The following is a 142,787-nucleotide window of genomic DNA, read 5'->3' on the forward strand; positions in this document are numbered from 1 at the left end:
CATAAGATGAGAATAAAATACACATATGTAAATATAAATAGACAAAATTTGAAAAATAAATTGAGAAATAAATAAATAAGTGGTATGTACAGTTGTGCTATAGATGACAGCATAGAATAGAATAGAATAGAATAGAATAGAATAGAATAGAATAGAATGGAAAGAGGCAGAGATGGAGGATGTGCTAGGATGGGGATGGTAACTAATAAATAAAAAATTATTGCACAGTGGGGGGAACATTGAACTGTTCATTTTGCCTGGGGGAAAAAACTGTTCTTGTGCCTGGTTGTCCTGGTGTTTGGGGCTCTGTAGCGCCGGCCAGATGGTAAAAGTTCAAAGAGATGATGACTTGGATGAGTTCAAAGAGTTCAAAGTTCAAAGAGATGATGACACTATATGAAGTGGACTTCTGTGATGCCTACGAGTTTGAACTTCCAAAATGTAGTTTAAATGCAGCTTCAAAGGGCTCTAAACGATCCAAGCCGAGGAGGGTCTTATCTAGCAAAACGATCAATTATTTTCTAAAACAAATTACAATTTACATACTTTTTAACCTCAAATGCTTATCTTGTGTAGTTCTGTGTGTACCTGGTACACTTCGGTTCAAGACAATTAGGGTGTGTTGAAAAACTCCCATCTCATTTTCTCCAACTTCAAAATCGTCCTACATCACAGTTTGACCTTCTTTGCACATTCACTTCTGCAGCAATGTAGGACAATTTTGAAGTTGAAGGAGAAATGAGAGTACACATAGAGCTAGACAAGATGAGCATTTGAGGTTAAAAAGTATGTGAATTGCAATTTTTTTTTTTTTTTGGAAAATAACAGATCGTTTTGCTAGATAAGACCTATCTTCATCGGCTGAGCTCTTTGAAGCTGCATTTAAACTGCATTTCAGAAGATCAAACTTTGGGGCACCATAAAAGTCCAATATATGGAGAACATTCCTGAAAATTCTTCCTCAAAAACATAATTTCTTTACAACTGAAGAAAGAAAGACATGAACATCTTGGATGACAAGGGGGTGAGTAAGTTTTTGTTCTGGAAGTGAACTTCTCCTTTAAGTGAAAAGTTGCATGTTTGTAAGAAACAAAGTCATCATTAAAGGATTAGTTCACTTTTGAATAAAAAATCCCTGATAATATATGTTGTCGAAGATGTTCTTGTCTTACTTTCTTCAGTTGAAAAGAAATTAAGTTTCAAATTAAATACATTTTTTTAAGAAAACATTCCAGGTTTTTTTTTCCAAATACTTCAATGGGAGCCAATGGGTTGAAGGTCCAAACTGCGGTTTTAATGCAGCTTCAAAAAGCTCTTCACAATCCCAGCAGAGAAATAAAGATCTTATCTAGCAAAACAAAGGTCATTTTGTAAAAAACTTTGTAAAAAATACTTTTTAATCACAAATGCTTTTCTTCGAATTCATGCATTACGTAAACACGTTGGAAAGGTTAGGCGTGGTTAGTTCTTCTTCTGTGTACTTCGGTTCAGATAGGTAGGCTAGGGCGAAAAATTCCATCCCATTTCCCCTCCATCTTTAAAAATCTTCCAACATCTTGTTTACATTCGCTTTGTAAACACGGTTTGTCTGTACTTCTGCCTACGCCACACTTGACCTTTCCAACGTGACTACATAATGTGTGAAGTCGAGCTAGTGCAACACAAGCATTTGTGGTGTAAACGTATATAAAATGTAATTTTCTTTGAAAATGACTGATCGTTTCACTAGATTAGACCCTTATTCCTCGCTGGGATTGTGTAGAGTCCTTTGAAGCTGTGTTAAAACTGCAATTTGGACCTTATTTTCGACTGAAGAAAGAAAGCCATTCACTGCAAAGGATCCATTTGTGAGCAAATGAAATGGTACATTTCTCCAAATCTGTTCTGATGGGAAAAAAAACACTCATTTACATCTTTGATGGCCTGAGTAAATCTTTAGCAAATTCTTATTTTGGGGTGAACTTTTCCTTCGAGTGTTACACCTCTAAGTATTTTCACCATGTATTTTGTGTCACACCTTCTTCTTCAGCAACATGCCACTCTTCTATCCTCATTCTTCAAGTGTTAAGACATTACAATCACAGAACAGCCACATTTAGAATATCACAGCAACAAATCGTTGTTGCTTGCAGGCCAATTAGTCTGCATCAGGCCGAGCAACATAATCCCCAGCAATCTACTGAAGTGTGCTGGATTTAAATCATTTATTCGTCAAGGATGTACAAGCCAACATCCACATCATTAGCTCCAGTTTCAAGCCTACAGGGTTTCATTATGTAAAATTGCTACATGAGAGAGTGGCTTCGAGTTAGTGTGGCACTGGTCTCATCACTGCCGCACTTGATGGCTGTTATTTTTCACTATTTCTATCCGTGAATCATTGCTTGCACTGGCTGAAGCAAATCCTCAGATCAAATGAAATGTATTTACTCGTAATTGAGGTCAGAGCTGGTGTGTAGAGTTAGCCAGCTTCAGAACTGCACCGCATGTGCACCAGTGTGTCTGAGCAGCTTCTTTGTGTTTCTTTTCTCCTAGCAAATCATTGATGCAGCCATGCTCAGCTCCACGCTGACTAGGATGGGCAGCGGAGGTGAGAACGGACGTGTGATGGCACACGACTTCCCTAAAGCGGCACAGACTCTGCCATGTATGGGCCAGGCAGCCGCTATGGGCCTCAGCACCACTGGGATGTAAACGGCCATCAGCCTCTCAGAGATCAGGGGACATCAGGAGAACGATGGAAAGCGTGGGAGAGGACGTGAGAGACACTGCAGCGTACAGCTCACCTGCCACTGAAGTACTGCCAAATGGATTCATGGACACACTCTGGGCTCCAAATCAAATTAGATAAGGAGGGAGGAAAATTACTTTTCTAGTATTAAGATGTGGGTTTTGTTTTTTTTTGTTTTTTTCGGAACTTCTCCGGTGCAATAAGGAGACCATGCGTGAGGTGTTTTTGTATAAGCATCATTTTTGACAAAACTGAGAGGTTTCCCTCAATTTCATAAATTACTGACAGTTGAACTGCAATGTTTCTTCAATGTCTCATTTTCCCCAAATAACAGTTTTCAATTGCCCTCATTTTATTATTTTCATCTGCCTTATTACATATCTTTGTTCAAGAAACATTTTTGCCCAAAGTATTCTTCAACCATCACTGTTTATCAGATAGTTAAAGGAATAGTTCACTCTAAAATTATCATTTGCTGTCCAATGTACTGTGGATGAGTTTGTTTCTTAATCAGAACATATTTGGAGAAATTAAGCGAATGCAGTGAATGGGTGCCGTCAGAATTTGAGTCCTTATAACTGATCAAATCATCACAGTAATCCACAAGTAATCCATATGACACCAGTACATCATTTAATGTCTTGTGAAGTGAAAAGCTGCGTTAATTAATGGACTGGAGTCGGGCAGATTACTGCATAGGATCCACTTGTGAGCAAGTGATGTAATGCTAAATTTCTCCAAACCTACTTCGATGAAGAAACAAATTTATCTGCAAGTTAAATGGGCTGAGGGTGAGTACATTTTTAGCAAATTTTGCTTTTTGGGTGAACTGTTCCTTCAAGGTGAATAATTTCTGAAATGTAATGACTGCTCTGTCTGCCATTGGTTGAACAAAACAGACTAAACTTAAAGGTTGTGTAAATTAGGATTCTGACTATTAAGTTCTTGCTATATAGATGTTGCGTATTAATACAGTAATACAGACAGTATTTTAAAGGAATAGTTCACCCAGAATTGCACATTCTGTAATCATTTACTCACCCACATGTTGATCCAAACATATGACCTTTTACACCTATTACACTTTTTTGTGAAGTGTAAAAGAAGATATTTTGTAAAATGTCTCTCCTTTTCCCTACATGCTTTTTTTCTCTAACACTTCTCTAAACGGAAGTTTCCACCAGTGAAAAAAAAAGGTAATTCACAATTATGACTTTTTTTCTAGCAACTGTACAATTACAAACTTGCAATTTTTTCTTAGAATTGGTAGGATTAGAAGACAAAATTTTGCAATTCTGAAAAATGAAATCAATTACGAATTGCAAGTTTTTGTCTCACAATTCTGACTATTTATCATATTTGCAAGTTTACATGTCGCAATTTTGACTTTTTTAGAGCAATTGCATGATAAAAACTTGCAATTCTGACTTTTTATCAGAAATATGTGATATAAACTCACAATTCTGAAATATTAAGTTATGAATTGAACATTTTTATCTCGAAATTCTCATTTTCTTACATTTGTGAGTTTACATCTCACAATTTTAACTTTTTTTTAAGAGTAATTGTGTGATACAAACTTATAATTCTGACTTTTTCTCAGAATTGTGAGATATAAACTTGCAATTTTGAAAAATGAAGTCAATTATGAATTGCTTTTTATCTCGCATTTCTGACTTTATCGCAATTTTGAGTTTACATCTCGCAATTCTGACTTTTTCTGAGCCATCGGTGATACAAACTCGCAATTCTGACCTAATTTCTTGCAATTATGAGTTTACATCTTGCAATTCTGACTTTTTTCAAGCAATTGCGTGATACAAACTTGTAATTCTGACGTTTTTCTCAGAATTGTGATATATAAACTCGCAATTCTGAAAAATGAAGTTTATATCTCACATTTCTGAGAAATAAAAGTCAGATTTGCAAGATATACACTCAAAATTTATTTATTTTTTTTCTCAAAATTGCATGATATGAACTCACAATTGCGAGAAATAAAGTCACAATAACCTTTTTTATTTTTTATTCAGTGGAGAATACGGACTTCCATACCATCAACTGTCATTGTATGGACAAAAATAATTTGAAACATTCTTCAAAATATCTTCTTCACTTCCAAAACAAAAATTTATAGATAATGTACTCACCCCCTTGTCATTCAAGATGTTCATGTCTTTCTTTCTTCAGTCGTAAAGGAAAACATTTCAGGATTCCTCTCCATATACTGGACTTCTATGGTGCCCCTGAGTTTGAACTTCCAAAATGCAGTTAAAATGCAAATTTTTTTTTTCAATTTTCCTCGAAAAACTATTTCTTTACGACTGAAGAAAGAAAGACATGAACATCTTGGATGATGAGGAGGTGAGTACATTATATGTGAATCTTTGTTCTGGAAGTGAGCTACTCCTTTAATGTTCCAAATATGAAAGAACCCATACAGGTTTGGAACGACATGAGGGTAAATAAATGACAGAATTTTATTAGATCAGCTATTTCTTTAAAATGAAAAAAGTTCTACACTTCACCTTTAAGAAGCAATTATGAACGGAATGAATGTTTGATGTCGTTGAATGAAAAGTATGCTACATCTGTATGTCAGCTTCACTGCAGTCTACAAATGTCTTCCTTTCCAACCAGTTTGATTGGCAAGCCTCTCTAGGGAAGGTGAGTTCTTCCATAGGTTCGGAGAGGCTGATTACCAGTCTTGTCATTGTTACTGCTGTAGCTCACAGTCTCACCCTTCACTTACGAAAACTTTGGATCAATCACCGCTTCCCCGTCCATGCTGCTCGATAGTGTCTGAGAGTTAAAGACATCAGAGAAAGAAAAAAAAAGAGGGTGTAGGCTACACACGCAGCTTTACATTTTATGTTTTGCCACTTCCGTTCTATCTTCCTTTATGGTTTACATGACATTTTTGTTTGTTGAAGTAGCTGATGATATGTATAGTACATCATTCCCACACTAAACCGCTAATGAGGTCGGTGTACACAGATGTGACAATATCAACAAATTCAAGGGCAGCATGAGCACCCAGGAGACTGTCTACTTAGAAGCCCTAAAACAGTTTGTAATATTGTCATTGTCAAATATTGTCATGTAAACACTAATTCCATGAATAGTATTTTATGGAAATCCGCCTAATAGCTGACACACGGACAACAACATGAATTGCTCATGCTGTGAGATTAATAGGGTGACTTAATAGCCTGATTCTAACAGTCCATTTGAGAGGAACAAAGCTCAGTGGCGATATTTGCTTGTTGCTTCAGCTGTTGCTTTATGCTCTAATAAAACGAACCCACTTTTGGATACATAGGAAACAAATGATGTCAATAACAAATGATGATATATCATAAACTAAGACTCGCTTTTTTGAATTTCGAGGTGCCGCATCAAGACTGGATGCTCTGATTCAAGCACAGGACAGGATGTGAGGTGGTAGATCACAACGGACGAGATGAACTCTAATGGACTGATCATCAGAAACTATAAACGAGCACAGAGGTAAAACTGAATGTCAATACTCCAAGCACAAAATCTCCATTCAGCCATTCAGGAGAACTTTCTCTCACCAGTGAGGCTCTGTGGTGAGCTTTTCTCTCTTTGTATCCTTCCTCGATACTTTGCCAGTGAACCTTCAGCGGTTCTTACATCGTCTGTCCTTTTTATTGCCGACTCCATTTGTACAAAATAGAGAGAATCAACCATAACATGACGTGGAACATTTGTGCTGACAAAACGGTGCTTTGTGGCCTTTGTTTTCCATTGGATGGGTTATTTGTTTCGTTTATTATATTTTTAATTATTTCTGGTCTTGTATTTAAAGTGAAATTCTGTATTTTGGATGTTTCTTTGATTGGTTTTGCACTTTTAGTCTTAAATAGGGCTGTCAAACGATTAAACATTTAAATCGAGTGAATCACGGTTAATATACGTGATTAGTCAGATTAATCGAATACTATATATCCACGTTTGCTGAGAAAGAAAAGAATTAAAATTTATTAATTAATCATTTAAAAATACGACATTATTGTGGCATGACAGCTTTCAATATACATTACAAAATGTGATTTATATATTGTCTGTATTCAGTATACCGTTTAATTTTTTCATATGATTGAACATAAGTACTACTCACCGAATCCATAACTCATTTTGCAATTGATTTGTCAATCAAGTTTTATGTTACTTTTTCAGCATTGTGTTTATTTTATTCAATCAGTAAAACAGCTTATTACATTGACAGCCCTACTTATGAAAAATCTCCTTTTTCACATTCACCTCACAAAATACCTTTTAAAAAACAGCAGCAAGATGTAACAGCAAGAAATCAACGTGTTGACAAGGAGTATTCAGAAATAAACTTTTCTTACTGAACGCTTTTTGTTTTCTATCAAAGTTTCTGCTTTCTGGCATACGTGTCTGTCTATTCTCTTTGTCGCTCTCTGTTCTTAACTAGTTGAGCGTTTGTTTTAAGAATGAATGATACTTCTTCTGTTTCTTCTCATCGTCATCAGATTCATGTCCACGACTGAGCAGAGCTGATACAGAACATCTTGTTTGAGCTCTGTTGGCTCTCAAAGCGCTGTATTGATCTCGATAAATGCCACATTTGTTCTCTTCCTTCTGTTTCCCCTATAGGCCTGGCCTTTCACTCACACACTTCCAGCAGAGAAATAGCTCACACTCAAGACTTACGAAGTGCCAGAGGCTTTCGGTGCATTTGCAAAGTGTTCAGAAACTCAGCACTATCTGAACTCGGTTAATTGTGTGCCTACAGGAATACATTCATCTCTGAGAAGCTGAGATGTTTTGTATTTAGGGTTATTTTGAGGTGCCTAAATTTACAATCCAGATTGAATTGCAGTTCTGTTTGGTGAAAGGGGTAGTTTATCCAAATATGAAAATTTTGTCATTTACACAAGTTGTTCTAAAACTGTTTGAGTTTTTTTTTCTGTTGAACACAAAAGAAGATGTTTGAAGAAGATCTTAGAAGAAACTTGGAGGGATAGTAGAACTCACACGGCCTACAACGTGACCAAGGTTCGCCTCAATCGGCCCGACGGGGGCGCTACGGCGAACAAAAGTACGAAACCTCTTCTAACTCCTAAACTGTCAGTCGCAGATCCTGGAAGTGGCATGTGTAGTCACCTGCCCATATAGTATACCTATAATTCCTGAACAGAATGAGATATCACTGCGAAACTCAGAACACTTATGTAAGAGCTCAATCTGAGGTCACAGTAAAAAAATCGTGGAGCTTGACCACTTAGTGGTGCTATAAGAGGGAAAAAACATAAAAATAGCTATAATTGCACAACCAGTCCTATCAACATGAAAATCAGTGTGCGCGGACTTGGTCCGAAGTGCCACAAGTGTATCTCAAAAAACATTGGCTGACGAAGTTTGAGCACATGAGTTAGACAAGGTTAACGGATGCCAATTGGAACGAAACTCGGTGGGCCTTTCGACTCACGACCCCAAAGGCCTGAGAGAAATTTGAAAGAAATCAACCACTGGGGGGTAATATCGCATTTTTCAAGGGCGTAAACGATTGTACGTCGCATGTTTTCGCACACAATATTCATATCATAGCCTCTAGAACCACTGCTGTCAATCAAATCGTTTGTTAAATGATTAAGATGTAAAAAAAATATGTTTGTGAACTAGTCCAGAGTTTTTTGCTCAATCTATTGAAAAAACACTGCAGTACAATTCTCTGGACACTCTAGGCCAATAATTTAAAAACAAAAAGTTTAAATTTACCCTTTGGGAATCTATAAGGGGTTCCTTTAGAAAAAGGGGCCTGTCCAAACCTACCCAAAATCCAATAAAGCCTAAAGGAAAACTCCAAACGATCCCAGTTGAGGACGTTTCGCTAGATAAGACCGTTCTTCCTCGGATGGGATCATTTAGAGCTCTTTGAAGCTGCATTTAAACTACATTTTGGAAGTTCAAATTCAGGGCACCAATGAAGTCCATTATATGCAGAAAAATCCTGAAATGTTTTCCTCAAAAATCAATTTCTTTATGACTGAAGACAGAAAGACATGAACATCTTGGATGACAAGGGGTTGAGTAAAATATTTGTAAACTGTTGTTATGGAAGTGGAGTTCTCCTTTAAGGGGATCGGACCACAGCTGGCGCTATAACAGTCATAAATGGTAAAAAACATCATATTCCTGTGACAGGGTGACCAGACGTGCCACTTCCCGGGGATACATTCAGCACATGATTTCTAAATTGCCTAAAATTACCAGGTGTTGGTTGTTTGCACTGCACCGATCGATCATTGTATGACATCAAAGTACCGCGAGAGCGATTTGAAAGCATTTGAAACCCATCTGCTCTACTCTCGCGGTACTTTGATGTCATACAACAATCGATCAGCGCAGTACAAACAACCAACATCTGGTTATTCTAGGCAATTTAGAAATCCTGTGCTGAACATGTCCCCGGGAAGTGGCACCTCTGGTCATCCTTTGGTAAATTACCTGAATTTGACCAAAAAAATGTTTTTTGTTTTTTTTTTAAATCATTGATTTAGGGGGAGTACAGCCTTGTAATGTCTTTTTCCATATATGCTTAAATGCCTTAAGTGCTTGAACCCCGGTAATCGCTGCTTGCAGCTGTATTTACTTTTACTTTGGTAGGCCTAGTTACCACATATTTTACAAGATTAGATGTTTGTCAGTGTAATTTCTTGAATGTGGACATCAAAACGTGTAAACTCAAAATGAACAATTGCATGAACAGTTATCCTGTGTTTGCATAGGTTTGTAAATGATTTACCTTACAAATCTGATGAAATGGCATACGTTGTGTTCCCAAATGAACGTTATAATAAACCCAAACTCACAACATGCAGAGATGGAGTTTGAGATGCTCCACACATGTAAATGATAACAGGTTGTGTAGCAGCGTGAAGTGTGTTGCTCTGAGATGCAAGTATGTTAATAACTAAAGCACATACATTAAACCTGCACCCCATTTATTTATTTAATTAGGTCGTAGCGTTTGTGAATTCTTAATAACATTACCTTTATTATGATTTTAAAATGGGTTAAATATGTGGAATAGGGCACATCCGGTATTTTGCGGACTACTCGACACGGGGAAAATGCAATCGAAGATTTTTTTTTTTTTTTTTTTAAATCGAATACTCTAATAAAATCGACGAATCCTTGCAGCCTTACTGACCACATCGTGCTATTATTATTATTATTATTATATTAACTAGAAACTCGATTTTTAAATTTGTGAAATCAGAAGACTAAATCGCGATTCATACGTCAATCGATTCCCCCCCCACTCCTACTGAAAAAAAAGACATGCTGAGAGATTAGAAATTAGAAAATGACAAAATGTTTGATCTCTTTTAAAATAGGCTATTCTGATTTGCTGCTTAGGTCTTTTGTGCGCTGTCATTCGTTTATTTCCAATAAATAAAAGTAATCATACATTGCTTAAATAAAATGGATTTTTAATAAATATTTCTAAATTCTGCAGAGATAAAAATGGCAACAAGCAGTTAAATCCCAGATGTTTATTACATGATTGTTTTGCAGTATTGTCATTATATGGGTTTACAAGGACTTTTTAAATGTATTATTAAGAATTACTTAATCTGAAATGCATATAATGGGTCTAAAAAGCAACATTTCATGGTTTAAAAAGCTATTTTAAATGTCTGTATTCCAACGGACACAGATACGTTTTAAGCCAGACTGACAACTCACTCAGAACTTCATCATTCTGTAAGCAAAAAACTCGTACCAATTTTTTTCCAGTTATCCTAAAACAGTTGCCATGCCAACCCTAGCACTTCCATGCCTTAACTTGGGAAAAAGCCTCATTGTTATCAACTTCTGTCCGTAAGCTTTTTCACATCATTTACTTCTCCCGCTTTCATATACAAGCATGGGTGCCTTCATATTGTTTTATTGGGAGCTAAGTGGAAATAACATTATAATATCAAAACGTCCAGCACGTTTACTAATAATCAGTCTGGATGCATTGAATTTAAATGGAAAGACTTAATTATAACATCTAACACAGCTGCATGCAATTCACAAGCACAGGAGGGGGTTTATGCATAAAGTCACCTACAGACATCACACCTTCAATGGATGACATGCACGCTAAGGTCTGATATCTATGACAATCACAATGACCATAATTTGGCTAGTGCCCTTGTCATTAATGATGTTAATTCGTGCTGATTGACATTGGCATCTGACCTGCTAATAATAACCTCATCCAAGCGCTGTTCTGTTATTGAAATGATGTTTACTACCTATCTGTCCTATAAAACAGTAGCTGTGCTGCGGAAACAACATCCTCTCTCTGTGTGGCTGTATGAATTGTTTTTCAGAGCTTGTGTGGGAGGCTGCAAGCAAGAGTAGTGCTCCGTTTTGAATGATCATGGTAATTAGTGCAACGCACACACTGAACAAAAGCCATCTTTAAAGTAGAACATGCACAGGCAAATTAAAGTAGTGTATTGCTATGAGTGACATGTTTTTTCTATTCTCATCTGTCTTTTAGTTTGCTAATCTGACATTTGCATGAGCATGAATAGATAGGCGGGATGGGAAAGGTATGTTGAGATGACACGGACATGTCTATATCACAGGATTTTGTTGTTGGATGAAATACAGGAGAAATAAAATGACAGGTTTATAGGCTCAAACATCTATCTGGAGTATTGATTTGATGGAGAATATAAGTGAAGAATGAAATTGAACTGTGTTGGCCTTTTTAACTCTAACAACATAAACATTGTTTATTTGACCCTCTTTAGCCCAGTCTGGATTCTAATGAATTTATAATGTCTTTCAAACCACCTTTTATCCATATAAACACATTGGAGATTTTGTTTAGATGGACCGGCAGAGCAAAACAAAATTCTTATTCCACTCTGTTTGACCTTTAAAAATGGATAGTCTAAAGAACATCTCTGAACAAAAAGCCAACTTTCTCACCTGGTTTGACTTTAGGTGATTTTCTCTTCGACAGCAGTTGAACAGCCGGGTTGAAGCTGTGTTTTCTGTTCATTAGTCTGCAGTGACATCAACTGGCCATTTATAAAATTGTTCTGTAATTTGTTGTTTTTCTTTGGATGTATGGTTTGTTAGGATAGGACAATATTTGGCTGAGATACAAGTATTTACAATTGACAAAATATCTTCTCGGAACATGATCTTTACTTAATATCCTAATGATTTTTGGCATAAAAGAAAAATCAATAAATTTGACCCATACAATACATTGTTGGCTATATTGCTACAAATATACCCATGTTACTCATGACTGGTTTTGTGGTCCAGGGTCATATTTATTGCATTTTATTTCATTTATTTTTTTACAACTGCAAAATACATGTAGTCTAATATATTTATTCCTGTTCCTCGTTTCAAATAAAATGTATATAAAAATAAAATGGATATATACTGTCGTTCAAAAGTTTGGTATATCGGTAAGGTTTTGAATGTTTTAAAAAAACATTTCTGCTCATCAGGACTGCATTTATTTGATTAAAATACAGAAAGAAACAGTAATATTGTGAAATATTATTGCAATTTAAAAGAGTGGTTTTCTATTTTAAAATCCTTTAAATATAATTTATTCCTGTAGTGAAAAGCTGAATTTTCAGTGATTTTTCAATGATCCTTCAAATATCATTCTAATATGCTGATTTATTATCGATGTTGAAAACGGTTGTGCTCCTTATTTGTTTATTTGGAATCTGTGATACCTTTTTCAGTATTCTTTGATTAATAATAATGTTAAAAAGAACAGCATTTATTTAAAATAGAAATCTTTTGTAACAATATACACTATTGTTCAAAGTTTGAGGTCAGTAAATTTTGTCTTTCTTTTTTTGTTTGAAAGAAATCAATACTTTCATTCAGCAAGGATGTGTAAATTGATAAAAAAGTGAGAAAAGTGAGAAAATGGATTTCTATTTTGAATAAATGCTGTTCTTTTTAACTTTTTAATCATCAAAGAATCCTGAAAAAAATATCACAGGTTCCACAAAAACATTAAACAGCACAACTGTTTCCAATATTGATAATAAACTAGCATATTAGAATGATTTCCGAAGGATCATGTGACACACAATACTGGAGTAATGTCTGATGAAAATTCAGCTTTGCATCACAGAAATAAATTTTATTTTAAAGTATATTAAAGTAGAAAACGCTTATTTTAAATTGCAATAATATTTCATAATAGTACTGCTTTTTCTGTATTTCTGATCAAATAAATGTAACCGATGAGCATAGGAGACTTCTTTAAAAAAACATTAAAAATCTTACTGATCCCAAATTACCCAAATTATTTAAACAGCAGTATAAAACTATTTTTATTTTATTTTATGAGTGTAAGATTCATATAACCTAATGTTTAACCCTATTTACACACTCAATAATCACTTTTATGTGAAATTCAGTGGAACTTGTGGTGATGCAGCCAGTATCAAGGGAGTTTTATGTGAGCACTCTTGCTCTAGGTTACCAGTCTCCAGGCAGTCTGCATTGGCCCCAGGTGCTCTATTTAAAAACTAATTTTGACACACACGAGCGCCACAGAATAACTGCCTACAAATCTTGTTCTAACCAGCAACAGGTCACGTTATTGAAATATTGAGATGACAAAGGATGTTCAAACTGATTTGCGTATACAACAACTGATGTGTCTCAAAGTTCTCCTTTCTCATAAGAGCATCATGATCCTTCTTCAAACGGAATGGAGAACATACAGCAATTGCAAAACAACAAACAACAGCATATCGAATAGCACTGAGGCAGATTAAAGTTTAATGAGCATAAGCCCATGCAGTGATCAAAATATAGTAAACTAAACTAGTGCTAAACTGTCACTTTTAATATATAAACACCAGTTTACAGCCAATATAAGCACGTCTTCTCTCTCTCTCCTCTCTCTCTGCTCAAACCCGTTACAACTGGTTCTCCAGCTTTCTAGAGAAACTTATGTCAGCTATTACCATCACCAAAGCAGTATCAGGTATCTGCTGCTCTGAGATTACAGTACAAAACAAGCAAATATTTTATAGGATGTAACTGGCTATTTATGTGTAACTAGATTTTTTGAGATGTATCACTTCTCCTACAATAGGCCTAATTTGTTGTAAAATGTAGTTTTAAAGGCAGCCCGTGAAAGTAACATCACGCCACCCCCTCCTCCTCGATCGAAATAAATGTCATGTTTAAGTAGGAAGTTTAACGTGTGTTGATTTCTGCTTACTGTATTACGAGGAAGGTCATTACTGTGTATCCCTATTGGCAACTGCTGACTCTTGCGCGTGTCAACTAGGCGCTGTTCGGGCGTGGCAGTAGATACCTGCTTTGCTCGTGGCCGTGTTGACGTGTGCGCGCATCTCAGGTATCGTATCTTCCTCTGCTGTGGTTCTTTAGTGCTGTGAAGTTACGCGGGCGCGGACGGTGCCGATGCAGAACGTGTATTTTGGCATATTCAAATTAAAAGGAATGTTTATCTCGTAGTTTATTCTGATACAGAATGTTTTGTTTTTAAATGGCTTAATTTCGATAAGTTTTAACCCGTCGTTTAAATAGTGGGCGAAACAATGAAAGACATACACCTGCAGTCCGATTCATGTATCAATGGTAAGTGAGTTTGTTGTTGTTGTTTTAACGACAATCGTCAGTACGAGCCTATAACTTCAATTACAATATGATTTTATTACGTATTTGTGTGTTTTTGTGCATGTAATGTGAAAACTGTTTGATACTTGAGGTTTAAATGACGTGTGTTATTTGTAATAGTTACACATTGTAGTAGTTATTAGTTTCGACTCATCATTGTGTATGAATGTGTATGTGACTGACATAATGATTATTACCATATGCTAACATATTTGTTTAAAGAACAAACACTCCTTATTATATGATGTCAGCCTTTCGGTCAAAGACTGATTGTTTATGCCCCTACCTTTGGTTTCCATTGTTCCCTATAAAACACTATGTAAACTCTTTAACAGGTGATTTATAAACGTAGGCTCTTTAGAAATTAGTTGATTGTCATAACTGATGACAATAATTAGTTGTATGAACTAAGTTGTGTAGCTGTTGGCATGTCTTTTATTAGGCTAACGAGAATTCTGTAAACTCTATTTTTCAATCGACTAAAATGTAAATGATTTAAATAGTATATATATTAAAATATTGAATAACAAGTGAAAATGTCAGCCTGTAGTGATGAGTTCATTGCCCTTTCTTGCCAATCTGTCAGTTATCAGTTATGAAATGCTGTTGTTTTAGCAGTGTTGATTTAGCTGTTTCTTGTCATTAAAGGAGCAGTTCACTTCCAGAACAAAAATTTACAGATAATGTAGCCTACTCACCCCTTTGTCATCCAAGATGTTCATGTTTTTCTTTCTTCAGTCGTAAAGAAATTGTTTTTTGAGAAAAAAACATTACAGGATTCCTCTCCTTATAATGGACTTCTATGGTGCCCCTGAGTTTGAACTTTCAAAATAGAGTTTAAGGGCTCAAAGGGCTCTAAATGTCTTATACAGCAAAACGATTTGTTATTTCCTAAAGAAAAAAAATTGCAATTTACATACTTTTTACATACTCGTCTTGTCTAGGTCTGCGTGAACTCCGGTTCAAGACAGTTAGGGTATTTCGAAAAAATTGCTCCAGAAGTACCGACCAAGTGTTTACAAAGTGAACATGCAAAGAAGGTCAAACGCACTTTACAACAAAAACAGCAAATAAAACAGCAATGTAGGACGATTTTGAAGTTGAAAGAGAAAATGAGATTGAGATGAGACTTTTTCGACATACCCTAACTGAACCGGAAAAAACAGCTCACGCAGACCTAGACAAAACGAGCATTTGAGGTTAAAAAGTATGTAAATTTTATATTTTTTTGGACCCTCATTTCTCTTCTGGGATCGTTTAGAGCCCTTTGAAGCTACATTTAAACTGCATTTTGGAAGTTCAAACTCAGGAGCACCATAGAAGTCCATTAAATGGAGAGGAATCCTGAAATGTTTTCTTCTTCTTCAAAAAAAAAACCCCAAACAATTTCCTTACATCTGAAGTAAGAAAGACATAAACATCTTGGATGACAAGGGGGTGAGTACATACTCCTTTAAAAGTGATCCTTTTTTCATCTGAACAAGCTATTGTGAAAATTAACTGATACATTTTTAGTGGCATTTTTTTGTTTTGAATAACAAAAGCTGTGTTGGCCATTTAACCAATTGTTGTAACATGTTCCTCTTTTTTTTCTTGTGATCAGGTTCAGTAATACGAATCTTCTGTCCTACGTCCGCCTCTGTTTGTGTGTTTGACACGGGTGTTGGAAACACGTCTTTTAGCGCAGACAACATCAATATAAACACAACAGTCAGCACAACACCTCTCACCATCGACAAATGGAGCAACTACAATTTCTGGACAGGCCTGATGCTAGCCGTGCTTTCAGCTTTCCTTATAGGAGGAAGCATTATTCTGAAGAAGAAGGCGTTGCTGCGTTTGGCGAGTACTGGAGAGACGAGAGCAGGTTAGCTAATTTACATAAGTATTTACATAATACAAAGACTTCAAAAGTGCCATTAAATTCTGATGCAATAAACCTTATTTCTTTATACTTTAATATTCATAACGTTGAGTGACTGGTTTTGTTTGTGAGGGTATTTAATGCTAATTATTTTGCTTGACTGAATAACAACTGCGAAATTGGTTGAAACGGGTTCCTTCTTTGTGCTTCGCTAATAATGTCAGAATTACCAACAGGCTCTGTTTTGTGTTCTCTAACAAACTGAATATGTGAAAATGCTTGCTTGTTTAGCTGAGGGAGGTCATGGCTACCTGAAGGACTGGCTGTGGTGGGGAGGCCTTTTGACAAGTAAGTACAATGCAAAGCATCTGTCAGTCATTGTCCTTTGACGACACTGTTGGACTTGGATAACATCCTGTATTTTTTCGCAGTGGGTGGTGGTGAGGTGGCAAACTTCACGGCGTACATGTTTGCTCCAGCCACAGTGGTGACCCCTTTAGGAGCTCTCAGTGTTCTTATCAGGTAACAGCACCACCCTTATTTACCCTCACCAGCCGTTTGTTCCACGCAATGCTGTGTAAACTTTACAAGCCTGTGAGTGAGAGGGCTAGTATATTTTGAAATATTTACTGTAATATTAAACATCCTGAATTCCAGTATGTTTTACGCAATTAAAGCACATTTTACTGAGCTATCGGGCCCAGGTATGTTCCCAAGTAATGTTTTAGTAAAGTACTCACACTTGTGGGATTCTGGTGTTAAGAATATTAATTGTAACTTTTATGCAATTGAAGACTAAAATAAAATGGTTTAATGTTTTCATACCTAGCACTAGGTTATTTTATGTTTTTGAAAAAACTCTCGTTTGCTCACCAAGGCTGCATTTATTTGATAAAAAATACAGTATAGAACAGTAAAACTGTGAAATATTATTACAATTTAAATTACTGTTTCATTTTAATCAGTCTTCAGTGTCACATATGCTGATTTGGTGCTTTTTTCTTATTATTATTAATCATATTTTCTTATTATCGATTGTGCTGCATAAAGGATCAGTTCACTCCAGAAGTAAAATCACGTTGGAAAGGTCACGTGTTATGCAAGCGGAAGTACCAACTCAGTGTTTACAAAGCAAACGTGCAAAGAAAGTCAAACACCCTTTACAAAAATAGGTAAAACAACAATATTGGGCAATCTTGAAGTTGGAGGAGAAAATGAGAGAGTTTTTCCAAAAAATGTGTATGTATGCAAATTGTATAATATCCAAGTAATAATATACACACTTCTAGTAATTCTCATATTGTATTTTCAGTAAGTTTTGGAATATTTGTACTCTCCCCAGATTTGTCACTACCGAAACAAAGAAATAATAATTTAATTAAAAGGGTTATATTTACCTATTAAGATTTTGCTTGCATCTGCTTTGTAAATATATATTTTTTGCTATTTTATTACAATTTTCAAAGGTAAATCAATAACAATTACATTTTTAACAATATTTAAAGATTTGTTGTATTTTGAATCCATTTTTTCTTTGTAAAAAGGCAAAATGTTGATCATACTATCATAACATCTTAGTTGATAATTCAGTATACTTTGTTTGACAAAACACCCCATGTTTCGGTCGTGACTGCACATTTTCGGTAGTGACAGTAATGCTTTGATAGAAACTACATCACAGAATTTTAACTTGCATACTAAAACATTACAAAAAAATACTAAAACATAAAAAAATTGCATAACTGTACTAAAATTGTGTTTATTTCCCCCAAATATGAGGATTATGTGTTCCCTTTTGTCACTACCAAGGTACTTTTAAAAACAACAATGAAAAAAAAAAAATTTACAAAAATGATTTGTTTCATTTTTATAAGTTGAAATGTAGGGGTTGGGGTGCAGGACAGCCACCTCCCAATTGAAAATACCCAATAAATTATGATTTTATATATATATTAAGCTTACTAATAATTTAAATATTATTGTGGGTTTCAGTAGATAAAAGAAGGATCTTAGTAAACATCTAAAATTTGAATACTTAAATGCTTTTTAAATTAGTTTTTTGATTGTGCAGTTTGCAGCAGTTCTTTTAGAAAATGACAGATTGTTTTGCTAGATAAGACCCTTCAACCCTTTGAAGTCCACTATATGGAGAAAAATCCTGAAATGTTTTCCTCAAAAAACATAATTTCTCTTCGACTAATGAAAGAAAGACATTAACATCTTGGAAGACATGGTGGTAAATAAATTATCAGGAAATTTGAATTCAAGAGTGAACTAATCCTTTAATATTTTTGTTTTTCTGAACTCTTTCACGAATAGAAGGTTCAAAAGAACTATTTATTTGAAATGGAAAACATTTGCAGGATTATAAAAGTCTTTACTGTCACTTTTGATCATTTCAGTGCATCCTTGATTAATAAAAGTTTTAATTTCTTAAAACTTTTAAAACTCCCAGCTCCCCTGTGAAAATGTCTCCCCCAGAATACAAAAAAAACATTTAAGGGTTAATATAGTCTGAGGCCCAGAGACAGAGGCCCAAATGATGTATTGTTCTTTGGAAAATGTCATTTTAACATACTCACTGTTCAAAGAACATGTCAATTGATAATTTCAACAACAAACAGTCAATTCATCATATGATTATTATAAACATATACTTAGAATATCTCACACACTGATCTTCACCTTTATCTGCTGAAGATCATAGATTTAGTCCATTTCCCAATACGAGGGCGTTGACTGTTTATGGCCTTTTGTGTTTCTTTAGTGTTTTCATTAGAGCTAAATGGAAAGGTACTAATGTTAATGTTTATTTACTCTCTTCAGTGCAGTACTGTCCTCCCACTTGTTTGGAGAAACAATGAATCTGCTAGGAAAACTTGGCTGCATGCTCAGCATACTTGGAAGCACTATAATGGTAATACATGCACCTGAAGAGGAAGAGGTGACGACGCTTACCGAAATGACAGAGAAACTGCTAGATCCTGGTTAGTACAATACCTTTAGACAGAACCGAAAACATAGTGTAATGGATAAAAACAGCTTTTTCTGCTTCTCCTGAAGGGTTTCTGGTGTTTGCCAGCATCCTGCTGGTCACTTGTACACTCTTGATCTTCTTTGTCTCTCCTCGCTTTGGCCAAACCAACATATTGGTCTACATCAGCATCTGCTCTCTACTCGGAGCGTTCACTGTGTCCTCGGTCAAAGGCCTCGGCATTGCGATCCGCACCATGTTCTCCGACCTCTCGGTGGTACGTCACCCTCTCACCTGGATTCTTTTACTGACCCTAATTGGATCCATCATCATCCAGGTCAACTATCTCAACAAGTCGCTGGACACCTTCAATACGCTCTTGGTGTACCCCATCTACTACGTCTTCTTCACCACCGTAGTCTTGAGCACCTCTGTGATTCTCTTTAAAGAATGGGGAGCCATGTCAGGAGTGGATGTGGTGGGCACCATCGGGGGCTTCTTGGTGATAGTGATCGGGGTGAGCATGTTACACCTCTTCAAAGACTTGAATGTGAGTTTTGAAGATCTAAGAAGCAACCTTTGTCAGCCAGAGAGCCCGTCGAAGAGGGAGGACAAACACATCCTTATAGAAAACATAGAGACCCTGCCGCCCATGAGAGAGGAAGGGCCCAGAGTCTTCATCATTAGCTGAGATTGTATCAGATCTCAGCCAGTTTAAATATACAGTTTAGTAAAATCTTCATTGTTGATTTCATCTGCTGAAGGCTGTTATACTATGACGCAGTATTTTTGGATTGGCTGCTGCTGAGTACAGTGATGACGCAGATATTTTTGTTTTGAAAATATTATTTTTGATAACTTATAAGAACTTACATGAAATATTTAAAGACTGGAACTGCATGAAACAGAGCAGAACTTCATATCTTGCGGCTGCCAATGAAGCACGAAATATACAAAATATTATTCTTTTTTCTCTTGGATGGAACTGTGGAAGTTATTTTCCAGAGAAATATCTTGAAATAAACCAGTGAATCTAAAATATTGACATAAATTTTGAATGGAAAATAAAGATTATACATTTAATATTTTACAGGAAATGTATTGTTTGTCTTGAAAAGTTCAAAACATTGGTTTTTCACATATTATATTATAAGAATATATAATGCTTACAATATATTATATTATATTAACTATGTTATAGCCTATGCATTTGCGTAAACTGTGTAATAGCCCGGGTTTTTGGCTCATCAGAAGACAAGTGGTCATATTAAACAGATGAAATGCATGTAAGTACCGGGTGTAAAAAGTAAGGCATCTTGGTTGATCACTTCTAAATGGATCACCTAAAACACATCTTAAAAGGACTTTTCTTTTGCTCACTTAGTTTCTGGGATATTGTGAATAATTTGCAGGTGTCAAGAAGCAGCTATCCATGTATTAGAGACTGGAATGTCTCAATTTATCAAATTACTGATTCATACATAATACTTATTGATCAAACAAGATTAATGATTAGGCCTAAATCTGGGCTGTCAGGATTCCACAGAAAGAAGATTTTTATTCCAACACAGCGTCAGTCCTCATGTGATGGTTTATTTATGTTTTGTCTAATTTGCTAATGCTTTTGGTTGCTTCTACCATAAAGCAGTATCACATTCAGCGACTGACTTTCCGTATTACATTTACACGGATTTGGAAAACAAGCAGTCTCTGAATTGTGGGTTATTTGAGTATGCCTTGCCAGAGAGTGTTCCTGTAAACCGGATAGCTCTAAACATCAGGACAGACAAGACTGTATTTACCTTTTAAATCATTGACCAGAAGAGCACTGGGTCAAATGACTCTGTCAACAGAACTTGTAGACAGTGTGACAGTTGGCCTGTTTATCTCAAGTTACATTTGGTCTTTAAGACAATGTTTTCTAAGTTTTAATTAGTTTTATTTACTTACTTCACTATAAAATATTTGTATCCAACATTACAATATAATTTCTTTGAGAAAACCTTGTCAAATGCATAAAAGTACATTTGCGTGATAGAACTGAAAGGGTTTATTCACTCAAAAATGAAAATTCTGTCAATAGTTACTCATCCTCATGTCGGGTCAAACCCGTAAGACCTTTGTTCATCTTTGGAACACAAATAGAGATACTTTGGATGAAATCCAAGAGCTTTCTGACCCTGCATATACAGCAATGCAATTACCAAGTTCAAGCCCTAGAAAGATAGTAAAGACATCCTTAAAATAAAAAATGTGACATCAGTGACCAGTGTTGCCAAGTCTGCAGTTTTCTCGTGGAATGGGCTACTTTAAGACTGTTTTTGTGGGTTGTTTTTGATGTCCGCAGGTTGAAGCCCCCAATAACGTCAGATTTAGCCCCTGAAATAAGAATTTACCAGGGTAACCCAGACAAAAAATGTGTATTTCTGCCTCAGCAGCACCACACGCAGGTGTATGCATACTCTCTTGAAAACAAGTACAAAAGCTCCCGAGTTTCATCACAAATATCTTCATTTGTGTTTGGAATGACATGAGGCTGAGTAATTCGTGACTTACCCTCATAAACTAACCTTTTAAATAGTTTATTCAGCTATAACCCTGGATGCAGAATAAATAAGCTTTCCATTGATGTATGGTTTGTTAGGATAGGACAATACATGGCCAGAATACAACTATTTGAAAATCTGCAAAACTATCAAAATATTGTGAAAATCGCTCTGTGTTCAAATGCATATTACTAATCCAAAATTAAGTTTTGATATATTTACTGTAGGAAATTTACAAAATATCTTCATGGAATGTGATTTTTATTTAATATCCTAATGATTTTAGGCATAAAACAAAAATTTTGACCCATACAGTGTATAGTTGACTATTGTTATAAATATACCCGTGCTACTTATGACTTGTTTTGTGGTCCAGGGTCACAAAATATTATGTATTCAGCAACTAAAGAAGGTTGAAAACATGTATTTGAAAGTAATCTATACAGAAGTTGCACCGCAGGTAGATTTCCTACCTGAAATTCTCAATTTTTCCAGCAGATGGCACACTCTACACACCAGTCTGTCCCACATTCCCCAGGCAATACAGGTCTCAAAACTGCCTAAACAACCTATTACAAATCTCACAGAGCTTTGCATGGGTGTGCCTGTACGTCTGACACTGTTAGCCAATCAGAATGGTCATGCTTCTCAATGTTGCTAAGCTACAGTAAAACAGTGTTGTAATGCAAAGAGGCGGTACATTAAGAACTTCGGAATCAATTTACAAGTACAATTAAACACTTCAAACAACTTTATGTAGTCACTTAAAAGTATGCACGCTACCAGCCAAAAGTTCTTGAACAGTAAGATTTGCATTTATTTGATCCAAAGTACATCCAAAACAGAAACATTTTGAAATATTTTTACTGTTTAAAATAATTGTTTTCTATTTGAATATATTTAAAATGTAATTTATTCCTGTGGTTTCAAATTTGATTTTTTTGCATCATTACTCCAGTCACACGATCCTTCAGAAATCATTCTAATATTCTGATTTGCTGTTTAAAAAAATGAATTATTATTGTTATATAAAAATTAAGTTGAGTAGTTGAGTAGCTTTTTTCATGTTTGTTTATGAATAGAAAGAAAGAGCATAATAAATGTCTTTATCATCACTTTTGATCAATTTAAAGCATCCTTGCTAAATAAAAGTAAAACACACTGACTCCAAGCTTTTGAGTTGTATAGTGTTTAATGTTACACAAGCTTTTTATTTCAGATAAACGCTGAACTTTGGATCTTTCTATTCATCAAAGAATCCTGAAATGAACTGTATTAAATATCGATAGTCATAATAATAATAATCACTGTTTCTTAAACAGCAAATCAGCATATTAGAATGATTTCTGAAGGATTATGTGACTGAAGACTGGAGTAATGATGCTGAAATTTTAGCTTTGATCACAGGAATAAATTACATTTTAAAATATATTCAAAAAGAAAGCAGTTATTTTAAATAGTAAAAATATTTCAAAAATTTTACTTTTTTTGCTGTACTTTGGATCAAACAAATGCAGGCTTGGTGAGCAGAAGAGACTTCTTTAAAAAAAACATTTAAAAAATCTTAATATTATTTCATGATATATGATAATGGCATATTTGTTATTAAATTATGATGACAATTTATGGTTTTCAAATTAAGTGGAAAGCCATAAGGTGACACCAGTTGGTGACAAGAAACCAGAAAAAATAAAAAAAAAATCATTTGTTTTTTGGAATTTTATTTCTAATTATATTCACATGTACTTGTGACATACTAAAGCATACTTTTTGGGGCCACTCTGATGTTGAGCGAAATGTTGAGTCAAACTGCATGGCCAGCCAGTATGATTTTTGTTATGCCTCGAGTGCGAAGTTGTCCCATATCCCAACTGAAAGCTGACCAAACACAACAAACTGTTTTCTGTAAACCATTCCTCTCCGCAGTGACAGTGTGAGTGAAGTCATTTGATCCAGCTGCAGGACACAAGCCATTTCATTTATTAGGGACAGCAGTATGACTGTGAGTTTAAATGGCCTCTATTGTTCCGTTGTGCTTCCCACTCACCCACACACGTACACACGGATCCACTCACAGTTGACACGACTCTATCGCTACATGCACGGAGCGTTTGGCTGGATTGTTGAATACAGGGAGATGGACACAAAAAGTTCCAGGGAAAGAAATACAGCCGTCATTCCTTTTTGTAACATTCCTACAGATCCATTCATCATCAGCCAATCAGTGTTTAGCAAACAGGTACTGTGACAGATACCACACCTATGACAGGCACCAGCACGTGGAGGAAAGAGAAGGTGGAGAATAGATACAAAGAGTTGTACTAGTGTAAGGAAGACTGTCACCAATTACAAGGAAAAAAAAAAAAAAAAGACAGGGACCGGTTCAAGAATTTGAATGCAATTCATGTGGATTCTTTTGGAAAGGGCACTTAGATCAGCAAGGAAACAGCATAACAAGGACTCACTGTCTGGGAGACACAGAATAAAGAGTGTGGAGGATGGACACATGGCTGAATGAAGTCCAGAAGCATCCAGCCCTGTTTGTCTTGTGCTGCTCTGTGACCTTCAGGATCCTTCACAGGTTCCTGCAGACTGTGCCCAGTCCCGGGACAGTGGAAACAGACCCGTGGAGGACGTGGAAATGGAGGAACCTCTCAGTGTCACTCGTCCACTCAATGCTGACTGGCATCTGGGCTGTCGCCTGGTGAGTTGCTGTTTTTTTCAGTGATTTGTTTTAGAGTAAGAACACGAAACGTGGTTTTAGCATCTAAAATAAATAAATATAGATGATTAATATGTTTGCAATTAAATATTAATGCATCATTTTAATTCATTTGTGAACTGAAATTTTAATTAAGAGGCCATTTAGTTATTTTTAATTTCATATAATTAATTTTGTATATATATATATATATATATATATGTTTGCATATATATCACAACAAATTGTAACATTTTAATCAATTTTGAATTTTGAACATTTTTTAACAAATGTCTTATTCAATATTTTGCTTTTGTTAGAATATTTAAACATTCTTAAAATATGACAAATGTATAGCATTTGTCATATTTCAAGGGTTTAAATATTTTTACAAGGCAAAATGCTGAATAAAAGACCACAGAGGTTCAGTATCCCGAGTACGTATTGAGTCAAAGTATGTTACAGTCGTTGAAATCTTGATGGCTTGTGTTTACAGTTAGACGTTGCTATAGTTTATAGTACTAATAGTACTGCTAAAGAATAAACGCAAGTTATTGAATGTTCACAAACAAGACTTAACCTTCAGTTACAGATCTCTCAGTTTGGAAACAGGAAAAACCTGCTGTACAGGCCTGAATAAGAGAATGCAACTAACTAAAAAGAAATTACACCATTATAATTGTCACAGTATGAATCACTTCAGCTCTCAAGCCAAGCGGGAGTTTCACCATTGTGGGCGTGGGTGGGTTTTTTAATCAGCAGTGGATTTTTTCACTCACCTTTATGTTGTCAAGTGTCAGTTATTGAGCACTTGTCTGTATTATTTTGATTTTCTGGTTGATATGATCAACTGTCTGCATGAATCTGTGTCCCAACAGTGTCGTACAGCATCCTGTGATGGTGCATGAGATCCCCACCACCTTCACCCCGTCAGCATACATGCTAGTCGTCGTCTCATCTGGTCAGTAAGCACATCAGAAACACATTCCATACATTACAATGCAACACGTTTAACCTAGACCCTTGACAAGTAGGAAGTGTACAAATTCCATGACTAATATCTTATTTATCTGATGCTCATGCTCTCCTGCATGTTCAACCGTCTAGAAACCTTTGTTGTGCCTCTCTGTAACTCCGCTGTCCTGATAAGAGTTTAAGCTGTTTTGTGACTCAGGTCTTTGGAATGATGTTGTAGAAAAGAGTTAATATCTTAAAGCTATGTTTATCTTACAGTCTTAATAGTAAAAGCTGGGGTTGTCTAATATAAGCTACCATACCTTACTTTTACATTTTGTTGCCTTGGAATTATAAGGTTCTATCTGCATTCTGAGCAGTTTTGAGATATTGAAGCTTTAAAGTTTTTGGGTTGCATAGACGTCTATAGGTAGAACTAAAAAAATGCCCTAAATGTACACAGTATACAGAAAAACAAAACATAATGTAAATACGTTGTCACATAAGAATATGTGAATAACTGAATTTGGACAAAAACGTCATAGAGAACCTTATAATTCCAAGGTGACGATGTACATGTTCACCAATAAGATAGCTTACATGAGTTACATTTTTTAAAGGTGCTGTATGGAATTTTTTGACTGTATTTAAGCATAAAAATTCCATGACATGTTAAGGCAGATATTTAGGAAACATCCTTACATTCTTGTTTTTTTTTTTTTTTTTTTGAAAAACAATCCAACAGCCAGATATTTTGCTTTACACTGCTCTCCAAAAGTTTGGAAACACCCCTAGCAAAGTGTGGTTTTAAACGATATCAGCATAAATCCTTATCATTTTTTGGTGCAAATACATTAAAGTAACTTGACATTATCATTGAAGACCAGCAATAATAATTTTCATTTTGATTACATATTAATGGCAATACATACATACATAAACTTGGCCCAGGTTTTTAAAGATTTTTGGGTCAGCACACTTTAATAGCTTCAACAATTGTTTGCCAATTAAGTTTAGAATACAGTGAATTTAGGCCCAGATTATGCAGAGCTGTAATAGCTGCTAATGGTGGATATTTTGATGAATCGAAAATGTTTTCTATGTAAAAACTGTTTATTTAATAAAACATGTTTTTGTGGTTTGTGTTGTCCCTTATCAGTGCAAAATGATCACAAATTAAAAAGGATTCATGCCAACATTGTCCAAAACCCCAATTTTCTAAGGCATTTCCAAACTTTGGAGGGCAGTGTAGGTCCTGTTTATACTAGTTTAAAATGAAAATGATCTACGTCTTCACTGGTGTTTTCACCGCATTTCAGAAACAATCTCCTGGTGCGTTCAAGTCATGTCAGATGGATCGTATTTACAAACTGAACGCACATGAAGGCCACCACAAAGTCATTATTATGAGGGGGAAACTCGAAATTTTCTTTCAAGGAGAAGTCCACTTCCAGAACAACTTACAGATAATGTACTCACCCCCTTGTCATCCAAGATGTGTCTTTCTTTCTTCAATCGTAAAGAAATTATATTTTTTGAGAAAAACATTTCAGCATTTTTCTCCATATAATGGACTGCTGTGGTGCCCTGATTTTGAACTTCCAAAATGCAGTTTAAATCGATTCCAAATGCGGCTTTAAACAACTCCAGCCAAGAAAGAAGGGTCTTATCTAGTGATACAATCAGTTATTTTCATAAAATTTATATACTTTTTAATGTCAAATGCTCGTCTTGTTTTGCCGTTCCCAACCTGTTTTTTTCCGGTTCATGACAGTTAGGATATGTCGAAAAACTCATATCTCATGTTCTCCCTCAACTTCAAAATCATCCTATATCGCTGTTTTACCTTTTTGACTTTTCTTCTGTACCCGACCTAGAAAGCTTCAGTGTCCATCTAAAAAGTTTTATGATCAGAGGAATATTAAAACACGGATAAACCAACTCTTCAACTTATAGTGTAGTAAGGCCATTCGCCTTCCATTGTTAAATGGAAAAACAACTTGCATTTTACCCTCAGAATGCTGGGGCCCTAATTGAAACCCCCATTTGGGCTAGTTTTGAGTAGCAATTGGGCGGCTTTTGTGTGAAAACCTGGCAACCCTGTTTTCACGTGATGCTTGAACTGAGGAGCTACAGCGATCTGTCATGACCAATTAAAGAGCCACAAAACCGTATTTATTGTTTGAATTTCTTTAGAAAATGACAAAAGCTGAGACCAAAAGTAACCTGCCCTGTCTTGTCTGTCAGCACGTTGTCAGTGTCCTCTTTGCTCTGCGATGTATTTTTCACTGCGTGAGAACATGATATGTAACATGAGAGTGCCATGGCTTGTCGGACGTAGCAACAGTAACTAAAGGGGGTGTTTCTTTGCGAAGGGTCAATTGTGCTTGCTCTTCTCGTGTGTCCTCAATCTGGCAATCCACGTGAACATTAAGTCTAAGGAGGAGGGGGCGGGAGAAACAATATTTTTATATAGTCTGGACTGCAGTATCCAATTCGACTGCTAGATGTCAATATTTCTGTACATACTGCATGTTTAAAATGTGACTGTGAAGCTCAATTGTCAGCTTAATTTCATAAAATACCCCTTTTGGAAAAGGGATTATTGCATGAAATCAAATACATCATATGTGACCCTGGACCACAAAACCAGTCACAAGGGTCAATTTTTCAAAACGGAGATTAGTATATCATCTGAAAGCTGACTAAATAAGATTTCCGTTGATGTATGGTATGTTAGGATAGGACAATATTTGGCCGAGATACAACTATTGAAAATCTGGAATCCAAGGGTGCAAAAAAATCTAAATATTGAGAAAATCGCCTTTAAAGGTGTCCACTTGAAGTTCTTAACAATGCATATTACTAATCAAAAATTACGTTTTGATATATTTACAGTAGGAAATTTACAACATATCTTCATGGAACATGATCTTTACTTAATTTCTTAATGATTTTTGGCATAAAATAAAAATCAATCATTTTGACCCACACAATGTATTTTTGGCTATTGCTACGAATATACCCCACCGACTTAAGACTGGTTTTGTGGTCCAGGGTCACATATACTGTACAGTTATTAATCAAAAATTATTAAAAAGATTCATCTGAGAGTTTTCTCTATGGAAACTGTACTAAACAATAACACCTTGATCTCCTTCAACAGGCTACTTCATTCAAGATGCTGGTGACATTATCTTTAGTGGGTATGCAAAAGCTTCTTGGGAGTTTTTACTTCATCATGTTATGGTAAGTCAACTCACATCTTATCACACAAGGCCATGAGAAAATACTAGGAGAAGCCATAAAAAGTCTATTAGTCCACCCTGGATAATAACACAGCTTGTGAAAACATAAGATTTAGGACAAAGTTCTTAACAGTAAACTTAATGATTCTGAACATGTAGATCAGAGTGGGCTCAGCCGTAATTGTGAAGTGGGGTGTGTGCACTGCCAGAATGATTGATTGCACATCATTCTCACCTATCCTTGACCAATTAAAGAGCCACAAAACCTTCTGTACTTTGTACTTGTATTTTTGTATGTATTTTATTTCTTTGGCAAGGCCCCAAGCTGAAAAAAGCCACGTAATTCTAGTAGGACAAAACAATGTGCAATAATGACAACTAGTCCTGCCAGAAAGACACTCCACACCGTATAAGAGTGGAAAACGCTTGGAAAGTGTTACTTGATCAAGTTCAGATAAAGTGCCTTTATCCAGTGTTCAGATTTCAGCTCCGAAAATGTTTTTATTTCAAACCCGTAAGACCGTTCATCTTCAGAACACAAAATAAGATGTTTTTGATGAAATCCAAGAGCTTTCTGACCTAGCTATTGATGTCCTTTCTGGGCCATAAAACAATTCAGTTGTGATGCTGTCTATGCAGGGTTGGAAAGCTCTCTAATTTCATAAAAAATATCTTAATTTGTGTTCTGAAGATGAAATTACAGGTTTGGAACGCTATGAATATAAGACTTTTCATTTTTTGGGTGAACTATCTCATTAATGTAATCAATCTCTATTATGTTTCCATGTAGGTGATCTGGTGTTTCCTGTATGCGGTGTTCACTCATCAGTATGTGGCAGGTGCAGTAGTGGCTTTGTTTGTGGAGGTGAACAGTGTGTTCCTACACACACGTTTATTGCTCAAACTGGCTAAGGTGGCCCCGAACTCTCACATCTACACTGTTAACAAACTGTTGAATGTGGTGACCTATGTGACCTTCCGGCTTGGAGCACAGTTTTACCTCACCTGGTACCTCATACACCACTACTCATCGTTGGATCATGCCCTCTACTTCCTGACAACCATGATGCTCATGAACATCATGATTCTTATCTACTTCTATCGCCTTCTTCGATCTGACTTCTTCAGCAAGGGGCATCCTCATAGTAGTGAGCATAAATTTGCTCAGGACTAAACCAACAGTCTATCAAGGGACTGTTAACACGACATATACGCATAGGATGCCTGTAATGAACGAGGAAACCCCACCAGAAAGAGTCTGATGTGAATCAGAGACATTCAGTTTTCACTTGTTATAATAAAACTTAAACTCATTAAAAAACTCAACTCAACTCAACTCAACAAAGGTTAAGAAGCCAATTTATTACCGAAGTGTTAGCACAGACACGTTTTAGGTGCAAAAAGTGATCTTGCTCAGTGTTTTCCAGTACAGATATCTGCCATTTCTTACAACAAGAAACATTTACTTCAGCAAAATGATTTTAAATTAATGGATTAACCCAGAAATGAAATTGTGCTGAAGGTTTAATCACTTTGGTTCTTCATGGAGACACATTTGGAGAAATGTAGCATTACGTCACTTACGCACCGATGGATCATCTGCAGTGAATGGGTGCCCTCAGATGGTCAAAATTAGAATTTACAGCTCATAAAAACATCACAATAATCCACTCCAGTTAATTAATGTCTCATGAAGCGAAAAGCTGCATGTTTGTAAGAAATAAATTCATCAAGGCATTTGAGATTAAGCTCAAAATATGAGTCCTCTGTCCATAACGCTTCATCTGGTGAAAAAGTCCATACTCTGTTGTCTTCTCCCATCAAATCCACCGACACATTTGTTTAGATCTTTTTTTTTTTTTTGGCTTGAAAACAGTGCTTGATTTGTGCATATTTCTCCCCCGAGTCACACAAAATGACTCTTTCACTGGAGAAAGCAATATATAGGTAGAGGACTTATCCCATAGCACAAGTACGTCTGCAAGATGTCTTTTAAGAATCAGTTGATCTGTAAAGCATCTGCTGTGTACAAACATCTGATAGACGTCTGTAAGATGTCAGTTTTACATACATTCTAAATCATAAACATCTTAATCTAATATACGTCTATTTGACATCTAATAGGAAACGTCCTATAGATGTATTGCAGATGAGCAAAACACTATTTTAATGTTATAAACAGTTTGATGGGTTTATTACAAACACAGTTTTCAACAAATCTGTTGCAATGATCTAATTTACAGTTTTTGCGTGGACTACTTTAATTAAAAAACAAAACAAAACAAAAAAAAACTATTATTGCGTAAATACAGAAACAATATCTGCCAGTGGGATAAGAAAGAAAACTTGTTTTCCCTTTGAATTACGTTCATATACAACTGGCAGAAATTTCTTCATGGGAAAAAAAACTTAATGTGTAACTTATGTAAGTTTGCTTTTTAAAAAAAAAACAGATAAAAAAAGTATCTTTATTTAATAATTTTTAGACATTTATACTGGAAAAAACAACAAAAAATACAATTAGGACTAGCTGCAGCGATACGGTCCTCAAAAAATAAGACTATACTTTCCAAAGCAGGGGCGACGTTGCACCTATAGGGGGCAGTGGAGTAAACTACCATTTTTAATCTACAAATGATTTGAAATAGCCACAATATATTATATAAAGCATTTTCCAAAATGGTGACTATGTGGTTAAGCGTGTCAGAACATGCCAATAATAAGGTATTATATCAAGCGCCGCGTCTAAATTCAGAAATTACAGTAGCCTTTTGTAATTGTAATTCCTTCCGAGGAAGTACTTGAAGAGTTAAGATGCAAAAGCCTCTATATCCATTTGACATTTTTTTTCTTTTTTTTTTTTTAAATTAGCATTTCTTTCTGGAAGTAAAAGTGCTTGATGGACGTATAATATGTGTCGGGAGCATTTACTCAGTATCATTATTTCATTTTTGACCAAGATGGCTTTTAGCTGGTTTTGCATCTGAACTCTTCACTTGTAGTTACATATTTAACCTTCATAGAAAATGATCAAGTTTTTGTCCTGATAAATGATGCTTTGGACATGATACTGCCTCAGCAACACAACTACTTAAGTAATCCAAAAAGGAGCAACATTTCACTAAATTGCTGAAAAAAACGTGGGTAGGAACAAGACTTAGTTCACTCAAAGAATGTACGTCTTTTTTTTCCTATCAAGAAATTAAAAGGTTAAAACAGGTGAATATTGGTTCATAACATTAAAACTGAATATACATCCTTTCATTCCTTTTTTTATAAATTTACATTCCTTTAGAAAATGCATATATTTAGCACTTCAGACTTTGCAATTGGGACAGTAAATTAAGTTTGCATTTTAGATGTAATTCAGGAGCCTTAATTTTTTAGGCTAAGAATCCTTGGTGGAAAGACAGGAGCAGCAGGAACCACCGACACACCCTGTAGACAACGGTACTGATCTACAATGTATATTTAGTGATTCCTGCAACATTTTGCAACTGAATTGGGCTGACATTAACTTAATACTGCATTTACTGACATTATCTTACTGCATTTTATTTAGCACATTTCATATTAGTTTGAGATTTAAAAAAAAAAATTAAAAATAACCTCTGGGGTCATTGAGCTCATTTTGAAATGCCCTGATGTAATTCATTCACATAAAGCCCAAAATGATCCCTAAAGTGGGCAAGTTGTCAGAGTTGATAGTATATTATAACTGGGATATATATAATGAGTTTGACTTCATGTCTCCACACATTGGGGAAAAATGTAAGCTGTACTAATTTTCAATAATTCTTTAAAAACCAACCCAAAAATGCTGCCCTGCACTCAAAGCACTTCATGAACATTTCATAACTTAAATGAACATAACATTGAAAAAATAAAGGTTCAATTACAATAATTCAAGAATTTAATAAATATCAGTTGTGATTTAAGTTTGAATATTTTTTGGTGATGCTCTGGTTTACTTTTGTAGTTTCAGTATCATTTTATAATCACAAATAAACACTTCAGGGTATGAAGAAAAATAAAACGTTAACCAATCTCCTATTCTCAAAACCCACTTAAAGTTCCACAGATATAAACGAATAAAGCCACAAGAACAAAAATTGTTTTTACAAACATTTATTCTTCTGTACATCTGACCAAAAGCACTTTAGATGATGCCGATCTGCAAGAAACAAAAGATGACAGTCAGCAAAGTTCAAAGCATAAATGAGTTGCAAAAGAAAGAAAATACATGAATGCATCACAATCATTCAGGCAGAAGTTTGACAATTCCCTCAACTTCCATGAAACTGACGGCATCTATTGTTTGACACATGCATGAACATTTACATTCACTAATTTACCTTGTTCGCAACATCCAAGGCATCGTAATCTGGTGCAAGACGAACGTATGCCTTCTTTTCGCCATCAGGCCTGAAAGGAGCAATACATAAAGCAGTCAGAATGCATCAAATCTGACAATGGCTTTTATTGGTATCAGCAGTTCCTTTAAGAACATTACATTTCAGAATAATGATTATTTTTACCATTATTCAACAATATCCAAAGGCTCCCTGGGTATTTGTTTAAAACTACTTGTTTCAAACTTTATTAGTACAAACTGGGATAATTTGTGTTACACTTAAATTAAAAACAATTACTCAAAGTAAATCAATTATTTATTTTATTTCTTGTTTATAACACCATTTAAGAGATACACTTTTTGACTACTTTTAAGCATTTCAATTTAGATTGTTTAAAGACTTGATGAATAAACCTACCTGATCAGTGTGTTGACTTTAGCCACATCGATGTCGTACAGTTTTTTGACAGCGTGTTTGATCTGATGCTTGTTAGCCTTGACGTCAACAATGAACACCAGAGTGTTGTTGTCCTCGATCTTCTTCATGGCTGACTCAGTGGTCAGGGGGAACTTGATGATGGCATAATGGTCCAGCCTGACAAAACCAGAGAGATATTAATTTTTAAACTCAGACAAGTTTTGTAAAAACTAGAATTTTATTTATGCTTTAGCTTCAACTAAATCTCAACAGTGAAATAAGGATGCATCAGTTTTTAAAAATTGTAATCAGATCATTTCATGCTTTGATCGCAATTCCCATCACTTGCATCCTAAAACCCAGAAATCAACACAACGCACTCTTGATTTTAGAGAGGTCAAAGTACAAACGAGTAAGAGGGCCTCACTTGTTTCTGCGTGGAGCGCTCTTCCTAGGGTACTTAGGTTGCCTCCTCAGACGCAGGGTCTTGGGCCGACGGAAGGTTGGGGAGGTCCTGATCTTCTTCTTCCTTTGGCTGTGGACACCCTTCAGCACAGCCTTTTTGGCTTTAAGGGCCTTGGACTTGGCCTCAGTCTTAGCCGGGACAGCTGTTGAAACATTAAAAAAAAAAAAATTATGATCTTGTAATATTAACACATTCTGAGTCTATATGACATACAATGAATGAGTATAGTTTTTTCAACCTGCGTTTTCACGTCTCATTTACAATAACGTAAAGACTTTCACGGACAGATCAACTGTACATGGATATTACCATGTTTACATTCATGCAGTAGCTATAAAATACAGAAATTCTCACGAATGTGTGAAGCTTTGAATCAATATTGTTTTCGCGGTTGAATTTTAATCACTAAACTGACTGGTAATGAATGAGAAATAGATATATGTAGCCACGTGTGTGTGACTAGCTAACGATGACAAGTCAATAAATTGGCACTGACTTATATTTTACCCTGTACAACCCAAATACAAAGTAAACATCCAGTTTATGATAACTTGATAATGGGTTTAACACTCGGACAATCTGATATCGTGACACTGCAAGCGCATGCAGCTCAATTATGTTAGCTTCCTAGCCGCGGTTGTGACTGAGGACGTTTCACTCCGGCATTTCTTCCATTAAAAACAGTGATATTTTACTCCCAACGCCTAAATAAGCAGCTAAACACAAACATATGTATATCAGCTACATTTAAGTGAAAACGCAGCTGTATATAATCACAATAAACGCTATTTTTATACCATAAAATCTATAAACCTAACGCACCTTCCTTCTTCGCCTTCGGGGCCATGTTGGGAAAGGAAGAACGAGAGGGGTTTCCTTCAGTATATCGCAGGGGTTCACGTTAACACACGCAGTCATCGCGAGAACACCACTAGGCATTATGGGTACTGTAGTTCACTTTTGCAGTAGCGTAAATATCGAGCGCTGCCACAGGAGACCGGGGTCTATGTTGAGCACAGTCACGCAGTGAGAGGAATAAGTTACTTTTAAACCGTTATTTGTTTATATGTATCTTGCGTTTGACGCAAAAGTACCTAATAGCCTGTAAAATAGTATTTGCCTCAGCAACAAAAATGTGTCGACTAAATAAAGCTACTGTCAAGTCTAAAATAGGCTACTTGTAGAATGTAAAAAGCCTTCTGCCTTGTAAGGTAAGTTGTATTTATTTATTTATTTATTTATTTATTTATTTTTAAATATCGTTTTAAAATAAAATTGTATTATACATCAGCATGTTAATTTGTTATCAATGTTAGTGTTGTTTACTGTTGTTATTGTTATGTTTATTAATCCCACTAGTCACCGGACAGAATGGTTGAGTGTTTGCAGTTGTATTGGTGTGGTCTTGTTAAAGCTCTCACATGATGAGCTCTCTACCCCCTGTGAAAGGAGACAGGATCATCTGTGAACTCCCTTTGGTAACGCTTTTGTATTTTTAGATAGTTATTAGTTTGTTAGTTATTAGTTATTGCATAAAACACTGCTTCATTGCTTCATTTGAGAGGATTATTGTATTTAATCACCCTCGGAGCATTATAAGCCGGACTCAACTGGACCAGATTATTATGTAAAAGGCGATTTTTTTTTTTGTTTTGTATTGTTGTATTTTTTAAAGCATACCTTAACAAATTTCTATTTGGTCTATTATTCAGTACTTTACCAAGGATGCTGCTGTGCACACAAAAGATGGCTTCAATATTACTGTTAAAGAGGCATGTCGAGGACAGAAAACAGGGTAAATTACTTTTTTCCTCTCTTTCATACACATGTACAAACATTTATTTTGGGCTTTCCATTAAAATCTACTTTCTTTATCTTTGGCTGGTCCCCACAAAGCAGGCAAAACTTCATATACACACCCAGACTGATGACACAGATGTGTAATTCACTAAGAATGAACATTATTTTATTTTAAATGTTTATTTCCAGATTGAATGTAGCCAAGGTCATTGTTGTTGGTGACGTAGGAGTTGGAAAGACCTGTTTAATAAGCAGGTAGGAGTCTGTAATGTTAATTTACATTTTGTCAATTCAGATCTCATTGTGCACAGTGGCTCCATTTGCTAATATTTTATATTTTGTCAAGATTCTGCAAAGACACTTTTGGAAAGACATACAAAGCCACTATTGGAGTGGATTTTGAGATGGAGAGATTTGAGGTCCTCGGGGTGCCCTTCAGTTTGCAGTTGTGAGTTTAGTGTTTTTTATTGCTTTCGCAGTCATCCATTTAGTTGCATCCTTCAATCATAAATCTCTCTCTCTCTGCAGGTGGGACACAGCAGGTCAGGAAAGATTTAGATGCGTTGCATCCACATACTACAGAGGAGCTCAAGGTGATTCAACAGACTAAATTATGCATACTCTTGCAGTGTTATTGTGTAAAAACAATGTATTTTTTTGTTTTTAGCCATCATTGTTGTGTTTGACCTGAGCAATTATAACTCTTTGGATCATGCAAGGTATAGTACGAACACGTACAGGTATTTGATTTAAAACACTGTCTGAATAGTCATGAATCATGTCTGATTCTCACACTTGTCTGTGTTTATTTAGAGAGTGGCTTGAAGATGCCATGAGAGACAATGACCCTTCTAGTGTTCTCCTCTTCCTCGTGGGAACCAAGAAGGATCTTAGTGTGAGTTGTTTTCGGTTGATCTCTTCCAAAGCCTTTAAAAAGCCATAGCCACACTGTGACTTTCACATGACGTTGGCACAGATTAACTTTTTCATTAGGAAAAAAGGATATTGATGCATCAAATTACACTCACAACCCCAAAAAGAGGGATTTTTATTAATTTAATATGTTTCTTGAGGTTTACTTCTAATGTTAATAGAGTTTTTTGCACAAAAAATAAATATGTGGAAAAATTATTTTCAACCTTCATTCTGACTCTCAGTCTAAAACGACCTATTTTTAGTGGCCGGTCCTTTAAGGCTTGTTAGTAATCGGCCACTGTTATAATAGGCTAACGTGATTGCATAGGAAACAGTATCAATGCCCCTTCGCTTAACATGTGAGTGTTTTAAGATAACTAGTTTAGATGAATCTTTCTCTCCCATAGCACCCAGAGCAGTTGGCTCAAATGGAGCAGGAGGCTATTCGACTGTCTGAGGAGATCAGAGCAGAGTATTGGGCAGTGTCTGCACTGTCAGGTAAAGAAACATACCAAACTTTTAACAGCAGGTGTTTTGAATGCCATCAAACTAGTCTGTGTGTCTGAGCTGATGCCAGAAATATTTGAGGTTGCAAAAGCACTTAAAAATAATATATAATTGTGTTTTCATTAATACATCAGATGCCCATTTTCCACAAGCTGAAATGATTCTCTAGGGTCTTAATAAAAAGTCTAAAACATACTTTGGTTAAAATTTATCAGTGGTAAAAAACACCCTTTTTACCTTGTCAAAATCAACCTTTTTCAGAGCAAGCCGTTTTGCTGCATTTGCCTTTAAATGCTAATGAGCTCTGCTCGCCCCGCCCTTCTCTTCTGTCGGGTGACGAACAGTACTGTTTATTTTAGCTGCGTCTAGCCATGAAACTTGCTAACTAGTACATTATTAGGAAAGGCGATTTGCACAAACATAGACACGTTTATGTAGATCGCCAGGCGCATTTCTCCCAAAAACGAAAGTGATGTTAATCCTCTGCGTTTTCAGTGGCTCAGATATCGAGTAAATGATGACTGCTATGATCATTATTACATCCAACAACAGAACACCTCAATAGCTTAGGACCCATTCTTGTCTCCCCCTGCTCCGGCATCAAAACAATGGCGGTCGGACTGTTTATAGCTCACTAAGCTCACTCAGGGCAGGTCTAAGGTAAGATGTCTGTGTCAATCAACTATCGTGGGAGTGGCCTTGGTCCGTGTGACGTCACATAGAGGAAATGCTGAGAATGGCTTGATTTGAAAAAGGGGATATTACTTATAAAGATTAGAAAAAATACCACTGGGTGGATTTTTATCATAATTGGGTGGTTGTGTACACACTGCCAGCACACATTTATGTTCAAACAACATGTAAAAGTGAGTTTTGCATCCAGTGACCCCCATTGAAGTCTCTGATGCTTATAAAGGCTTATAAAAATACAGTAAACTAACAGTAAAATCCAGTATTATTGTGAAATATCATGATACGCTACCATTTAAAAATTTCAATATAAGTAAATAATAAGATTCAATAAAAGAAACTAATACTTTTATTCATCATGGATGCATTCAATTGATCAAAAGTGACAGTAAAGACATCTATAAAGTTAAAAAATATTTATATTTTAAACACATTTCAAAACTTTCTATTCATCAGAGAATCCAGAAAATGTATTTGTTTTGCCATCACAGGAATAAATTGCAATTTATATTATGTTCTAATAGTATAGTATAGTATATACGTTTGTTTTAAATTGTAGTAATTTTTTAGGTTTTTACTGTATTTTTGATTAAATAAATGCAGCCTTGTGGGCACAAGTCTTTCACGTCTTTCAGAAACATTAAAAAATTTCTGTGATTTGAAACTTTTGACTAGTAGTGTAAGTAACATGAAATCATATGTATAATTTCTGTTGTCCTCTATAGGGGAAAGTGTGAGAGATTTCTTCCTACGTGTTGCATCACTTACATTTGAGGCGACTGTATTATCTGAGCTGGAGAGGAACAATTCTAGACAAACTGGTGATATCGTCAGTAAGTTCTCTTACATTACACATTTTACTTTTATGTTTTACCCTGGAAATATTACGCCATGGTCACACAGAAAATAATATATGCGTCTTTTCTTCACAGGAATCTCTAACAATTGTGACGAAATTTATAAGAAGAGGCAATCCAACTGCTGTCATTGATTAAAAGTGTGTAATGTTCAAATGGCAAGAGAAGCGATCCTGAAATACAGACTTTGGGATATCCTATAATGCCCTGACACACATCTTTGAGTGGGAAGAAAAAAATAATACAGAGGACTTTGCCAGTGAGATGAGAAAATCTCAGCAAGAATTCCTCTGAAAGTGAAGTTCGGAATGAAATCAGAAGTATACTAAAGAATCCATGATATATTTCACGTCAATCATTATGGTTATTATATGGATACGCAGTAATTGAGTATTTACTATCAAATAACTAAGATCAGGTGAGTGATACTTTCATCCAAAAATGTGATTTTTTTTCTCGAGCAGTGTCATGTAGACATTCAAATCTGTAAAAACTCAGTGTCATTTACTGGTATTTCAGATCTATTACATAAAGCGATGCAAATCCCTGTAATTTGAAGGTAATGAGTTCTGCCTTCACATCTGATTATTGTCCTAGCAAACAGCAGTGTTTATGTGCAGAATGCTTAAGAGGTCACACTAAATGCCCTCCTGGCAGTTCTAAGTGGATCTTTCGTAAATGTAGCCCTTGTTTTTCATTGCATCATGAGTTTCCCTGGCTAATATGATACATATGCCAGCACTCATGACCACAGGCTCTGCTGCCGTCTGCGACGACACGAGATTCCCACTGTGAGCTAAATGGAAGGATTGTTAAGATGTAAATGGAGAAGTATCAAGCAAAAATGAGCAGCTCAATAAACATCCCACTCTAATGGCAATATACAATACCAGTCAAAAGTATTTGAACAGTAAGATTTTTAATGTTTTTAAAGAAGTGTCTTCTTCTCATCAAGCCTGCATTTATTTGATCCAAAGTACAGCAAAAACAGTAAAATGTTTAAGTATTTTTAGTATTTGAAATAACTGTTTTCTATTTGACTATATTTTAAAATGAAATTTATTTGTGTGATTTCAAAGCTGAGATTTTTAGCATCATTAATTACTCCAGTCTTCAGTGTCACATGATCTTTCAGAAATCATTGTAATATGCTGATTTTCTGTTCAAGAAACATTTATTATTATTATTATATTGAAAACAGCTGAGTAGACTTTTTTTCAGGCTTCTTTGATGAATAGAAAGTTCAGAAGAACAGCATTATCTGAAATAGAAATCTTTGTAGCATTATAAATGTCTTTATCATCACTTTTGATCTATTTAAAGCATCCTTGCTAAATAAAAAGTATTAATTTCTATAATGTCTTTCACCAAAAAAGGAATAATATATATATATATATATATATATATATATATATATATATATATATATTGACTCCAAGCTTTTGAATGGTATAGTGTATAATGTTACAAAAGCTTTTTATTTAAGATAAATGCTGATTTTTTTATCTTTCTATTCATCAAAAAATCCTGAAAAAAAACTAAACTGTTTTAAATATTGATAATAATAAATATGCTGCAAGCAGCAATTACCGGGGTTCAAGCGCTGAAGACATTTAAGCATATAAGGAAAAAGACATTACATATTATTTAGCAAGGCTGTAGCCACTTAAATCAATGATTAAAAAAGCATTTTTGGCAAAGCCAGGTAATTTACCATCGAAATATGATTCAACATTTTCAACATTTAATGACTGTTATAGCACCAACTGTGGTCCGATCCCCTTAAAACTTTGCATGCTTGTTTAGAGTCACCTGTCGCATGTTCTCAGCAGGTTTTGTGAAGTTTTGAGTTTTCCTTTAGGCTTTATAGGATTTTGAGTGAATATTGGATAGGCCCCTTTTTTTAAATGACCCCTTTATAACTTTATAAAGTTACATTTGTTTGGTTAATTATTGATATTCACTCTCCAGAGAATCGTTCTGCACTGGTTTGGTTCCAATCGGGCGAAAAACCTGATTGGAAAACGTTTACGACCTTCAAAAATGCAATATCGCCCTCTCAAGGGCTGATTTCTTTCAAACGACATTTGGGGTCGTGAGTTAAACAGACCCACCCAGTTTCGTTCTGATCGGCCTCTGTTAACCTTGTCTAACAGGCAAAAAACCTAAGACTAGTTCACAAAACTATTTTTTTCAAAAAAAATGCATAATTCACCAGGCTCAAACTGAACCAAGGATTCCAACGACATAAGACACTTGGGCCTGACGGTTTAGGTGTTATGTGCTATAGCGTCCCCGTCAGGCCAATTTGGGCAAGCTTTGGTCACGCTTTAGACAGTGTGAGTACTACCATCCCTCTAAGTTTCAAGTCTCTGCAACTTACAATTTGGTCTGCACAATCAGTTTTATGTTGATCCATGACCCTTCTAACAATTACAAAAGGGTTTCAGCACTACGTGCTTGAACCCCTAATTACAAAAAGATTCAAATCAGCATGTTAGAATGATTTCTGAAGGATCATGTGACACTGAAGACTGGAGTAATGATGCTGAGTAATGATGCTGAGTATTTCGCTTTGATCACAGGAATAAATTACACTTTAAAATATATTCAAAAAGCAAGCAGTTATTTTAAATAGTGAAAATACTTCCAAAAAATACAGCAAAAGCAATATTGTGATCAACTAAAGGTAGGCTTGGTGAGCAGAAGAGAATTCTTTACAATAAAAAACAACACTTCAAAAACTTTTGGCTATAGTGAAATGTCCACTCAAGTCTTCAAGAGCCTCAAAATCTCAAAAAAAAAAAAAAAAATAGAGCTGGTCACTTTTGGGTCTCTTAAGCACAGGCATTGAAATTCCAACGAATGTCACATGGAAAATTTCATAACAGAGCCTCTTTAGTTGTCTTACAATCAGTCTGAAATTAATTATCTACGGTCTGAAGCTTGAAAAACAAACACTCTCCTTTACTGAAATCAATGTACACTGTTAAGAAACATGTTTAAAACAAATAAAAACACAAATCAGAAGAGTTTAATTTTTGACAACTTTATCAAAGGAAAGAAATGAAATGAATGTCAGCAGTGAAATACACTGAACAGAACGTTTTAGACACTGAGCTCACTTCTTGACCTAAAGGCATAGTTTAGCCTCAGTGCTAAAAGAACACATGATCAGGTCAGAAACACTTCCCAGAACTTGGAAAAGGTTGTGTGTGGGGGGGTGGGGGGGGGGAGATGACAACTATGCTTGCTGTGTGAAAATATTGTCACAGTATAAGGAGCCTGTTCATAAAGTTCACTTTGCTTAAATGTTACAATTTCTGTCTATAGCGATACATGGGATTGTACACGAAGGAAAGACACTGTTTAAAACAGCATGTGTGCAAACACCTCGAGGAAGTCCGGCCCAGCAAAGGATACATTCACAAACACAAACAGCCCCCAAAACTGAAAAAGCAAACAACTGATCAGAGTCTCTATTTCTTTTAGCACAATAGTTCAGTTTACTTGTATAAGCACATTATGAGAAGTGATATCTAAATTCTTAACTCGAAGAACTCAAAGATGAGCTTAAAAACATCAGTTTTGAATTTAAAATGCATATGTTCTGATAATGGCCTGAAAAAACATGACATTTAAAGGCTTTCAAAGTCACGTATTTCATTATTAGCTGATGAATGAGTTGCTAAATAGCTTTACAACAAATCTCCCCCAGTGCTTAATTCTTTGCGTAACAGCTCGACAGAACACAGCTTTTGAATTATTACAGTGCTCTGGTTCATACTGAAACAGGGTTTTATTTAAACGTTTAAGCCAGATACAAAAGAAAAGCTCTCTGAGGGGGTCTGAACTAATGATCTGAATACCAGCTCCCATGGACACAAATCATGCAGCGTCTCATGCTTTAAGCCTTTCCTTTTAAATTTAGTTAAAAAACTGAAATGAAAAAGGGGGTGCATTATGCACATACTTTAAAAAAAAAAAAAAAAAGAAAAAAAGAAACCCCTTGTGACAAACATTTATCGTAGGTCCATTTCCTAAATCTGTTTGTCGTCACCACATTTCAAGTGTTTGTCTTTGTATCAGTAGCTCTGAATGACTCAAAGAAATACTTCTAGCAGCGAAAGAGCAAAAGACGGAGGGTGAGAGATGGGATGTGGATGGATTGGGTTTTATATGAGATGTCTGAACACCCCCCTTCCTTATTCCTATCGGTCCATCTCGTCCAAGAGGGGAGTGGCATCTCCGGCGATGGACATGGGCGTGCTTTCAATCATGGGGCTGGGGGAAGGTCGGGGCGTCATGCGGGGCGTCTTTTGCTTCCGTCGCTCGGCTTCTTTCTCCTGCAGCCACTGTTCAGCCATCTTACCCCAGTCCACGGCAGTGTGGGAACTTGTCCTGCAGGGAACACAGATAGAGTTTTAGTACTTTGTTCTCCTGCTATAGAAGTCATAATAATAGAAACTACACAGAAAAACAAGACTGAAGATGCAGTCACTTTAGCAATATTTCAGTAAAATTCTATGGGCAAAAAAATAAAAAAAAAAAAAAAAAAAAAAAAAATGGTACATGGTCAATAGTTTAACAATATATGAACCACAGCTCACACAGAGGTCACTTTCAAACTTGTTGGACTATTCATTTTGATACACTACCAGTCACAAGTTTTGAACAGTAAGATTGTTAATAATGTTTTTTTTTTTTTTAAATAAATCTTTTCTGCTTACCAAGCCTGTATTTATTTGATCCAAGGTACAGCAAAAACAGTACAATTTAAATATTTTTACTATTTAAAATAACTGCTTTCTATTTGAATATTCAAATGTAAATGAATATTTATTTCAAAGATGAATTTTAGCATAATTTCTCCAGTCACATGATTCTTCAGAAATCATTCTAATATTCTGATTTGCTGCTCAAAAAAAACCCCCAAAAAAATTGTGTTAAAAACAGCTGAGTAGAATTTTTTCAGGTTTCTTTGAGGAATAGAAAGTTCAGCAGAACAGCATTTATCTGAAATACAAATATTTTGTAACATAAATGTCTTTATAATCACTTTTAATTAAAAGCATCTTTGCTAAACAAAAGTATTAATTTCTATAATTTATTAAATAAATAAATAAATAAATAAATAAATAAATACAGACTCCAAGCTTTTGAATAGTATAGTGTATAATGTTACAAAAGCTTTATATTTTAGATAAATGCTATTCTTCGGACTGGAGTAATGATGCTGAAAAATGAGCTTTGATCACAGGAATAAGTTATATTGTTTTAAAGATATTCAAATCGAAAACAGTTATTTTAAACAGTAAAAATACTTCAAAATTGTACTATTTTTGCTGTATGTTGGATTAAATGCAGGCTTGGCAAGCAGAAGAGACTTTTTATTAAAAAAAAAAAAAAAACAAATCTGATTCTGCTGCATTGAACTGAATAAAAACAATGCATTGATATTTAACATTAATATATTAATATATGTTAGTTTACTGCCTTGTATTTTTTAAATAAGTATCATTAATATTTCTAGGTTTAATTAAAAAAAAAAAAAAAAAGTAATATTATTTAAAAAAAATAATGCCTTTTAATAATTAGTTATTTTCCCTTTCGGTTTTCCAGTGCACCCAGAATTTTAATTCTGGTGCAAATTGGTTTTGTATATTCAAGAAAGCAGTAGTAGCACTCACTTAGGCTGTGGTGTCCGCACTCTAGATGACGAGGATGATGGTGTGGAGGACGAATGCTGATGGTGTCCATGTGAGGACTGCGGGGTGCTGCTGGGATACTGCGGTGTTGTCATGGCCTGCTGCTGGCCAGGTGTGGTGTAAGAGTAACTGGGCGTCATCATGGGTGTCGCCATTGGCTGCTGGGGCGTGGCGAACACCTTGAAAAAAACAAAAAAAGGAATATGAATATTAGTGGGCACGGTTTCGTTTCGATTCAATTCGTTAAACAGGTGAGCGCATAGGTGCAGGTTTCGTACGTGATAAGCGCTGCTGCTGCCGCCACCTCCTGCACTGCTGCCGCCACTGTAACCATACTGACTGGAGGCCCACTGGGCCGGCGTTGTGTTGGGATTCTGTCCCTGGCCTGTAACAGCCGCTATGGCATTGAACATCTGGGATGTCATGTTTCGTGGAAGAGCGTTGACAGCTCGAGTCAGGTCTGAGAACGAAGGAACAGATATGGGTTTTGAAAGACATAACTTGCGAAAATTTGTTGTTTGTCAGAGAGGACATCAACATTTCTGACATACCAGCAATGTTGATGTTGGCAGGTGTGGCGTTGACTGATGCTGGTGTTCTCGTTCTGCTGCTGGTTGGTGTGACGCCTTTAGAGACACAACCAAAACATTACATTACAAGGACAAATTACAATTCTAGGTCAAAGATGGCGTACAGATGGAGAGTACTAACCTGGCACAGGATCCTGATAGTGGTCCTTGAACCAGCGGAAGAGACCATTGACTGTTGGGAATATCTGAGAGCGATACCTAAAGCCATCTGGAGTGATGGTTACATACTCTATCCTACAAAACAAAACACCAAAGGCATTTACGAATGCATGGTATATGTGAGTTGTGCCTTGCTTTGCTAGGATAACGAGTGCTACCTTGGCTTTCCTCTAGGCTGGTAACCCAGCAGAAATTTGCCTGGCAGGTCTCTACAAGCTGAAACGAAGTAGGGGATGAAGGTCGGCTTCTCTTTTTTGGACCTTATAAGAAGCTCCTCCATTTTCTGTACAAAGGCAAGAAAGGATAAATGCACAACTGTAGAATTTATAGAGGCCATTTTATCTACAGTTGAGGTCAAAAGTTTACATCCTCTTTTCAGAATCTGCAAAATTTTAATTATTTTACCCAAATAAGAACGATCATACAAAATGCATGTTTATTTAGTACTGACCTGAATAAGATTTCTCACATAAAAGATGTTTACATATAGCCCACAATAATAATAATAATAATATTTGAATCAATAGTTGAATTTATTTGAAAAAAAAAAAAAAAAAAAAAAAAAAAAAAGACCCTATTCAAAAGTTTACATTATGATTTTGAGATCCATCTTTTCACACTGAGGACAACTGAGGGACTCATATGCAACTATTACAGAAGGTTCAAACACTCACTGATGCTTCAGAAGGAAACGCAATGCATTAAGAGTCGGGGTGAAAACGTTTTAAATTTGAAGATCAGGGTAAATTTAACTTATTTTGTCTTCTGGGAAACATGCAACTATCTTCTGTAGCCTCTGAAGGGCAGTACTAAATGAAAAAATATATTTAGGCAAAAAAAAAAAAAAAAAAAAAAAAAGTTGTTCATAAGTTTTCACCCCCCGCTCGTAATGCATTGTTATTCAACCTTCTGTAATCATTGCATGAGAGTCCCTCCAGCTGTCCTATGTGTGAAAAAGACTGATCTCAAAAACAAAAACAAAAAAAAAAAAAAAAAAATCATACAGTCATTGTTGGAAAGGATTCAAGTGCACAAAAATGCTAGAAGACCAAAGGATTTGTGGGACCTGAAGGATTTTTCTGAAGAACCGCAGACAGTTTAACTGTTCAGGACAAAAAAAAGGGACTCATGAACAACTATCACTGAACAAAAAAAAAAAAAAAAAAAAAAAAAAAAAAAAAAAAAAAAACAGCTGTGGATCATTCGGGTAGATCAAGGGGATGTAAACTTTTGAATGTGGTTTTTATAAATTCAACTTATTTTCTCTTGTGGACTATTTGTAAACATCTTTTATGTGAAATATCTTATTCAGGTCAGTACCAAATAAAAGTTAACATGCATTTTGTATGATCCCTCTTATTTTGCAGATTCTGAAAGGGGGACGAAAACTTTTGACCTCAACTGCATGAAAATAATAAAAAGATAAGATAAAGAGAACAGAAAAAGTGTATCTCCTAAGAGAGATAACATACCTTCCTATCACCTCCATTGCAATCCTGGAAGTACTTGTGGCTGAGCAGATCTCGTGCGAATGCAGCCATGGGCTGGACATACCTGGCTGTGATTTCATCCAGATCCTCAAACTCCTGCAGACAACCATGACTATTAGATTTCTGATTTAAAAAAAAAATGCTGTTCTTTTGAATTTTCTATTAATCAAAGAACCCTGAAAAAGCACATCACAGATAAAAATAAAAAATAAAAAATGCATCAGACTTATTGTTGAAAACAAGTCTGACCCCAAAATATTTAAAAAACAAAACAAAACAAAAACAATTTGTGTGACGCACAGCAACAGCTCACCTCATTGTTGATCCAAAGAGTATGTCCAAGGCTGAACGCGTTCTCTTTACCCTCCTCACGGACGTCCACATGCTGATAGATCCCATCAGCCACCTTCCATGTGACCGTCAGGTGGTTCTCCCCTTTACTGCTGGGTCGAATCACCACATCACCTTGGTCCATGGATTCCATCATCTTCTCTGCTTGTTTGAAGTTGATGTTGTGGAAGGACGGGTGAGCAATCACTCGCTTAATGTAAGCTGAAGACAGAAAACAAGTCATTACACTCCATCAATGAAAAAGTCATCACTTGAAAAGTGTGATAAACTAAATATTTGGTCAATACTGACTGGTTCTCTGCTGTTTCTTCTTTTGCTCTTCGTCCTGTTTCACATCATCTGTCTCAGCATCAAAATCATAGTAGGTATCTTTGGGAAGCTTCCATTCGTTGTTCTTGTCACTCAGGTCAGATGTTCTACAAGTGAGATCCACGTTGAACTTCTCGATGTCGATCTTCATGATGCGGCAGTGCACGGTCATGCCAACCTAACAGTGGAGAACCAAACAAAATTCAGTGTACACAGAAGATTTCCAGACTTTCATACATTTTGTAAGGCTACATATTTGTGACCCTGAAGCACAAAACTAGTCACACGGGCCAATTTTTTAGAAATTGAGATTTATACATCCATACCAAAAAACTGCTACTGGGGTGTAAACATATATAAATCGGTGCTCTTTGGGTGCGGGATTCTTTTAAGTCAAGTCAAAAACTCATAAGTCCAAAGCACTTAAATGATGTGAAATACAAAAAAACCTTTATTCCCATAGCTTTAAAGTTTTAAAAACAACAAATGTGCACAGATTTATACATATGAAGGCTGAATAAATAAGCTTATCATTGATGTATGGTTTGTTAGGATAGGACAGTATTTGAAAATCTATAATCTGAGGGTGCACAAAAGAAGAGGGAAAAAAAAAAAAAAAAAAAAAAAAAATTCACCTTTAAAGTTGTCCAAATGAAGTTCTTAGCCATGCATATTACTAATCAAAAATTAAGTTGAAATACATTTACGGTTAAAAAATGTACAATATATCGTCATGGAACATGATCTTTACGTAACATCCCAATTATTTTTTTGCATTAAAGAAAAAGCGATAAATTTGACACATACAGTGTACTTTTTGGCTACTGCTACAAATATACCTGCACTACTTAAGACTGGTTATGTGGTCAGTGGTCACATTTGGAGTGCATATTGTTTGTAAATGAATGCCTCACCTTGACTCTCTCCTCAGGGTGCTTCACCACCTTGTCACTAAGAAACTTTGTCGGGATGAAGCCTGTGACAGCATTATCTAACCTAGTTCTCACTCCAATGGCTTGACCAGGACATGAGCCGCTGTCAAAGTGATTCCACACCTAATGAAAACAAAATGACATGAGCATTCTGCTTATGTGCCAAAGCTAAAATTTAATTCCTTGGAAAGGTCAAAGAACTAATTCCCACCTCACTGAGCTCAGGGAAGTTGTCCTGCTGGCAAAATGGACACTGCCAGAGACCTGTCTCATCATTACGGATGGCCTGGTCGTAACTCTCACCTTGTGGACGTCTGTGAGCAATTCCAGTCACCACACAGGTAATCAGTTTACCTATATGTGCACAGAGATTAAGAAAAATATTACCAACAATATCTAATTAAAATGTATGATGGAGCACTCAAATATCACAATACTTTAAAGTGAACCCCAGGTATTATATGGCCTAACATAACAAATGATGTCTCTTATTGAAATGTGTAGTGAAAAACCCATGAAAGATTTACGGTATTTAAAAAATCCACATCATTTTATACATATTTTGGACTATGGGGGCACCGTTATTTCAGTTACGTCAAATGGTTGCACTTGGTAAACTATCGCTACCTGCTATACCGCTATAACAGCGCCCCATTGTCCAAAATATTTAAAAAAAAACAACACATTTATATTATGTTTTATACATAATGTAAATCTTTAATTTTTTTATTACATATTTCAGTAAGACGCTTCATATATCTTACATTAACCGATACAAGTCCCTTTAAAGTATGTAAATCTTTTAAACATTTATAACCACAGATCACTCTGTGATATTTTTAAAATATCTAAACAAGCTCAGGTAGTATTTACCAATATAGAAGGTCTCAGGAGTCTCCTTGGTGAGCATGTTAAAGACCTCCTCTGTGTTGGGAGGCCTGTATGGGGCTCTCAAATCTTTATATCTACAGCTGAGCTCTGCTCGGATGTCATACAGCGTAATTCCCTTATTACCATAACCCTAGAATAAAAAAACAACAACAAGGTTACAGGAAAACCTATTTAGTTAAGTGCAGTACAGCTTATGTCCTCATTTGCTGCTTTGGATAAATGGCTCTGCTAACTAAACATATGCAAATGAATGCCAAAGCTCACCTGTCTCTCCAGCTCCTCAGCAAAGGCATCCAGATCCAGGTCCTTCAGCCTCTCTGGGTTCTCAAGAATCTCCTCTAGCGCACCGGCTGGGTTGGCATCTTCTGCTGACTCGTCGTACTCTAGAGCATCCACTGCCATTTTACGTGCCCACTCGTATGTTTCAGGATGCACTCGAGAACCATCCAGGACCTCAATATAGGAGTCAGTGCTGCAGAATGAAGGAAGATATTATTTCATCACATATTCTGGCTGTATGCAACATAAGTCAGCATTTCAGCATCTTACCTGTCTCCAAGAGAGGCAGTGTCGATCTTGATGAAGCCAGCACAGTTAATGAAGACTTTGGGTCCCATATGGCACATGGTGACCAACTGGGTCCGGTTCTCTAACCTAGTGTTGTTCTGTTTAAGAATCTGAGGAGCATTGGAAAGTTGCAGAAGATGATTTCAACACCTTGTGACTTAGAGTTGGCTAAACATCACAGACATTTTAAATGTGAGAATAGAGATTTTTAAAGAAGTTCTCACCTTGAGCAGGTGTGAGCCTTTTCTGGGTCCGAGGCCACAGATGTACTGGACCAGGCTTTGGGTGTAAGGGTGAGCAATGGCCCGGTTCACATCCACACCAACCTCATTCACTCGGTTTATGAACTCACAGTAAAGAGCACCGAGTAGCTCTTCTTTTACTACATGTTCCTAAGGAACATTTAAAAGATAATACATGAGAAGTGATTCACAAATGACTTTTCATCTGTGTGTGTGTATGTATGTATGTATGTATGTGTATGTATGTGTGTATATATATATGTAATAGCAATAAATAATATTAAAATAACACTGACAGACACTGCAAGGCTAAATTTCAGTTCAAAGGTATTGAAACGTAAATGGCAAAATGAAGGTCTTTAGATGCAAGAATGTGTTTGTACCTGCAGGGGATGCAGTTTCAAACACAGAATGTCCTCATCACTGCTGCAGACTTGGGCAAACTCCACTAGGGGGTCCTGAATCTTGCGAGCCACAGACACAGCCTGACGAAGCAGAGGTGGATAGTCCCTGAAGTCCGCCTATGAGAGAAGCAGTATGTGAATGAGACATTAGAAAAGGCACAGAGCCTTCAACAATGGTTTAGGGGTAAATGTTTTATATCTCATTGCACTGACCTCAGACTTCTTGCTGTTCATATAAAGCACAGCCAGCTCATTGTCTACCAGCTCCACTCCCACCGCAGGCAGAGAGGAGTCCTGCTCCAGCTCACTGATGGTGCGCTTGATGTCCTCCATCACCATATGGGCATCACTACGCACATCCAAATAAAGCATTAGCATGTGGGGGTCCAGTGAAAGTTTAAAGAGTTGCATATGGTATTTTTAAAAACAAAAACAATACTGAACACACCGATTTTCCCCAGCAACAGCAACAACATGTGGCTTCTTACTAAGGAGGAATTTCTTAAGATTTTCAATATCTTGAAGCTATGGAAACACAACAAACAAATGTTTTCAAAGTGCCAATATTGATGTCAGTTGGAATTAAACAGCGGAATAGTTTCTGTTTCTTCACCTTTTTCTCTCTTTCATCATCTCTCCATGCATTTCTCCTCTTAAGGAAATAAGGAAGCCTGAGGAAGTCCACAACCTCTCCTTCACCATTAATGAGGGAGCAGAACACTGGTGTGTCTCTATAAAAACACAAGCAAACACTATCAGACAGCATTCAAAAGTATGAAAGGACAGAAAAAAATCTTGTCAACACAGATAAGCTGATAATTACAATCATGTTACGGCCAATAATATATAAAGTTATAAAACAAAAGAAACAAAACTAAGATTCACTTCAACAGGGTTTATTGAAATAATGTAAATCTGTAAGTCAATTAGAGATCTCACTTATCAAACAATGTCTTCTCTTTCAAATTCTAAAAAAAGATACATTAAAAAATATATATTTATTTATTTACTTACGTGTGTATATGTATCGTTACCAAAACAGTTAAATGGAACTAACGACCATAGTTAGCTAACAATGTTTTTGGGAAACACACCCCTAAATAATACTTTGTAAACCATAATTTCAGATCAGGACTCGGAACGCGGATCATTTGTATGACATTAACTGAAATAAACGTAAAATGTATGTTTTTTAAATTACATGAATTTTGCATGAAAGATGTGCTTACTGAAAACTGAACATTTATTTCATAGATACACTGTCTTTCAGTAAGTCAAGCTCTTTTCAAGTACCTCTTCAGCAATATTGCCATTGTCAACGGTTTTCCAGGCCTTAAACTTCAAAAAGTCAAATTCAAGCACCTTGTACGAACCCTGCTTTAAAGTGAGCATTTAATGATCTAAACAAATAACCAATAATGGTAGTTTATATGAGTGCATCACCTTCTAAAATAATGTGAAATATTTTTTCACTCTGAACAAATATGTACCTGCCAGAAGCAAATGCCACCCCGAGTACACGGATACCCTTTCCTTGCGACTCATCCATAAGGTCATCATCCTCCTCTACCTGCTGATCAGGCCGATACGGAGCCACCTTCAACCAGTTATACAGTTTCTTGCAGCAAGACTACAACAAAAACACAAATCAATTTATTATAGACCACAGTCTGGTTCTGAAAATGCTTTGTTAGCTTTCAAAGGTATGCATGCAATCAATGTGGCACCTTAACAATATTGTCCTTTGCTTCAGCAACAAGCTTGTTTTTCAGTTCCTTGGCCATCTGAGGATACAGGAACTGCTGCAAGGAACGTTCAATAGCAAGGGTTCTCTGCTTGTTCCATTCCTGCACCTGGTGACTGAACTCATCCCTGTAGTAGAACTGCTTGATCTCATCAAAATAGGTCTGATCTCCTCCATACCTGTAGAGATGACAAACAGAACTGCTCTGTATCTCTTGTATACAATTCTGGTTGATCTCAAGCTAAAATTTTCAGGACACAACTATACCCTTTGACTCCCACAAGGTCAATGCAGATGTCTATGGCAAGCAGGCCTTCCTCTTCAGCCAGGCACATCTTCAAGAACTGATCTCCACTCAGCTCTTTCACAGGCTTGTTCTTCAGGTATTTAAAGGAATAGGCATAGTGTGCTTCATCCACATCCTAGGAAACATGGCAGACATTAGCCGATGTGGAATTACTGACAAAGGAGTAAACAATGCAGCAATTGGCGCATCAGTTTAGTCTGGGTTTGAATAGAAGGACTACGTTAGCACAGCAAAAACGCAGCCTACAATACACACCTACATAGATCATCTGAACATTCTAGCTAAAGCTCTAACACAACAGAACTCTACTGGGGTGGAAAGCTTGCTATTCTGCCAATACCCTTTCCTTGATGAATATGGTTAAGTGAAAGAATAGAAGATAAACAAAAACACAACAGTTAAAAAAAACAATGGTAGAATACTGTTGCTTCCTACAGTCTATAATGCCTAAACAAATGCTAAATACCAACCTTCTTGCCCTTCTTAGTTGGCTTGATGTTAATCTTGGCCCTTTCCTGGAAGGTTTGTCTGAGCACGTGCCTGACCAGAGGTTCACGAGCAATCTGCATTGCCACCATGTACCGTGCGCCTTCCAGAACAGCCTCCGGGGTGTTAAATTGACTATGAAAACATTTGATTTATGAAAAAAATAAGCAATCTGACACCTTTTTATTCAATATGCAGTGGGTAAAAGACTTAATTACAGAAATTTTAATGTAAAACAACTTCAAGTTTGCATTGATCCATTACCTGCACACATAGTCCTTGGCCAGCTCCAAAGGTTCTGCTGGGAACTGCTCGGTTTCATGCCTCTGATAACTGTCTCGCAAGTTCTCTCCAAACTGTTCTGGGGTCAGACCAAACTTCTTGGCAAGGCCATCTAAGAAAAGTGTATGAATGAATTTATTACTTTCATGTAGTTACACCACAGTTATGTACATGTACACTGCCTTAAAAGTTTGAGAACAGTAACATTTTTAGTTTTTTTAGTTTTTTTCTTGATGAGCAGAAGAGACTTGTTAGGCTACATTATTCTGATCAAACATACAAAAAAAAAAAAAAAAAAAAAAAAATAAAATAAAAAAAATAAAAAAAACTAATATTGTGAAGTTTAAAGTAACCATTTTCTGTTTTAATATACTAAAAAATATAATTTATTCCTGTGATCCAAAGCTGAATTTTCTGCATCATTACTGGAGTCTTCAGTGTCACATGATCCTTCAGGAATCATGCCAAAAAGATCATTTATTATGAATGCTGAAAACAGTTGTGCCAGTGATTTTTTTTTCTTGAACCTGTGATACTTTTTGGGGGATTCTTAGATGAATTAATTTAAAAAAAAAAAAAAAGAAGAAATATTTTGTAATTATATACACTACCATTCAAAAGGGGTCAGTAAAACCATTTTCTTATTTTTTTTTTATTAAAGAAAATAATTCAGCAAGGATATGTCAAATTGATAAAAAGTGATAGTAAAGACTTATATTATTAGAAAAGATTTCTAATTTTATTAATCCATTTCTAATCTTTAACTTTTTAATCAACAAAGAATCCTGAAAAAAAGTATCACAGGATCCAAAAAAATTAAGCAGCACAAATGTTTCCAACATTGATAATAAATCAACATATTAGGATGATTTCTGAAGGATCATGTGACACTGAAGACTGGAGTAATGATGCAGAAAATTCAGCTTTGCGTCACAGAAATAAAATATTTTTTGAAGTATATTAAAATAAAAAGCTGTTATTTTATATTGTAATAATATTACACAATTTTACAGTATTTTCTGTATTTTTAAACAAAAAAATGCAGCCTTAATGAGCATAAGAAACTTCTTTTAAAATAAATCTTTCTGATCCCAAACTTTTAAACAGCAGTGTAGCTATGCAGAATATCAGTTACACTGCTTTAAAAAAAAAAAAAAAAAAAAAAAAAAAAAAAAAAAAAAGTATGACAAAATATGTTAAATTCAATCAATGTGCTGGAAGTTTATAATCCAAAATAACATTTTTTGCAGTAGGCCAGGGAATATGTTTAGCACATTTGACTTAACCAGCATATATAAATAAAAGAAAAAAAATATGTATTGTCTTAATTATGTTTGCAAGATGTACACACCAAGGCCTGCGCTCTGACAGATGCTGTACATATCTCTACGTGAAGCTTGTTTCAAATCTGGACCTTTTTGCTCCTCTTCTTCCTCTTCCTCCTCCACTTCTGCTTCTTCTCCTAGCAGAGCAAAAAACGGTTTCAGTTTACTGCGGTACTAGATGACCAGTAACAACTTATTCAAAGAAAACATAGGTGTACCATCTTCCTCTGACACTTCCTTGATTTTTTTCAGTTTCTTTTTGCTGGTCTTGGTTGCATTCTGCATCTTAGGAATGTCTCGGCCATAGTAGAGCAGGAAGTGGTTGTAGACATCTCCCAGCTCATCAAGAGACTGGACGTCTTTCAGTCTGTCAAAGCAGAAAGAACGTGTGATTAGTGTGGACAAGGAAAAAAATGTTAGAGTTTCTTAGGTTTGTACTCATACCTCTCCATATCAGTAGTATCTAGAGGACGAGTCGAGTCAGCCAGTGGCTTGTCAGGGTCAGCTGAGATCTGCTCAAACTGATAAGACTGCATCCTCTGGAAGAGACGTGTCAGGTTCTGCTTTCTGGTCTTTAGCTGAGTCCACTGAGGAGGACAGTGTAAGCCGTCATAATTAATTTTAACATTAAAAAAGAAAAAACAACCACCACAATGCATTCAGAGAATATTTTGATTTGCCCTAACCTTCTCATCCCACTGCCAAACCTTCCACAGATCATTAATGTTCAGCTCTGGTTCAACATACTCCTTCCTGTAGAATGCAATGAAGGGAACCTGTAAGGTGGAAAAGAGAGTTAAAACCAGATCTGTCAGTCAAGTTTAATCACACCCTCTTTTTTCCCCCTATGACTATACCTCAAAGTGTTGGTTCCTCATGAAGTTCAGAGCTTCTTTGATTTTAGCAATAGTACTGGGGCCTTTCCTGCTAAAGTTAGTGGTTGTCCCACGATCCAGGTAGTCTGTGCTCTCCTGCAATGCAAATCAAAACAAAATAAGTATCAAAGTTAGCATAGCACCATGACAACATGCTAAAAGTCATGTTATACAAATACTTCATTCACACCTGCATGGAGATGGTTGGTGTCGAGAAAGCATTTCTGTAAATCCATTCAGCTTCTTCCTCAAGTTCATCATCCTCAGCAGGTTTTACAGGGATGGCCCTCAACTGCAAAAGACATCAGGTTATAAAAAAATATATATATACTTGTTTCTATCCATGAAAGGAAACACTGATAAAGAACATGCAGAAGTTTCTGGTATCCTTCACCGTGGACAACATACTGCAAATGAAAGCTACAGCACCAGTCAAAAGTTTTTGAACATTAAGATTGTTACCTGCATTTATTTTTTACAGCAAAAACAGTACAATTCTGAAATATTTTTACTATTTAAAAAAAAACATTTTCTATTTGAATATATTTTAAAATGTAATTTATTCCTATGATCAAAGCTGATTTTTCAGCATCGTTACTCCAGTCCTAAATGTCACATGATCCTTCAGAGATCATTTTAATATGCTGATTTGCTGTTCAAGAAACATCTTTTATTATTATTATTTAAAACAGTTAAGTATTTTTTTTTTTTCAGGATTCTTTAATAAATAGAAAGACCCAAAGAGCAGCATTTTTTTTCTGAAATAAAAAGCTTTTATAACATTATACACAATACCATTCAAAATTAATACTTTCCTTTAGCAAGGATGCTTTAAATTGATCAAAAGTGATGACACTTATAAAGACACTTATAATGTTACAAAAAAGGTCTCTATTTCAGATAAATGCTGTTCTTCTGAACTCTCAATTCATTAAAAAAAAAAAAAAACACTGTAAAGTTTTCAACATAATATTAATACATGTTTTTTGAGCAGCAGATCAGAATATTAGAATGATTTCTGAAGGATCATGTGAGTGGAGTAATGATGCTAAAAATTCAGCTTTAAAACCACAGGAAAAATTTACATTTTAAAATATATCAAATAGAAAACAGCTATTTTAAATAGCAAAAAATATGATCATTTCACTGTTTTTGCCGTACTTTGGATCAAATAAATGCAGGCTTGGTGAGCAGAAGAAACTTCTTAAAAAAAAAAAAAAAAAAAAAAAAAAAAAAAAAAAAAAAAAAACACATTAAAAATCTTACTGCTCAAAAACATTTGACTGGTAGCGTGTTGCATGCTAAAACTGATTCATACCTGGAATCTTTCTGGCATGTCTGTAGAACGGATCTCATTGTCTTGATCGGTCATGTGGCTGCTCTCCAGCTCACTGGGCTCATAGATCTCAAATATGCTACGGCGGCCAACTCTTCTCTTGGTCTGCTTCTTTGGCCGATCCCATGACTCATCATCCTGATCCTCTTCTTCCTCTTCTGCATGATCATATGCCTCAGTGTCGAACTCAGCAAAGTCAAAATCACCACCGAATATCTCTTGAGCTTCTTGCAAGGCACTAGAATGTCAAAAAAAGTAGCAACATTAGAGATAAAAAAAGTCATAGGGTTGAAGGCCATTGCACAGAAGATCATGGGCTGGTTTCTCAGACAGAACTTAGACTAAGCCAGGATTAGGCCCTAGTTCAGTTAGGACATTAAAGTACTTTTTATAAACATGCCTTAGAAAAAAACATTAGTGGTGTGCATCTTGAGACAAAAGAAGGGCACTGACATATTTTAAGATCAATCAGTGCAAGTTTCTTTCAGTTGAAACAGCTCAGACTTACATTTTAGTCTGGGACTAGGCTTAAGCTTTGTCTGTGAAATCGGCGGTAAATTTGCCTAAGCAAATCACTGTGTACAGTTTACACCACTTACGCATCAGTGTAGCCAGAGAATTTCTTTCCCTTCTTTTTAGTGATAGGCTGCCCATCATCATCCACAATGAAATCATCAATATCTGCAAAGATTAAAGAAAAAACAAAACGTCACCAAAATTCCACAGAATTCTAGAATAAGAATTCAAATCCATGATGTATACAGAAAATGTCTTTCCTACCAGATTCCTCATCATCTTCCTCCTCTTCATCATCTCTTGGGTGAAGTGTGTCCACAGCCTCTCCGTCCTCGACCTCTCCTTCTCCGTCACCATCCCCAGTGAAGATCTCATCAGCGATCAGGTCTTTCTCATCATCTTCCCCCTCATCATCCATTGTTTTCACACGCGAGTACTTCTTTTTCTAAACATATTTTTTTCCCATGAGTTTAAAAATTGTTTAGCATCAGTTAAATTAATACAAAGGAGGTAGGATCTTTGGTGACTAACCCTTCTCTTCACTTTCACTCCTAAATTCTCCTCGATGAGGTCCAGATCATCATCATCCAGATAGTCATCATAACCTGACAGATACAAGCACACATTGTTTAATGTAAACCATGGCAAAGCAATACAGAAAACAATGCAAATACATTTTTTCAATAAATGCTTTTTTCCCCCCAACAAAAGAACCAAAATTTTGCCCAACTTGACGAATAATTGATGCAAAAGGTAAAAGTCTAATTCACGTAATAATTAATTGATGTCATATTAATTTGTATATTTATGACATAATTGCACCATGTTTGCGTTCAGACAACTTTTGGCACTGTTCTCCTCTCTGAATTGTCACAATCTGTAATATAACTAAGTTCCCAATAAACCTGTTCACATTTACATATTTTCTGTTGTGTTATATAAAACAAGTATAAAGTGACAAAACACGACCCACTAAATAATACGTTAACCAGAATCTACACACTAAAGAGGGACTATATAATGTGGCTTTGGCTATATTACTTCTTTGTCACATGCAGCGCACTGCCTGCATCACAGGAACAAACTATGTGCATATTAACAGACGAATTATGTTCGTATTTAAAAGTCAAAACAGTCAGTAAGTGACGGGTGCTTGGAATGGCTGTTTTGTACTCATTTATTGACGAGTGTGCTGTGGTACAGCCAACAGAATGCGCTGCTGCTCTGCCGCTCACCACACAGAATAGACACCGAAATTCATCATTAAGATGTTTAAACCATTTCTTTTGGCTAAAATATGAATCCTCTATCCACAACTAATACTTTCTCCAGTGAAAAAGTCATTTTGTCTGAATTATGAGAGAAATATCTTTAGATAAAGCATCGTTCACAAGCGAAAATAGCCTAAAACAGTTCCAAACATATACTGGTAGATTTTCATGCGAGAGGACAACAGGAAATGGACTTTTTCATTGGAGTAGGCATTATTACTATGAATTATGGACTCACATTTGGGCCAGAAGTTAAAATTATTTTTATTTTTGTAAAAACACACAGCTCTTTACTTCATAAGACGTTAATTGATGGATTTGAGATGTGTGGATTATTTGTGGAATACTTCAAAGTTTTTATCAGCTGTTTGAACTCTCATTCTGATGGCACCCATTCACTGCAGATGATCCATTGGAGATCAAGTAATGTGATGTAAATTTCTCCAAATCTGTTCTGACGAAGAAACAAACTCATCTACATCTTCAACAAACTGTAATTTTACAGTGAACTATTCTTTTATTTAGTTATCTCTGACAAAATAACAATATCGTGAATATTTGATTTGACCCAGTCCTACTGAGAACAACATTATTCACTAGTAAACTGACAAAAATAACAGAAACTGGAAGGATTTACTAATATGGCTTTAAATTTGGAGTAACCTACTTCGTTTCCTGCGGCGATGACGGACCTCTTCACCAGAGTCACTATCCTCTGGTGCACTTTGAGGTTCTTCCTCTTCCACATCGCCATCATCAATAAGTCCTCTCAGGTTTCCGTGCTCATCCTGATCTTCAGTATTCTCTTCCTCCTCTTCTTCTGGAGACATCAACAACACAGAAATCAAGCATGATGCAACACGACAATAACAATAGAACTGTTAAACTGACACAAACTAAAATATGATTTCTGATCATATTCATGCATTCTGCAGAATGTGGCTTTAAAGGGGAAGTCCACTTCCAGAACAATTTACAAATAATTTACTCACCCCCTTATCATCCAAGATGTTCATGTCTTTCTGTCTTCAGTCATAAGAAATGATGGTTTTTGAGGAAAACATTTCAGAATTTTACTCCATATAATGGACTTCATTGGTGCCACATATTTGAACTTCCAAAAAGCAGTTTAAATGCAGCTTCAAAGGGCTCTAAATGATCCCAGCCGAGGAAGAAGGGTCTTATCTAGCGAAATGATCGGTCATTTTTTTTTTTTTTCGGAAAAATTAAAATTTGTATACTATTTAAGCACAAAAGCTTGTGTAGCACAGGCTTTGGGATGCACATTCACGATGCTACAAATTAGCGATGGATCATTCTTGAACGATTCATTCATTTTGAACGAATCTTTAATGTGACTCGGGAAGAACGAGTCGTCTCGGGGAGTGACTCATTCAGTAGCGCACACACAAAATCCTATTAGATTCTGTACTGGAATTAGTTCACCTGTTTCGAGTCTTTGGGTTTTTCAAGTCATTCGTTCATCTTATGGGGCTGTCACGTGATGAACGAACGACTCGAACCCGAAAACTTGTCAGATAAGAGGTGAGCTGAGATAATAATAGACTAAAGACCTTTAAGTTTCTTATAGCATTATAGTTTTGTCTTGTCTGTAGTGTGATCAACGTTTGTGTAAGCAGTAGATGAGTTAGGGAAATAACACGTAACATTTTAAATTATATTTTCCTAAAATGAACAAAATGACTTGAAAAAAGATTTGTTCATTTTGCTGAACGAGACTCAAAGGTCAGAGTTGGTAAAATAATCCGAACATCGCATCACTACTACGAATCATGTCTAAGTTCATCGTCTGTGTACTGCAGCTCAAAAAGGTAGAGTATGGTGAAAAACTCCATTTTATTTTCTCTTACAACTTCAGAATCGTCCGACATCATTGTACCTGTTTGTCTGTAAACATCGTTTGACTTACTTGCACTTTCTTAGTCTTTTCGCATTCACTTTGTAAACACTGGGTCTGTAGTTCCGCCTACATTCCGCATGACCTTTCAACGTGATTCAACAGTACGTAGCATCGTGGACGTGCATCCCAGAGCCTGTGCTACACCAGCTTTTGTGCTTAAAAAGTACACAAATTTTTATTTTCTGAAAAAAAATGACCGATTGTTTCGCTACACAAGACACTTCTTCCTCGGCTGGGATCATTTGAAGCCCTTTGAAGCTGCATTTAAACTACATTTTGGAAGTTCAAAATCAGGGCACCAATTAAGTCCATTATATGGAGAAAAATCTTGAAATGCTTTTCTCAAAAACCATAATTTCTTAACAACTGAAGACAGAAAGACATGAAAATCTTGGATGACAAGGGGGTGAGTAAATAATTTGTTAACTGTTGTTCTGTAAGTGGACTTCTCCTTTAAGTAGGTAACATCTTACCATCATCTTCCATAAATCTTTGCGTCTTCTTGGGTTTCAGGTCTTTCTCCTCGAACTCCTCCTCTGACTCCTCAGCCTCGCTCTCGATGAAGTCAGACATGTTTGCAAGGCCTGTGTGAAAAATCAAACATTTTTTTTTTCATAAATGCAGCATTGCTGTGACAAATACAGTATGACACTCAAATGGTTAGCAGTACCCATAGTAATAAAGAGTGAAATGTTACATTGACATACTGACAATACTACATTTTCCTTGTCCACAATAAGTAAAATTTAGTTCAATAATGATAACAAAAACAGGGCATGCATCTGACAAATCTCTCGCGGTAAACAAAAGACTGACAAAGATCAGCTTCACTGCGGGCTTAACGTGATTATTATTGCACTAGACACTCAAAACAACACTATGACTGTCTAATTTCATTTATTTCTTAAAATGTTCACATAACAACAGAATACTAATTGTGTAAATCCAAGCCTTTTTAGATGCCAAAACACACATCGAGATGAACTTGAGATCCATGCGCCTTCTCAGATTTTAGCGTAGCAAATGAATTTGGGATGTGTAAATACGAAGTCCATATCTATTAAGAAATACCAAGAAAGTCAGCGATGACTCGAACGTAAACAATAAAACAATTGTTTTGTTTTCTAAATAATTACGCAACGGCTCTGTCCGCGGCACTGTGAGAAATCAAGGCCCTCATGCTAACAGCTAGCCTGTGCGCTAAGAAAAACAACCACAGGCATTTATTTAACTCTTTTAAAAACACTCGACTGAAACTAAACATCGAAGACGAAATTGCACTTACTTTTCCTTGCGAGGTAGCTCGATTGAAGACTTGAAAATAACCGCTGAGATGAAGAACGGAGCGTCACTTTTAAAGAAGCTTGATACTGACAACAAAAAAATGGCTGAGGGTTACAGTCGGGATTCTGGTTCCGGTATACACATATTTAACTTCCGGTCAGGATGGATTTATTAGCTGATTTTAATAAATAGAGTAAATGTTAAAATTAACATTAACTATGATTAATACATGCGTTAAAATAATGTGTCATTGTTAGTTCAGGTTAACTAATGTAGTTAACTAATGTTTACAATTTGAACCTTACTGTAAAGTGACACCGATACATATATTTCAGGGAGAAATTATAGTTAACTTCCCTGGTGAAAAATAAGTAAAAACTAACACTTCCACCATTTAAAATCAAGATTTTACTAGAAAAAAAGAGCACCCTAAATATCGTTTTTACTCAGCACCGTTGTATCTCCGAGCCTGAAGATGGCGCTCTATATTTTAGTGCGTCACGCGTTCCATGTGACGTCATGTAGGTTTTTAATGATTAGTTTTTCCATAGGGCTCAGCAAACCATGGATAGTTTGAGGCGTTTACGGGTCCAGTTTCCTATAACAGTATTATTGTCATGTATGTTTACATTGTCCTCCGGCAGCGAAATGAATTTTGTAACGTGCGGGTCGGTCGTGAAGCTGCTCAACGTGAAACACAACGTCAGATTACACTCTCATGATGTCCGCTATGGATCTGGTGAGTAACTCTCATTCATAAAACTGTATGGTGGTGATATTAATTGTAAAAAGGCAATAAAAACGTATTATACTATAACTTTGTAAACGTTCTGGAGGGTTTAAAAGTATACGCTCTGTTTGGGTCGGTAAGATTTTTTTTGTTTTGTTTTTGAAAGGCTGCGTTTACACTATCAGTCAAAAGTTTTTGAACAGTAAGATTTTTAATGTTTTTAAAGAAGTCTCTTCTGCTCACCAAGCCTGCATTTATTTGATCCAAAATACTGCAAAGTTCCAAAAAGATCCAAAAAAGCAGTAAAATTCTGAAATATTTTTACTATTTAAAATAACAGCTTTATATTTGAATATATTTTAAAATGTTATTTATTCCTGTGATCAAAGCTTAATTGTCAGCGTCATTAAGTTACTCCAGTTTTCAGCGTCACGATCCTTTAAAAACCTTTCTAAAATGCTGATTTGCTGTTCAAAAAACAATTTTTATTAGTATTAATTTTATTAATAATAATAAATAATATTATTAATTATTTATTAATTTTATCAATATTTAAAACGTGGAGTACATGTTTCTTTGATGAATAGAAAGATCCAAATATCAGCATTTTTTAATATTATACACTATACCGTTCAAAAGCTTGGAATCAGTACAATTTTTATTTTTTGGGAAAAAGAAATTATAGAAATGAATACTTTTATTTACCAGTGATACGTTAAATTGATCAAATGTGATGATAGAGTCATTTATGAGGGTACACAAGATTTTTGTTTCAGATAAATGCTGTTGTTTTGAACTTTCGGTTCATCAAATAAACCCGAAAAAATTCTACTCAGCTGTTTTCAACGTAATAATAATAATTAATGTTTTTTTGAACAGCAAATCAGAATATTAGATTCAGATTTCTGCAGGATCATGTGACTGGAGTAATGATGCTAAAAATTCAGCTTTGAAATCACAGGAATAAATTACATTTTAAAATGTATTTAAATAGAAAGCAGTTATTTTAAATTGTTTTTCTGTGTTTTGAATCAAATAAATCCAGGCTTGGTGAGCCGTCTTAAAAAAAAAAAAAAACAGGAAAAAACGTACTATTCAGAAACGTTTGACTGGTAGTGTATTTGATCAAAAATACAGTAAAAATAGTAGTAAATATTATTACAATTCAAAATCACAGTTTTTCATTTTGATATATTTTAAAATATAATATTCCTGTGATGATGAAGCTGAATTTTCAGCATCGTTACTCTGTTCTTCAGTGTCACATGATCCTTCAGAAATCATTCTAATATGCTAATTTAGTGCTTAAGACACATTTCTTATTATTATTAATGTTGAAAATAGTTGTGCTGCTTAATATTTTGTGGAAACCACATTCTCTTTAATAAATAGAAAGTTTGAAAGAACAGAATTTATTTGAAGTAAAAATCTTTTACAGCATTGTAAATCTCACTTTTGAACAGTTTAATGCATCCTTGCTGAATAAAATACATTGATTTTCTTCGTATACTTCGTATCTCTACGATCTGTTAATTTTGATTCCAGGTAGTGGTCAGCAGTCAGTGACCGGTGTGACCGCAGTAGAGGACAGCAACAGTTACTGGAGTGTGCGGGGCACCAGTGATGCTGTGTGTCATCGAGGGACTCCGGTACAATGTGGACAAAACATCCGATTGACCCATGTGAACACGGGCCGCAATCTACACAGCCACTACTTTACTTCTCCTCTTTCTTCAAATCAGGTTTTAATATGTCATCCTTTTTTTTTTTTTAACACACACTGTACTGTATGGGTCAGGGGTCCTCAAACTTGGTCCTGGAGTGGTGTTGTCCTGCAGAGTTTAGCTCCAACTTGCTTCAACACACCTGCTGGGAAGTTTCTAGTTTTGTAAGAGACTGATGGGCTGATTCAGGTGTGTTTAATTGGGGATGGTGCTAAACTCTGCAGGACAGCAGCCCTTCAGGACCAAGTTTGGGTACCCCTGGTATATAGTGTATATCAGTTTTGATGTTGCAATAGGCTGTGTAATTTTACTCAAAACTCTTCCCATTTAGGAGGTCAGTGCCTTTGGTGAGAACGGCGAGGGTGACCATCTGGATGAGTGGACTGTTTTGTGTACTGGCTCTGTTTGGCAGCGGGATGAGTCCATTCGGTTCCGCCACACGGCCACTGAGGCTCTGCTGTCTGTGACGGGTGAACAGTACGGCAGACCCATCCACGGCCAGAGAGAAGTGCACGGCATGATGGTCAGCAGCTCACACAGCTACTGGAAAACAATGGAGGGCGTCTTCATGAAACCCAGTGAGACTGGATCCAGGGATTTCACCAGTCCATTACACACTGAGTTTTAAAGAAATGCTTCATACAAGCTGAATCTGTTGGACTCTATTGGTTTTCCTTTACCTACTGGCCCAGAAGAGGAGCCTTGAGCTGTTATGAAAAAGAGTTTTAGAATCAAATTGTGCCTCATGTTTGTTTTTTTTTAAACACTTTTAAGCATATGATTTTACACTGTTTGGGGTCAGTAAGGATTATTAAGGTTTTGACAAAAATATGACACATCACAACTGTTTTCAACATTGATAATAATAAGAAATCAGCATATTAGAATGATTTCTGAAGAATCATGTGACACTGAATTCTGGAGTAATGGCTGCTGAAAATTCAGATTTGCTATCACGGGTTAAATTATATTTTAAAACATATTAAAATAGGAAACAGTTATTTTAAATTTTAAATTGTAATAATATTTCACAATATTAATGCTTTTACTGCATTTTGATTAAATAAATGCAGGCTAGGTGAGCAGAAGAATTTTTTAGAAACTTAAAATCTTACTGACCCTAAACTTTTTAAAGGTGAACAGTAATTTAATTTTAAAAATTGGAAGAAATTTTTAAACAAATATTTAGATTTTTGGAATGCAGAAAGAAGCCACTTTTAGCTTTTTAAGCATTTTTAAATTAATTCCACAATCTTACAGATTTCATAATTATGAGGCAAAAGTTCATTCAGAGTTTTAACCTTTGACAGTATTTAATAGCCATTAAAATAGAAAAACCATGGCCATCTGTTTGCATCTTACAAGTACTATTAATTATATATATAAAAAAAATCTTTAAATCATAAATTTGGCCCACAGCTGTTCTCAAAAACATTTAAAACTGGGAAAATATTAATTAATTATACCGGACAAGCTGGAAATCACTTGAATAGCTTGATGCTGACCTGTGAAAACACTACAGAAGCAATGCTACTTCATGTTGCAGCAGTATTAACATTAGTCTCACTGAAAGACTTGCAGTTATGTGGTGCTGATAAAATGATATTTTAGGCTATTTTTTGTAAAGGAAGCTGTGAGTTACTTATAACAAAAGCTCCTTTAAAGCCATTAGTATTATACTTGCACTTGCACACCTTAAGTAACGTCTTTTTTGCCACTAAAATCATTCATTTTTGTCTCTAAATGTGTGATTGAAATTACATTAAGTGCCTTTTTACTATTAACACATATACCATGATTACATGTACTGTAGATGCTGTCAAATTTTAAGTGACCTGTAAACTTTTTTGTTCTGTTTACATGGTTGGAGTCACAGCTGTACACCATTTGACTTGGTAACTACACACGGTACCAACTGGCAAACATTAGTACAGATTTTGAAGTAGAAAACAGCCTTTAGAGTTTATTACCTCAGACAGATGGTTTGTGTGAACATGCTGTTTTGTAGATGCTTTAAATTAAAGACATCAAGACTTCTTTATTCAGTAATGGTCCTTTTTTTATCAGAAAAAAAGATTAAGTACTTTATTTGTCATTTGTACAGCTAACACTGGGTTCACTGGTGTTGTAAAATGTTAATGAAGTGGTTCAAACAATGACAGTATGTAAATGGAATTGTAGTCTTATTTGTAGAAAATCCAATGATTCCCTTTACTGGCCCAGGGAACAATAACAAAAAAAAAAAAAAAATAGAAATTTTCATCATCATTATATTATGGAAGCTTGTTTCCGCCACCGAATTAATAAAAAAGGTAATTGCGACGTTTTGTCTTGCATTTCTGACTTTATTCCCTTAGAATTGTGAGGTATAAACTCGCAATTTAGAGTAAAAAGCCAGAATTGCGTGATATAAACTCGCAAATCTGACTTTTTCCCTCAGAATTTCATGATATAAACTCACAATTTTGACTTTTTTCCCCTCAGAACTGTGAGATAAACTCAATTTAGAGTTAAAAATTAAGAACTGTGTGATATTAACTCGCATTTCTGACTTTTTTTTTCTTCAGAATTGTGATACAGACTTGCTCGGACTATATTCCCTCAGAAATGTGAGATATAAACTTGCAATTTAGAGTTAAAAAGTCAGAATGGCATGACATAAACTCGCATGACCTTTTCCTGAATTTTTTCCTCAGAATTGCATGATATAAACTTGCAGTTCTGACTTTTTTTCCTCACAGTTGTGATATAGACTCGCAATTCTGACTTTATGACCTCAGAATTTAGAGTTAAGAAGTCAGAACTGCGTGATATATACTCGCAAATCTGACTTTTTAACTCTAAATTCTGAGGGAATAAAGTCAGAATTGCGAGTCTGTATCACAATCGTGAGATAAACACAATTTAGTTAAAAATTCAGAATTGTGTTATAAAAACTCGCAATTTAGAGTTAAAAAGTCAGAATTGCGTAACATAAACTCGCAAATCTGACCTTTTCTTTACGAATTGCATGATATACAGTTCTGATTTTTTTCCTCACAATTGTGATACAGACTCGCTTTCATATTCCTTCAGAATTGAGATAAACTCACAATATCAACTCGCATATCAACTTTTTTCTTTACAACTGTGAGTTTTTTTCCTCAGAATTGTGAGATAAAAACTTGCAATTGTGAGAAAATATCAGAATTGGACAATATAACTCGCTATTGCGATGACCTTTTTTTTTTTTCCCTTATTCAGTGGCGGAAACGGGCTTCCATATCCCCTTAACTGATATCTCTGCTGTACGGTTTTGATAACTTTGATAGGGACTAAATCTATCAAAAGGAAGAGATGAGAGAGCAATCTTTCCACAGCTATACTGCCCCATCTCTGTGTCTGCTGTTTCCATGGAGGGATGGGAATTTACAGTTTTCAAGTGAGAGCGGCAGTTTACAAACAAAAAAATTAAAGGAATGTTTATTATTGTAAAATAACTCATGAAATAGTTCTCTGAATTTAAATCGAGATTTACCATAGACTGACATCTCAACTGTACACTGTAAAAAATAAAAAACACAATTTGTTGAGTCAGCTTAAAATAATTAGTTACCCTGCTGCCTTAAAATTTTAAGTTCAGTTAACTAAAATAAGTTTAGTCAACTTGAAATATTAAGTTGTACTACGTAACAACTTATATATTTGTGTTTGCTAAACTTAACAGATTGGTAAGTAACCCAGCTGCCTTAAAATTTTAGGTAGATTCAACTCAAATATCTAAGTTGTCACTTGGTATAATTTAACATTTCAAGTTGAATAAACTTTTTTTTCTTTGAGTTGACTGAACTTAAAATTTTAAGGCAGGTTACAAATTATTTTAAGTTGACTCAACAAATTGTTTTTTACAGTGTACGGTAGAGTTTTATAAAAAACATAAATTGAAAAAAGTTCTTGAGGCTATTTATTAAATGTCTACTAATAAGAATTTGTTAATTTTTTCATTAGCTCCTTTTAGAGGTGAAAGTTAAAGGGATATTATATTAATAACTGGGTGCAAAGACATGTATTGCCATGTTCAATAAATAACTTTCTTTTATTTCTTCATATGCTTTTACGTGTAATGATACATTTTTGTTTAGAAACCATATTGCTGTAATCTGTCAATCCACATCCTGCATGCAATATGTATACTGGTTTGCATATTAATAATCCTTCTTTTGTAATACTCCGTAAAAATACATACATATAAAATTTTATTTGGCATGCTTCAAATTCAGATGAAATTAGGATCTGGATTGAGAGTAAATCAAATTAAAAATTCCATCAACCTTTGCAAGATTAAAAAAAAATAACAATAGAAAACATAAATATTATTAATCAACCAAATATAAAATACAGTAGCAAATAAAACCATTACCAATTTGTATATCCAAAATGCCCATGAACTATAGGGTAATTTTAGTAGAATTTATAGATTCTTACAAGATGGCAACAAGCAAGGGGATACATAGAATAATGGCTAGTAAAAATGATGCGAGACATCTCTAAACTTCAGTCCACTAACCTGCCTTTGTGATAATTGAAAGAAATGGTAAACAAATAGTCTTATATTAATAAACAAAATAACAAGGTGCAACACTTTAAATTGATATATATGAAATTTACACCCCCGTTTCCAACTTCTTTTTGGTAAAGGTTACTTTGTTTCTTTCTATAAGTAACTTTTCGTCTTTACTAGTGTCACAACGCAATTTTTACATTACATCTTCAGAGCAGCCCACTAGATGGAGCCATTGAGTTGGAAATCTCCTCAGCACAAACTGATGGAATAAATGCACCAGTCCTCAATCAAGCTGGTCTGTGACATTCTGGAAAACTGACAGGAACTTTGTCCAGTAAACGGTTCCCAATAATCCGCTTTTCCTTTGCAGTGTATTTTGGCACAGAATGCTGGTACTGTTTCATATAAGATTTGCTCACAGGAAGGAAACAATGGGAGTTCAGACATTTCGACTGATGCTCTCAGCAAATGCCTGCAAGCAGTACAGACCTTGGAAAAGCACTGCATTAGTGTTCTGAACATGCAAACATGACACAGACGATCCAAAGACAATCTTTTGAGTGGCACTATATGCATAAATACACATGCAATATACAAGGGATTGTGATATACACAGTAATAAGGAACACAGGGAAGGGGACTGATGTGCACACACATTATAAATATATAGACAAACAGGTAGACAAATACATATATTACACACAGACTGTAACTGTAAAAGAAAAAAAAGTGCTATTTTAGAGACTGACCAGTTTACTTCTGGTTGATTCAGAGCAGTTTATGTTGCATTCATTGCCTCTCTGAGCCTGAGAGTGAATAAAAACTCAAAATGGACCAAAAAGTCCAACTATGTAGCATAGACACTTCCGCAGAAGTTCAGTGTCATATATTTGAACCAGACAATATATGCAGACATTTAGAAGACCTTGATACTACATTTAAAATCAAAGAGAGTATTATACTCTCTTCTTTTGTGTAGATACATAAAACGAGAGAATGGGTAATGGCACAAATGAAACCGACTTCTAATTTAAGATCCTGTTCACCCATAGTGCACAAGGTGTACTGCAAAATGGAGTTGTGTGGAATTTAATTCATCCCACTTGCTGTGCAGAATATGAAAAGCCGCAATGCATTTGTAAACCAAATTATATAGCAAACAATGAAAAATCAGTCTGGATCTGTTCACGCTGAGAAATAGTTTGGAGTCAGTAAGATTTACAATGTTTTATAAAGTCTTACGCTCACCAAAGCTGCATTTATTTGATAAAAATACAGCAAAAACAGTGATATTGTGAAATATTATTACACTATTTTATAATGCAGTTCAATCCTGAATTTTCAGCATCATTACTCCAGTCTTCAGTGTCACATGATCCTTCAGAAATCATTCCGATATGCTGATTTGCTGCTAAAAAAACATTTATTTTTTTTTATCAGTGAGAAAACAGTTGTGCTGCTTAATATCAAAATGGATGCATTTTTTCAGCATTCTTTAACAAATGGAAAGTTTAGAAGAACAGCATTTATTTTAAATGGATTTATGGAACTCGGACATGATATGCGGTCACATTTAAATTTAGAATTTGTTCCCTCATTTTATTAAAATGTCTTTATTTTTCCCCCTCATTTTAGTTAATTGTGGCCATGTGGCCTTGTTAATTTGTTCCCTTATTTTAGTAAATCACAGCCATGTTGTATTAAAGGAGAACTCCACTTCCAGAACAACAATTTACAAATAATTTACTCACCCCCTTGTCATCCAAGATGTTCATGTCTTTCTGTCTTCAGTCGTAAAGAAATTATGGTTTTTGAGAAAATCATTTCAGGATTTTTCTGCATATAATGGACTTCATTGGTGCCCCAATTTTGAACTTCCAAAATGTAGTTTAAATGCAGCTTCAAAGGGCTCTAAACGATCCCAGCCGAGGAAGAAGCGTCTTATCTAGCAAAACGATTGGTCATTGTTTTCGAAAAATAAAAATTTGTATACTTTTTAAGCAAAAAAGCTCATGTAGCACAGGCTCTGGGATGCGCGTTCTTGAATGATTCATTCGTTTTGAACGAATCTTTAATGTGACTCAGGAAGAACGAGTCGTCTCGGGGAGTGATTCGTTCAGTCACGCATGTGCAACATCTTGTTAGGTTCTGTACTGGAATTAGTTCACCTGTTTCGAGTCTTCGGGTTTTTCGAGTCGTTCGTTCATCTTATGGGGCTGTCACGTGACGCTGATTTTGCTAAAATGAACGAAATGACTCGAAAAAAGATTTGTTCATTTTGCTGAACGAGACTCAAAGGTCCGAGTCGGTAAAATGATCAGAACTTCCCATCACTACTACAAATCATGTCTTCGAATCACCACAAGTTCATCGTCTGTGTACTCTGGCTCAAAAAGGTAGAGTATGTCGAAAAACTCCATGTTATTTTCTCCTACAACTTCAGAATCGTCCGACATCATTATACCTTTTTGTTTGTAAACAGCATTTGACTTACTTGTACTTTCTTAGTCTTTGTGTGTTCGCTTTTTAAACACTGGGTCTGTAGTTCCGCCTACGTTCCGCGTGACCTGCCGACATGATTCAATAGTACGTGAACGCGCATCCCAGAGCCTGTGCTACACAAGCTTTTGTGCTTAAAAAGTAAACCAATTTTTATTTTCCGAAAAAATGACAGTTCGTTTCACTAGATAAGACCCTTCTTCCTCGGCTGGGATCGTTTAGAGCCCTTTTAAGCTGCATTTAAACTACACTTTGGAAGTTCAAATTCAGGGCACCAATGAAGTCCATTATATGGAGAAAAATCCTGAAATGCTTTCCTCAAAAACCATAATTTCTTTACGACTGAAGACAGAAAGACATGAACATCTTGGATGACAAGGGGGTGAGTATATTACTTGTGAACTGTTGTTCTGGAAGTGGACTTCTCCTTTAATCAATTTCCTCATCTGATTATCAAACAGAGGGAATAAATTAGTAAATCATGGCCACAAATGAGTAAAAAGAGGAAGCAAATTCTTCATTCACGGCCATAATTTAACTAAAATGAGGTAAATTTCAGGTCATGTAACAAAGTCTTAATTCATGGTCATGATATATATTTTTTCACATGTCGTGCAGCACTCTGTAGATCAGAATATCTTTTTTAACATGATAAATTATGATATTATTTATAAACTTATAAATTACTATATTCACTACCAGTCAAAAGTTTTTTAATCAAAAAAAAATTGTTTTTTTAAAGAAGCCTGCATTTATTTGATCCAAAGTACAGCAAAAACAGTCAAATTTCAGTCAAACAGTCAGCTTCAACACCACAGGAATAAATTACATTTTAAAATATTTTAAAATAAAAAACTGTGATTTTAAATTGTAATATTTGACTATTTTTCTTTCACTTTCTTGAACTTTTGATCAAATACACTACCAGTCAAAAGTTTTTGAACAGTAAGATTTTTACTATGTGTACTATTTAAAGTAACATTTTTTATTTGAATATATTCTAAAACGTAATTTGTTCCTGTGATATTTAAAGCTACATTTTTAGCATCATTACTCCAGTCACATGATCCTTCAGAACTCATTCAAATATTCTGATTTGCTGCTCAAAAAACATGAATTATTATTATTATGTTGAAAACAGCTGAGAATTTTTTTTCAGGTCTCTTTGATGAATAGAAACATTAGAAACATGTTATAATGTAACATTATAAATGTCTTTATCATCATTTTTGAATTGAAAACATGCTTGCTAAATAAAAGTACTAACTCATGATAATATTAATGAATGGTAGCTTTTGAATGGTATAGTGTATAATGTTACAAAACCTTATTAAATTATATATTAAATTATATATCCTGTATTTTGGATCAAATAAATGCATACTTGGTGAGCAGAAGAGACTAAAAAAACATTAAAAATCTTACTGTCCAAAAACTTTTGACTGGTAGTGTATTATATGTCTTATCTTTCACTATTAATCAACTTAATGCACCATTGCTGGAAAAAGTATTAATTCTCCCACCCCACAAAAAAAAAAAAAAATAAAATAAATAAATAAATAAATCTTACTGACCCCAATCTGTTGAATGGTAATCCTACTATTTAAAAAAAAAATATAGAAAATGTATGTATATAACAGTTTGCAGTTTTCATTTAATTTGATCACATTTCATGTTTAATTCAGAAGTTACTATCTAATTCTTTCCTGAATATATTTGTTTTTAAATAATTTTAAAATGATTTTACTTTTCTGTTTCTCTCTCTCAATTATGCTAATGTGAAGCACTTCAACGTTCATTATGTGCAATATATTTCCCCAAAAACATGGTTATTTAGCATTTTTACTCCAATGTAAAATCCCTTTAGTATTGGCAGTCCAATCAAAGGATCAAAGTTCAAAGTTTCTGGCTGACCACACTCAAAAGGTCAAAATGCACTGTGGGATACAGTACTCCATGCAGATTTGATCCTGCATATTTTGTTAATTTAAGATCGCACGCTGTGCACGGTAAACTGCATACTGTGAAAGTAAGTATGGTAGTAAGTATGGTCAATTCCTTCACCATTAAACAATATCTCCAATAAATAAGCTTCAACACGGCAATGCTGTGAACGAAACGTACAGTGCATCTGAGATGAACACGCATACGCTCTTGATGCCAGACATCCTGCAGCGGCTCCATTGGACAGGCTGCCAATCACTCCTCATTGTTCCCATCTGACATGACTTGGAGTGAGATAAAGTACAAAGTCGTCGTCTTTCAAAGACAGGGAATGAGAAAAACACGCGGGATGTTATTGCATTAAATGGTTTCCAGTGAGGAGCCCTTGCATGTCCCTGTCAAGCTGATGATGGAGGACATCCCTCACTGCCGTCTCGGAGTCTTTCACAATAACAATCGCCAAAATAAATAGAAAAGACAAAACACGCTCCTCTGCTCAGTGGGCTCCCCACGCTAAAAGAAAGTGAAGTAAGAGAGGTCAGGGTTCACAGTGGGCGGGGCTACTCCATGCCATTCCGCAACATCTGATTGGCTGCGATGAGCATGACGCTGATGATGAAGGCCATTGCAAAAGCGCAGATGAGGCTCTTGCGGACACACGTCTGACGATTCTTCTTTTTCGAATGCACTGATGGAGTAGAACAGAGCATCGGTGAAAAGAGATGACAGCACACAATGAGCAAAAGCCATTCAAACAATGATCCAGCAGTGCTGCATAATGAGGCTTACACAATAATGAAACAAAACGTGTGGCTTTGCTGAGCTGCCTCACTGGACTCGACACACTCGTGATCGCACACACGCACGCAGACAGACATAAATATTCAGGAATATGTTTAAGGCCACTGTGGGCTAATAAAACATATATTTAAAACGCTGTGACAGGCTAATTGGTTTTCGAGGCATGAAATTATTACATTTTATTCTCCTTTTTCTCAGCCCGCCAGATTCGATTCCATTCAATTTATGTTGTTATTCTGTGCTGCATATTGAGATTAAATATCGAACTGCTGAGACGTAATTGGATACGAGCCTTTACGATAATTTGCCTGTTTCTGAATTCCATTCTTTTCCTTTACTTCTGTTGGCTGATGAAAACATCTGGTTCAATGATGCGGGTGAAATCTATGGCCATGTGAAGAATGGCTTGAATAGCAATGTCATACCGGGAGTAAAGAAAATATTATACTAGTTACTTTCATTTATCAAATGCTTAAATGGGATTCAAAAAACCTATAATGCACTGAGAACTCTCATCTCATTAAATGCCCAGTTTCTGGCCAAACACATCAGGCTACGGAGTCTAAAGTCAAGCTCCGGATGTAAAAATCCATAAAGAAATGGATTTTTAATGATAACATATAAACCTTTCAAGGCCTACTATGAGCTCTGAGATTGTTAAGCCATGAAATATGCTTCTGCAGAAGCTAAAAGTCAATGTGATTTCAGCTTCATTTAAAAAGCAAGCTTTTTATTGGATACACCAATCAGTTGTTGTTTAGATGGAAATGAGAAAACAACATCCTCTCACTCCCATGAATCATTGCGAAAATTATTGACTACACTCTTATTTATTTTTTTGTAATTCATTTCTTGTACATACATTTAAATAATTATTTTAATTTGTATAATTACAATACACTACCAGTCAAAAGTCTCTTTTGCTCACCAAGCCTGCATTTATTTGATCGAAATCCAGCAAAAGCAGTAATATTGTGAAATATTTTTACTATATAAAATTACTGCTTTCTATATGAATATATTTTAAAATGTAATTTATTCCTGTGATCAAATCTAAATTTTCAGGACCATTACTCCAGATAAATGCTGTTCTTCTGAATTTTTTATTCATCAAATGAAACTGAAAAAAAAAAATCTAGTTAGCTGTTAATAATAATAATAATAACTAGAGTTGAGCCGGATACTCGGCTGAAACGAGTATCCGGCACGGATAAAGCACTTTTGCCGAGTACGAGTATCATACGAGTAATACGAGTCAATATCTGTGCTCGGATTGAATAAAAATTCTCATTGGGTAGTTTACTGTGTCTGCGTTCTGTGATAGGCTAGTCACAGGGCCTCTCCCCTACACACATACTAGAGATGCGCGGATGAGCTTAAACGTCACCGGAATCCGCAGCTCCAAATAAATGATCCGCCCGCCACCCACCCGCACCTGTATTTTTCTCTGATTTAGATAACCGCACCCGACCCGCACCCGATCGTCATTTACAATTATTCTAATTCTTAGTTTTGCATGATGATATGATGAATGTGATGAACACTTATAAGCTTAATCACTCGTGCTTTTAAGCCAAATCCACGCTAAAAAGAATAACGTTAACTGATATCTGGACGTGACGTATTGTTTTCGGTATAATGTACTGATTCAAATTAGTAATCAATAATAATTTTTATTTTAATACTCGGCGTGCCTCTCTTGACATGCTCTCGCGTATGAACAGGCAGCAAATGTGGTGCTGGCGCGGACGGCGCGGGCGCGGGCGCATCAGGCGCATCAGGTGCAATGATAAAACATATTTCAAAGGAAGCCGGCGCTAGGGTCCTTACCGTCTTTGCTGGGTGTTTTGAGCGAATATTTGCATGTATTCACATACGATTTAGTTACAAATGGTGGCCTGTCATGATTTTGGCTAATGCAGGACACTACTGAATGATGCGCATCAGAGGGGATTTAGAAGTGGGTGCGCAGAGCCGACTGATAAAGAAATGGGTATACGCGGGTTATACACACCACTGCATATTAACCTACTCGAGTATTTAAAACATATGTTAGAAAATACAGTTAATATTTGCGTCATTATTGATTTTTCTCATCCACCCGCAAATAATCAGAATGCAATTTTTTATTACCCGACCCACCCGACCCGCGGATTGTCCGCAGCGCCCGCGGATATAACCGCCATCCGCGCATCACTAACACATACAGATTTATTGTGTTGCTGTGTCCCGCTCTGCTCACACACACACACAGAACACTGAGAAGAGAAGAGAACAGCGCGCTCTCTCTCTGTTCTCTCCCTCAGTCACTCAGGTTTGCGGGTTTTTTTCCGTTAACGTTTAGGGTTTCTTCAGCATCACTTTTGTTTTTTACTTTGGTTTGTTTGTAGTACTTACTTTTTAACCAGTAGAGTTTTGGTAAACGTGGGGTTTGTTCAGACGTGGTGCTTGGTAAAAGCGACTCGCGTCTCTGCCTGTCGGAGAATTTATTTTTCTTTTTTAAACCGTCAGCTGGCTCTGACCAGTTTTTTTACTTCACGCACTGAGTGTCTGACACTTTCTTTCTGTATTTCATAAATAAATAAATAAATAAATAAACCACACTGCTCAAGGTTAAAAAAAAAGAAAGTTATGTTGAAATGAAAACTCTTGTTCATTACATTTTACTTCATAATTGCAACCGCATGTGTTGTATTCATTGTTGCAAAACTTATTCTGTATATAGTTCGTTTGTTATCATGATCAAACCCACTGATCTGAAGCTCAATGCTGATGCTGTCATGTAAATAGTTTTCTAATCAGCAATAAATATAACAATTTCTGATCAACCCATATCAATTGCATGCTTAAAATAACATACCGGTTAAAGCCCCGCCCATTTCAATACAACATGACCCACTTCCAGGTTAAATCCCACCCACTTCCGGGTTAGGCCCCGCCCACTCCGAGTACAGATACAGATACAGATAATTCATATGGTTAACAGATACAGATACAGATACAGATAATGCTGTACTCGCTCATCCCTAATAATAACAATAATAATAATAATGTTTTTTTGAGCAGCAAATCAGAATATTAGAATGATATTAATGTAATGTAGTAATGATACTAAAAATTCAACTTTGAAATCACAGGAATAAATTAAATTTTAAAATATATTCAAATAGAAAACAGTTATTTTAAATAGTAAAAATATTTCAAAATGTTACTGTTTTTGCTGTACTTTGGATCTAATAAATGCAGCATTGGTGAGCAGAAGAGACTTCAAAAACTTTCAACTGGTAGTATACATGCCTACAAATCAATTATAAATATTTTACAGTCAGTGCAAATTTAATTTTAAAAAGTATTCATTAGATCCACCAATCAAAGTTGATATCACTTCCATAAAACGTTGTTTATATGTTGTTAACATATTGACTACATTATTACTACTTATTTATCTATAATTAAATATTTTGCAATTAAATATAAATATATATGTATATAATTATTTTTTTTTAAATAAACTATGGTTTGAACTTACTTAATTAATTATATTGCATTTTTTAATAAATTACTATAAGTTAAAATGTTTATATTGCACCATGATACATGATTTTGTGATCTGAGCACGAATATAAAAGAATTTAGCATTGCAAATGACGTTATTGACTATACTCTTAATACTTATCATGGTACTCTTATGAATGCATATCGAAGACTGACACGGAGGAGAAGAAACTGTTGAATGAAGTCACTAGTTTTGTTTTCTTATAGTGCACAAAAAGTATTCAAAATTTGAACGACTCATAAACCGGATGAACCACTTATGTCACATGGACTATTTTATTGATGTCATAATTGATGTCATTTTTTTTATGATGTCATAAAAAAATATCTTAATTTGTGTTCTGAAGATGAACAAAGGTCTAATTGGAACGACATGAGGGTGAGTAATAAATGACGTTTTATTTTTGAATGAACCATCCCTTTAAGTACGCAGTCTTGTACCTTGTTTTGAATCAAATGCATTTGATAAGGATATACGTTTTGAAGTTGTGATTTAACTCTAGTTAGTTTGGTTCAATTCTTAAAACTTTAAACTGAATATTTGAAATGCCCATGTAGAAAAATATTTCTAGGCTTTTGAGAAACTGTCCATTCCCTGCTGCGCTCTGCTGATCATGTGAAAAACTTTTCATTGGTATTCATACAGAAGTTTTCGAGTTACTCTCAGAACTTTAAGCTTCAACCCATTGGAGCTTCGCAAACTTTCCATTGTCTGTAAACTTGAATCAGCTGAACAAACTGTTGCAGGATCCGTCAATTAACGCAAAATTGTTCTCTTTGCTATTTACCTCCCTGAAATTCGGTCTGGCAGTTTCCTGAGTTCTCCTTCAAGCTCTCTTCCTCGGTGACGATAATATTCTCGATGTCCTTCATGGTGAGATGGTCTCTGAAGGCGTGGAACAGGACGTGTTTGAGCTCCTCCAGGGACATCTGTTGCATGTCAAACTGCGGGGTGGAAACACAAGAGGCCTGTTGTCAAATCTCAGCACGGCTGGGCTGTCAGTGCTTCTCTGTGGGGCAGTGCTGAGATCCTACAGTGATTTATTATGGGAGAATTTCCTTCGACAGAAAGTTTAGAGAAGTGAAGCTAGTAAGAAAGAGCAAAATGAGCTGTTCACTAGCCAGTCACTACATTAATCAAGTGTTTACTTGCTCAGTCACACTCACTCTCGCTCCGTCAGTGATGAAAAATGAAAAGAAGCACAGCACACAATTGATCATTCATTGCACTGGACAGACTTTGAGATGTGAATCAACATCGATGTTGACGTGTCCGGTAGTTCCTCACATCTTTACGGTCCTGCAACCAAACAAAACCTTAACAGAAACACATTTTAGAAACAGATTTCAGGCATCCAGTTAGCAGTGCAGTCTCTGTCCTCGTTGAACTACCATATCTGTTGTGACAGCACTGAGACCTGAAGCTGGGTGAAAGCTGAAGAAAGAAGAAGAAGAAGAGGCAAATTTGGGCTGGTTCAATAATTCAGAATCACTGAGAGAGACAGACTTGAACTTTTTCAATTTCCCAGTAAACTCGGTGTCAAGGGTCTTCTCAGAAACCTTGGATGAGCTTTGGTGGTGGGGGTGTTATCCTGTCTTGGCAGAGTCAATAAATTATTGAACTGTATGAGAAAATATGTATTACATTGCAGAGTGTGTCCTTCTGCTTGATTCCATCCACTCAAACACATTTTTTACAGACTCTTAAAATCTTTGCAAGTCGTTCTAAAGTGTTTTCATTGATGCTGTTCAAGCATATGTAATGTGCATCATATAAATGCAGTGATGTCATTACATATCTGCTTACTTTTTAACTAACCAAAAAAAGATGGTCAAAATGCACATTACTACTAGTAGTAAACCTTTATTTAACCATGTTAAAAGCAACAAATAACTGAAAACAACAACCCCAAAAAAAAAAAAACAATAAAAGAAAACAAAATAATACATATTTTAATGAAACATAAATAAAAATAAATATTAAAAATAAATATTACAAGTAAAATATTCCTATATATATATAATATAAATATAAATAAGAAAATTAACCATTTTTGCTTTTATATTCACAATAACCATGTCTAATTAAAAAGTACTAAATAAACACTATAAAAACTAATATATCTTATTAGAATGCAGTTCAGTCAAATTACTACACACACTGTAAAAAACAAATTGTTGAGTCAACTTAAAATCATTTGTAACCTGGCTGCTTTAAAATGTTAAGTTCAGTCAACTCAAAAAAAAGTTTATTCAACTTGAAAAGTTAAATTATACTAAGTGACAACTTAGATATTTGAGTTGAATCAACTTAAAATTTTAAGGCAGCTGGGTTATTTACCCATCTGTTAAGTTTAGCAAACACAAATATCTAAGTTGTTACTTAGTACAACTTAACATTTTAAGTTGACTAAACTTATTTTAGCTGACCGAACTTAAAATTTTAATGCAGTGGGGTAACAAATTATTTTAAGCTGACTCAACAAATTGTGTTTTTTACAGTGTAAATGTACACAATTATGATGTTTAATTTAAAGTTTCATAAATCATTATACCATTCTTGCTTAAATTAAATCAGAAATATATATCCAATAAATACATATTTCTAATTTGAACAAAAAATATGAAAAAAATAACATTCATATATAATCTCATAAGAAAATGCAGTTCAATCAAAATACTAGATAAAAGTACACAATTATGATGTTTAATTTACAGTTTAAATAATTGTTAATATATAAAATAAAAATATTTAAAAACTGAATATTAAAAATAAATACTACAAATTAATTTAAAAATTAATATATTATATGAGAATACAGATTAATCAAATTAGTACATAAATGTACATAAATCATGATGTTCAATTGACCGTTTTAATATGATTTAAATAAAAATGTTACAAATAAATAATACAAAAAAATCCTAGTAGAATGCAGTTCAGTTAAGTTACTAAAGAAATTTACAAAATTATGCCGTTTAATTTAAATTAATTATTGTATTTAATTGTAAATTAAATCATATATATATATATATATAATTACTATATAAGTGCACACAATTTTGATGTTTAATTTATATTATACTACAATATAATGAAATTATATTAAATTATATTATAATATCATGAAAATATATTTACATTTCTTTCAGAAGAATACACAGCAGCCTTAAAATCAGGGGTCACCAAACTTGTTCCTGGAGGGCCGGTGTCCTGTAGAGTTTACCTCCAACTTTCCTCAACACACCTGCCTGGAAGTTTCAAGTATACCTAGTAAGACCTTGATTAGCTGGTTCAGGTGTGTTTGATTCGGGTTGGAGCTAAACTCTGCAGGGACACTGGCCCTCCAGGACCGGGTCTGGTGACCCCTGCTTTGAATGAACATTCAAGAAGTTTTTCCCCCTCTGATGGTGTGGTCATAGTATCTACCGGCAATAGTAAACTGGACCATTCTAACAACCAAACCTTGACCCCTTAGCAAACACACAATCCCTGTGCCCTTTAAAAGCACCTGGGAATTTAGCTCAGATGCAGAACCAACGGTTACCTGACGCTATCTCTGAGACCTGTCAGACAATGTCACTTAAACAAAGCCATGCATAAAGCCTCAATGAGACATTATCAGTTGGGATTGTCTCTTCTGAGGAGCGAGATGACAGCACTGAGCGTGTATCTCTGCTATTCATTCAGCTATTCACACCCACCCAGACACAGACTCTCATGGGATCCTTTCAGCTCCAAATTCACTTCTTTTTCCAGCACCGACTATTCTCTCTCTCTCTGAAAGAAAACTATATGAAAGAGACCAACTGATGTCTCTCAGTTATGAACTCTGTAATATCATAGCATTTCTTATATCAAACTGTTTTTCTCTCATTTGCTCAAAGTGACCCTGCACTCTATACTGTCTAACAAGCAGCTAAGAATCCTCATAAAAACTCAGCACTAATCTGAAACGCAACACTTCGATCTATAAAAATGGCCAAAAGGCCAGAAAACTATGATGCAATAAAAGAAGAAGGGATTGAATCCCTGTTGTGTTAACAAGGGGTGTTGATGTAGTTCCTCGAGGCATCAGTTCTAATGTTCTAGTTCTTCATATGACCAATACCTGCATGGCACTAAGTGAGGCAATTTGCCGCAAATTGTTTCAGAACTGTTGAAGCTCTTTATCAGGATAATTGCACTTAGTTGGAGTGTGCTTGAAAACAAAAAGTCTGGATTACATCTCTGAATTATGGTAATATAGCAGTCTTTAATGAGACGATTTGAAAGGAATATTGTAGAAGTATAGATTAAGGGATCTAAAATACAGTCATGAAGAATAAGGCATTAATATATGCTTTATAAGTACTAATAAACAGCCAGTATACTAGTAATTAGGGATGTAACGGTCTCGATATTATTGTGGTCACATGATGATATGAAACGATAGGTCTTCCAGGCAAAAAGTGTAGTTTTCAAACTTCTTATTTTAACATAAACAGTCTATAAAGTTGTGTTTTGGGCCATTACGCTTTGGCACAGTATCTGTCACATGAACTAAAACAGAAAGCACAATATGGCTTAATCCCTTCATCAAGTCTGTTTTCACTACGCGTTTCCTCAACACACAGAATGGCTTCATTCACAGTGAATGCAGTGAACTCCTTTATTGCATGCGCTGTGAGTTTAACACGCATTTGGGAATGCAACAGCCACCAGTTATGCTTTATTTTCACAGCAGATGATTATAGCATTTCACTAGATTTGTAGTTAGACATATTTCTGTAAGCCTGTTTTTACTGAAGCTGGAGTTTTCCTTCAAAATAAAAGCTTAAAAGTGCAGTATGAACTGCTGACAGCTGGCCGTTTAAAGGAGAAGTCCACTTCCAGAACAACAATTTGCAGATAATGTATTTACCCGCTTGTCATCCAAGATGTTCATGTCTTTCTTTCTTCAGTCGTAAAGAAATTGTGTTTTTTGAGGAAAACATTTCAATGATTTTTCTCCATATAATGGACTGATACGGTGCCCTGATTTTGAACTTCCAAAATGCAGTTTAAATGCAGCTTCAAGGGATCCCAAATGTGGTTGTAAATGATCCAAGCCAAGGAAGAAGGGTCTTATCTAGCGAAACGATCAGTTATTTTCATAAAAATAATACAATTTAAATACTTGTTAATGTCAAACGCTCATCTTGTCTGACCCTGAACTCTGTGTGTTCTGCATCAAGACAGTTAGGGTATGTCGAAAAACTCAGATCGTCTTTTCTTCCTCAACTTCAAAATCATCCTATATTGCTGTTTTGCCTTTTTTGTTAAGGGTGTTTGATCTTCTTTGCATGTTCACTTTGTAAAGACTAAGTCCGAACTTCTGCAGTGATGTAGGATGATTTTGAAATGATTTTTGAAGTTGAGGGAGAAAATACGATTGGAGTTTTTCGACATACCCTAGCTGTCTTGAGCCAGAATACACAGAGTCCAATGAAAGCAAGACAAGACAAGCGTTTGAGATGAAAAAGTATTTACATTGTATTTTTTTTTATGAAAATAACTGATTGTTTTCCTATAAGACCCTTCTTCCTCGGCTGGAATTGTTTACAACCGCATTTGGGATCGTTTGAAGCCGCATTTAAACTGCATTTTGGAAGTTCAAACTCCCGACATCAGTTCATTATATGGAGAAAAATGCTGAAATGTTTTCCTCAAAACACATAATTTCTTTACGACTAAAGAAAGAAAGACATGAACATCTTGGATGACAAGGGGGTGAGTACATTATCTGTAAATTGTTGTTCTGGAAGTGGACTTCTCCTTTAACAACTAGCTGTTCAGTTCTTTCCATACACACTGCATAGAATTTCTGTAAATGCGTTTGCCGCTACACTGTAAAAAATAAAAAACACAATTTGTTGAGTCAGCTTAAAATAATTTGTTACCCTGCTGCCTTAAAACTTTAAGTTCAGTCAACTAAAATAAGTTTAGTCAACTTGAAATGTTAAGTTGTACTAAGTAACAACTTAGATATTTGTGTTTACTAAACTTAACAGATGGGTAAGTAACCCAGCTGTCTTAAAATTTTAAGTTGATTCAACTCAAATATCTAAGTTGTCACTTAGTATAATTTAACATTTCAAATTTTTTTTTGAGTTGACTGAACTTAAAATTTTAAGGCAGCCAGGTTACAAATTATTTTAAGTTGACTCAACAAATTGTTTTTTACAGTGTACCTGTATTTCTCGGGAGTTAATTCAGTTGTCGAATGCGGTTGTTACTCCCGTATTTTAGTGAATTATGTGTGTACAGAACACGATTATGGAGTAAATGTGAACTGCAAATTTATAAAAAAAAATATATATATATATATTTCTATACTCTTAATAAAAACATAAATACAAATATTAAAAAAATTAATATTTCTAAGACTGCAGTTCAATCAAATTACTGTATAAATGTACTCAGTTATGATGTTTAAACTACAGCTGACTGAATTATTATACCATTCTTGCTTAAATTCAAATTAGAAATATATATCCAATAAATATTTCCAATTTTATTAAAAACATACATAAAAATAAATAATAATATAATATTTTCCATTAAAAAAGCAGTTGTAATCCAATTACTACATGTGCACATTTACACTTGTATGTATATTACTTTGAACATGCATCGAAGACTGACACGGGAAAAGAAACTGTTCAAACTGTCATTATTTTAGTTTTCTTTGTGTACAAAAAGTGTTTTCTTAGCTTCATAAAATTACAGTTGAACCGCAGATGTCACAGGAACTATTTTAACAATGTCTTTACAACATGTCAGTTGTGTTGCTGTCAGGGTCAGAAAGCTGTCGGACTTCATCAAAATATCTTAATTTGTGTTCTGAAGATGAACGAAGGTCTTACGGGTTTGGAACAACATGAGGGTGGTAACAGGGGTGTAAGAAAATATTGATACACGTGTGTATCGTGATATTTTGTTTGGCGATACTGTATCGATTCTCAGAAATTGAATATTGATATTTAAAAAAAAATCACACAAGATTCATTACAGTTGCTTCGTTTTGAGCGTATATCCTGACCGCTAGATTGCAGTCTTCTTATCTCTGAACTTAAACAGTGACAGGAAATAGCATGGCACGCCACTAATGTTAGCGTTAATGGAGGACGAAAGAATAGTTCCTGCTTCCGCCTCGGTGTAAAGTGTGGCGTCATTTCGGCTTTTGAGGTAGCGTTCGCTCCAGGACGCTGCAAGCAGCGGAACCGCCACACGGCCGCCAACCATCTGTGCTGAGCTTATCGCGTCCCGCGAAAGGACCCCACAACAAAAAGGTTCTCAAAATGTCCAATATATGTATTATTTTATTGTTTTACAATTCATTTGTTTTCTTTAGGAATCCTGCAAGCACTTTATTTTTTTATTGATATTAAGCAGATCTAATTCTTAAGTTCAGATCAAAATGATCTGACATGGTTACAAATGTAAACTTAAATTGTAAAGCAGGGTCTAAAAAAATATATGGTCTGTTTATAAAAGCTTACATTTTATACATTTAATAACTAAAGAATCATGCAAGCACTTTATTTTTCCCCTTTACTCGTACTGCACAAAAAGTGATTCAGTAACATGAAACAGCTTTCCTAAAATGATGTCCTATTCATAAAATAAGAAATATCCCAATATATCGCCTTGTTTACGGTATCACAACATATCGTATCACAAACCCTGTATCGTGATACGTATCGTATAGCCAGATTCTTGGCAATACACAGCCCGAGTAATGAATGACAAAATTTTAATTTCTGTGTGAACTATGCCTAAAGCATGGAAATGATAAATTCAGTGAAGGAAATTGCTCTTTTATACCAAAAATAATATTGTCACACGATACGTTCCTTTTCATCCGCATTCATTTGACTTTATGACATCAATAAAGGAGTAATCTTTTAGGAGGTCTGTGCTGCGTGAATAAATGCTAATATTTGTGTGTGTGTGTGTGTGTTCCTGGCTGTAATCCACGCAGTCTGTTTGATCTGACAGGCATTTGAGCGGCCTCTGATTATTACAGATTTACACTTACTGTGTTGCTTATTTTGCAGTGGCGGCACTGAAAGCCTGTATTGATTCTCATCTTTGACCATCAATCCTGAACAACCGCCCAGTAAAGCAGGTGATTAACGTCTCAATTACCCAAACGTTCCCGTTTTGATGGCAGGTACATGATTAATGTGAGAATAAAAATACCACTGTGAAGTGATTTGGAAGAGCTCTCATAAAGAACGACAGAACAAACAAATTCATAATAATAAACTAATTCATAGATTTAAAATGCCTGTTTTACTGCCAAATTTTTGTGATAATTTACACAAACGTACACAGTTTGTATTCAAACCATGCCTTTCGTAAATACAATATACTAAATCTGTTTGAAAACCCAGTGAATTGCCTCAGTGTACATAGGGAACATGTCATAAAAATCGAATTATTCAATTCAGAAATATTATTTAACATCACTGAATCCATCTAAATGTATTTATACCAACAAAACATTTATTTTATCGATTAAATCAGGTAGAAACAGCATGTTGCTAAACTAATAAAATGACACTCAATCATAAAAATACACTGCACACACAAATATTGATTAACCTGATCAATTTTTCATTAGTCTGAACTGTTTTTATTAAAACTTCTCAATTTTAAATGAAATATCAGTTAATGTATAATCAATATTCCAATTGATTCTGGGAATTATGTCTGCGATGCTGCCATAGAAAAGGTGTATATCAAAAAGCAGCTTAATTAAGTTGCCGATCTCGTATGATGATTTAAAATGCCATTTCTATAGGCAGCTCATTAGGTATTGGAGCAGAGCAGTTGTCTTAATATTTCAAGTTCTTTGACTGCTATAAACCTAGACGTGGTGTTAAAAGTGTGTCTGGTTTGTGGCCAGCTCTCATGTCATACGGCTAAGCGGATCTGCACGCTGGGGGAGATGGGCCATGAAGAAATCTGTCAGAGGCTGATGTCTTTGGTTGACCCACTGAGCGAGGGACGGGGCGGTAAGTGTCGTGTTGAAGGTGTCCAGACACATTTGTCACAATGAAATAGGAGCTCGGCTCTTTTTCCTCCCTATTCCTTGTCTGCCTGCTCCCCTCTATAACTCAGAGACACATTAATGCTGATATGGAGCGATAAGCTACACTGGCGTGATGTGAAGAGAGAAGAGCGAATGTCTCTACGGACGCAGCATAGAAATACTGAAATTTGATGGACTAGTTAGTATTTATTAAGTTATTTGTAATGGTCAAAAAAAATTGTCATATGCTTTTACTAGTGCTCTTAGTGTATTAAAAATGAATTGGACTCAAATTAATTTCATGCAACTTACCAAATTTAATCTAAATAATAGCATGTTGTCAATATTTATCAGATTAGATTGTTTTAAAGACATTACTATGGCAGCCACGCAAATTACCAAAAAAAAAGCAATTTAGAAGTAAAAATATAGTTTAATTTATAGTAATAATAATAATAATAATAATAATAATAATAATAATAATAATAAATTAATTATAGCTCTTTTTAGATTTACTTTTTTCTACAAAAAGGCCCTTTAGAAGTCTAAATATTATTGTTTTATTTCTAATAATAATAATAATCATAATAATCATATTATTATTATATTATTATTGGACTCAAAACATAATATACTTCAAACATAATTCAAATACATTATGATGATCCTTGAAAAGTCAAATGTTGTTGTTTTTTATTTATTTATTTATTTTTACAAAAAGGCCCTTTATAAGTCAAAATATCATTGTTTTATTTATAGTAATAATAATAATAATAATTATTATTGTTATTATTACTTGTTTATTATTATTATTATTATTATTATTATTATTATTTGTGGACTCAAAACATAATATACTTCAAACATATCTCAGAAACATTATTGTGACCCTTTAGAAGTCAAAATATATATTTTTTATTTTATTTTATTTTATTTTACAAAACGCTCATTAGAAATCAAAATATCATTGTTTTATTTATAATAGTAATATTTTAAATTATTATTATTATAATTATTATTATTATTATTATTATTATTTGTGGACTCAAAACATAATATACTTCAAACATATCTCAAAAACATTATTGTGACCCTTTAAAAGTCTATATATATATATATTACAAAAAGACCCATTAGACATCCAAATGTCACTGTTTTATTTATAATTATATTTAAATTATTGTTATTATTATAATAAATTATTATTATTGTTATTATTATTATTATTATTATTATTATTTGTGGACTCAAAACATAATATACTTCAAACATATCTCAAAAACATTATTGTGACCCTTTAGAAGTCAATATATATATATATATATATATATATATATTACAAAAAGGCCCATTAGACATCAAAATGTCACTGTTTTATTTATAATAATAATAATGATATTTTAAATTATTATTATTAATAATTATTATTATTAATAATAATAATTATTATTAATAATAATATTATTATTATTTGTGGACTCAAAACATAATATACTTAACACATAATTCGAATACATTATTGTGACCCAAAATATTGTTTTATTATTATTATTATTTCTCTCTGGACAGTCTGTGGATTTAAAAAACCTACTTCACATTTAGGAGGTATTTCTCTGTAATTCAGCTCAAACTGCTTCCATTGAAGGAAAATATCTCAATCTGGAATATACGAGTCAGACATGACTAAATATGTTAATTTTAAGAAATATATAACCGTATTCAACTAAAGTGCTCATTTGACAGACCTATTTTTATCTGGTGCTTTTATCAGGCTATTTTTTTCAGTGGCCCCTCAAAGCCACAGCTCAATCTAAGTAAGCCGATCCTTAATCAAGACAAGATGATTCAGAATATCTCATACAGTCTGCCAATCGATACTATATCACTCCGTCAAGACATCAGGGGGGACCGTCTGTGGTGTCTTATCAGAGACTCCAACATCTTGTTACTGCGTGCCAAAAAAGCGCTGAAAAATCATTTGAGGAAGTGCAGTGATATGCCCCTACTATAACATGATCTATACCCTTGAACTACAAGTACACACACAAAACACACACACTCACAGACACGTACAACTGTCTTCTGTGAAATCATTTCCAAGGCACTAACAGCCTGTAATTCAGCTGCCAGTTCTGCAACTGTCACTTTGGGAAGTGTGAACTGAACAGATGGCATTTGGGCGTGAATGGTGCGTTTGGGAGCAGGGCGATTGTAACAGGAGGGTCTGGGGTTTAGCAGCCATCCATTACTTCGAACGAACTCATTTTCATTCAGCTCCACAAATCCTGGGCCAATATTACCTCTACTTACTCTAACAGCAGCTATAGTAGATCAAGTACTTGCACTATGACCTGGCTAAATATTGGTTTAAATTGCTGATCATTACCACACACACGCATTCAGTTTTGCATGTATGCATGCAGTATTCGGCATTCATAACCGACAAGGGTGACGAGCTGATTACGAGTTTTAAGACATAACCAATGCAGTGTCTCTGTCACAGTCTCCACATGTGACATTTGACACAGTTAGGACCCATCTGCTCGTAGGCCTGATTGTTATCTCATCATGTTAATGACCGCCAGTGTGAAAGAAGCAATGCATCTGTCCTACTTTTCATCCCCGTTCCATTAGCTGAAGTGTCCTAGAGGATAGAAGACAATCAGCAGGATAACTCCAGACCAGAATTACAAGCAGAAAACAGGTGCTATTAACCTACGTACATAAACATTTCTCTTCTCAAAGAGCTGCGTTTTAACATGCAGCCATTTGCTGTGATAAAATGACCAGAAGTTTGTGATTTCCGCCGACACTGAGCAGCCGTGGGCGTGTCCGGCGATGCGACAGAGTTGAGAAAAGTTGCACTTTATGCAAATGAGCCGCGACTGCCAATGGGAGCAAAGATATGGGAGCACATGTTGTCGAGTACAGGCAAGATGGAGAAGTTAACACTGCTATGAGAGATTTCTGCCCACATGCTGCTATATAATAGACAAATGATGTTTGGAAAGCCGCGTCAGAAATTGTCTGAATTTGGAGTGATGCATGCATTGACAGGCATTCAGTCATCTTGTTCATGATGTGATATATGACGCCCTGATGCAATCAGTTTATTTTTAGCAACAGTGAAAAAACACAACAACAACAACAAAATAACTCCTTGTTTTACCAGCATTAAAACTCTTTTGTGATAAGATTTTTAAAGTTATGACCACTAATCATATTCATTTTGAATTAGGAGCTCAGACTAAAAAAATATAGGAAACTTAAGCCACCAAAGCCAAAATATACAGTTGCGGTTAAGGAAATTGTTCCCCCCTTGGCAAATATGTGACCCTGGACCACAAAACCAGTCATAAGGGTAAATTTCTTGAAACTGAGACTTATACATCACCTGAAAGCTGAATAAATAAGCTTTTCCCCATTGATTTATGGTTTGTTAGACAGGACAATACTGGTCATACAACTATTTGAAAAACTGGAATTTGAGGGTGCAAAAAAATTAAATATTGAGAAAATCTACTTAGTAGAATTTATTCTACTTAGTGTCAGATATTTGCACCTCAGTATTGTAGTGCATTATAAAACAGTATGTAATAATGTGCTGAGTGTAAATTGTCTATTTTATTAAAATTATTAAATGAAAGCCACCTTGGGACAACCCTAATAAACACCGATAAACACCCGTGAAGCACTTTATTTTACACTTTTTTGATCATTTCCTTCATTGAAAATAAATGCCTTTCTGATCTGATATGTGATGTGAAAAGGGAGAAGAACGAGTTTGGCAAAAGGTGGATTCGAACTCGTGTCAATCGGGTCAAAAAGTCAATGAATTTTACCGCATTTTTATTTATGTCTTTTGTCATGTTGTCTAGTGCAACCACACACTGGTGGGCGGAGTTAGCGTGAGTAGCCTCTGCCAACAAGGCGGGCTATTTGAATTTACTGTAAATAGACACTCAGAAAATGTAATTGTTAAATAATTTATTCAGACTGTCTATTTAGACCAGTCCTCGCGCCCCACCGCTCTGCATATTTTGTATGTCTCTCTTAGTTAACGCACCTGATTCTAATAACCTGTGTTCCAACTGACATGGTCCCTACACAGTATTCATTGTTCCCTACTCTCTGAGCAGCGGAAATCCATTGAAGTTTGCTTCACTTTGGGACATTTACTCATGGACTGCAGTGTCTTCACACACAGACGAATCTTACTAGAGAAGTGTAAAGTGCGACATAAATGCATCTGTAAATAAATACAATTTAAATTAATGTCTTGCACGCTTTAATAACTGTTAAATGGAACATATATGCTCACTTCGCACTGGAATCATGCCGGAAGATCCGGTGATGTCCACTTCGCAGGGCACTTACGTTCCAATAGAACAAACGGCATTTGTGAAAAGAGATACATATAAAATATGCAGAGTGGTGGGGCACGAGGACTGGAATTGAAAAAATGCTGATTTACACTTGTTGGCAGAAGCTATTTACACTAACTCTGCCCACCAATGTGTGATTGCGCTAGACAACCTTGCAAAATAGGCTGTCAACAACAGGTCCAGTGGTGTAGGTAGTAAAGTGCTGGCAATGGCTTTTTGACGCGAACGACCTGAATGAGTTTTGCCAAACTCATTCTTCTCCCTTTTCACATCACATATCAGATCAGAAAGGCATCTATTTTCAATAAAATTAAGTAAATCAATTAAAAGTGTTAAATAACATGCCTCACAGGTATTTATCGGTTATCGGCATTTAATAATTTTAGTAAAATTAAACATTTAGACTCAAAAAACGTACCTGTGGGAACTTTTTCACAAGATGCGAAATACGTACCAATAACTACATATCACTGCAGTTTCCAACAGAAATAAACACGGCAAAACAGCAAGCAGTTTTAATCATTTTTATACACGGTAGTTATGATTACAGCTCCATATGATATGCTTTCCAGACATAACAAGCTTGCTCAGTAGCTCAGCTTGCATAGAACTGGACTTAGAATGCAGAATCTTTGGGTACAAATCCTGTGAAAAACATGACTCACAATGAAAGAGCTGAAAAATGAGAGATTGAAAAATAAAGCTAAACAGCATGTTTGTAATTGCATTTTTACGTCACATTCGCTGTTGTTCATACTATAGGGTAGGTTTAGGTGTAGTGCAGATGCTACGTTATTTTAAAACGTCATGGAGCATTAGAGTTATAGCGCTACTTAATGGACAATTCAAGTCAGAACTGCGGTGACAAGTACAAAACCGACATCACATAAAATGTACCATATGTACGAAAAAACGAACAATCTTTTAGCACCACTCAGTGGACATTTCACATCGAACATGTCACGAAGCGTACATGGCGGTACATATTTCGCGTCTTGCGAAAACATTCCCACTGGTATGTTTTTGTCATGAGATCAGGTTGCAATTTGTCTACACAGCATATTGCTAAGAAAATGCTGCTATTTTCATTTAGTGTAAATAGAATCCATTGCTATTTGTACTCAGTGTAAATAGCATGTCATTATTTGTACTTAGTACAAGTAGCCCCTTCTTGAATACGTACCGGCCACAATTACTGGTCCCCTTTTGTGCAATTCTTTTTGCAACCTCCATTTGCCAACATAACAGTTCTGAGTTTTCTCCTATAAAGCCTGATGAGTTTGAGAACACCTGATAAGAAACTAGAGACCATTGCTTCATGCAGAATATCATTCCAAATGCTGTGGTCCATGTTGGTGCTTCTTCTCTGCAGTTCACCCCACTCTTTTTCTATAGGGTTCAGGTCAGAGAACTAGATTTTGATGTTGATTTTAATGTTTGTTTTGGATCACTGTCCTAATGGAAGATCCAGCTATTGCCCATTATAAGATTTCTAGCAGAAACAGTAAGGTTTTGATTTTTTATCTGTTGGCATTTGAGAGAATCCATGATGCCATGTATCTGAACAAGATGCCCAGAACCTGAGGCAGATAAGGCCCACAACATAGAAAATCCATCTCACGTGTTATTTATTTATTTATTTTTTTTTAGTGTTTCATCTGACCACAGAATCCAGGCCCATTTGAAGCTCCAGTCGTGTCTGGCAACTGAATAAGCTGGAGTTTGTTTTTGGAAGAAAGCAGAAAACTTTTTCTCTTGAAACCCTCCCAAACAACTTGTGGTGATGTAGGAGCTGTTTGATATTTCTTGAGGTTTTTTGGCCTAACTCATTTCTGCAGTTCTTCAACTGTGAATCTTTTCAATGCTTTAGCTATTTTCTTACAGTCACCTTCTATGTTGTAAAGCGCAACAGTCTTTTGCTGCTCTTTTGTTTTATTTGTTGTGATGGATGATTAATGGAATTCGGCCTTTGTGTTCCCTCGTATTTACATTGCTGTGAAAGAGAAAGTCATGGCTGGACAATTTCATGCTCCTAATCACTCTGGTGTGCTGAAATATGTAAATGGGGAAATAGTTCAGAAATATTTTATTCATAAGAATTTCTAGGGGTGCTAATAATTGTGGGCAACATGGAGAAAAACATTTATTTAATCCCTTTTTAAATTGTTTTTCTACAATGAAAATGGTGGTGGTGGTGGTGGGGGTCACTTTATGAAATAATGTTTTTGGAAACATCAAACGGATAAACAATTTTTGGCCTCCTTGGGAAATATGAGCAAATAATTCTAAGAGAATAAATCAGCATTGTTTATCCTTTTGATGTTTCATTCAAAACAATGTACAAAAATCTAACCTTAAAGTAAAACAATTAAAAATGGGGGGAAAATCACGTTTGGAAATAAATGTTTTTGAAATTATGTCTTTGCGCAAGTAAATAATATAAACATACATACGTACGTAATGTTTATATACTTAAATACACTACCGGTCAAAAGTTTTTGAACAGTAAGATTTTAATGTTTTTTAAAACAGTTTCTTCTGCTCACCAAGCCTGCATTTATTTGATCCAAAGTACAGTAAAAACAGTAAAATTGTGAAATATTTTTACTATTTAAAATAACTGCTTTCTGTTTGAATTTATTTGGAAAATGTGATTATTTTTGTGATCAAAGCTAAATTTTCAGCATCATTACTCCAGTCTTCCAGTGTAACATGATCTTTCAGAAATCATTCTAATATGCTGATTTGCTGTTCAAGAAACATGTATAATTATTATTATTAATATTTAAAACAGTTGAGTACATTTTGTACATTTTTTCAGGATACTTTGATGAATAGAAAGATCTAAAGATTAGCATTTATCTGAAAAAAAAAACCTTGTAACATTATTTACTATACCATTAAAAAGCATTTTTTTGGGGGGTGGGGGATATAGAAAATAGAAATAGAAATCAGTACTTTTATTTATCATGGATGCTTTAAATTAATCAGAAGTGATGATAAAGACATTTATAATGTTACAGAATATCTGTATTTAGATAAATGCTGTTCTTACGAACTTTCTATTCATCAAAGAAACCTGAAAAAAATATACTCAGCTGTTTTTAACATAAAAATAATAATAGTAATAGAATATTAATATGATTTCTGAATGATAATGTGACTGGAGTAATGATGCTAAAAATTCAGCTTTGAAATCACAGGAATAAATTACATTTTGAAATACATTCAAATAGAAAACATAGTAAAAATATTTCAAAATTGTACTGTTTTTGCTGCACCGTAGATCAAATAAATAAAACAACAAATAAATAAAATAAACAAAAAAATATAAAAAATCCTACTGTTTCAAAATTTTTGACTGGTAGTGTACATGTAAAAATTATGACTTCTAAGAAAGACTGTTATTTTAAACATTCTATTAATCAAAAAATCCTGACAAAATATTAAGCGACAAACTGTTTCGCTTAAAGGAGAAGTCCACTTCCAGAACAACAATTCACAAATAATTTACAACTGAACGAATCACTCCCCAAGACGACTCGTTCTTGCCGAGTCACATTAAAGATTCGTTCAAAATGAACGAATCGCTCAAGAACGACCCATCACTAATTCGTAGCGTTATGGACGCACATCCCGGAGCCTGTGCTACACAAGCTTTTGTGCTTAAAAAGTATACAAATTTTTATTTTTCGAAAAAAATGACGATCGTTTCGCTAGATAAAACCCTTCTTCTTCAGCTGGGATCGTTTAGAGCCCTTTGAAGCTGCATTTAAACTTCATTTTGGAAGTTCAAAATCGGGGGCACCATATAAGTCCATTATATGGAGAAAAATCCTGAAATGTTTTCCTCAAAAACCTTTAATAGTGTTTCTAACCAAATCAAAATATTAGAATGATTTCTGAAGGATCATGTGACACTAAAGACTGGAGTAATGATGCTTACATTTCAAAATATATTCTAATAGAAAACAGATCTATTCATTTCTAATAACGCGTCACAATATTACAGTTTGTACTGTGCTTCTAATCAAATAAATGCTGGGTTTGTGGTTTGCACTAATGTGGCCATCTTCTTGGGCATTAAAAGCTTGCAGTATTTTAAATTCACTGCCTATAGTGGTAATCTCCCTTGTACACTCGTCAGCACAAACTGCTCTAAAAAGTGAATATTTGTGCATCGGGTCCTGCTGAGTTTGTTTGTCATGCTGCTCTAAATGCCTCCACAGAGCTTTTTAGTTTACTATCAGACTGTTATGGCTCTAGCGTAGCATCGATGCCGCTGGCAATACAAGCAGACAATGTTAGAGAGATGCCAGTGTCATTCATCTGGGCCGGACACGGAGGAGGACAGCGCCCGGCTGATTCACGGCTTAATTGAGTTGTCAGCTGTGGCGAGTTGAAAAAGAGACACACTCCTTAATGCTGTGGTGACTGTTGGGGATACTCCTGAATGCTCCTATCATTTTGGCTCAGCGCATTTTTCGTATTTCTCTTAGTTTCTCTCTCTGCTGTTTATTCACCCACTCCTTCTGTCTAAAAAATATGTTAATCTTCATTTCAGAACACAACAGAGACAGGAGTATTGTCCTTTGCTCACATGAATACTAAACAGAGAGCTGATTTTAAACAAACAAATAAATCCATGAGGACATTATAAGCCAATCCACTTGTAGGCTGAATATTGTGCACTAAAAAATTATTGACATATTTATTTTATGTCTGTAGGCTATTTGGCCGACTCAAAGTCTCCAACAGACAAGTGATTTTGCAAAGTTTTTGGCTTGTGATGAGAAATGATTAGGCTGATTATTGATTAGCTAGTTCTGATATTACAGTACCTAATTAGTATTCATGAGCCATAGAAGGCCTGTGCTTTTTTGGCATTGACACACAACATCAAGTCAGTTTTACATTTGCTCAGATATTTTGGTTATCAGATGTTAATTAATCGAGACGTAAGAACTGAAATACGAAAAGGTCAAAATCACTTATTTAATTAAAATAGATGATATGTACATTGTATAATATTGTAACATTTCTCTACATAAATTGAAATTTGGTCTCTTTTTGCTTAATTAACAAGTACAAATATGTAAATATACACTAACGTTCAAAAGAGATCAGAGAAGAAGTCTTTATGCTCATCAAAGTTGAAAAAATACAGAAAAACAGTAATATCATGAAATATTATTGCAATTTTAAATAATGGTTTATTATTTTAAAATACTTTAAAATGTAATTCATTTCTGTGATGCAAAGCTGAATTTTCAGCATATTAGTCACGTGATCCTTCAGAAATCATTGTAATATGCTGATTTATTATTAACGTTGGAAACAGTTTTTTGCTCCTTGATATTTTTTTTGGACATGTGATTTCAGGATTCTTTGATAAATAAAATGTAAAAAAAAAAAAAAAGAGAGAGAAAAGCATTTATTAAAAAAAAAAAATAATATACACTACTGTTCAAGTGTTTGAGGTCATTTATTTATTTATTTATTTAATAAAGAAATTATTATTTTTTTCTGCAAGAATGTGTTTAATTAATAAAAAGTGATGGTAAAGACTTTTTTTTTTTTTTAATTTTTATTCATCAAAGGATCCTGAAAAAAGTATCACATTTTACAAAAAATATATAATATAATATAATATAATATAATATAATATAATATAATATAATATAATATAATATAATATAATATAATATAATATAATATAATAATCAGTATATTAGAATGATTTCTGAAGGATCATGTGACACTAAAGACTGGAATAATGTATGATGAAAATTCAGCTTTGCATCACATGAATAAATTGTATTTTACAGTATATTAAAATAGAAAACTGTTATTTTAAATTTTAATAATATTTCACAAAATTACTTTTGTTTTCTGTATTTTTATCAAATACATACAGTCTTGATGAGCATAAGAAATCTTATCTTTAAAAAACAATAAAAATCCCAAACATTTGAATAGCAGTGTATATTTATATATTTACACTAGTGTATAAAATTGACACTACTGTTCAAATGTTTAAGGTCATTTATTTATTTATTTACTTATTTGTTTATTTACTTTTTAAATAATTTTTTTTTAATACAAAAATTAAATTAATACAAAGTGATGGGAAAGACTTATATTGTTAGAAAAGATTTCTATTTTGAATAAATGCTTTTTTTTTTTTTTTTTTTTTTACATTTTACTCAAAGAATCCTGAAAAAAGGATTTTTTTCCAAAACATTTTCCAAAAAATATATAATGTAATGTAATGTAATAAATAAAAAAAAAAAAAAAAAAAAAAACAAAAAACAAAAACAAAATATAAATCAGCATATTAGAATGATTTCTGAAGGATCATCTGACACTAAAGACTGGAATAAAGGATGATGAAAATTCAGCTTTGCATCACATGAATAAAAAAAAGTATATGAAAAAAAAAACAGTTATTTTAAATTGTAATAATATTTCACAAAATTACTGTTATTTCCATATTTTTTATCATATAAATAAAGCCTTGATGAGCATAAGAAATATCTTTAAAAAACATTCAAAATCTTTTGAACAGCAGTGTATATTTATATATTTACACTAGTGTATATGTCTCACCCCTGGACTATTTTTATAGTTTTTTTCCTCATGTGCCCATATAAGGTGTTCCGGTTCCTGTCCTTGTTATTGTCATTATTAGTAAATCACCTGCACCTGTCTGTCTATCATTAGCCAATCTTTATTTTTGCTTTCAGTTCATTAATACATTTTATAATGTTGTAATTTAACATTTTAAGTAAGATCTTTGTAAGACATTTCTTATGCACAACAAGACTGACTTCATTTGATTAAAAATACTGTAATATTGTAAAATATTTATACTAATTAAAATAACTGTTTTATCTTTTAATATACACTGCTCAAAAAAATAAAGGGAACACTAAAATAACACATCCTAGATCTGAATGAATGAAATATTCTTATTAAATACTTTGTTCTTTACATAGTTGAATGTGCTGACAACAAAATCACACAAAAATTATCAGTGAAAATCAAATTTATTAACCCATGTAGGTCTGGATTTGGAGTCACACTCAAAATTGAAGTGGAAAAACACACTACAGGCTGATCCAACTTTGATGTAATGTCCTTAAAACAAGTCAAAATGAGTCTCAGTAGTGTGTGTGGCCTCCACGTGCCTGTATGACCTCCCTACAACGCCTGGGCATGCTCCTGATGAGGTGGCGGATGGTCTCCTGAGGGATCTCCTCCCAGACCTGGACTAAAGCATCCGCCAGTTCCTGGACAGTCTGTGGTGCAACATGGGATTGGTGGATGGAGCGAGACATGATGTCCCAGATGTGCTCAGTTGGATTCAGGTCTGGGGAACGGGCGGGCCAGTCCATAGCATCAATGCCTTCGTCTTGCAGGAACTGCTGACACACTCCAGCCACATGAGGTCTAGCATTGTCTTGCATTAGGAGGAACCCAGGGCCAACCGCACCGGGATATGGTCTCACAAGGGGTCTGAGGATCTCATCTCGGTACCTAATGGCAGTCAGGCTACCTCTGGCGAGCACATGGAGGGCTGTGCGGCCCTCCAAAGAAATGCTACCCCACACCATTACTGACCCACTGCCAAACCGGTCATGCTGGAGGATGTTGCAGGCAGCAGAACGTTCTCCACGGCGTCTCCAGACTCTGTCACGTGCTCAGTGTGAACCTGCTTTCATCTGTGAAGAGCACAGGGCGCCAGTGGCGAATTTGCCAATCTTGGTGTTCTCTGGCAAATCTTAAACTTCCTGCACGGTGTTGGGCTGTAAGCACAACCCCCACCTGTGGACGTCGGGCCCTCATACCACCCTCATGGAATCTGTTTCTGACCGTTTGAGCAGACACATGCACATTTGTGGCCTGCTGGAGGTCATTTTGCAGCGCTCTGGCAGTGCTCCTCCTGTTCCTCCTTGCACAAAGGCGGAGGTAGCGGTCCTGCTGCTGGGTTGTTGCCCTCCTACGGCCTCCTCCACGTCTCCTGATGTACTGGCCTGTCTCCTGGTAGCGCCTCCATGCTCTGGACACTACGCTGACAGACACAGCAAACCTTCTTGCCACAGCTCCCATTGATGTGCCATCCTGGATGAGCTGCACTACCTGAGCCACTTGTGTGGGTTGTAGACTCCGTCTCATGCTACCACTAGAGTGAAAGCACCGCCAGCATTCAAAAGTGACCGAAACATCACCCAGAAAGCATAGGAAATGAGAAGTGGTCTGTGGTCACCACCTGCAGAACCACTCCTTTACTGGGGGTGTCTTGCTAATTGCCTATAATTTCCACCCGTTGTCTATTCCATTTGCACAACAGCATGTGAAATTGATTGTCAATCAGTGTTGCTTCCTAAGTGGGCAGTTTGATTTCACAGAAGTGTGACTGACTTAGAGTTACATTGTGTTGTTTAAGTGTTCCCTTTATTTTTTTGAGCAGTGTATTTTAAAGTGTAATTTATTCCTGTGTTTGGAAAGTATCATTACTCCAGTCTTTAGAGTCGATCCTTCAGAAATCATTCTAATATGCTGATTTTAAAAATGTTGTCTGTAAGATTTTTTTTTCCAAGAAAATTAATACTTGCATTAAAAGCAAACTGATAAAAAATGACAGTAAAAAAAAATATATCATGGTTTCCACATAAGTATGAAGCAGCACAACTAATAAATTTTATTCCTACAATTAAATGTATTTCTAATATTACAGGAATAACTTTACGTTTTACAGTATATTAAACTAGAAACACTGATTTTAAGTTGAAATAATATTTCACAATATTACTGTTTACTGTATTTTTGATCAAACATACAATAGCATTGGTTAGCATAAGAGAGTTCTTTCAAAAAAATATTACCAACCCTCAGCTTTTGCATGGTAGTGTACAGTATATACAAAAAACACCTATACATGTTCAAGTTCTATAGAATACATCAGAAATATTCTTGTAATGCAATACAACATAGGCAGACTACATAATGCATTGCCATCTCTAGTGCAGATGGAAGTATATAGATGTTTTGAAACAACAGAGAAATAAACATGTGAATTATACATCACGGCTAGAATGTGCTGTTAGTGATACAGGTTAATGCTGACTGTATTTGTCTCAAATCATTTCCACTGTCAAATCAGGGTTGTTGGCACCACCGCTATACACACTTCCCAGGTTTGTGTTCCTCAGGGTGAGGAAAACAAGCTTGTTTATACCTATGTGTTCCTAATAATCCATGATTGCCTGTGGCTTTTGGCTCCACTCTGACGTCCCCATTGACAATCTTGTTAAGAACATTTTTAAACGCCCCCCACTAATACGTGCTCAGTCTTTCATGTTACGCAAAGGGCCTCGAGGTTCTTGGGATGAAAAATGTCCTAGTCAGCATGCAAATCCACACTGAGATGACACCCTTATGAGGACAAACACAACTTCTTTGTGCTGACAGATAAGAGCTAACTTTCTTCTGACTGCTTTATGACGTTACATCTACGGCAACCATTTAAAAATCAACCGCTTTTTGGGATTGATCCGGTTCCAGTGCACTGTGTGTGACACTTCACATCAGTGTCAAAGACATGGTGTGTTTATATTTATAAGAATGGTTTTATGACGCAAATAGCTTTTAATGTATTTGACAGGAACCTTACAGATACTGCCTGCAAAGATGCACTTAACCTTGAAAGAAAACCTTGGGAAAAACTCAGGAGTAGGGGTAGAATTGATGTACTGTAGTGTAAATTGATATAAATTAAATGAGAAATCCTAACTTAAATCAGTCATTGTGTTCTATTATGTTTTTTTTTTCTATTAAATTATATTGTTGTGTTATATTTTTAATACATTTTTAAATTAATTTAAAATTAATTACCTTTTTTTATCTGATATTAATTAATCAAGATTGGAAAATCTTAATAAGGAAAAATTTGGAAATCGTATTCATAAAATCACTTATTTAATTAAAATAGGTGATTTTATACAGCATATAATACTGTAATGTAATATTTAATATATTAAATATTATTAAATATTTTTTTTTTTTTTATTAACAAGCACAATTGAATGTGACAATTTATTTGCCAAATATATAAATATATATAAACACTACTGTGTAAAAATTATGAATTAGGTTTTTAATACATCGCATTTAATACATTTTATAATATTCTATCAATGTTTGTCATTTAACATTTTAAAAGATTTTTAAATATTTTTTTAAGAAGTCTCTTATGCACACCAGAACTGACTTTATTTGATTAAAAATACAGTAAAAGCTGTAATGTGGTTAGGTATTTTTACAAAATATAAAAAGAAATTACACACTACTGTAAATATATAAATATATATTTATATATTTGGCAAATAAATGGTTGCATTCGCTTGTGCTTGTTAATTAGGCAAAAAGAGACCAAATTTTAGTTTATGTACAGAAATTTTTACAATATTATAAAATGTATAAAATCACTTATTTTAATTAAATAAGTGATTTTTATAAATTTCACCTTTACATATTTCAGTTCTTGCATCTTGATTAATTAATATCTGATAACAAAAATAATAATTAATTGAAATTAATAATAAAAAAACGTATTACAAATCTAATACTACAAAATGAATACTTATTTTTACTATTTATAATAACAATAATGATTTTAAAAATTCATCAAAGAATCCTGAAAAAAAAAATGTATCATGGTTTCCACAAAAAATATGAAGCAGCACAAACTGAACTCTTCAACTTTATTCCTCCAAATAAATTATATTATCAAATGTAATTCATTCCTGTAAAGTCAGGAATAAATTACATTTGATAATATAATAAAATAAAACAGTGATTTAAAATTGCAATAATATTTCGCAATGTTAATGTTTTTTTTTTATTTTTTTATTAAATATACAGTTTGCAACATTGGTAAGCATAAGAGAGAAATAATTATTCATTTTGTAGTATTACATTTTTAATTTTTAAAAAATTAAAATAAAAAATAAAATTTTAAGTCTCTAATACACACCAAGGCTGGCTTGATTTGATTAAATATACAATAAAAACACTAATATTGTGAAATAATTTTATATTTTCAGCATAATTTGTCCAGTCTTCAGTGTCACATGATCTCTCTCACAAATCATTCTAATATGCTGATTTGTTGCTCAAAAGCTTTCTTGTTATTATCAATGTTGAAAACATTTTTTTTCATGGTTCTTTGATAAACAGAAAGCTCAAAAGAACAGAATTGATTTGCTTTTTCTTATATAAGTCTGTCACCTTTAATCACTTTAATGTATTCCTGCTGAATAAAAGAATTAATCTTTTGTAAAAATTCTTACCCCAAGCTTTTGAACAATGGCATGTTAAACCACACATTCAAAAAAAAAAACCTAAACTGTGCAAGAAAAGTGTAGGATTTCTAGCAGAAAACTGTGAAATGATCCCAATATCAGATCTCTGTCAAAACACAATATTTCCTAGGAGGTTTTGTCATTGTGCCATTATTAGACTTGTATTGGCCTCATAATAACATCAGAGGGGGAAAGGGTGTTTGGTATGCTGGTGTGATGATGTTACATGGATTACTGTTGCAGTTATGAGTCACTGTGTCCCACTAAAGGTGTGTTGAGACGAGCATTTAAATCACCTTCGAGACAACCAGTGTCTGTGACCTTGCTGTTTCTCACTCCTACACACGCCGTTCGGCTTCCTCTACGAGGAAAAGAGGCTACACATAAACATGCAAATATAAACTCAAGACAGGATGTCAGCAGAGATGAAGACCGAACAAGAAAGAGAGAGTGCAAACTGCCTGTGATGACTAATTCAGATCTACATTTCCTTTTAACTGGCAAATCTTTCAATTAATATGCCTTCCTCAGCGCTCAAAGAAATCTCTTGGAAGTGAAACTGGGATTTCTTCGCTGTATGAACCCGTGTTCGCTTTGAAATGGGCAGATCTGTCTACTCACTTTGAAGCCCACAGTCTAAGAAGAATCACATTCGCCAGTAGTCATGGGATGGAGGAAGCAGGTGGAGAGGGCAAAGTGTGACCCGTAATCTTATCCTCATGCTCAGAATACAAATGCGAACCCAACAATGAGAAAGAGAAGAGAACATTGAAATATAGAAAACAGATGGATGCTTTCATACCTGCCAGAATATGCTGTCTATAGTACTTCCTAAGAAGCCCTCTCTGGTTTCAGAAGAAACAAGTTTAGGTCCCAGTATTGTCATGAATTCATCAAAGTCCACCTGTCCATCACCTGCATCAGGAAGAGAACATTTGAGTTAGAATTTTGAGAATTAAAAAAAAAAAACAAACAAATCTTCAGTAAGTTCAAGTAAATGCATGACACTGCATATACAGTGCCTTGCGAAAGTATTCATACCCCTTAATTTTTTACTTTCTTCCCCACATCAGTCTACACTCCATGCACCATAATGGCAAAGCAAAAAACTGCTGTTTTTTTCTTTGAAAATGTATTAAAAACAAAAAAAATGATTCCATTGCATAAGTATTCATACCATATCTGGGGCAGTTGAAATTTAACTCAGGAGCATTCATATTGCTTGTAGAGGTTACTACACAAGTTAACCTGTGGCAAATTCAATTGAATGGTTATGATTTGGAAACGCACACACCTCTCAATAAAAGGCCTAACAGCTGAAAATGCATTTTAGAGCAAAAACCAAGCCCTGAAGTAAAAAGAAACTGCCCGTAGAGCTCAGAAAAAGAAATGCAAGCATGTAGTCTCCGTTACCCTTAACGGAAGAAGACTGAAACAACCACGGCTCTTCCTAGAGCTGGCCTCCTGGCCAATCTGAGCAATTGATGGAGAAGGACCTTGGTTAGACTGGTGACCAAGAAGCTGATGGTCACTCTAGTCAAGCTCCATGATCATATATGCAGATGGGAGAAACTTACAGAAGGACAAACATCACTGCAACACTCCACCAATCTGGGCTTTATGGTGTGGCAAGACTCAATCCTCTCCTCAGTGAAGACACACGAAAACGTGCTTGAAATTTGCAAAAAAGCAACTAAAGGACTCTTAGACTCTGAGAAACAAGATTCTTGATCTGATGAACCTCAATTCCAAGCATCATGTTTGGAGGAAACCAGGCACTGCTTATCACTTGCAGAGTATCATCCCAAAAGTAAGTTGTGCCTCATGCTGTGGGGCTATTTTTCAGTGGCAGGGACTGAGGGACTCGTTAGAGTAGAAGAAAAGCCCAATGCACCAAAATATTTAGATAGCCATAATGAAAACCCAGCAGAGCATTCAAAATCTCAAACTGGGCAGAAGGTTCACCTTCCAGCAGGGCAATGACCCTTAGCACACAGCAAGAGTGGCTTATAAATAATTCTATGAATGTCCTTGAGTGGCCCAGCCAGAGCCTGGGCTTGAACCCAATCACACATTTTTGGAGAAACCTTCTGAGGAGAAGAATGGCAGATAATTGCCAAATATTGATGTGCAAGTCTTGTCACATCATACCCAAAAAGACTTGAGGCTGTAAAGATGATTCAACTAAGTACTAAGTTAGGGGTATGAATATTTAAGCAATGTACTTATTTAGTTTTTTAGTTTTTAATAAGTTAATGAAGCTGTGACAATTCTGTTTTTGCTTTGTCACTATGGTGCATGAAGTATAGATTGGTGTGGGGAAAAAGCAGTTACTTTAAAGCAACATAACAAAATGTGAAAAAATTGAGAGGGAAATAAATATTTAATTGTGTTTTCTCATTATTTTTACACTTGGATTACTTTTGCTGTCATCTAATACTCACTTAAAGGGGACATGAAAATCTGACTTTTTCCATGTTTGGGTGCTATAATCGAGTCTCCAGTGCAACTCAGAAAGCATGTATAAGGACAACCCATTTACTTTGTTTCGATAAGCCTTTCTCTGCAAGCATGTGAAAAAACGAGCCACTCAGATTTCGCTCCCCCTGTGATGTAGACAGGGCAACTTATTATAATATTACTGCCTGTTAATCTGCACGTTTCCATCTATGGCACCGCCAAGCAACAAAAGTGTACCAATTCTAACGCCATGGCAAAAGTTCAAGCAAAGCTTGCTAACTTTTTTTTGTCTTTGGCTGCACAGATGAGCACAGAACACTATTTAGGGTCTCAGGCAACGTGCATGAAAAATAATAATTACATATATTTGAACTGGTTGAAATTGTGTTACTTTGCACAGCAGTTTCCATTGCTAGTCGTTACTTTTTACATTCCATCTGATGAGAACAGCTGATTAAAGTTCAGTTAAACAATAGAATGGAACAGAATAGAATTTTTAATTGCCCTTCAGGGATCAGTAATCTACTCTACCTAAGTCAGGAACTATTATAATTTAATAGAATCTGCAACGCTTTGCTGATTGCTTCGTTATGCAGTTTTTTTCCTGGTGCGTTTCAGCTAAATTAAACCTTTCAGGGTCTTTGAACTAAGTAATAGGCTACAGATCTGATATATTCAAAACTGACTTGATCTAACCATTACATCTGAAACTGACAATGACATTTTTCTTTTCACATTTCATTCGACATCAGTTTCCAGTGTGGTTTGATAGAATAAAGCCAATATCATGGACCAGACATCACCAAATTAAAATTCAGATCACTTTGCAGCTGCTATTACCTTTACTACTTTTAATAATAAAAAAGTTTTCATAAATAATTTAAAGTTAAACTGAATCTAATTATGTCCTAAGGTGCATGCTCCAGACCTTACACTTGCAAGTCTTTTTTAAAAATATTGAAAATATTATGGCATGTGAACAAAGGTGAGCATGCATAACAGCTATCAGTCTTTCTCTTTCAATCTCTTTAAAAAAAAAAAAAGGAAATTACTGGTCTGGGATGTATGAAAGGCAACACCAGCAGAGAGCGGCAGTGGAACTTAAAGTGATAAGTCAGAGCGAGCTGTTATCACGCTAATGCTCCCACTGTGCTGCAAAACCTTGTCTCCGCTCTACTGCTGAATCTTAAAATATTTATTACTGAAATACAGTAAAGAGGCGCATTCGTATCTGCAGCACATCTTTTTGATTAAGAGTCAAAAGCTTGAGATGTAGCCCAAATAGTCATTTATAAAAGTTTTTGAGGTAAAATATATTTTGAAATTACATTTTGTTTGACTGTATCTTAGAATAGATGGGATAGTTACTCCAAAAATGAAAATTATATTACTCACACTCATGTTGTTCCAAACCCGTAAGACCGTCGTTCATCTTCAGAACACAAATTAAGATATTTTTGATGAAATCCAAGAGCTTTCTGACCCTGCATAGGCAGCAATGCAACTGACACGTTCAAGGTCCAAAAAGGTAGTAAGGACATTGTTAAAATAGTCCATCTGACATCAGTGCTTCAAGCTTAATTTTATAAAGCTACAATAATACTTTTTGTGTGCAAAGAAAACAAAAATAACATAAAAACAAAGGTCTTAGGGGTTTGGAATGGCATGAGGGTGAGTAAGACCCCTCCTAGACCCATAATGTGAGTTTTATTCAATACTTGTAACTGCCCTGCTTGCACAAAATGTGCAGATCAAGAACAGCTACAACCTTCAGGGCAGTTTGATGAGCGAAATCAATGCATGTTCCCAAGCCATTCAGTCAACAGTGACCTGACCTTGAGCGACCCTTAAAGCTGGACAGACACACACAGAGTAAGATGCAGGTTTCTCAGAATTCACCTCGTTCGCTGGTGTATTTACAGCCCCCCAGTGCTGGATAAATTGTTCATTTCTATGATCGCTGTAGCGTGAACTGGTCAGAATATCATATATCTGTCCAAAGCAAGGACTGGAAGGGGTTTGTGACAGATTGTAAAGCTGTTTTCACAGATGACCAGAAGACAGACGTTTCTTTTGTTTGTGTGGAAGGTGCTACCTCAGAATGAACTGGAGAATAAGAAAGATGTGGAAAGAGACTGACTCACCATCCATGTCCAGTCTCTGCATGATAATAGCCAGCTCCACCTCACTGGGCATGTACCCCAGAGAGCGCATGGCCATACCCAGCTCCTGCTTTGAGATAAATCCGTTCCCATCCCTATCTAGAACACGGAACGCCTCTCGGATCTCTGCAGAAAAAGAAAGGAGACAAAATAGGTATGCAGAACAGTCAGTAAACATAACTCAATTGACATTCATAATTCAAGTGAAATGTGCATGTCATCTGTAAGCGTTTGTATTATATAACGCTTGCTTTTCTCAGCAGAAACACCGTGTGCTATCACACAAACAGCAGAAATACTAAATGCAGCTCATTCTGTTTTTAAAGCCGTGTATTTAGTGTGCTGAACGTTTATCCACCATTTCAAAGGGCATCAGTGCCGGTTTTTCAGTTCAGCTCGGGTTAAGCAACCCACACCAAGTCGCAAGCGCCAACGACAGAAATAACACACGTATCTCGTATCTTTTCTGAGGTGTGTTACACTTTTTTGCTGTCTTAAAGACCCACCAAGGTGTTATTCTGGGATAAAGATGCAAAGGTGCTGTGCGCCTTGTAATATGCTGAACTGAGCGCTTCCTGCATTTCACAAAGCCTGAATGTTTGTTGCATTCCTTTAAATAAAATATCTGTAACCATCATGTTCTGTTTGGCATTGGAAAAGTCTCAATGGCCTTTTATTATAAGCTCATAACATGCTTAACGCAACTACCACGTTCAAGGCCAAGTAAAGTTGAAATAGTCCATGTGACATCAGTGTTCAGCCATAATTTTATCAAGCTATGGAGTACTTTTGGTGCACAAAGAAAACAAAAATAACAACTTTCTCGGCCTTTAATGTGATAGTTGTGTCTATGCGGGGTCAGAAAGCTCTCAGATTTCATCAAAAGTATCTTAATTTGTGTTCTGAAGATGAACGAAGGTCTTACGGGTTTGGAACAACATGAAGGTAAGTAACTATTGATAGAATTTTAATTTTTGGGTGAACTACCCCTTTTAACTTGAAGTGTCGGGTTCATACTTTAGATACTTGAAGACTTTTCTTAATCTTGTGAAAACTGATTATAAACAAAATGTAATAATATACTTTAAATAGGCACCCTGAATTTTTTTAAATATGTTTAATGTTTAAAAATAAAATAAAATAAAATAAAAAGACATTACTACAATAAGGGTGTGTACACCCTTGTATTTCAGTTCTCTTGTTGGTTTTGGTCCAGACCAAAAAATAAAATGAGACATTAAGTCCTGATTTACCCAGCATTCACATTGTCATTTATAACACAGAAGCTAAAGATACAAAATAAAAGGCATAAGAATAAGTTCACAACCTAATTTGACCGCTTTTATGATGTACATTCGAGGTCAAAAGTTTACATACACCTTGCAGAATCTGCAAAATGTTAATTGTGCCAAAATAACAGGGATCATACAAAATGCATGCTATTGTTTTATTTAGTACTGACCTGAAAACGATATTTCACATAAAAGATGTTTACATATAGTCCAAGAGAAAATAATAGTTGAATTTATAAAAATTACCACATTCAAAAGTTTACATATGCATGATTCTTGCTATTGTGTTTTTGTTCAGTGATAGTTGTTCATGAGTCCCTTGTTTGTCCTGAACAGTCAAACTGCCTGCTGAACTTCAGAAAAATCCTTCAGGTCCCACAAATTTTTTGGCTTTCCAGCATTTTTGTGTATTTGAGCCCTTTCCAACAATGACTGTATGATTTTGAGATCCATCTTTTCACACTGAGGACAACTGAGGGCTCATATGTAACTATTACAGAAACTTCAAACACTCACTGATGCTTCAGAAGGAAACACAATGCATTAAGAGCCGGGGGTGAAAACTTTTGAACAGAATGAAGATGTGTACATTCAGAAGCTACAGAATATACTTACATGTTTTGCTGAAGACAAAATAAGTGATCTTCAAAATAAAAAAAAATTCACCCCCGGCTCTTAAAGCATTGTGTCTTGGTCCACTTGTTAGGTGCACACCAAGGTTCGGATGGCAGCGTTCACACTTATTCAAATTAACTGCACTAATAGAGCAATCACACCAGAATTAATTTTAATTGAAATATAGCAATGACCTTTTTGAAAGTACATAATAAATAGTATATAAAGAAAAATAAAGCATTGGGTGGCTTTGGGACCCCAAGCATAAAAGAACAAAAAGTCAATCTCATTAGAACATGTGGGTTAATTCCTCTGCCATTAGCAAAACTCAATCCTCTCCATGTGCCCCGAGGCTCTTAATGACTTAATGATTTATTGAGTTAATATTTTAGCTTCTTTTTATGCCTTACATGTGACTTTTTACCAGATTTAGACAAATGTCCAAGACTTATTACAGACGACTAGATTTCATTCAATATGAGTTAATTGAATTGATAAGTTGATCCAGTCAGTGGTTCATTATTTAACACAAAAATCCTTTTTATCTCCCTCAAGAGCTTTTTTCTTTCGGAAAAGACAGACCTCGTCTGAACTGCTACTGTCACTTTTTACCCCTGATTTCATGAATATGCAAACTGTAGAACCTCCCACCGTGGCCAGCCCTCGGTTCCTGGTGTGTCAAAACAATCATTTTCAAAGGAGGTGCTGCAAGCTTTAATTCCATCTGAGAGTTCCACAGTTCAAACATCTTTTCAAATCAACCACTGTATTCACAACACCCTCTGACCCACCAGTCAGACCATCGATTTTCTTCTTGTGTGCCCTAAGGTACTGCCTTAACACATGACCGACAACACATTCCGGATGAGGGAAGTGAGATTTCGAGTTGCAATGGACTGTAGTGGGGCAGCGACTGTAAAGGGGTTTATAATGTTTATCACACTGGAGGCATAAGTGGATAAACCCTGAGGTTTGTTTGGTTGCTTTTATTACCACATATACAACTGAATGACCAGAGCTGGGTAGATTACTTACAAATATGTAGTCCACTACTGATTTTAAATTACATGACAAAAATTGCAGTTAGTAACATAATCCATTGTTGATTACTTTTGACCTAACTCAAAGGTTTATCTCTTTGATTTAAATAGGATAATATTGTACCAAGTACCATATTGACATAAAAATACAAAGAGTAAGAAAGTATATTCCATTTGTTGTTATTAACATGAAGTGCAAATAAACATTGCTTTATGTCATGGTTGTCCAATCATGTCACCATCAGAAAACCAATGAATATGCAAATGTGATACTTAATTATTAAAATATTTATTTAAAAATCTCAGGGGTACTTCAAGTAAATATATTAAGTGGACGAAGATCAGTTGACAAAAAAGATTAATTTGTGTTAATTTGTGCATGTTAACGTGTTTGAACAACAAAAGCCTTCCAAAGAATCCACAGAGTGATAAATCAGATAAAAATCAATGTGTTCATCAGTAGATGTAATGTTGAAACACTTTTTAAGCCTGAAATGATTTTTGTAAATCAGTGGTCACATGCTGTGTCACCAACTGAATAATGACAGATCTTTGTGTGAATGTCCACAAAATGTGAAGACTTTCTGAATGTACAGTTGAAGTCAAAGATCAAACACTCACTGATGTTCCTCGAGGAAACAATGCATTAAGAGCTGGGGGGGGGGTGAAAACTTTTGGAATTTGAAGATCAGGGTAAATTTAACTTATTTTGTCTTCTGGGAAACATGTACGTATATTTTGTAGCTTCTGCAGGGCAGTACAAAATGAAAAAAAAAAAAAAAGATTTTTAGGCAAAATAAGAAAAATGTACACATCTTCATTCTGTTCAAAAGTTTTCACCCCCCCAGCTCTTAATCTGAAGCATCAGTGAGTGTTTGAACCTTCTGTAATAGTTGCATATGAGTCCCTCAGTTGTCCTCAGTGTGAAAAGATAGATCTCAAAATTATACAGTCATTGTTGGAAAGGATTCAAATACACAAAAATGCTGAAAAACTAAATAATTTGTGGTACCTGAAGGAATTTTCTGAAGAACAGCAGGCAGTTTAACTGTTCAGGACAAACAAGAGACTCATGAACTCATGTAGTCCGATTACGAGTATTTCAAAATGTAATTTAATGTAATTACAAGTACTTCATTTTTGGAGTCTGATTACATAATCCAGATTACAAGTAATAAATTACTACCCAATTCTGTAAATGGCCATGTGACCATCTGCATTTTCATTTCTGGGGCAAACTATAATTAACTAAAATTACATGCATTTACACTGACAAATAGCAGCCATCCAAACAAATCACACACACACACACACATTCTCACTCACCGCCAAGCTCTTCTGTGGAGATGTTGGCGAGCTGTTCTTCACTGGTTTCGGAGAGAGAGGTGCTCAGGTAGTTGTCTGTGTAGAGCAGCCCTGCTCTCACATGGTGAAAAGGCATCTTCACCCTTCAAAGGAACAACAAACAACTGAGATGAATCGATGAACATGCAACCACTGTGCCTGCAGCCTCACCGAAGCCTCCAAAAGTGAGTAATGATCTCATGTCTGTTGCTGAAAGAAAGTGACTAGACCTAGAAAGAAGGATGGAGCACAAGGCAAACAGTGTCTTCAGCGTACAATACACCGCTGTGTGAAGGGTGCATACATTTACAACTGTGAGTGTCTTCAATCAGGTACGTTTTGTAAGGATGTCGTTCAAATACAAAAACGCCCACATGTAAACGCACAGATAACAAATCCACAGCGGGATATACGACATACACACCCACTCGTCTTGCTTCTGTTGGTCATATGGGATTGTAAGAGACTGTGAGGGTTGGAATAAATGTAGCTCATTTACTCCGCACAAATACAAAAGCTCATGTGTCCAGAATGCTACTTGGGGCAAAGAAAAAAGATGAAAATGTGACAAACTCTTGTCACTCTGATTTATATGAGCTCACTGGAGCAGCATTTGGTTTTAAATTTCTCTTTCTGTCACTACTGTCAAAGGGCTTGAGCGATTTCTCTTATTTCTTTAGGGAATTTAACAAATAGTTTAAACTCAAAAATAAATAGAAAGTTTTATGATTTTACACACACACACACACACACACACACACACACAAACACAATTTTGTTATGTTATTTATATTATTTAATATTTTTTACACAGTAAGTCTCATATGCTCACCAAGCCTGCATTTATTTGATCAAAAATACAGTAAAACAATATTGTGAGATATTATTACAGGCTGAAATAAATGTAATTTATTCCTGTGATGATGAAGCTGAATTTTCAGCATCATTACTCCACTCTTTAGTGTCATATGATGCTTCAGAAATCATTCTAATATGCTGATTATTAATAATGGTTCTTTTTATTATCTATGTTAAAAACAATTGTTGCTGCTTGATATTTTGCGGTAACATTTTTTTGATGAATTATGTGATAAATAGACTTTCAAAAGAACAGCATTTATTTGAAATAGAATCTTTTGTAATGTTTTTATTGTTTTAATCAATTTCATGCATATTTGCCGAATAAAAGCATTAATTTCTATTAAAAACAAACACACACACAATTTCAATGATATTATTTCTTGATTTCTGCATAATACTAAGCAGCACAACTGTTTTCAACATTGATAATAATAAGAAATGTTTCTTGAGCACCAAATCAATACATAAGAATGATTTCTGAAGGATTATGTGACACTAAAGACCGGAGTAATTATGCTGAAAATTCAGCTTTGCATCTCAGAAATAAATTACATTTATAAATATACTTCAATAGAAAACAGTTATTTTACAGCTATTTCACAATATTAGTGTTTTTACAGTATTTTCAGCACAAAATCACAGTCTTAATGAGCATAAGACACTTAATTTAAAAACTTTCACTTTAAATATTATGTTAATGATTTTTAATGAATACATTTGTACTAGGGCTGTTATTCAATTTAAATTTTGAATCTAATTACATGATGTGTTGGTTAATCTAATTAATTGCAAAATCACCATGACTGTGAAAATACCCACAAAAGATTATTTAAAGCTATTTTTGTGATAAATGAGAAACTATCAAGTAGACATAACAAATTGTAGCTTTAGAAAAAAATAATTTATATTAGTTGATTCAACATAAAATGTATTACACATCTAAATTTAGGCTGCAACAGCCTAATGTCAACTATTGATCATAAAAGAAGATCATTTAAGAAACATCTCTATTTTTTCTTCATATAATGAAAGTCATGATGACCAAAACAGCTTTGTTACCAACAGTCTTCAAAATACTTTAATTTATGCTCCACAAAAGAAAGGTTTGAAATGACATGAGGGTGAGTAAATGATGACAGATGTTAAAAATCCCTTTAATGTTTTTATTATTATTATTATTATTATTTTTTTTTTTTTTGTTAATAAACTGACACTCTTAATAAGAAACTAAATCTGCCAGCAGGTGGCGGTAAATGTCTTTATGAGTCATTTACTCATTTGATTCGATTCGTTCAAACGGCTGATTCATTCAGGAATGAAGTAAATGGCTCTTTTTATAAACAGGCCTTTGAATCACTGATTCACATTATTCGTTCAAAACACAGATTCATTCAGAAACTAAACACCGCTGTGTTGGTTAGGGACACACAATAATTCTGCTATGGCAGTAAATGTCTTTATGAGTCATTCACTCATATGATTCAATTTGTTCAAATGGCTGATTCATTCAGCAAAGAAGTAAATGGCTCTTTTTATAAATGGGCCTTTGAATCATGGATTCACATTTATATTAGTTGATTCAACATAAAATGTATTACACATCTAAATTTAGGCTGGAACAGCCTAATGTCAACTATTGATCATAAAAGAAGATCATTTAAGAAACATCTCTATTTTTTCTTCATATAATGAAAGTCATGATGACCAAAACAGCTTTGTTACCAACAGTCTTCAAAATACTTTAATTTATGCTCCACAAAAGAAAGGTTTGAAATGACATGAGGGTGAGTAAATGATGACAGATGTTAAAAATCCCTTTAATGTTTTTATTATTATTATTTATTTTTTTTTTTTTTTTTTTGTTAATAAACTGACACTCTTAATAAGAAACTAAATCTGCCAGCAGGTGGCGGTAAATGTCTTTATGAGTCATTCACTCATATGATTCAATTTGTTCAAATGGCTGATTCATTCAGCAAAGAAGTAAATGGCTCTTTTTATAAATGGGCCTTTGAATCATGGATTCACATGATTCGTTCAAAATGCAGATTCATTCAGAAACTAAACTCTCGATGTGTTGGTCGGAGACGTGCAAAAACTCTGCTACGGCTTCAAAGGTAATAAGTTCTCTGCAAAACTGAGAAAAAACATAATATTGTGTTTAAAATATGGCACAATATCAACTTCTTATTTACTGAACTTTCATAACTAATTAATTAAGCTAACGTGTTAAACTGATAGCCCTAATTTGTACTAAATGTAATTTTGTGCTCTTATATCTTATAGATCCCCACTGTGAATGCGTGTCTGAGGGCTCATTCTTTCAAGCCATTGATTTTCTTTCCCTGTGAGCACAACAGGACTTTTATTTAGTAAAACAATGACAGTGTCGAGGTAGATAAGTTGCCGTATAATGTAGTGGCACAATTGTTTATGGATTGAAACTGTGGAACTGTGTCTAGCAGCCTGCCAAAAGATGAGAAATTTTCCACAGGATTCAAGTTTTTGTTTTCTTACTGTTTTGAATTACTGTCAAGGCATCAATGCTTGAATGTGTCTCGGGTGTCTGGTCTGTTTTACTCATTTTAGGCCCTGATGCTGTTAAAATGACTTTTTACAAAAGTTTTCGTAAAACTGTAAACACATCTAAAATACCTCTAAACTCAAGCATTTCTAAAGTTATAATGGGGAAGCTGTGATTAATTTTACTCGGAGAGACACAGAGCCTCTGTTGAGAGAGTTTTATGTGAATTAAGGGAAAATTACGAGGAGGTGACAGAGGGAGCGAAGCAGCTAATTTGTGGTGATGCTCACCAAGGACGAACCCTGGCTGTACAATAGTGCTCTGTGCTACTGTAATTACCATAGATATTAACAGAGGCTTTAGCTGAAGGCAGCTCTGGGTTTGATAGATACTGGGCTCAGCTAAAGGCAGCTACACTTGAATATTTTAAAGAGCCATTGATGAGTCGTTTGGTTCACTTTTAAAACTTGACCTGAGTGATCATTATATAAAATATAATATAATTATTTTTTGGGGATCAGTAATTAACACTTTTATTCAGCAAGGGTGCATTACAGGAGAACTTCACTTCCAGAATAACAATTTACAAATAATTTACTCACCCCCTTGTTATCAATGTCTTTCTGTCTTCAGTCATAAAGAAATTATGTTTTTTTGAGGAGAGCATTTCAGGATTTTTCTCCATATAATGGACTTCATTGATGCCCCGATTTTGAACTTCCAAAATGCAGCTTCGAAGGGCTCTAAACGATCCCAGCCGGGGAAGAAGGGTCTTATCTAGCGAAACGATCAATCATTTTTTTCGAAAAATAAAAATTTGTATACTTTTTAAGCACAAAAGCTCGTGTAGCACAGGCTCTAGGATATACGTCTACGTTGCTACGAATTAGTAATGGGTTGTTTTTGAACAATTCTTTCATTTTGAACGAATCTCAAATGTGACTCGGGAAGAACAAGTCGGCTTTTGTTTACAAACTTACCTGCACTTTCTTAGTCTTTGTGCGTTCGCTTTGTAAACACTGGGTCTATAGTTCTGCCTACGTTCAACATGACCTTTCGACGTGATTCAATAGTACGTAGCATGGTGGACGCGCATCCCAGAGCCTGTGCTACCTAAGCTTTTGTGCTTAAAAAGTATACAAATTTTTATTTTTTTTAAAAAATGACAGATCGTTTTGCTAGATAAGACCCTTCTTCCTCGGCTGGGATTGTTTAGAGCCCTTTGAAGCTGCATTTTAACCACATTTTGGATTCAGGGCACCAATGAAGTCCATTATATGGAGAAAAATCCTGAAATGTTTTCCTCAAAAACCATAGTTTCTTCACAACTGAAAACAGAAAGACATGAACATCTTGGATGACAAGGGGGTGAGTAAATTATTTGTGAATTGTTGTTCTGGAAGTGGAGTTCTCCTTTAAATCCATTTAATTTGACAGTAACAACATTAACACTGTTGTGTTATATATACATATATATACATATGAAGAGTATTTGCAAAAACCAATAAACGCCATTTTAAAAAAGCAGTGCAGTGCATTATTCTCCACATATAGCTCAGTCTGAACCCGTAAACATATTTTGTCAAAAAAAAGCTGGTATTGTCCACTTTCAATGCATCGCGATTTTACATTTATTGCAAAAGCCGACAAGCGCCCTTGTTGTTTGTGAACAGAAGATTTTAAAAATGTATAACAACTTTTGAATATTTTGAAAATGTAGCTTTGCCATCATAATAAAATAATTATATTTTTTAAATATATAGAAAACTATATATTTTGAACATTTATTAAATAAATAACAACTTTTGAATATATAGAAAATTTAGCTTTGCCATCATAAAAAATAAATACATTTTGAAACACATAAAAACTTTTATGTATTTGGAACATTTTTAAATATATAACAACTTTTGAATAGTTTGAAAAATTAGCTTTGCCATCATAGGAATTAATAACATTTTTAAATATATACAAAATATTATATGATAAATATTTTGATAATTTTTAAAATATATAACCACTTTTGAAAATGTTGAAATTTTTGCTTTGCTATCATAAAAAAAGAATTACATTTTTAAATATATAACAACTTTTGAAATATTTAAAAAATTTGCTTTGCCATGATAGGAATTAATTCCATTTTAAAATACAAACAAAACTGTTCTTTTTATTTCTAATAATATTCCTACTATAATAATTTTGATCAAACAAATCCAGCCAATCTTTTGACAGTACTGTACATGAAACTCATTATAAATGCATCCATTTTAAAATATATTCAAATAAAACAGTTATATATACTTATTTTTAATAGTAATATTATATTTTATAATAATTATATTTCTCAATATTACTGTTTTACTGTAATATATATATATATATATATATTGAATAGAAAATTTTGAATAGTACTGTACATGACTCTCATTATAAATGCACAGTGGAAGAAAAAATGATTTAACACAATGGATTTAAAAAAGCCAAAACAAGGTCATTTCAAACATGTCATTTCAAACTGTTCATTCTTGGCATTTACTTGCTAAAAGACATGCAAATTACAAATAACCAAGGCCAAATTGTACTGTATGTTGTTGCTTTGGTAACGGATTCTGAAGTACATTATGCTGAGGTTGCCAGAGTAACCTTGACAAACATTCTCTTCCAAAGCCTGTACATCCTAATCTGGCCCATATCTAATTCACAGGCATCGTGTGAATGCTGATGTGAACAGATATTGAGCGAAACTGCCATCACATTAAATCCTTAGTGCAGCAGGGAGCGTTTACTTAATACTTGAAAAAAAAAACAAGATAGAGAAAAAGCGATGCACTGAAAGAAAGTGACATCCACCGTTGGCATGATAAATAACATATGATGCTATATTAATGGATTCTTCCCAGACATCTCTTAGCTGGTCTGACTCACGGGATCTCATGGGACCAACACATCGGCCAGTATCAGAAAAGGTGTGAGGTGCTTTCACATGAGTAGCAGGTGCTGTCTTGGCTTTTTGGTTTTGCACATCTGCTCCTGGCTCTGATCCAGGACCTCTTAAAGAGGGTTCACTAGTATTTAGGTTACAGACGCCGCACCTACATGTTAGCCAGTTCATTAAAGGACCACAAAACAGAAACACATGGGACAGTGGTGATAATGAGCCACAACGACAAGGATGCACCTTCACAAGGTCAACATTTGTACTCGTCCTCAAAGCAATAAAAGAGAAATTCAGCCTAACAAAGGATACCAAATAAGAAATCTCTGCTCAGGGAATCAAAATCATCCAAGACACAATTATATGACCTTCACAAGGTGACTGAGAATGCAGACTGAAATGCAAAAATGGGATATTTAGTCCACAAAGAATGCCTTAAAATGTTAATCTTATGAGTGGTCTTTAAAAAGATGAGGAAGGAGATAGAGAAACAGTAAAAGATCTGACATTGTGAGTGAAGTTACATCAGAGAAATGTCAAAGCTGCTCCAGGGACCCTTTGCACGCTGTGAAGCACTTAACAATGAGTGTTCACAACAATCACATCAAAAAATACAGTTCAGCCCTTCCACTGTGGTTTAAATATCAGCTTTTCTCAACATAAAATGTGCATGTTAAGAGCTGAAACACCAGCTTGAAGAGATAAAGATAAACTAAAGCAAACTAAGAAGCATGTAAAATACGTTTAGAATGGCAACTGGATGGCAATTATGGCAAATCATGCGCTGTTTTCAAAAGTGGAAATGTGCAGTTGTTACCTATATGTTTTCTCTTTCTATCTGTTCAGCCCATTAAAAATAAAATCCATTAATAAAATCAAATGTAGTCTTGTTGATTGTAGTTGAAATGTAGTCATATAAAATATGTTTGCCTTGAATTGATGCACTAAATTTTTTTTTTTACCACGTGAAGCATATTTTTACTTGACAAAACATTTAGAAAATTATTATTTTTTAGATACATATACATATGTGACCCTGGACCACAAAACCATTGCTGGGTATATTTGTAGCAATAGTCAAAAATACATTGTATGGTTTAAACTTATCGATTTTTCTTTTATGCCAAAAATCATTAGGATATTAAGTAAAGATCATGTTCCATGAAGATATTTTGTACATTTCCTACCATAAATATATCAAAACCTAATTTTTGATTAGCAATATGCATTGCTAAGAACTTAATTTGGACAACTTTAATAGCGATTTTCTCAATATTTCGAGAAATTTTCCAGAATTTAAAACAGTTGCATCTCAGCCACATATTGTCCTATCCTAATAAACCATACATCAATGGAAATAATTTCAGTTTCGAAAAATTGAGCCTTATGACTGGTTTAGTGGTCCAGGGTCACAAATACATAAAGTTAGTTCATTCACTGTCCAGCTCAGAGAAAGAAAAAAACACAGTATTATTGCAAAATTATCAGCTCAATCACCACCCTGGTGAAAAAAACAGCATATGCTGGTAGGTAGGTTTTTATGCTGGAATGCTGGTTAGGTAGGTTTTGATGCTGGTTTAAGCTGGTCCTTTGCTGGTTTAAGCTGGTCCTTTGCTGGTTTTTGCTGGTCATGTTGCTGGTCAAGGACCAGCATGAACCAGCAAAGGACCAGCATAAACCAGCAAAGGACCAGCTTAAACCAGCATCAAAACCTACCTAACCAGCATCCCAGCATCAAAACATACCTACCAGCATAGGCTGGTTTTTTCACCAGGGCAGCCTTCAACAGATGTCAAATATTACAGTTTGAAAAGCTACAGGTTTGTTTCTAATTGCTTGTTTGGTCTCTGTCAAAGCTAATAAAACAAGCAGCAGTCCCTGACACTCAATTAAGATTCAAAGAAACCAGAGACTAGCTTTCACACAGCGCTGGTTCACCATCTGCACAGAAAACTTCACTCACCTCAATAGCAGCAAAACTGCCTCTGATCAAGAAGAACAAAATAAAGGGGTGTTTTGCACCCGATTTTAATTAATCACGGGTTACTTTAGAAGTCTTCCTCTCTATTAACCTATGAACATGCAAGACGCCGTTACCTCCACGGGTCGAAGTCATCGGGCGTCACAAGCGAATCTTCTAAACGACTTCGTGCGCTCAGCTCCGTTTCTTCTTTTCTGTTAGTTGGACACGGACCGGACACGTCCACGGTGCGCAAAGGCAAGTCTAACCCATACTTTTCCGGACCCATTATTGTTTGATAAGTATCAGTAGTTTAGAAAAAAAATCTATTAAGCCATCTTAAGCTGACGTCCCAGCAAAAACACCGCTGCTTGTGTTTTCACGGACAGCCCAGGCGAAGAGCTCGGAGTGCGGGCTTGTAGCTGACCGTACCCTCGCCCCTGGAGACTGGAGTGACAAGCCATAACTCACACCGGCCGTTCATCACTAGACCTTCAAATATCACCTTGCTCTTACCGTGAATGAACGCCTAGAGCTACCAATACTATGTAAACAGAGTTAGCTCGCTAAACATTTAATTAAGTTAATTAGATTAGGTTTAATCTGTAATCTTATGTATAATGTATTATTATGGCAAAATTAACTCCAAGATGAAATTAAACATTAACCTGATTATTATACGACTACTTAAATGGATTTCTGTTAAGCATTTATTTGCTAATTGCGACCGAACACAATTAAGCAACTAAAGAAACAGGTTTCCCGGTCCATCGGTCAGTTATAAAGCGGGTCATTAGCAAATATTTTATCCTAATGTCGTGATTGACCGATCTAAATCACGTATTCCAGAAAGACCTGTGATACAGTTTTATAAACTAAGATGGAAATGGGATGTCCAAATTTACATCAATAGACTATTCATTACTACAAACCTAACTTTTTAGATGTAGCTACTGTAGAATTTATATTAAAATGCCACTCTAAAAAAGAACGTCGTGAATATCATTCTACGCTGTTTAATGCTCACTATTCCTTTCACAACAGGTGCCATATAACCCAGTTTTATTCTCCCGAAGACACCATACTTGCAGGTATTGTAAGACATCCTACTAAATCCACTCACCTTCTCAAAGACCCTGTTTCTTAATTCGCAAAGTCTCAGGGCGTTTACAATGCCAGTGTTGTGAATTTTTCTCGGTTGGAGTTATGCTTGTCGTTGGTCTCATATGTAGTATGCTGAACAGACTAATTCAGAAGAAAAACAATGCAATTTTCAGTTGCCCCAGTTATCTCCTCTCGGTCCCGTTGGCATGTGACAGCCCCATTGCCACCGCAGCAGAGTTTTTTTTGAAGATCCATCAGGTGAAATGCTCGTTCCAAAAGCCACTGTCGTGTTTTTTAAAGTTCAACCATTTATCAGATTTGCTCTGAAATGCTCCCGTCTTGCGCTCGCTTCGTGCGTAACAGGCGTTCTCCGCCGCGCGCCCAAGGGTGTGTTGCATTTAAAGTCCTTGCCGAATGCACCCGGATAGATTTATAGCGTCTTAAAAATGGAGTCCCCCTTCACTTGTGTGTCTCCTGCCGAAACACGCGAAGAAACCCCAAATCTTTTCTGCCGCAATAAATCTATTGTGCTGATAAGGTCTGAGATGGGCGCGCTGCCCTGCAGCCATTGAACGGCTGGAGTGGTACAGCCGATCTGCTCCAGAATGTTTCCCTCCTTCAGAGATCTGGCAGGTGTGTCAGAGAGAGTGGTGTAGGGTGGAGTTAAAAATAGATCAGTAATGTATCACTATTAGCAGACAGAGAGAAAATGCACACATTTCTGCTGTTCATTTTGTCACCGAGTGTCGTTTTTGCTTCTGTGATTCTACTTCTGTGTATTTTGCTATCATTTTACACTCACCAAAATGATCACACATTATAACCCAGATATGAATTTTGACTTCTTACCACAAAATTCATAACTGAGGACATTGACTGCGTTCCAGCTCATGTTACATCACTTCCAAATCCATAGGCTGGAGTCTGGAGGAACATGTTCTTGGACCTGTTATTCCTAAATGACATGAGAGTTAGACTATTTTGTACTCATAGTGTCCAATTTTTATCGTTCAGAGAACATAGTGTCCATAACAGTTTGAAATGAAAAGTACAGGGCAGCCAACTCACTAAAATTACGTATAACAAGCTGCTTTGGTGGAAAAAATGGCAGTTCTTTTGCTAAATGGCAGTTTAGAGGCAAAAATGTCAAAATAATGACGTTAACCATTAAGGTATGCTGGGACGCATATGTATTCCACCTGTTTAATATTGCAAGGTTGAGATGACAGCGCACTCTTAAAAATATAGGCTTCAAAGGACTGCCATAGAAGAACCATTTTTGGTTCCCCAAAGAACCTTAAAGTGAACAGTTCTTAAATGAACCATTTTGAAGGACATTTTAAAAATGTGAAGAATCTTTTTGCACTATAAAGAACCTTGAAAGGTTCCATGGATGTTCAAGGTTCTTCATGGAACCGTCAATGCCAATAAAGAACCTTTATTTTTAAGAGTTTGGGTACCTGTCAGACACAAACCACCTAATTTTTCATGCGGAATGATTAATTCAGTATTTGAGATTTTATGCTGCATTTTCTTTCTTTCGAAAGTGGCAAAATTACATCATTATCCTTCTTTTATTCTCAATAGGCTGTGGCTGCATTGCCCAAAGATTTCCGTTCATGCATTTTCAAGTATGTTGTATTCTTACTAATTAAAAATAAGATCATTAACACAGTCTCAAAGGGTAAATATGCACTGCCTAATAGTTTGTGACAAAAAAGAAAAAGATAACAGAAGTGTGAATGAATGTCAGTGGTAATTACTTCAGTTGTTTTTTTTTCATTTGAAGTTTATTTGAAATGTATTTGGTCCTCTGAGAACCTATAAAGGAAGCGACACAAATGCATTAAATATTTAGATTTTATCTGTTTAATTAGCAACTGAAGCTGTGTTGGCATGAAGAAATCAGTTCAACAGCAGCCCCACAAATGACCTTGAGATGGCATCGAAGCGCTTGCTGCTACTGCAGAGGGGAAATGATAAACCAATGCCAGAGTCATCATATGACTGCTGACTATAAAACAACCCTCTTAAAAAATCTGCTACCTGATCTCATGACAAAAACGTACCTGTGAGAACAAGACAAAATGAGAAACACGTACCAATAAGTACATATCACTACAGTTTCCAACAGGAATGAACACTAGATGCGGTAAAACAACAAGCAATAATCGTTTTCATACACAGTTATGATTACAGCTCCATATATTTTGCTTCCCAGACATAACAAGCATGCTCGGTAGCTCAGCCGACATGGAATTTGACTTAGGTTGAGAGCTCCTTGGGTATGAATCCCATAAAAATAATGACTCACAATGAAAGAACTGAGAGATGAAGATTGAAAAACAAGCTAAAACGGCATGCTTTTTATGTCACACTCGCTTTTGTTCATACTGTCAGGTAGGTTTAGGAGTAGTGCCGATGGTATGTTATTTTGAAACATTTTAAAATTTTCAAGTCAGAACTGTGGTGACACGTACAAAACCAATGTCACATAAAACGTACAATATGTACATTCATCTGTTCCTAGGAAAAAAACAGAACACTCTTTCAGCGCGAATTCGTCATGAAACGTACGTGGCGGTACCTAGATAGCACACGTATGTCTGAAAGATGTCTGTTAAAGATCATTTGATCAGGAAAGCATCTGCTATGTAAAAAGATCTGACAGATGTCTGTAAGATGTCTGTTTTACATACACTGTAAATCATAAACATTTTAAAGACATCTAATAGACGTCTTTTTGACATACAATAGGAAACGTCCTATAGACGTATTGCAGATGACCAAACACTGTAAAAAAAAACGTGTTGCAGATGTAAATTAAGACGTCAAATAGACGTCTTTGTGATGTACGTGTGCTATCAGGGTATGTATTTCGTGTCTTGCGAAAAATTTCCCACAGGTATGTTTTCGCAAATATATGTTCTTTACTGCCACTGATGGTTCCATGAAGAACCTTGAACGTTTATGGAACCTTTCCATTACACTAAGGCTGTGTTTAGACTAGTTCATTTTCGTTTTAAAAAGCATAACTTTTGCTACGGTTATGCCTTTTGTTTAAACTACTCCGGCGTTTTCAACCCTCGAAATCAAAAACTTTTGAAAATGCTGCACACCCCGTTTTAGTTTGAAAACTCCGGGGCTGGTCAAAATAGAAACTTTTGAAAACGACGGCATGGCTGGCCACATTAGATCCTTGACGACTGTGTAAACCATGTAAACAATAACATAATGCTCATTGTTGTACCCATAGATTTCTGCAGGTAGATGCGTCATTTGACCGCTCCAAGCACGTAGACGCCTCTGCGCTGAACGTGATTTTGCCAAGTACAACATGTTCCTAGATCAACATCCTTGTTGATCCTGTAACAACATTCCAATCAGCCAATCAGAATTGAGGGATAACGTTTCAGGAAATGTCAGTTTTAGGCTTACGATAAGAGTTTGATGCTTCTACACCCTTGTTAATCAGCTATCATTACCCTCTGGTTTTAGGAATAAATTATGGTTATGGTTACGTTTAGGGGTAGGGATTGGGTTAAGTCTATATTTTTGGACAGTAATGTTGATCCAGGATGATGATCATTGTTTTCGGAGATCATTTCTAAAACGCAGAGAAAACGCTAGTGTGAACAAGGATTGTTTACATTTTAAAACGCTGTTTAAATAGGACCTAGTGTAACACTAGTGTAAATAGGACCTAAATGTTCTTTAGAGAGGAAAAAGGTTCTTAGATTTTTAGAATGTTCCACACAATAAAAAAAAAAAAAAAAATGGTTCTTTTAGGAACTGTTTACTGAAAGGTTCTTTGGGAAATCAAAATTCTTCTATGGCATCTTCTATTTTCTATTTTCTGCAAAAGCCCTCTTTTGAAAATGATTGAGAGCACTTAAACTTCACAAACAGGATAAGGCAGAAAGTGACTTTTCACTCCATTTCAAAGATTGCAACCTGAAGTTCTTATATAAGTATATCAAGATAAATTAAATAATAAATGTTTCATAAATTTAACACATATTCAGCACATTTATCATTCATAACAAAGGTCAAGCTTCCATCAAGGAGTTTCAAGTTTCAATAGAGAATCTATCTTGCATATTTCATGAGTTAATTTTAAGATTTTGTATTGAATGACACCATGTGAATGAAAAGTCATGGTTGGTTTGACGTAGGCTATTACGTCCCATTCCATCACACACACCATAAACACACACCATGTTTGTAACTGACACTTAGAGTTGGAGAATATGTTGCATAAAACAAGATGTAACATATGGATGCTGTCATAACCTCAGGTCTAATTGAATTCATCCAGGATTCATTAAAATGCTTCAAGGCCTTTGGAATGGCAATTACCCTTTCCCAAAAATATGCTAAATCTGCAAGTAATTTATTCAGTTATTCTTTTTGCATTATTTCTATTAACACTTAATCTTCAATTCCTGAACAGCAATGTACTAAACGTAAATCACACAGACGTTATACAAATGTAACAATGTCAAATGTTTACTCATGTTAAATTAGATCAGATTGAGATCCTCTCAGTACAAAAGATGAATGGAAGATTTTACACAAAGCCAGATATTACAAATTATCACAAAGTTTGATATAAAATAAAAAGAGACAATCATTTTAAAACAAGAAGTCAGTTATCTTAACAAATGCACCGTTTATCTTATCTGTATCCAAGTCAAGCACCAAAAATGATACAGCGCATAAAAACAATATTTGCTATGGAGCCCTTTTAATCTTGTGAAAGTGGGTCTTGTTACTGTCGCTTAATAAAAATGACACAAGCTCACTGCAAAAGATAAAGTGACAACATTTAAGAGATCTCCAGAGATTTTCATGGGAAACGTGGAGGGATAACAAAAAGACCTTCAAGGAGGTGAAACTATTTTTGTCGTTCTACAGATAGCTAAAAAATCTTGAGATCATCATTTTGTATTTGTTGGCTAGAACTGTTTCTATTGGAATTTCATATCACAGAATATTTTTCAGAAAATCTTTAAAGCAGAGAGCCAAATTATTATTCTAAAATACATGGCTATTATAAAAGTAAGTATTATAAGTACTTATTTAAAGGCAATGCTTTTAAATTAATCATAACAAATAAATAATTAAAGGGATACTTTACTCCAAAATTTAAATTACCCCATCATTTACTTACTCTCAAGCCATCCTAGGTGTATATGACTTTCTTCTTTCAGACAAATACAATCGGAGTTATATTAAAAAATGTCCTGACTCTCCCACGCTTTATAATGGCAGTGAATGGCTGGTAAGATTTAAGTCCAATAAAATGCATCCATCCATCATAAAAAATACTCCACACAGCTCTGAGGTGTTAATAAAGGCTTTCTGAAAGGAATCAATATTTGTGTAAGAAAGATATCCATATTTAAACTTTATAAAGCATAACGTCAAGCTTCTGCTAACTGTTGTACACACATTCACGAGAGTGGTGTTCCAGCAGATGTGGCGTTCCTAGCATGTAGGCGTAGTATCCACAAGTTTCCTATGCCCCATGTGGCCTTGCGTCAAATGTGGGAGCGTCTTCCGGTTCAAAGTAAACAAGCAGGACGTGACATTCATTCATTCAACAGTTGACAGGAGTGATGGGCAAATGAAGCCTCGTGAAGCACAGAGACTTTCCCCTGACTGTTTTGGGAAAAGATTCAAAGCTTCGAGAGTGTCGAAAACAGTGCGATCTGGTGGTTAGTTAAAAATAAAGCAGCCAAAAGCCTGTGAACTCCGTCGGAAGAAGCATTCACCACAATTTCCATAGATCGGCCCATGTTACATGCACAATAAAAGCCTAACTGTGTGTGTGTTGGTTTGTTGAATTTCTGACTCTAATAAATTAATTTACCCATTGAACAGTGCCATTAAATGCCAGTATGAATATCAATATGATTTAATAGAAGAATAATGTACACGTATATCAATTGCATATGGCATATATTTAATTTTCCTGAAATAATTTGTATTCTTAGTATTTCTTAATAGACTAGGTATTTAAAATTTAATTATTAAATAGGTCCCAATGAAAATGCACTCGCAAAGTAAGATCTGGGGGGTTCAACATTAGGACATGCAAAGTGAATCACGCAGATGACTGGACAGAAAAGGAGGTTTCTCAGAAAAGAGATTTCTACGTTAACAAGCCTCGAATCGAGGCTTCATCTGGCATACCCTTTAACACAAGCTCTGATGTCTCAGTTCAAATGTCATTTCACTAGTTAACAGTCATTCAAGATTTAGCGATCCAAACTGGGTAATGATGTGGGAACACAAATTCAAAAAGCATATGTTGTCCATACGTAATGACATCTCTCATAAAGGTGTGCATCTTTACAAAGTAAACAATGGTCTAAAAAACACTTAGCCTCTTCGCTAATTAGCACACAAAATACCATTGGTATACTACGTTCGCCGCCTCAGCGGAAGTTGCACCCACATTCTTTTTTACAGTAGCGCCCCCCCGGAAACTTGTGGATAAGCTCTGGTGAAAAACTGCTAGTCTCATGAGAACAAAGTTTTGTTTACAGCAAAGGAAAACCAATCATCTCTTGGCTTACATTGAAATCTCAGACATTTTTCTTTACAAATTCTTGTTTTGTACTTAATTCGTGGCCACTTTTTTGTTTATAAAGTCTCAAATATGGATATTTTTCTTACAAAAACACATCAGTTTGCTTCAGAAAGCCTTTATTAAACTCCCAGAGCCTTGTGGAGCAATTTTATGATGGATTGATGCACTTTATTGGACTTCAAAATCTCAACAGCCATTCACTGACATTACAAAGCTTGGAAGAGCCAAGACATTTTTTAATATAACTCTAAATGTATGCACCTGACAGAAGAAAGTCTTATACATCTAGGATGGCTTGAGGGTGAGTAAATCATGTGGTAATTTTCATTTTTGGGTGACCTGTCCCTTTAATTTTTTTTTTTTTAATTAATTGTTATATTTACAACATTTTGAATACCTGTCTGATTACTGTATTAAGATCTAAAGCAACAGTTACTTGAAGTCTCTTGTCACAGGTCAGCACCTCTGCCACTTCTATGGTTGCCCCTGCCACTACACTACAACAAATAAACATGATGTAACAGGTTCAGTGTTGTAAAAGCAACAAGAAAAATGTTACGTGACCTATGAATCTCTCAACGATTGCTATGGTGCAGACAGGAGGTCTATCAGAGTTCATATGCTAACAGCATGGATGCAGACATGTTCACTCCATACCTTTTATTCACCATGCAATCCCCCTGACGGTAAAGCGAATGAAGCATGATGTAAATTGTGAATTTCATACACTGACAAACTGAGCTTGTATTTGAATGCAAATTACTTTTAGGATGAGATGCTTTTTACACACCGGTCACAAAACCAATCCAATTCTTAAGTGTATGCAACACAATCCTGACTGCATAGCATTCCAGCATACTTGAACTACATGTAACCCTGTGTACTTATTTATTTGTTTTTGCTTTGTTTGTGTTTTAGAAACTGGGCCAGGGTCCAAATATTCCTTTTGGGGGCATTAACAGGAAGTTGGCGTAGAGTTTTGGTGAAATATACAGAAAGTCATTGCACATTAGAGCCCTATAGCCCCCTTGACAACTTCTCTTCACTCACAAACCAACTGTGAAGGCCCCTCTCCCCTTGTTACTACTCCACTCACGATCACCACCAACATCCATCTGTTTATTTACTTTTACTGCCGTCACTGAAATGAATTCGCCTGGATTCAGCTCAGAAGAAAGTCTGCTGAGCCTTTGCCCTTGAGCCAGAAAATTCAATTGACTTGCTTCAACACATATACATGTTGCATAAATGAATTATGTATCAAATGACTAACAAAGTGCGGCAGGACAGACTGAGGGTAAAAGAAGCACACCCACAAACACATAAATAGCTAAATATAGTCATAAGGGAAATGAATAATTCTAAGATAAAAGATATCTGTTCCTAATGAATGGAACATTTATCCTCACACAAGCAACTTTCTAGGGATACAGATGAAACAAAACCACAGGTAACAAAATGGAGCTCTAAGCAAACATTTGGGAGGATCATGTTTGTTTATCTGATCATGCCAATCTTAAGGCAAGGGAATATTAACAACCGCTTACCTCACTCCCGTGACAATTCTACTGTTATCCCACCACCACCACCACATTTCAAAAAGTGCCAAAATAACAATACTACTGGGACTTGTCACTGTTTTTTATGGCCCCTTCGCAAAGACTCATCCCCACTTTGTTACTGTTGCTATGTCTGACAAGCCATCCACTCTCAGGCCACACATCATGTTCTCACACAGTGAAAAATACATTGCAGAGCAAAGAGAAAACTGACAACACGCCAAAAGACAAGACAGAGCAGGTTACTTTTGGTCTCAGCTTTAAAAATTTGTAATTTTTTTAAGAAATTCAAGCAATAAATACCATATTGTGGCTCTTTAATGTGTTGTGACAGATCACTGTAGCACCTCAGTTTGAGCTGCACACAAACCAATCATCTTCTCATTATTATTAGTTAAATAAACATGAATGGACATCAGAAGGTATCTTTTTTTAAACTGTGGAAAAATGTCAATATACACCATTTTTCAAGTTCAGCTGCATCAGCATTAATCTACTTTTCTTTCTGGTGTGTTTGTCGGACTAAAATGGCAGATTCTGTGTTATGATTGGTCAGATCACCTGTCAATCAAACTCTCTGCGAAGGGTCAGTTGAGAGGGCAAAAAAGCCAGAATTGTGAAAATTGAGACAAGCTTGTGATAAAATATAAGGAACAAAATAAAAAAAGTAACTGCAAATATTTGCAATTCATACTTTTTTTATATCTTATATCTTTTTTTTTTATCTTATTTTCAGAATTGCAGGAAAAAAAATTAAAAAAAAATATTGTGAGATAAAACTTTTTTATTTTTTTATTACATAGCTGAAATAAGCTTCCATACAGATCAATGTGTGCATTAGTGGTGAGGATTATTCATTTACACTGTAAAAAAAAAAAAAAAATCACAATTTGTTGAGTCAACTTAAAACAATTTGTTACCCTGCAGCCTTTAAAATTTTAAGTTCAGCCAACTCAAATAAGTTAAGTCAACTTGAAATGTTAAGCTGTACAAAGAGATCACTTAGATATTTGAGTTGACTAAACAAACAATTTGGTTTGTTAAATGTAAAAGTTGGGCTTGTTACCCACTTGCTTTAATTTTTTTGTTTTATTTGAATTAGCTCAAATATCTAAGTTGTCACTTAGTGCAACTTAACATTTCAAATTATTTTAAGTTGAATCAACAAATTGTTTTTTACAGTGTACTCTTTCTGCAGGTTGCATTGTTATGTCAGTAGGTGGCAACATTTTTCAAAATTGCATAGTGTTTGAGTAGGTATTTCTTTTGAATAATTCCTTAACAATTGTTTAAATGTCCCAATTTTCATACTTATGCACTATTCTTCACTATTTTTTTTTTATAAATAGTGTGAGTAGTTGTGTTTAGACCGAAAAATCTCCCCCAAATAGAGCATTTCAAATACCTGAATTATGCACTTACTTAACCAAAAAAATGAAGCACTGAATGTTGTTCATTTCATGCACTTTATAAGTGAGTCATTAAATCATTCACTCAACACTCTAAAAAAATCCTGGGTTAAAAACAACCCAACTTGGGTTATTTGGCAACCCAGCACTGGGTAAATATTGGATGAAACACATGATGGGTTATTTTGACCCAGATGGTTGGGTTAAATGTTTTTACCAAACATGCTGGGTTATTTTATGTCAACTATTGTTTAAAAATTATTATGTTGCTGGTTTAAATTGGAATGGAACTCACTAGAGGCAACAGCAATAATCAAAAGATGAATATTTATTATTAAGCAAAAACACATAAACAAAATGTGTTTGGTGAATACAGCATAGTAAACAATAGTACATACATGTAAACTCGTCTAACAAGCATTTTAGACATAAAAAAATCTAACATTTAAAAGTAGCATTTTTATTTTAGTGTATTCAACTGTTCTCTGTAATCACTTTTTACCGAAATGCCGGTGTGTCCATGAAATCTGAGCCTGTGAAGAACTGGGGGATCTGTGAACCTCAGAATGCCGCCTCGCGTTTCACTCGTAGCTGAAAGATGCCACGACTGACTCCATAACCAAACAGTACTGAGATTAGAGAACATGTTTTAACATCAAATTTAGTATTATAACAAATTAAATCAGTTTGTTATGCAAGGCAAAAGGCATTTCCATCATGCGAAGCATCTGACGCAGCTGACTGATACAGCTGACGGACTGTATGTTTTGTATGTTGCATTGCATAAAATAATATAATTTACAGCACAGTAAAGACATTTAAATGAAATACAATGTATACAAACCTTCATTTCACTGAAGAAGAGCAGCAAATTGGCAGTGCTGAAAACCGCTCTCTCCTGTAGAGGACTCAAAAAGCCTGCGCTCTGACTGTAACTCAACAGCTGGGTTGTTTCATCAGAGACACGCTCAAACCAGTGGTTGGTTGGAAAAAAATAACCCAGCCTTAAGAACGAATGACCCAGCAGGTTAGTTACAGAAAAAACAGCTAGCACCTGGGTAAAGAAATAGTAAAAATAACCCAATAAAATGACCCAACAGGCTGAACCCAGAATTTGGTTAAAAAAAAAAAAAAAAAAAAACCCTATTCATTCAAAACACTAATTCATTCAGGAACAAAATATGTGATTTACCTTATGAGTGTGTCATTGAATAATTTACTCAACCATTTGCTGATTCGAAAAAATGATTTACTCTGATGATTTACTCTAATGATTTAAACACCTCTACTGTGTTTTGCTCAGAGACGATCAGTGGTTAATTCTGCTGTGGATTCTTTTCAAACTACTTTTGTTGGCAGAGCAAAAATAGATAAATTAACTGTCAATATTATGTGTACAATCTTGGTTACTAAATATTAATATTCATATTGTACATTGAACTGTTGTATAAAATCAACACTGCTTAATTATATCATCTTTATAAATCAAGAGAGGTATTTAGAGCTGTCCATCATGGACAGCAAGACAAATATGTTTACCTCCATCTCACTCAAGGATTATATAAACCACTAAACCACCTTTAAAGGGACAGTTCAACAAAAATGAAAATTATGTGATTAATTACTCACCCTCATGTCGTTCCAAACCTGTTCGACATTCGTTCATCTTCGGAACACAAATTAAGATATTTTTGATGAAATCCAAGAGCTTTCTGACCCTGCATAGACAGCAATGCACCTGATACGTTCAAGGCCTAGAAAGGTAGTAAGGACATATTTAAAATAGTCCAAGTGATATCAGTGTTTCAACCGTAATTTCATGAATCTTTGAGAATACTTATTGTGTGCAAGGAACACATAAATAATGACTTTATTCAACAATTTCTTCTCTTCAGTGTCAGTCTCCGTTCTGAAGATGAATGAAGTTCTTACCGGTTTGGAAAGACATGATGGTGATTTAATGACAGAATTTTCATTTTTGGGTGAACTATCTCTTTAAGATGTCATACTGTCTCATGTCATACTGTAGCTCTAAAATGCATCTATTTTCTAGAGGCTTTTTGGCAAATCTATTATAATGCTGCTACGGATGTCCCCCATTAAAGCATTAAAGATCAAAGAGGATCTAAAATACCACGTTATGGTCTGCTTCATTAAATCCAAAATAGGCCATACTGGGTTTGCAAGAATGAATCAGCCACACACTTCACATACGAAACATTTCAGGTCCTGATGTAGCGAACAACAAGTGACACAGTATTCCAGACACCACATGAGAGTCAGTCACTCTTTCTAGGCCTTCAGAATGTAAATGTGATGCATTACAGGGGCTGAAGAGAAAGTGATATGCATTGCAAGTGAAGTGAAAAAGGAAAGCTTTTAAAATGATTTAAACTCGAAATATCAAAGAAGCAATAAACAGAATTACAACAACACAAACATCACCAGCATCATAATAATCACTTCCATTCCTCTAATCATTCCCACGCAATAAGAACAGCCTTTGAGAAATGTTTAAAAATCCTTTACACTCACTGACTCCATATAAATTGTTTTTAACAATTTACTTAGTGTTGTGGCATTGCTAATAAAACGTAATCAGATATTTTTCAGCACCCTCGCTTGTAAAATACTTCAACCTTTCCATCAGATGTAGTTACACTTCACTACCTACTTCATTTAAAGCTTGTAAATCCCTGAGGGGAAAAACTCCCACAGAGAACTTTAATTGGAAAACTGAATTAATTATCTACTGCACATTTATACTCATAGCCACTTATCCTTAAAACATTTTTCATTGCTCACATGGAAAAACATGCCTCATCACACTGTCTCACAAATACTTATTTGATTACATGTGCACTGAATTATTACGGAAGGTTAAACATGTAAGATAAAGAGTTTAAAATGCTAAATGATAGACAGAAACTGAGTGTGATTATCTAGAGAGATAATTGAAAAAGCGATACCATGAAATGCAGGTTCATGATTCTTTCTAACATGCGTTTTATGATCGCATAACTTTGTAAGAAAAGATCCGTCTTCGTCAAAATTAAATGAACTGTCTGTGGCCACAAAATGAGGGAAAAATATTGACACAACAAACATGAATAAATCATTAAAACCATTCAACTCTGTTTAGGGCAATAAAAACATGAAAGAACACTCTCAGGAACAAGTTTGCTGTAAAATTACTTTTGTATAGTTGTAAAATTTGTTTTATAATCCCGCACTGAGCCATCAGTCGTGGCAGACACAAGACTTACAGCCCTAAGAAATCAAAGCAGCATGCCGTTAAATATAAAAAAAGCTCAAGCTAGTTTTACACCTCAAGCCTTCTGAATAAATAATGGCCCTCTCTTGCTGTTTGTTCATTTTGAGGTGGCAGATGAAGACAAACGTTGATGACAAAATGGCTTTGCTTGTCAGGCAAACATTTTTAAATCCCCTCCGAGCTGTCCTGTGTCACGCCTCCTTCTACAGAAATGAGGAAGATGACAAATTAGTGCACTGAATACCAGACATGTGGTCTTGTTGAGTTTATAATTGTTAGGGACCGTTTTGGGACTGACCATCTGATCATGGGAAAATAGGTCTGGTAATATTCTATTTTTTTTTTCTTATCTTGTCAATAACAGAGCAAGGGAATATAAACAACGCTTACAGTTCTCCTGTAATTCTTATAATTCTGCTTCTATTTCCAAAAGTGCCAAAATAACAATTATTTGTTGATTCCTTTAAAAAAACGGATGGGAAGTAACCAAGTACAAATACTGTGTTACTGTACTTAAGTAGATTTTTCTGGTATCAGTATTTTACTGACTACTTTTTACTTTTACTCCTTACATTTTACACAAATATCTGTACTTTCTACTTCTTACATTTTCAAACCAGGATCGTTACTTAGTTTTAATCAGCATGAGGTGGATTACCATTCCATAACAAATCTCTAACTAGATAAAAAAAGTTAGTCAAGACAAACTTTAATTTGGCTTGAGAAAGCCGGAACAGAAAGTTTGAAAAAGTTTGAAAAGTTTAAAAAGTTTAAGAAGTTTAAGAAGTTTTAAAAGGTTTTAAAAAGTTTTAAGTTTGGATGGTTTAAAATAAAATAGTTTGAAGTTTAAAGTAGTTTGTTTGAATGCAGTCTGTCAGATAGATCTGATAGCTAGTCTGTTTCTAGCATGCTACTAGCTTGTTGCTAGCATGATTAGCAACTTGTTAACATGTCTTTAACATAATTAACAAGTTGTTAGCATGTTACTAGCATGATTAGCAGGTTGCTAGCACATTCCTAGCATGATTAGCAAGTTGCTATCATGTTTCTAGCATGATTAACAAGTTGCTAGCATGTTTTTAGCATGATTAGCAAGATGCTAGCATGTTTCTAGCGTGATTAGCAAGTTGCTAGCATGTTTCTAGCATGATTAACAAGTTGCTAGCATGTTTCTAGCATGATTAGCAAGATGCTAGCATGTTGGTAGCATGATTAGCAAGTTGCTAGCATGTTTTTAACGTGATTAACAAGATGTTAACATGTTGTTAGTGTGATTAGCATGTTGCTAGCATAATTAACAAGTTACTAGCATTTTGCTAGCATGTTTCTAGCATTATTAGCAAGTTGCTAGCATGTTTCTATCGTGATTAGCAAGTTGCTAGCATGTTTCTAGCATGATTAACAAGTTACTAGCATGTTGGTAGCAAGATTAGCAAGTTGCTAGCATGTTTTTAACGTGATTAACAAGATGTTAACATGTTGTTAGCGTGATTAGCATGTTGCTAGCATAATTAACAAGTTACTAGCATTTTGCTAGCATGTTTCTAGCATGATTAGCAAGTTACTAGCATGTTGCTGGCATAATTCTAGCATGATTAACATGTTATGAGCACGATTAGCAAGTTACTAACATCTTACTAACATGATTAACAAGTTACTAGCATGTTGCTAGCATGATTCTAGCATGATTAGCATGTCGTTAGCATGTTACAAGCATGATTAGCAAGTTACTAGCATGAAAAAACACGGTTATTTATACTTTTACTAGTAATAAACCATAATTTTGGTAAAATATGACTGTTAATGAATATGAATATGAATATGAATATGATAATGCAATAACATGTTCAGTATTAGGATTTTTCTGTGAAAATATTGTCATGATGTAATCATTATTGTACTCGTTTTGACATTTAGGCAATTTAGAAAATATAGTTTTGTTAAATCTATAGTATTTAAGCCATTTTAGGATAAAAAAAACACCTGGTCATGATGTGATACTTTAAATTAAACTTAAATAAAATTGTTACTGCAAATAGAATATAAAGAGGTGGTTGTTTTGCAACAAGGTGGAGAAAGTTCTGCTCATAACAGTAAATGGCTGATGGGAAAAGTGACAGGTACAAGAAAATTAGTGAAAAAGCAAACACACGAAGTGAGATGCAGAGAGATATCATGGAAAATGAAGAGACTGAAAAGAAAAATGGAAGTTCAAGAGAGCCTTTTTCTTATTTTGCACGGCCCCAGTCTAAGGTTTTAAACATTTATTTAAATGTGATACGGTTGTCCACGGTTTCAGTATTTGCTGTGGGTGTATGGGAAGGCCTGGATGAGTGTGAAATTTCCCAGCCTGAAATTTTGTCCCAGTTCTACATGGTGGTTGTTTAGCCTTGATACATTCATTAGCTAACAAATTTTAAAAGTAAGTATTAATGGGTCAATATGACGTGAAGTCCAATTACCAGCATGACACTAAAACAGGTAGTAGTAATGGGTACTTTTTACTTAAGTACATATCTGAGCATGTACTTCTTTACTTTAACTTAAATAAAAAGTGTAGTCAGTACTTCTACTTTTACCAGAGTATTTTTAAACATGAGTATCTGTACTTTTGCCATCTCTGTTAAACACCTCTACTGTGTGTTGCTCAGAGAAGATAACTGGTTAATTCTGCTGTGGATTTGTTTCAAACTATTTTTGTTGGCAGAGATAAAGTAACTGTCAATATTATGTGTACAGTCTTGGTTACTAAATATTAATATTCATATTGTTTATTGAACTGATGTATAAAAGCAACACTGCTTTGCTTAATTATATCATTTTTATAAATCAAGGAAGATATTTAGAGCTGTCCATCATGGACAACAAGACAAATATGTTTACCTCCATCTCACTCAAGGATCTTTTTTTTTTTAATGTTGTACTTCATTGGAATAGTATGAAACTTGGTAAAGGTTTTGGCACTTGCTGTTAAAAAAAACGTCATGGCCATGATTCGAAAAGGTTAAATGATCCTGAAAAAGACACTTGTACTGTGTGCGGTCCAAAAACAAATGCACTGGAAATGAACTGGAAGCTAACTTCATCTCATGAAAATGTTTGGTACTGTGCCTGTTTCTGAGATGTGAAACTCAAATTTTCTAACTTATTTAGCTTTGATTTTTTTGAACTTATTTAGCTTTGATTTTCACACAGTTTTAAAATAAAACATATTGAAAAAAGTATTTTTAAAAAGTACTTTTCATAATAATACACCTAAACTTTTATAACTTTTTCACAGCAGCAATAGTCTGCCAAATGTCTTCTTTAAAAAGAGACTTATATCTGTGCTCCAAAGCATTCAAGATTTATGAAATTTTATTTTCAGGTCTATGCTTAAAAAGTGCTAAAAGGGTTAGTTAACATTAAAAATTAACATTTTGTCATTAATTACTCACCCTCATGTCTTTCCAAAGACATATTTCATCTTTGGAACACAAATTAAGATATTTTTGATGAATTCCAAGAGCTTTCTGACCTTGCATAGATAGTGATGCAGCTGACATGTTCAAGACCCTGTAAGGACATCATTAAAATAGTCCATGTGACATCAGTGGTTTAACCATAATGTTATGAAGCTACACTAAGAAGTAGGGCTGCCCTCGACTAAAGATTTTTCTTGTCGGCTAGTAGTCATTCATTTTAAGCATTAGTTGACTAGTAGTTGCATGTTTAAACCATTTAAATCATTATTATAAGTCTTTAATTTAGGGATGGGACAACACATCGATTCGTGGATCAATTCTGAGATCTTCCGAATGCATCACCATTCTCTTTGGAATCGATTCTGAGCTTAGATTTTAACAGCAGATGGCGGTCTAATCTAGTTTTCATCCGCACACTCAAATGCTCATGAAGAAGAGTGCTAAAGAGAAAGCTTGGCTGAGTCATGTAATTTCATCTCGGCTCAGAATGCTTTTATGATGTGAGATTATTGTAAACACAGCTCACTGTGAACACCCTTGTAATTCGCTTTAATCTTTTCAAATTGTATAAATGATTATTTTAGGTTCAAGTGCGTGTAAGGATTTTGAAACAAGCAGAGCACAGCTGTTTCTAAAGCAAGCAGTGCCGTCTGCTGTTCAAAACTAAGCTCAGAACTGATTTGAGAAAGAATCGCGATGTGTTCGGAAAATCTCGAATCGATGCTGAATCATTTCTCGATTCGTGTTGCAACGATTTATCGCCCCATCCCTACTTTAATTGCCTACATAGCCCAATAAGCGCTCAAGCGCATGCAAAGAAAGCTTTCCACAGCGCACTGGCAGATATAATAAATATGAATGTGTCAGGGAAAAACAGCAAGGAGACTGCAGTAACATTTTATTAATTTATTGATAAACTAGCGCTTTCTTTGTTTTCAGCTTAAGAGATGAAGTCGGCGACGCTGACTTGACTCACTGATGCGCCTGTAATCTGAGAATATTGTTTTTTTATTTGAATTGGTTCATTTGAAATAGATATAGATATATTTTTCATGTCTGTAAGGCAAGTATACACAGAGTTTTGAAATTTCTGAGTCAAATTCAAAGAGACGGCAGAAAGTGCATCCTTCTTGTTTTTATTATTTTACAAAAGCACAACATTTTGTTGTTATTGTGTGCACATGAATAAACGTAGTCTCTTTACAGATTCGAAAGATGTATTGCATTTATATGTATGAGCAAAAATGACGGAGTATTTTAAGAACAAGTGACGAGCGCCTCTATGTGTCATGCTGTAAGCGCGCTACTGTTTAGCTTCCACACTCCGCACATTTTTCCACACAGTTTCGCACAGTTGCTACTACATACATCTTGAGGATGACTAGCCATATTTGAGGTCAATGAATGATAGGTGAGCATTTGGATGTCCTGCCCAATGTACTATATTACCACATAGACCGTACTGCGTGACTTCGCCACTTCCTGTGGAATTTTTTTTTTTCTGTGACTAACCAACTAATACAGTTTTGGTCAACCAAGCCTTTTCTCATTGACTAACGGTTAGTCAAGTATTAGGAAGCAGCCATACAATGAAGAATACTTTTTTGTGCAAAAAAGTTCAACCATTATTCAACCATTTCTTCTCTTCTGTGTCAGTCTTCAATGTGTGTTCAGGACAGTACCACGATGTGGAACATGGAAACCTGATAAAATTCCATGTTTGGAGTGGAAAGAGATAACTTAAACAGAATATTCCTTTAAACAACCACAATTTGTGTGTCCTTGCAAACCATCGTGCTGTCATTTGTACAGCAACCCACCAATGACCACCAAGAGCTTTTTTTTGCACCAATCTGGCAGGTTAAAGCGATAGCTTCTGTAGTAGGGATGTACGGTCACTATACATGGTAGATGTCTGTGGTCCCATGAGCAATGAGGCTCTACTTGCACAGCCGAAGCTGCAAAAATGGGGCCAAACCCGCCTTCATGATTGTTCTCTAATCTACAAGCACATGAGCCTCTGGGATTGATGGTCCGGATGGTCCTTATCAGCTGCCGGAGGAACCCCGCGGAATAATGATTACCCACAAAGGTTTCCTGATAAATCAGTGTTGACTAGGCAGAGGGAGAGCTCTCTGATTGCGTGCACAGGCTATGAGGAGTCAAAAATATGACTGTCGGCGAGGCGATGTTCTCCTGCATCCTGTGTACCAACTCATCTTTGCAATCGAGGCATCCTGCCAGTGTGCTCCTCTTTCAGATTGAGAATGAGAATGGAGGCACAGGCCAAATATAGAGGAGGAAATGGAGAGAAAAACATGAGAATGAAAAAGCAAAAGCTAACAGAAAAAGAAAACAAGAAACTGAAAGTCACTGTTGTCATCTTTAAAGGGATAGTTCACCTAAAAATTAAAATTCTGTCTCACCCTCATGTGGTTCCAAACTTGTAAGACTTTCAGAACACAAATTTAGAATTTTTTTATAAAATCCAAGAGCTTTCTGACCCTGCATAGACAGCAACACAACTGGCACGTTCAAGGCCTATAAAGTTATTAAGGTCATTGTTAAAATAGTCCATGTGACATCAATGGTTCAGCCTTAATTTAATGAAGCTGTGAGTACTAATCTCACAGAAATAATCTGTGCATAAATAAATCTCACCAGATTGGTGACAGATTTATACAAAAATAGCGACTTTATTCAACAGTTTCTTCTCTTCTGTGTCAGTGTTCGACACATGTTCACACCTGACCATATTTTAGAATAAATGTCCATGTCCAGAGAATTATCATTTTGGACTGTCCTTGGCATTAAAAGAAAAAGTTCAAAAACCCTTGTCTTACAATTTCTCAGTCATGGAGTGATGCCTCTGTGTGTCTCTCTGTCCTTATGGCACTCTCTATCTGTGTTTGATTTATGGTGGATACAATGATGAACATATGCTTCACACACCATGTCAGAGCAAAGTCAGATAAAATGCATTGCTTGGTCGATTGTAAATCAAAATAAATTTTCTGCCACAGCCAATGACAAATAAAGCAGAATTACTACAGTATAGAGAAGAAAAAACGGATTTGGGAGATCAAACTGTTATACTACTGAATGTTTTCTTTGGAAACTCTCTTTTATTTGGAACAAGGAATAGGAAAAGAAGTTTCATTATGCTTTAAGACACAAGCTGTGAAGTGGCTAGTGTGCTACATGTCTGTAGAAATACTCAACCCTGAAAACCGCACCTACAGATATATTATTTGAGAGAAATAGGCCATTAGTTTGGAGGCGGGCTGCTGGGAGACTGATCCGGCAAACTGTGATGTATATACCAGCAGCACTGCAACTAGCTGGATTATACTGGCATTCTCTTCGCACAGAGTATCCACGAAATCCGAAAACAAATACAATCCTTCTGAACCTCACCCCGACTAAATCAATCAAACATAAGCATGTTATGTCACTGGGACACTGCCCGTGTCGCAGCACCAGTCTCATGAGAGAGAGTATTCAGAGCAGTACACAGCAGGGTCTTAACAAAACACACATATGGGAACAAGATGGATAACACTTCATGCAAACGCACACACACACACTCACACACATTGACTTAAATACATACTACCTACCACAAACCCTAACACAATACTGTATCTGCCGTCTGTTGAGGTAGAACACCTGTAATGAATCATTGATGAGAGCTTCCCGGCACCCCCTCTCCTCCTGTAACAGAGCACACAACACATCCATTAACTGAAGCACTGATGGGACAAATCTGAGTTAACCTCTTCCCCCGGAATTCCAGCATGCAGGTGAAGGAGAGGGCGAGAAAGGAGAGAGCAGGTTCTGTCTTTAGGGGAGGAATGACCTCTGCGTAATATGAGCCGGAATACCACACTCTAATTTAAAGGAATCTGTTGTTATATCGATTGAACCACTTTAATTCAGTTCAGTGCTCAGAATAGTGAAGTAAAGATGGTTATTAGAAATAGTGGGACCATTTCTCTGTCATTTATGTCTTGTTTATTTCTAGTGCATGTAAAATGGATATATAAATGTGCATATATAAAAATTCCGTCAAATAAATAGACTTACAAGCCTATTTTCACCAAAAATATGTTACAGTTAAATATATGAAGTCACTCCGTAAGATATGAAGTTGCAATTGTGAGATGTAAAGTCGTATTACAAATAAAGTTGCAATTATGAGAAAAAGTCTTAATTATGACAAATCGTCAGAAAAAGTCGCAACTGTGAAATTTAGTCACAATTATGAAAAATAAATTATGACAAATAAAGTTGTAATGGTGAGACAAAACTCCAACTGCGAAAATGATGCAATTGAGACAAAATCTCAGTTCTGAGATGTAAAGTTGCAATTATAACAAATAAAGTTGAAATTGTGAGACGAAGTTGCAATTGTGAGAAATTAGGTTGTAATTTTGAGACAAAGTCTCAATCGTGAGACGTAAAGTCACAATTATGACAAATATGTAATTGTGTGGCTAATATTGCAATTGTGAGACAAAGTTGAAATTGTGAGAAATGAAGCTGAAATTGAGACAAAATCTCAGTTGTGAGATGTAAAATCACAGTTATAAGAAATAAAGTTGCAACTGTGAGATATAAAGTTGCAGTTATAACAAATAAAGTTGTAATTGTGAGACAAAATTGTAATTGTGAGAAATAAGGTTGAAATTGAGACAAAATGTCAACTATGAGATGTAGTCACAATTATGACAAATAAAGTTGCAATTGTGAGACAAAGTTCCAGTTGTGAGACTGTTGAAATTGAGACAAAATCTCAGTTTTAAGATGTAAAGTTCCAATTATGAGAAATAAAGTCTCAATTGTGAGGCAAAGTTCCAACTATGAGAACACTGAAATTAAGACAAAATCTCAGTTGTGAGACATAAAGTTGCAATTATGAGAAATAAAGTCACAATTGTGATATATAAAGTTACAATTATGACAAATAAAGTTGCAGTTGTGAGACAAAGTTCCAATTGTGAGACTGTTGAAATAGAGACAAAATCTCAAAAATATGAGATGTAAAGTTACAATTATGAGAAATAAAGTAGTTGTGATATATAAAGTTGCAGTTATAACAAATAAAGTTGTAATTGTGAGACAAAGTTGCAATAATGAGAAATTAAGTTGTAATTCTGGGACAAAGTTCCAACTGTGTGGAACCAAGACAAAATCTCAATTGAGAGACATAAAGTCACAATTATGACATATATGTAATTGTGTGACTAAAATTTCAATTGTGAGACAAAGTTGCAATTGTGAAAAATGAAGCTGAAATTGAGACAAAATCTCAGTTGTGAGATGTAAAATCAGTTATGAGAAATAAAGTTGCAACTATGAAATATAAAGTTGCAATTATGACAAATAATGTTGTAATTGTGAGACAAAGTTCCAACTGTGAGAACGTTGAAACTGAGACAAAATCTCAGTTGTGAGATGTATAGTTGCAATTATGAGAAATAAAGTCACAATTGTGATATATAAAGTTACAATTATAACAAATGAAGTTGTAATTGTGAGAAATTAAGTTGTAATTGTGAGAAATAAGGTTGAAATTGACAAAAAAAACTCAACTATGAGATGTAGTCACAATTATGACAAATAAAGTTGCAACTGTGAGACAAATTTCCAATTGTGAGACTGTTGAAATTGAGACAAAATCTCGGTTTTAAGATGTAAAGTTGCAATTCTGAGAAATAAAGTCGTGATTGTGATATATAAAATTGCAGTTATAACAAATAAAGTTGTAATTGTGAGACAAAGTTGCAATAATGAGAAATTATGTTGTAATTCTGGGACAAAGTTCCAACTGTGTGTAACTGAGACAAAATCTTAGTTGTGAGA

General features: G+C 35.1%; 8 protein-coding genes and 1 non-coding gene across 13 annotated transcripts in view; 5 read left to right on the forward strand and 4 right to left on the reverse strand.

Annotated features, from left to right (window-relative positions):
• Window positions 1-7,118, forward strand: part of gria1b (glutamate receptor, ionotropic, AMPA 1b) — a 77,669-nt gene extending 70,551 nt beyond the window's left edge. For both annotated transcript variants that reach the window (XM_051093012.1, XM_051093013.1), the window contains exon 16: window positions 2,536-7,118. In XM_051093012.1, coding sequence (XP_050948969.1) covers window positions 2,536-2,694 — 159 coding nt within the window. In that variant the 3' untranslated portion in view covers window positions 2,695-7,118. The remainder of the gene's footprint in view (window positions 1-2,535) is intronic.
• A 3,920-nt stretch (window positions 7,119-11,038) lies between these two features.
• nipal4 (NIPA like domain containing 4) lies at window positions 11,039-20,356 on the forward strand. Of its 2 annotated transcripts, none has more exons than XM_051093019.1 (6): window positions 11,039-11,165; window positions 16,032-16,295; window positions 16,584-16,640; window positions 16,724-16,814; window positions 19,119-19,279; window positions 19,356-20,356. In XM_051093019.1, the coding sequence occupies exons 2-6, from the start codon at window positions 16,199-16,201 to the stop codon at window positions 19,955-19,957; spliced, it is 1,008 nt and encodes a 335-aa protein (XP_050948976.1). In that variant the 5' UTR covers window positions 11,039-11,165; window positions 16,032-16,198; the 3' UTR covers window positions 19,958-20,356. The 2 variants fall into 2 exon arrangements, with proteins under 2 accessions (XP_050948976.1, XP_050948975.1); XM_051093018.1 differs by lacking the exon at window positions 11,039-11,165 and adding an exon at window positions 14,004-14,389.
• Window positions 20,357-23,855: 3,499 nt separating this feature from the next.
• tlcd1 (TLC domain containing 1) lies at window positions 23,856-30,539 on the forward strand. Its single transcript, XM_051093023.1, has 4 exons — window positions 23,856-24,516; window positions 25,392-25,474; window positions 28,634-28,716; window positions 29,506-30,539. The coding sequence occupies exons 1-4, from the start codon at window positions 24,311-24,313 to the stop codon at window positions 29,887-29,889; spliced, it is 756 nt and encodes a 251-aa protein (XP_050948980.1). The 5' UTR covers window positions 23,856-24,310; the 3' UTR covers window positions 29,890-30,539.
• A 2,288-nt stretch (window positions 30,540-32,827) lies between these two features.
• Window positions 32,828-34,885, reverse strand: rpl23a (ribosomal protein L23a). The gene is made up of 5 exons (XM_051093024.1): window positions 34,776-34,885; window positions 33,915-34,095; window positions 33,488-33,664; window positions 33,071-33,140; window positions 32,828-32,889 (listed from the first exon to the last, which is right to left on the reverse strand). The coding sequence occupies exons 1-5, from the start codon at window positions 34,798-34,800 to the stop codon at window positions 32,875-32,877; spliced, it is 468 nt and encodes a 155-aa protein (XP_050948981.1). The 5' UTR covers window positions 34,801-34,885; the 3' UTR covers window positions 32,828-32,874.
• On the reverse strand, window positions 33,770-33,839 carry LOC127153092 (small nucleolar RNA Z17). Its single transcript, XR_007825181.1, has one exon. It is a non-coding gene; the product is annotated as a small nucleolar RNA Z17 (small nucleolar RNA).
• A 71-nt stretch (window positions 34,886-34,956) lies between the features above and the next one.
• Window positions 34,957-40,095, forward strand: rab34b (RAB34, member RAS oncogene family b). The gene is made up of 11 exons (XM_051093022.1): window positions 34,957-35,164; window positions 35,313-35,431; window positions 35,666-35,748; window positions 35,943-36,008; window positions 36,100-36,201; window positions 36,282-36,346; window positions 36,421-36,472; window positions 36,567-36,648; window positions 37,076-37,166; window positions 38,591-38,698; window positions 38,798-40,095. Exons 2-11 carry the CDS (start codon window positions 35,375-35,377, stop codon window positions 38,854-38,856), a joined length of 765 nt encoding a protein of 254 aa, XP_050948979.1. The 5' UTR covers window positions 34,957-35,164; window positions 35,313-35,374; the 3' UTR covers window positions 38,857-40,095.
• A 1,660-nt stretch (window positions 40,096-41,755) lies between these two features.
• On the reverse strand, window positions 41,756-61,835 carry supt6h (SPT6 homolog, histone chaperone and transcription elongation factor). 2 transcript variants are annotated; one of them, XM_051093011.1, is made up of 37 exons: window positions 61,714-61,835; window positions 60,902-61,012; window positions 59,175-59,324; window positions 57,768-57,841; window positions 57,501-57,681; window positions 57,320-57,401; window positions 56,703-56,958; window positions 55,575-55,676; window positions 55,367-55,480; window positions 55,196-55,285; window positions 54,954-55,096; window positions 54,728-54,876; window positions 54,536-54,646; window positions 53,167-53,296; window positions 52,887-53,037; window positions 52,377-52,531; window positions 52,093-52,288; window positions 51,856-51,995; window positions 50,979-51,096; window positions 50,814-50,890; window positions 50,579-50,714; window positions 50,345-50,482; window positions 49,944-50,111; window positions 49,702-49,829; window positions 49,417-49,624; window positions 49,135-49,282; window positions 48,473-48,615; window positions 48,244-48,384; window positions 47,312-47,507; window positions 46,983-47,221; window positions 46,652-46,765; window positions 45,338-45,462; window positions 45,142-45,254; window positions 44,982-45,056; window positions 44,709-44,890; window positions 44,413-44,609; window positions 41,756-43,123 (listed from the first exon to the last, which is right to left on the reverse strand). In XM_051093011.1, exons 2-37 carry the CDS (start codon window positions 60,999-61,001, stop codon window positions 42,934-42,936), a joined length of 5,160 nt encoding a protein of 1,719 aa, XP_050948968.1. In that variant the 5' UTR covers window positions 61,002-61,012; window positions 61,714-61,835; the 3' UTR covers window positions 41,756-42,933. The 2 variants fall into 2 exon arrangements, with proteins under 2 accessions (XP_050948968.1, XP_050948967.1); XM_051093010.1 differs by having other exon boundaries at window positions 59,175-59,327.
• A 384-nt stretch (window positions 61,836-62,219) lies between these two features.
• Window positions 62,220-66,203, forward strand: sdf2 (stromal cell-derived factor 2). Its single transcript, XM_051094051.1, has 3 exons — window positions 62,220-62,451; window positions 63,988-64,184; window positions 64,498-66,203. The coding sequence occupies exons 1-3, from the start codon at window positions 62,277-62,279 to the stop codon at window positions 64,792-64,794; spliced, it is 669 nt and encodes a 222-aa protein (XP_050950008.1). The 5' UTR covers window positions 62,220-62,276; the 3' UTR covers window positions 64,795-66,203.
• Window positions 66,204-71,606: 5,403 nt separating this feature from the next.
• On the reverse strand, window positions 71,607-121,219 carry caln2 (calneuron 2). 2 transcript variants are annotated; one of them, XM_051093941.1, is made up of 6 exons: window positions 120,638-121,219; window positions 111,217-111,338; window positions 106,926-107,069; window positions 103,124-103,236; window positions 78,297-78,453; window positions 71,607-73,840 (listed from the first exon to the last, which is right to left on the reverse strand). In XM_051093941.1, exons 2-6 carry the CDS (start codon window positions 111,329-111,331, stop codon window positions 73,713-73,715), a joined length of 657 nt encoding a protein of 218 aa, XP_050949898.1. In that variant the 5' UTR covers window positions 111,332-111,338; window positions 120,638-121,219; the 3' UTR covers window positions 71,607-73,712. The 2 variants fall into 2 exon arrangements, with proteins under 2 accessions (XP_050949898.1, XP_050949897.1); XM_051093940.1 differs by lacking the exon at window positions 120,638-121,219 and adding an exon at window positions 119,652-119,803.
• Window positions 121,220-142,787: the final 21,568 nt, after the last annotated feature.

This window comes from Labeo rohita, chromosome 21, assembly GCF_022985175.1.
Source record: "Labeo rohita strain BAU-BD-2019 chromosome 21, IGBB_LRoh.1.0, whole genome shotgun sequence".
NCBI lineage: Eukaryota > Metazoa > Chordata > Actinopteri > Cypriniformes > Cyprinidae > Labeo > Labeo rohita.

Coding starts and splice junctions, on each gene's coding strand:
- rab34b (XM_051093022.1), top strand. CDS start 35,375: ATGATGAGCTCTCTACCCCCTGTGAAAGGAGACAGGATCATCTGTGAA. Junction 35,432..35,665: donor TCATCTGTGAACTCCCTTTG/GTAACGCTTTTG, acceptor TCTATTATTCAG/TACTTTACCAAGGATGCTGC. Junction 36,202..36,281: donor GTGCCCTTCAGTTTGCAGTT/GTGAGTTTAGTG, acceptor CTCTCTCTGCAG/GTGGGACACAGCAGGTCAGG.
- sdf2 (XM_051094051.1), top strand. CDS start 62,277: ATGGATAGTTTGAGGCGTTTACGGGTCCAGTTTCCTATAACAGTATTA. Junction 62,452..63,987: donor TGATGTCCGCTATGGATCTG/GTGAGTAACTCT, acceptor TTTTGATTCCAG/GTAGTGGTCAGCAGTCAGTG. Junction 64,185..64,497: donor CTCCTCTTTCTTCAAATCAG/GTTTTAATATGT, acceptor CTTCCCATTTAG/GAGGTCAGTGCCTTTGGTGA.
- caln2 (XM_051093940.1), bottom strand. CDS start 119,803: ATGGGTCCGGAAAAGTATGGGTTAGACTTGCCTTTGCGCACCGTGGAC. Junction 103,237..106,925: donor GCAGAGACTGGACATGGATG/GTGAGTCAGTCT, acceptor TTCCTGATGCAG/GTGATGGACAGGTGGACTTT. Junction 73,841..78,296: donor CCAGACCGAATTTCAGGGAG/GTAAATAGCAAA, acceptor CTACTCCATCAG/TGCATTCGAAAAAGAAGAAT.
- nipal4 (XM_051093018.1), top strand. CDS start 14,350: ATGAAAGACATACACCTGCAGTCCGATTCATGTATCAATG. Junction 14,390..16,031: donor GTCCGATTCATGTATCAATG/GTAAGTGAGTTT, acceptor TCTTGTGATCAG/GTTCAGTAATACGAATCTTC. Junction 16,815..19,118: donor GCTCTCAGTGTTCTTATCAG/GTAACAGCACCA, acceptor TACTCTCTTCAG/TGCAGTACTGTCCTCCCACT.
- rpl23a (XM_051093024.1), bottom strand. CDS start 34,800: ATGGCCCCGAAGGCGAAGAAGGAAG. Junction 33,665..33,914: donor AGCGCTCCACGCAGAAACAA/GTGAGGCCCTCT, acceptor TGGTTTTGTCAG/GCTGGACCATTATGCCATCA. Junction 33,141..33,487: donor AAAGTCAACACACTGATCAG/GTAGGTTTATTC, acceptor TGCTCCTTTCAG/GCCTGATGGCGAAAAGAAGG.
- supt6h (XM_051093010.1), bottom strand. CDS start 61,001: ATGTCTGACTTCATCGAGAGCGAGGCTGAGGAGTCAGAGGAGGAGTTC. Junction 44,891..44,981: donor TGCCAACATCAACATTGCTG/GTATGTCAGAAA, acceptor CTTCGTTCTCAG/ACCTGACTCGAGCTGTCAAC. Junction 44,610..44,708: donor GCAGCAGCAGCGCTTATCAC/GTACGAAACCTG, acceptor GTTTTTTTCAAG/GTGTTCGCCACGCCCCAGCA.
- tlcd1 (XM_051093023.1), top strand. CDS start 24,311: ATGGACACATGGCTGAATGAAGTCCAGAAGCATCCAGCCCTGTTTGTC. Junction 24,517..25,391: donor GGCATCTGGGCTGTCGCCTG/GTGAGTTGCTGT, acceptor GTGTCCCAACAG/TGTCGTACAGCATCCTGTGA. Junction 28,717..29,505: donor TTTTACTTCATCATGTTATG/GTAAGTCAACTC, acceptor GTTTCCATGTAG/GTGATCTGGTGTTTCCTGTA.